This window comes from Beta vulgaris, chromosome 2 (assembly GCF_026745355.1).
Source record: "Beta vulgaris subsp. vulgaris cultivar EL10 chromosome 2, EL10.2, whole genome shotgun sequence".
Taxonomy (NCBI): domain Eukaryota; kingdom Viridiplantae; phylum Streptophyta; class Magnoliopsida; order Caryophyllales; family Amaranthaceae; genus Beta; species Beta vulgaris.
This window is the reverse complement of record NC_079203.1, coordinates 20,660,387-20,804,565: the sequence shown is the minus strand read 5'-3', so window position 1 is coordinate 20,804,565 and position 144,179 is coordinate 20,660,387. Positions and strand designations below refer to the sequence as shown.

Genomic DNA, 144,179 nt, shown 5'->3' with positions numbered 1-144,179 from the left:
GCTCCCCCACGGAATGCACCAAAACATGTCCCACCAATGCTCCTCTTTGATGACTCTTGCAAGTTTATCACATCACTCCTTCAAAGACTTGCTATCACCTTTCTTAACAACCATTCGGAGAGGCGAAACATAACACAACCTATTGATTTCTTCGCATTCAAAGAGAGTATGCACGGTAGTCTCAGGTTCTTCACCACATATGGGACATAGTAACTCCCCTTCGAAGCCCCTCCTGCCCAAATTATCTCTCACCGCCACTCCATTATGTACAGCCCTCCACCCAAAATGTTTGATTTTTGTGGGGATCTTTGCCTCCCAAATCCTCTTCCACACCAATTGACGATCTTGGGACGATGTGGAGGCTATCTCTTGCTTCTTTCTTGCTAGCTCGGTGTAATAGGCACTTCGTACCGTAAAATCACCTTTCTTAGAGTAGTGCCACGCCTATTGGTCAAGGCAAGCTGAGCGAGGAAGAACGATGCTTTTTATGGCTGCAATCTCCCATTGAGAAAAAAGTTGAGTCAACAAGTCATCTTTCCAAACCCCATCTTCAATTAATTCACACACCATCTTGGGACCCTCTTCATTTATATTACCTCTGTCCAAAACCCGAAAGCTAGGTAGTTTTGGAACCCATGGGTCAGTCCATATTGCCACGGTATTGCCCGAGCCCACCACTTTCCTCATACCCCATCGCACCAAATCACGAGCAAATAATATGGATTTCCAAGTATAACTAGCCAAAGGGCTCACCTTTACTTCCATAAAGCAAGGTAGAGTGTGGTAAATACTTATTTGCAAGGGTTTTTGCCATCAAAGAGTGTGGGTATTTGATGATTCGCCAAGCTTGTTTCGCCAAAAGAGCTTTGATAAATGCTGGAAGATTTCGCATTCCCGACCCTCCTTTTTTTGGAGCATACATCTTTTGCCAAACCACCCACGCCAGCTTCTTCTCATCCTTTTTCTTCCCCCAAAAGAAGCTCCTAAACATGCTTTCCATTTCGTTCATTTAATTTGCCGGGAGAGTGAAGCATTGCATTGCATAAGTTGTATTGCCTGAGCTATTGCCTTGATGAGGACCTCCCTCCCCGCACGAGAAAGAAAGCCTTCTTTCCACCCCTTCAACTTCTTCAAAACTTTCTCCTGAATGTGTTTGAAAACTTTTTTCTTTGATCCACTAACAAAAGTTGGCAGACCAATGTATTGTCTGTGATCCTCCACAACCTTAAAGGACAACTTCATCTGAAGTAAATTTTGCTTTTCTTGATCAATGATTCGGCTAAAGGATACCTCAGATTTCTCCATATTCAGTTTCGGCCCCGAAGCAGCTTCGTAAGTAGAAAGAATTTCCAGCACCTTGTCAATTTCATCTTCATTTGCTCTCGTGAAAAGCAAACTATCATCTGCAAAAAAATAAATGAGATATTGCATCCACCTTCTTTCCAATTTTCAGGCCATGAATTTCTCTTTTAGCTTCAGCATCTCGCAGCAGTGATGACAAACCTTCTGCACATATAATAAAGAGAAAAGGAGACAGTGGATCTCCTTGTTGGAGACCCCGTGAGGGAGAGAAACTTCTAGTTGGTTGCCCATTAAGTAAGATAGAGAAAGAAGTGGATTTCACACAATCCATTATTAATCGCACAAAATGCTCCGGGAACCGCAGTTTTATCATTAATTTTTCTAGAAAATCCTACTCTACTCTGTCATACGCCTTACTCATGTCCAGTTTAAGACCCATGTACCCCCACTTTCTCTTTCTTTTTCTTCCTCAAGTAATAGAAACGCTCATATGCTACCAGGATATTATCTGAAATCAATCTCCCCGGCACAAAACCACTTTGAGATTCATGGATGATGGTCGGGAGAACTTTTTTAAGGCCATTGGCAAGCACCTTAGACAAGATTTTGTACATGACATTGCATAGGCTAATAGGTCGAAAGTCAACAGGAGTCTCACATTCTTTTTTCTTTGGAATCAAAGCAATGTACGTTTTGTTCAGATCACCGATATTAGCACTATGATTTAGGATGTCCAAAATTTTCTCCGAAACATCGTCACCAACAGTGTCCCAAATTTCTGATAAAAAAGAGCACACATACCGTAAGGGCCAGGAGCTCTCGTGGGATGCATATGAGTTAGTGCGTCAATGATCTCTTCTCTTTTGAACGGCTCACCCAACATCTGTTTCATCGGGTGTGAGAGCTTCTCTTAGATTATGTCAAGCACCAGATTCATCTCCACGTGTTCATTAGCCTGGAAGAAGGTTTGGAAGTGACGAACGAGAATTTCAGCAATATCTTCCTCTTTGTCGTACACCTCCCCATCTGCATCTTTGAGTCGTTTGATATTGTTTCTCATCTCCTTTTGTTTTGCCTTTGCATGAAAAAATTTTGTATTATGGTCACCATGCTTTGACCAATTTTGATGACTTCTTTGTTTCCAATAGAGTTCCTCTCTCAATTCTAGTTCATCCATTCGTTGATCAATAACACGCATTTGCTCGATGTTTTCCGGGGATGGATCATCACACATAAGCTTACCCATCTGATCTTTGTACTACCGCATTTCTTTTGCAAAATCTCCGAACTTCAAATTGCTCCATACTTTTAATTCTCGAGCCATTCTTACCATATTTGCAGCTGCATCTTCTCCCTTCTTCCACGCTGACTCTATCACTTTACCACACTCCTCCTCCCTTATCCACATCTCCTCAAAGCGAAACAACCTCCTTTTCCTTTTTTCACGACTTTGCGGCAGTTTTGTGTGAATACTTAACAAGATAGGAAGGTGATCTGATCTTCTCTTCTCTAGATGTGAAACATATGAGTGTCCAAACTTCAGCTCACCACTGTGAGTTTGCGAGAAAACGATCTAAGCGCTCTTGCAAATTATTTCCCCCACCTTGATTGTTGGTCCATGTCAATGGATGACCAACATAATTCATATCTTCCAAGCCACAATAATCACAAGCTTCTCGAAATAATGCCGCTTCTTCAAATCTAAAATCACCTCCTCCTTGTTTCTCAACTGACCATAGCATTAAATTGAAATCACCCCACATAGCCATGGAGTTTCCTCCCCATTGTACAAAGATTTCAGCAGCACCCCTGCCTTCACTTTATTTTCGGTTTCCAGAAATCCATAAAGCCCTGTAAATCTCCAGTTCACACCCCCCTCAGAATGTATTATTGTGTCAATATGATTCGATGAAAAAGAAATAATAGTGACATCCCAGAAAAAGGAGGGATTTTTGACTGATTCAAAGAATCAGTTTCACAAACCAAAAAAAGAACGGAGGGAGGGAAAACAGGGGAGGTCGAATCAGGGGAGGAGAAGAAGGTTGGGTGTTGGTAGTTTTGTGGTAGTGTAGTGCACGACGCGGCTCAAGCAGGGTCGGTAAGTGGGTTTGAATGGGGCGGCTGGGCGTGGCTGCAAATGGAGACAGCTGAGGTGCAGCGAGGTTGCCCAGGAGAAGGTGATATGTTGGCGGTTGGGTGGCAACGACTCATGCCCGGTGGTTCATGTGGTTTGTCAGTGTGGTCGCGGTGTTTTCTGGTGGTTAAGAGAAACAAAGGGACCCGTCAAAAAAAAGAGAAACAAAGGGATGTGTTTATGGGTTGCAAATTTTATTTTAAATTTTTCAAAACAAAAATCAAAAATTGAGAGAGAAGAGAAGAAGATTGAAGCAAACCTTTGAAGTTCGTTTGCTTCAACAATTGAATGTGTTTGGGTTGCAATTTACAGAGCAATTTTCTGAATTTGTGGAGTTTATTCAACCTCCATTAATGGAGGAAGTATGGTGTTGAGATTTTATTTTCAGATTTTGTACAGAATAGTTGAGGTTATGGTTGAATTTGTGCTTGATTTTCAAAGTCCTCTGACATGGAGTTGGTGCTACTGATTTTTTTTTTTTACTTTTGTGGTTGAGCTTAATTCATGGGTGAGGGAATATGGTAGGAAAGAAGAAGATGGTTTTTTTGATTTCATTCACTTTATTTTTATGATTATGTGTCTACAATACTAAATTGTTGTTGTTTTCTTGTTATTTGTTTTGGTTTTCGAATTAATAGTAATTGTACTTTATTATTGGTCATAGGTTGGGTAAAAGTTGTTTTAAGTTTATGATTATGGTACTTTTGTTGATTTTGTGGTTTTGGTTTGAGAATTATTATATTCTAGTTGATAGTTCTGCCTGTTGGGCAAATAGTTATGATTTTAAGGTAAATAGTTATGATTTTTGGGTTAATAGTTTAAGTTCTCTATTAGTTATTGTTTTTGAGGTGAAAGTTAACATTTATGGTGAAAATTAGGAAAGACTGATGCACACTTGAATTTTTAGAGTTCACGTCACATTTTAGGCCTTATTACACAAGTTTAGGTGTGTCAGTTAGCTAATTGCCAAACAGTCTGACTGTCTGACCAAATACCTGCTCTTTAAAAAAAGGAAAATATTAATATAGGATGTTATCAATTTCTAATAATAATAATCACATCCTCGTACGGATCAAGACAACAAGCACAATGACAATGCGTGTTGCTGCATTTTTTGTAATTTGATTCCGTTAGCCAAACTATATATCATTGTACATGAAAATTTACCACAAAGAGAAGCATTCAAGCAACATTAACGTCACATTTTCGAGGTACAAAATATACAACTTACAAGTCAACATGAGTTACTCCGCTAATAGATTTCTACCTACTTATACAATCACCTTCAATGTCCTAGAAATACAACGACATATACTTAATATCCTCATATATCCACATCTAACACCGCAAAGAGCACTCTTAATATTTTCCAACAGCAACTCGAAAGACTTGTCTCTTCTAGCGGCCCTTCCTTGCACCTCATGCGGAAGGACCTCTGAAGGATAAACTCCCCTGCACAAAAAAGCAATAGTGATAAATGAAGAACGTTTCTAGCACAAGCCTTTAGAAGAGTGTATGCCATGTTTCTCCACACACACACACACACACACAAAAAAAAAGGAAGAGTATGCCACAACCACAAACTCAAGGATGGAGGTTGGGCCAGTAACTGCCACAAATAGTAAAACTTGCCAGCTAATTAAATTGATTGCTCCATTTACTTCTAGTTTGCCCCAAAAAAGCCACCGGAACACCAAACTTGTGGAAATGAGCTATATGATTATCGAGTAGAGCTATGAAATCAATAACGGTGGCAGCCTTTCCATGAATCTCTTGCCTCTTAGCCTTCTACCATGGTCAATCTAAGCACCATTCTACAAAGTAAAATAACTACATCGAGCCAAGACATGGTCCAGCACAGGCTGACAGTGCCACCTCAAATTTCATTTTATTCAAACTATTAAAATCCACTAGTGCAGATGAGAGTGGAGCGAACCAAAGGAGGTTATTCCCCTTCTTGCCACGGCGAACATCATCAATGACATAGCTGCTTGTGAGGCAAAATTGATGAGCCCCTCAACAAGTTTCCAGGCATGGAAGACATCAGTCAGAAGATAATTAAAGGGATACTAGTACCTAGTGATCGCCCATCAACACAGAGCAATGAAATCTTCACAGATCGCATCCAAGGCTTTTAAGCTCAGCGTAAAGCAAGATGGTTTGACTTCCACAATTTAATTACAGCTCCAACAAATGTTGTTCAAGAAGCCGAACTCTAAGCCATAGAAGCTAAAAATGGAGCAGGCTACAACAACAATATTTACAAGCTAAAGTCCAGTTAAAGGCCAAGTCCACGAAGGAGAATGTTAGAAAGGAGGTGTCAGTGTGTGGCTTACCTCGAAGTGGTGAGATAATATACTGTGGCTTGCTACGACTGGAATGTGAAATAAGCCGATTGCAATAATGACTGAGGACTTCAAGTGGAGAACACTACGAAATGGGAGGTGTTAATTGATGAATGCCACTATTTTGCATGTCATTTTTCTGTTTCTGTGAACATTGCATGCTTTTCATTTTTATTTTTATTTTTTTTTTGATTGGGAAATTAAGTCAGACCAAGGGCTAACCCCTACCAAGGCTACTAGCCTTGTAGGAACTACCAACACATTGGCTAGTAATGCATGCAAAGCATGCTAAGGAAATACCCCAACATAATGCTGGGAGTAAGGATCGAACCCCTAACCTCAGAGATCAGAGGGGAGTGCTCTACCACATGAGCTAGCTCCTCATCCTTTGCATGCTTTTCATTTGATTTATCTGATGTCTCCATACTTTCTACTAAGTGTGGCCACAAGGTTGCCATCTTCTAATGTTAGTACTTTATCTGATGTACCCAAACCAACCAACCCCCCCCCCCCCCCCCGACACCGTTGTTCATAGCCACGTGTAAAGCTGGGGTAACTTTGTCCTTCAAAAACAAAATTGGTCCTATCCAAGACTTTTACACCATCAACTTGAACATCAACATAAATACGTGTGTATAGATATATTAAGCTTGAGCTAATAAGTTCAAAAAAAAGGCCTTTGCTTGATGGTTTTGATGGATGAACATGACAGCCAGAATATTTCCATTAAGAACCTGATTTTGGCCAAATACTTAGCCATACTCATGATGCATCCACATTGGTCGTTTTCTTTAATTAACATCACATCACATATATACAAGTTTATGGCACCATCACACAACTTAGGTCGGTCCTCTTTTCTTGGTTTACTAAAGGGGTAAACTTGGCTGATACCCTCCCTGCACCCACACCCACTCAGTTGAGTGGGTGGTGGGTCGAACGATAAAATTTATATACCATGGGTGATAGAGCGAGTATTAGTGTTGAGATTGTACCGCATCCCATACCCACCCACCCTGCCACTTCCCTACTTACGCTGCTCCATACCCAATTGCCATGACCACCCATTCAATATATTGTCGTGGATCTTGACCTTATAAAATAGAGAAAAAAATAAAAAGACAATATTGTTTTACAACTTTTAACCACAAAAGGGGAAGAAACACGTGATGATAGTAGTCACAATGTCAAGTATAGCACACTTAGAATTAAGTATTGAGAGTGTAAAATGGGTATTAGGTGAGTAAATGGGTCAATAGCGTTGTAGGGTAGGAATGCGTTAAGAAATTTTACATGGGTATAGGTACAGGAAAGACCATGCAACCTCCGCACACATTGTGGCGTCCCGCCCCACTAATATCCTCAAAGTCAATGCACTTTAATTTTAATGAATTAGCTAGCCTTGCTTAGTCATGCCCAAGTGTAATCAGTTTTGCAAAATTAGTTACTGCAGACTGCAGTAGTTGTCAGTTTTTCTATTAGCTTTTAGCGGTTAGTTGTAGAAATACATACATAGTGGAGGTGTTTGGCAAAACTATCAAAATAATGAGGACAAAAGCAATAGTATCCTTAAAGTAAATTTTTGTAGCTATCCTGCAACACCCAAAGCTAGTTTTACTAGCTTTTACAAAATAACCACTCCAAGACTTAAAGGCTGGTGTCTGCGAAACTAACTTTACTTTGCCAAACACTACTTCATGGAAATATTGTTTTGGCGAAGCCAAATCCCTGAATTTCACTCCAGAAGTTGGTGTCAAAACACACAACTATTGTACTACTAGAGAAGGAGGCTGATTCTCAGGGTTAAGACAACCATATCAGCATAGCATAGAAGCACTTGCACCAAATCGAATTGGAGACTGTGTATAGTATGTGCCCCCTTCATATGACACTATGTAAACCTATGGAAAATTCCATCAAAACAAAAAAAAAAGTAAACCCAAGGGAAATACCAACCATTCTAATTTATGCTACGCATTCTGTTAGTCAAATCTCCCATCTACAAGACCTTGTAAGCAAAGATCTATGGAAGCGCAGGAAATCTAAGCGTGTTCCAAAAACCATCCTACTGGACTTGCACCTAAAAGATGGTAATTACTTTAGGGGGGTAAGTCCTTTTCCTCCAATATCCTACTAAATGGCCATGTAAATGGCCAAAACATTTCTCATAATATCAATTCAGAGTAACAATAATTTGTTCATTAATATAATAATATCACCAGAGGAACCTTATTTTCTTGCCCTTGTTATGCACTGAAAGGACATACGATGTGCTATTGTAGAACTTGTGAACCTTGGTGCTTTACAAGCCACATTATGCAACGCTTAATTTAGTTATGCGGACCTTGACTATGATCTGATGCAAGTGCCTAAAAACCTTGATGTTGTCTCGGAGGTCTTATCAACTTAATAGTGGATGTTTGAGGCCAAAGCGCTACTTGCTCCTTCAATCTGATTCCAAGAGAGGAAACACTAGAGCTTAAAGATGAGGTATAGCCATAAATGTAATCAACTCCTTGTTAAGGTACCTAATTAATGCTATGAAAACTATCCTTGGGAAGAAAATCCTCAAGGATGGCTAAAGAGTTCTTTTTTTTTTTTGGGACAAGGACTTGAGAGCATTTTAGGTTCTCGTACATATGCTATAAATTAGGCTAGGCTCATTTTGTAAGAGCGTGCGTGAAAGTTGGAATCTGATTGTTCACCTTTTAAAGTTCTCATCTAAGACCTTTCACACTTATTCTATCAAGTTGGTGGCTTGGACCTAGGCTTTCGTTTTAGACCTTGACGAATTGAGTATTCTTTATGCGTCCAAGTAGTGTTCCCTCAAAATCGAACTCGTAAGTCATACATATTCAACCAAATGCATCCTTTTTGTTCATATTTAATTATCACCTACATATAATGTCCTCCTTTAAGAGGATTCTTTCATCTAAGACCTTTTATACTTGTCTATCAAGTTTTTGGCTATGACCTAGGTTTTTATTTTCGACCTTGACAAATTGAGCTTTATGGATCTAAGTGGTGACCTACTTTATCTTGTTTCGTCAAAATTGGACTCACACATGTTCAACCTTCCAAATGCATCCTTTTCTGTTAATACTCACTCATCACCTACCTATACATATATACTGTCCTCCTTTTAGAGTTCTCTTCCATCTAAGACCGTTTATACTCGTTCTATCAAGCTTATGGATTAGATCTAAGTTTTTAGTTTAGACCTCGACGGATTCAGTATCCTTTATAGATCTAAGTGGTGACCTACTATATGTTGTTCCCTCAAAAATTAGACACACATATTCAACCATCTAGGTGGTGACCTACTTTATGTTATTCCCACAAAAATTGGACTCACATATTCAACCATATTTAACCATTTTTTCAAACAAATGCATCCTTTTCTGTTCATATTATATCACCTACCTACTCAGTCAACCTTCACCTTTGTGCTTATTAATTCTTGAATACGTTTATAGTAAATCTATGCACACATTAATCCCGTTATACAAGCCCTACGGAGTATCCATCTCATGTGGTAGCTGATTGGTCAAATTGTTAGCCCTCATGGTCAATATCATACCGAAACAAATACAGATAAGCGCCTTGTTCACACCATTAAAAGATCCTGATTTACTAGACAAATAAAACTTTTATCACTAAATATGTTATTATGCTTGTAATGCATGAGGCTAATGTGCCTTCTATTTTCACAAACTGACTCATATATAAGAATATAGATAGATCTAAGACAGTAAGACCCAAAATTGACTTTTAAGGTCATTGAAATAGATCATCTAATTACAGAATCGAGTTGTTCAGCCAGCCAAAAGGCCTTTTACCGAACAAGTTTTTTGGCTATTTGACTGCCTCCAAAAGACAAAGCAACCAAGAAGCCAGCCAAAAGCCAATTCCCAAACACCGCAATAGGTTTTGGTCTAAATTGAAAAATGTTCAAGAATTTTAGGTTCAAGCATTATGGTTGTTATAAATTTTCCAATGCTTATCGAGATAATCAAACCTCAAGAAGCACAAAGAATTTACCTCGTATCCCCTCCTCTTGCTAGTGAATACCAGAAGACACTCCAGAAAAGGAAAAAGAGAAGAGCATATGAAGTAAGTAGTCTGAGAAGTTTACCGCTTCAAACAAGTGATATCAATAGTCACGGCCACTCTCGCACCGCTGTTGAAATCAGTGAAACAGATTTGCAAATCGAGCTTTCCAGCTGAAAGTTTGACAGGGCAAATCCATCATTCAAACGAAACCAAGGACAAATAAGCAGGGACACACTACAGCAAAATTTGATGCAAACAATCCATTTGTCATAATTGCTTATCCCCAAATTTGAAAAGCATGCAGAAATTCAATTTTAAAAAGTTAATAATAAAATCATGGAATTGCATGCTCCTAGCAATTAAGAGATTTTCAGCCGCCTCCATCAGAATGATATCACAAAACTTATTTGTTCTTTGAAATTGAAACAAGAATGTCCAACTGAGTCAAAGGAGAAACCAAAGGGACTAAGAATTCAAAAGATACTGTGAGCTACCCACAACAGAAACAGTTGAAAGCCTAAGAAGCAACATGAGTAAAAGGTACCTGAAGTCTGCAAAAAACTAATGGCAGTGAGATTTCTAAGCTCAATCATCCCTAGCTCAACTTCTTCAACAACATCAAGCAGAGTATGCAATGATGAAGAGCATTTCTGCAGAGGAAAGAAAAACCAAAATCAATCAGAAAAAGTATCAGATAATGGTTACACAACTGCACATGTAAACTGACATGCAATTTTTCAGACAAGATATGAATCATCATGCTAGGCCATCATTAAGCTGCGACAAATTTCATGCCACGGACATTAAAGCACTATAAAATTCTTCCATCAGCAGCACTACGAAGTTCTTCCATCACCACCAAATATCAGCTAGTCAACTCCAAAATTGTATAATAAAACATCCTATGTAAAGCAGGGTTTTTGTACCATATAACCCTGTGTTTTTAGGTGTTCTCCTCAAAAGTGCCACGTTTACAGATATTCCTTAGGTAACCACCACCTTGTAAAATCTAATCAACCTTATTTTTCAAAGGCACGAGGTGCAGTATTTTTATTATTTTATATTTTTGTTCTTTTATTTTTACAGTACAGTCATTAGTAAATGAGTTCCTTACCCAAGTTTATAGAAACAGAGTTTCAATAATTCAATGAAAATATTAATTAAGTATGCATAGGCCCACAAGGCCATGAAAAGGGGAGAGGAATTTGTCACTGAATCTAGTCAGGGGGGAAAATAAGAAAAAAGAAATAAGATCATAGGAATGTTCATACAGAGTACACGCTGAGAAAGAAGATGAGTAGATCGAAGAGGAAAGGAAGGGATGAAAAGAATAAAAGGACAACCACCAATTTGCGTATTCATTCTCAATCCCAAGATTAGGGTTTTTTATCGGGATTTTAATTTGGTGGTTAAAATGGTTAATTCATGCAACCAATGAAGGTTTTTGGTCGATTTCGCATCATATAGATCAGGTAATTGTTAGTTTGAACAAAAATCGGTCTTCTTTTATGCTTTAAACTTAGATCTGTTCTTTCACTTGCCTCATCCCCAAAGCACGCTCCTGCAACGCCTTGTGCCTCTCCGTTGATGTAAAATAAAATCAGCATTCTGCTTTCATGGTTTTGTTGTTCTACTAAGAATAGATATTACATGTTTTAAGCAAATTACAGTCCTTTTGTAAAAATTAGTTTAAGTAGAGGTTAGATTAGAAACAAGTTTTAGAAATAGATTTTGCATGGTTTAGAAGTTGCCTACAAGGCAAGGAATTCCTTCAAATTTTGGCCTCGTACTTGCTTCACTTGGCAGCTTACTGAATGAGTTAGCTCAAACCAATAGGAGAAGCATCAAGAAAACCTAGCAAGGGAGGAAACCTCCCTATCGTTGTCCTCAGCTAATTTCCACTTCCTCTGTTTTTCAAAGTTTTAAGGTTACAAAATTTTGATTTTTGCACTATTCATGTATCAATTCTTATTGGAAATTTTGGACTAATATATACAACAAAATTAAGTATGTAAGATATCGGATATGTTTTACTGTATATTTACAAATTATCAACTTTCTATAATTTAAACTCATAGATAATTAAAGATATTGATGGTCAAGATTACGCGTTAGTGTAAGTCAAAATGTTGCATCCTTTAAACCGGGGGAAGACAGGAAGTATTAGTTAGTACTGACTAACTAATTGATAAACCTAATGGCGTGCATCCCATGGGGGTGAGAAATACCCATTCTGGTATTGATGGGAGTACCACAATTTCCATATGTAACAAAAAAATACTTGTTCCCTGAATTGTTAGCAACAGCTTGAGTTTTGAATTGTTTTGTTGAAAATCGTGCATCGCACATATATTAACCAAGTTAGAACTAGTTAAATGAGAAAGATCTCTTGCAAATGTTCATCTCACGCTAATGCATCTTAAACTCAATATTCCTTTGAACTTCCATTGCATGAAGAAAGCCCCTCTAGATTAGCTATTAGATCCAAATATCTCTAGTACGGTTTGAGTAACACTTTCAGTGACAGGAGTAAGACCAAAACTGTCAGTGTGTGAGGCAAAACAAGAAATCAAAGCAAAAAGTCATCATTTCACTGATGATAGGTAGCAGAGGCAAGTTTTGCGTCCAACGTATCGTATATTCAAAAGTTGCAGGATACATCTCACACACATGTAGATATGCCTTAGGCACAGCACGTGACAACTGAGGACACATCACAGCATACGATAAACTCGTGAGATATGTTCTTGTACTTGAGTCTGCCATTTCTTTTCTTTTAACCTGAAGATATGGTCTTCTGTAATTTCAGGAATTTGTTCTTACATTTAATTGAGTATTCCTAAGTCACAGATCTGTTAAGGTCAAAACAAGAAAAAGACTCTCGCTGTTCCATAATCTTAACTGTGTATACGACTTTACATATTTAAAGAAGAAGAGATCTCATCGTCCCAAAATCTTAAAGAAAGCTGTGTCTCATCCTACCCTCGCCTAGACGCCCCTGAGGAAATCTTTTTAGACCTAGGATCTTGAAGTAGTACACAACTCATTTCATCGAAGTGTCTATAAATGAAACTTGGAGGAATATAATGTTTGGCATTCCAGTCCATTACACAAAAGAGCAACAAACTGCAATATTCCGAGTCTCGGGGAAGCACAAACAACATTTCACTTAATTCACATTTCCGCTTGTGTCATTCTCAGGTCTCGGATCACCAAAAAAACACAGCCATCCCTAAGTGACCTCTGATCATGGGTAGGTTTCTGTTCAAGTCATTAACATCCAGGTTACTGCAATCAAACAAAATTCGTGTAGTGTGGAGACATAATGTGAAACAACAGATACACTGGCAGTAAAGAGGATATTACATTTTAACCAATTCTTCTAGCAGCTTAAGCAAATGAAGGGTTAATATCAGAGAAGTGATCAGATTGATAAATACAAGGATTCTGTATGGCAGGATGGGGACAGCACTCCATTAGAAAATAGCAGGTGAAACTTACCTGCATTTCTTCTGCAATAGTCCGAAATCCAGAATATACGCGGTTAGTTTCACCAGACAAAACAAACGAAAAAGCACTGCAGGCATCCACGCCGTGGAACATCTGATTTAGAAGGAAAAAAATAAGAACTCGTGCCATTAGGCTAAGATTACACAAAAAGTAACCACACTTCAGGAGACAATGACCTTAGAAATCTTCGCATTGTTCAATGTATTTGATATAAATAGACCATAGGTAGAGATGCTCTTCACAGTGAACCTGCAATAAGAGCAAATCAGACCTCAATTTGATTGATTGTTATCATTAAGAGAAAACTAAATCACATGACCTTCTGAGAACACTAACTCCAACATGAAACCAACCTCTGGGACATTATGCCAGCATGCTCGAAAAGAATATTTGGTTTTCCATCCACAGCCTTTATGTTCCCCACTTGACATAGCTAGTGGCATGAGATATGCGACGTTTCAGGAAAGGTTTAATGCAGATTATTGATGGTTGAAAGAGATAATATCAGTAGACCTGAAATTCTGATTGCAGTGATCGACAAGCCACCCTCTTCCTGATAAGATTCTTGACAGGCACAGTTATCTCGGTGCAGGTTAGTTCTTTCATGACCTTGCTGTAAGCATGGAAGGATTTATTTAAGTTCCCTACTTTTCTTTCAGACACCTCCAATTCCTTCCTCAGTGAAGGAATGTCAGCAGCAACCTGCAAGTGTAAAATCAAGGTACACCCATTATCATAACAGGACCAAAAATAATAGATAAGAGCTTATAGTTGTGCAACAAAGGAAGACCAGAAGGCCTACATCAGAATCTAATGGCACAAAATTTGCCAATAAACCATTCAAGGAAAACAAGGAAGGCACACAGCTCACATATAGGGAAACTAGAAAAACAACTCTACCCCACAAAAGTCGATAGGCTAAAAAGCAATTAAGAGTCAACTAAAGCCTGATAAACGAAATAAGATTGTCTCATCAATTGGTTGGAATCGTCCTCTATATCTACCTTGAACTTGCACACTACCTGTGAATCTGTCTTCTTTTGTTGCTATATATCCCTACAATGTTTTGATCGATACTTTGACCTATAATATAATCATACTCTATATTTACCTTGGGAACTTTACTACTAAATCTGTCTTCTTTTATTGCTTTATATCCCTACAAATATATAATTGATACATTATAATGTTCTACCACGGGCTATCTCGCATATCTCTAAATGCTGCTACACATACCCAGTACATAAGACATGTACATAGATGTCATGTGAGCTATTGATAGAAATATCAGGACCAAGATACTAGGAAAAAAAATAAAAGAGTTCAATGACTGTCATATTGGTCCGCGGCTACTTTTTCTATCTTTACAATTTCTGTTGGTTCTCTATCGATGCTTCTATTGAAGTATATTTCATCAAACGAAAACGGCTGATTTTTAAGTAAACTGCAGACTATGTATGATTTTAACCAGCCCATTCAAAGGATTAAGAAAAAGGCCCGTGAAATCACAGTAGACGTCACAAACCAGCTGTGTAGATAGATGCATATAAAAATTTTGTCCTTGATATACAAAAGGAGTAGAGCCTGGTTAAACAAATCACCTTAAACATCCTTTTGGCAGTATATACATTATAGTTTCAAAAATCATTACTAACAAAAAGAAAAATAATACTGCTGATTGATGAAGCATGAGAGTTGAGACTGCTGTTGCAAAAGTATGGACCTTGACCAGCACAAACACACAGTAATGCCAAAAAGATCAGGGCAGATTTCAAGTGTGCCAGCCATCTAAAGAAGTTCATACCAAAATCGTTTCGTTAAGATCAATAGGACAATATCCTGGTGGAAAGCGGTTTATTTCAACATTTTTTTGACCAGAACCTCGACAGCTTGATGTCAACATTTTTAATTCATCAACTCTGGAATCCAATTGACTAACTCGGTCCTACATACAAAGATGTAAGAAAGACAGACTGTATGTCATAAGATGAAAGAAAATGAAGCTAAAAATTTACAGGAAGAAAATATAATGCAAACTAGTACCAATAATATGTCTCGCTCTAGATGCATTAGCTGTAGTTTTGCTTTTTCATAAAGAGATCTATGAAGAAGCCACTTTGTGTCCGCCAATCTAAATTAGTAATCAGGTACAGGGATGTCAGCTTGATTACCAAATTCGAATAACTTTTACCAAGTAGGATTGACATAAAACATCACCTTTTGATTTGAGGAAAGCTTGCATTGTCAAGTACTTTCTGATAAGACAGTAGATTCTTACGAAGTCAAATGCATAAAGTGCCACTAAGCTTAGCGCATAAAATGTTTTTATATTTGAAACACAGGAGAGCTATAATGAAGTTAACTTAAACCAGACCTGAGAGCAGAAGTCACGATGAAGCAGCTCAAAAAAATTTCTCTTGTCTAGGTGGACCAAAACATCATTCAGGATCCTGATCTGGAAGGAGGAGATACAGAGCGTTATTTCAGATGGAAAAATAAAAGGATCAGGCTCCTCAAACATTAAATATAAAGGTATTCATAAAAATATAATAAAAAATGAAAAAGGTGGTGTAATGATCTTTAAATTTTCATGCAGAAAGCCAATTGATTACAAGACATGCCTGTGCCATATCCAACTTATGAATGGATGAAGGCAACAATTTGGTCATGCCATTGAAGCTGGTAAAAACCTACAAGAGAAAAAAAAAAAAAAAAAAAAAAAAAAAAACAGCGGTGAAGAATTAATATAAAAGTAGGCTATTCACCACATTGATTAACAGAAAACTCCAGATAGCTATATAAAATGAAACAGTAGGGTGCATGCTATTACATCCACCCAATCTCTTGCTGCTGCATCACTTCCAATGCGATGTGGTATCTTTGTATCTCCCTCACAGTGCTTCTGAACTTTACATAATCTTTCTTTACACTGGAATGAAGCGATTTCATCATAACCATCCTCAGCTTTATCAAATAATTTCCTTTTAAGGTTAGAAGAGATATCACTGTCATTAGATGGTTTTAGTGAGAGCTGATCGTTTTCAGCATGTTTGCTGTTGACCTGATAGGATCTAGGAGACAAAACAGTGTTTCCAACCAAAAGATGCGCATTTGCATCATCTGTCGAGCTTGATGGCTTCTTCTGCAACAGGCTACATGATAGCTCTTTAGGACTCTTGGACGCCTGTTCAACCAAATGTAAGAAGAAGGTACAGAAGACATATGAGATTCATCATCACAAACTAAAAAGATATATCGGGAAGAGAAGATGCCTTCTGAAGGCATACCGTCCTGCAAATAAAGCATATGCTGGGTAAAGCAAACATTGAACACATATCGACCTACTTTATTTGCTAATAAGCAGAAAAACTAGAGTTACGGATGTACAACCTGAATCAGCAGCGCTTTTTGATTATTATCCAAAGTTGGAGCCAATCCATTTGAAGAAGTAATGTTTTCCATTGCAAGTTCCCTTGCAGAAATGGTTCCAGCTTCCACATTGGCACTTGTGATAACTTCTTTGGATGATTCGGAGGCCTTATCTATGGAAGCAGCTTGGAAGCATGTGGGGATCACAGGGTAACCAAAAGATTTTCCAAGCATGGATTCATCATTTTGCATCTCTTGTGAAACAATTTCGGAAATTTTGACATTAGAGGAAGACCTCTTAGCCTCTTCCTTTCTTTCAATAAGTAAAGAAGTAGAATTTTCAGATCCGGAAACTAAGTCATCTGCCTTGTTATGTCTTACATCTTGGTCAAGCTTTGAAACGGACTCAGCCTGCTGCTTCTCATTCTTGGAATCGCTTCCTTGATAGAGTGGAGAGGCTGATACCTTCCTTTCCATGCTGGACTCAGGAAAAAAATCAGTCTTATCAAGAATCCCTGTTACCCTGTTATCATTGTGTGTGCTTTCCAACACAGAGCAATCAATTAATGTAGATTCTACTGTTTCTGTCTTATAGTTACTCTTTGACATGTAAGGGTCTCTTTTTTTTTCTTTTGAAAGTACCAAAGGAGAAACACTAATACCAGTAAACTTTGTAGATTTATCCTGAGAGTTCAAAGTTGCAAACTGTGCATCTCCCAAGGTCCTCAAATCATATCTACCCATCTTCTCCATATTTTGGCATCCTCCACCATCCTCAGCAACATTTGAAAAATGTTTATCCAAGCAAGCCACAGGAGCAGCCAAATTATTTATCAAAACGTTTTTGTTAACCTTATTTCTGATTGAGGAAATGATTACAGACTTTGAAGGCATTAGTCTTGAAGCATTACCCTCAACCTTTGAAGCAGAAACAAATGAAAAAGCTTCACGCCTTTTGAGTCCAGAAACACCTTTCTCAAAAGATGATGCACTCAAGACATGTTTGCTTCCTTTGTTACAGAACTCCTTTTCAGACACAATCAGATCTAATTTATTATTTGGTGAGACCCTAAATATCTCTCTACGTTTAGCAAGTAATGAGGAAATAGAGCCTGCAATAGGCTGCTCATGATTAAAATTGGACTGGGAACTTAACAGAGGGGATAGAAATTTCCCACTAGCTTCTACTTCTCTTTTCCTTGCTTCCTCATCCATGTCAACTTGCATGACCTACATATAAACATAACATCCAATGGTATATAATAAATTCAAGAGAATATGGAAAACCCCAAAGAAGAAGAATAAATTAAGAGAAAAGTAAATTGGGAACATGTAACCGACAGTAAGTACATAGACCCAGCCCAAAATACTATAGATTAAAACATCAAAGATCAGTTAACCGTTATCTTTTTTTCCGTATCAGCTAAACCAATAAACCATCTAAGGAAACTTTTTACTAACTGACCAACAGTATAGAAATTATCTTGCACAAATATCTCCATATTTCTCCAAATGAAAGACATTCTAGCAAAAATTCAGCTCAAGATATCGACTCTGCTACTCTTTCACCCAAGCCCGGTTCAAGCTGTCAGATTAAGGCCCCGCCTTGGTCAAACATCACCAAGCAAGCTCAGTCTTTTCGCTGTTAAGCGGCTCGACTTTCTTTTTTCAAGAGATTCTGTGAGCAAAGAAGTGAATCCCTAGTCAAGGAAGTAAGCTACGAAGGTCATTGCTTTGAAGTGCCTAGTTCTTAGCGCTAATCAAGAATAAGCTTGTAGCCAGGTTAGGACAGAATCCTCACGAGTATAGCTTCCTAGCAGTCAACCCAGCATTGAGTTAAGTTTCCTCCTTCCCTCGGCCCTTTCCAATGGTACAGTGCACATTAGCGATCAGAAAAGCAGAGTACATTCCGATAATGAAATGAAACCAGGTAGGTAGTGAGCTTGGAAAACCATCTAGACTTAAAAGCCAACTTTTCAATGCGACAAGAAAACAGGGGGCTCCGAAAAGCAGCATTCTGTTTGCTGTGTCTCCACTTATCAAACTGTTCCACCACCTCTTCAGTTGCTCAAATATATTGGTCTCATCAGTTCTAAATAAAATATGATTCTTTTAGTAAAAGCCACTGACAAAAACAAAAATAAAAGCAAAAATGAATACATGAGAAAATTGCCTACTTAAAGCAAGACTAAAAGGGGGGAGGAAGGGAACACAAAAACAAGGAGCGAATCATGACTTTCTTCAGACAGTGCAGAAATCACTTGTGTTTACATCAGCGTAGCTTATTTCTGCCAAGAATACTGTAAGATTTTAAAAAGACATGCTCATCTTCTCTTCAGTTTATTGTTTTCCCCCCACGTACAAACGATCATAAATTTGAATTTTAGGTGAATACCAGAGACTTTCATAGTTAAAGCAATTCAGAAATCTGAAAATTGAGGTTTCCAAACAAATTATCATGTTCGAAGTCAAAATCGAACCAAAAAAAAACACCTGCAATAGCTTTTATGTAGCACACAAGTACAATTACCTTGATGCCAAAATTTTATATTGCTTTGGCATCATAGAGACCATTTTTCCATTTACCAGGTCTTAGAAATTGATGGACCATTTTGTTAACTTGTATAGCACATTTCAGCAACCACTTCCCATGACTGCTCTGATTTACTCAAGTTCTCACCTCCGTTCTTATTTTGTTCAATTTTCTTTAAAAATAAAACTAAAGAGAGATGAGTTATGACACAGAAAAAATCATTTCCGTGTCAGACAATGGAGCAGTAAAGTTTGTTTTAAATTTCTAATAATTTATATAGAAAGGAACTTTCAACTGCAGCAAATCTTTATAATAGCCTCAGGTACATGATTGTTGAACTTGTGGATTGATATCTTTCCACATATCATAAATTGTCAACAAAGACACACATCCAGATACTCCAAATAATCTCAAAAAAAGCATGCTTACATTTGCCGGAAGGATCGGAGTTTTAGTCTGATCAACAGAGAGAATTACAGGAAACAGGTTGTCATCCATGCCGATTCGGGCATTATGAGTAGTCTCACCAAGACTAGCATGAGGAATACCATCATTTCCATTGTCCATATTCACATGAACTGCAGAAATTGCACCATTGGATATCTCTTTCATGTCAGAAACATGGTCATCATCTATATCTTTACTGTTTATATCCAAATGCTGAAACCCAATATCATGTAAACCAGATCCAGCATCCGCACTGAAGGAATTAATAGAGTTTGGACGCTCAACGTAACTAGTTAGAGAGATAGCGCCCACATCTTTGCCCTCTTCTTTCCCCTCTTCAGCCAATAATACATCTAATTCAGGAGGCAGCTCCCCATAATCATACCTATGGGGATTTTCGTCCACAACACTCATGTCATCTGAATTTCCACTGCCATTAACTGTATGAGCAAGTAAAGAAGAACCAGAATCTCGCTTTCTGGAAGCGGTCAATATCATCAAATCCTCACCACTTGTGGTGGTGGATATTTGACCAGAAGTTCTCTCAACAAATGCTAAACGAGCCCCAGTTGGAGTTTTAAACTCTCCTCCATCTGACATTGCTAGACTACGGTAGTGCATAGAAAAGGCCGTTGAATCCATAGTTACATCATGATTTTCATCAGAGGCTGCAGAGTCAGATAATCGTCCAGGTTTAATGAACTCAGCTGATACAGGGCCAAAGAAGTTATCCTCTGCAATTGAAGGAGAAAGCAAAAGGTCAGGGTTATCCAAAACTAAGTAAAACCAATATGGTAGAGGATAAGAAAAGGTATCCACATCGATGTTATCAATGCAAATACTTATTTTTGGGAACCTTACACTTCAAGTGGAATAATTATACAAAGAACTTCACTTTCCCCAATACATAGTTACATTAACTAATACATCCATAAATTAGAGGATGTTTTACATAGTGAATAACTAATTAAAAGGCTCAATTTAAGGGTAAAATATGAAAATCCCACCACCTGCATTTGCTCAAATTGCTTTCATGCTCATATTTCTTTTAGCACCATGGCATGTAGTTAGTACATTTTTGTTCTATTAAGATAGTAAGATACTAAATAAAGTGAGACTTTGATTCAAAGAGACCAGCATATGGAGGAGGCAGATTTTACTTCTCAGCATGGAGTGAGAACAATTCATTAAAAAAGAAACAAAGAAGCCAGAGCCAAGTTTTAACTTGAAAAAAGCAAACCTTCATGAGCCGCAAGACCCCGAACACACCTAACCCAAATGGCTAATTTCTCTCCATATCTTTACTCAATTTAATAATCAATATCTTGTTCAAAAGGTACAAATAAATAGAGAAAGGTGCTTTTGAATGTGGTGCTAGTAATAAGAAAGGTTGAAAGGTATATAAGAACAGGGTGCAAAAACGTATAATCTACTATAGAAGACTTCATCAAAGATGGAAAAACAAAGTTTGAGAAAGAGGCACACCCCCTATTTTTAATCTCAAATAAAAAACATGGGCTCAAGATTTATTCTCTTCGGAAGCAGTATGTAATGGATGTTTTTCTCATTATTTAAGAGCTAGATTGGCTAAGCAGACTATGAGAATCTATATTATAAGATGAAATATATTCAACTTGCAAATCAAGAGTCTAATTCTACTTAAATAGAAAGTTAGGAAAGAAGAAAGAGACGAGTTTGGTTTAACAAATTGATAATAAAGATATCCATTCATGTATATATATGAAAACCACATCCACTACAAGTTCATGACTCAATGGCCATGGAGGCCCGTAATTTGCAAAGAACTTTAGAATAAACAAATCGATAAAGAAACGGAAACATGATAATCAATCACATCTTCTAGATCATGTTTGCACGAAGTTTGTTAAGTGAAATCACAACAAGTTGCATATTCTCCTACAGAACTTATAGCAAGTCTTTAATATGTCAAAAAGACATGAGGCAAATTTTTGTCTTCATCTGTCAATGAACCCTCTCACTTCTCATTCTGATTGACACCAAATTCATATTTCTTAAGCTCAAGCACAATTACATATTCCTATCTCTTACTCATTACGGCTACTAATTACTATGCCCACAAGATGTTAGCTGCATAATGTCATGGATTCTAAAATATAAACCGTTTCTCTTGTGCATTGCTTTAAGTTGCAACTACTTCAGTCATGGATTTACTTGCAGAATATTTTTGGGTAACTTTCAGATTTCAGGATTATCAATGTAGAAGTTATACATAACTTTACAACTGTCTCTCCCGCTATTCCCTTTTCCCTCCCCCAACATATGGTTGCAAAGAGTATCAAAATCACATCTAACTTGCACTAGAGAATATTTCACACCGAAATTAAGGTATCGAGTTTTATTAACATGGTATAGCCACTCAACTAAAAAGTTTGTAAAGCTTAAGAATGGATCGCGGAACAATTTTTGTTTTATATGAATAGAAGAACCAAACCATCCACCAGTCACTTTCAATAAAGTTATCAAATTACAATCACTACATGTCACTCTTCTCCTTCCTAGTTCAACCATGTCCATTTAGCACTACATGATGCACTACTTGTACCTCCTAGGGACAAAAGTGAAAGAATAAGTACTTTGCTCATTCCACTCCTCTAATCTATAGCATAACATAACAATCCATTAACCCAAACCCTTGAACAAGGCTCCCACTAAAGGTGCATTAATATTAAAGATGTACCTTTGCCTGTTCAAGCCCAAACAGGATAGTTCTTTAGCCTAACAAGCATACGGCAACCGATTAGTCTTGGGGTGTGTCCTCTTCATCTTAAAAAATAAGTTTCTCCAATCAGGATTGATGAGGTACAACCAGGTAAAAACATACGGGATAAATAGGGTTGATTGAGTCTAGATAAGTTCAGGGGAAGAGAACGCACCCAAACACTTCTTAGAGACAATCCAAAGTAAAAGGATAGGCAATTAGACAATATGACAGCCCATTGTAATAAAAATGACATTGACCATTGAGTTTAAAACGGAGCAAACCAGATGAAGCATACCGTCGTTGGAGGTAGCCGAGCCAAAGTAGCTGCCAGGAGACGGTGATTCCAAAGGCCGTAAGAAAGAGGTATCGACAACAGTTCCGTGATCAAGGTGACCAGCATCAGAATCATCATCACCACAAGCAAGCAACTCTCTTATCTCGTCACTCTCACTCCTATGCAACCGGACATTCTCCGAAGGCGTCTCGCACTCTTCGTCCCTGATGAACATGTGAATTGCCGTGGTTTCGGCGAAGCTCACCCTCCTCGATTTTGAACGTTTCTTCTCTAAAGCAATTGTTTCTTCTCCTGTTTTGGTGTTACTGCACTTCTCCTCCGGCTCTTTTGACGCCATTGTTGGGAATCCTTGCGTTATCCAACTGCTTCAGAGCATCCAAAAAGTAGGAAATGTTAGGGTTTGAGAAGAATGAGAGTGGTGAATTTCTGGGTTTAGGGTTCGTCAAGTTTCCAGTTCTTTCCAGTTCAAAAAGAACAAGTCACCTAATAAGAATTTGTGCGGGAAGTCGGATGGCTTGTTTTAATTTGAACTTCCTTTGATCCTTTTCCTAACAATAATAAAAGAGACAGTTTTCCTAACCAAACAAAACTCTCTGCTTCCTGAGAGAGTTTGTTTGGTTAGGTCCAAATACTGGGTTCTTTTGCTCGCTTTGCTCCCAAACCCTTAATTTTGTGCCACCTCAAAAAATTGGCCCACTTTATTTTGTGTCACCTCAAAAAATTGGCCCACTGATTTTGCACTCAGACTTATCTCTTCTTGTTTACATTTGTGTTTGTCATTATCCCATAAATCAACATCCTCTATATCGTAGATTTTAGGAATTACAGGTACAAAGTTCACGTGCAAACACGAAGGTGAATTCTTCTTCCTCTGATCTAATTTGCTTCACTGCTGTCATTTTGGTGAATTCCTCTTCCTCTGTTTTGATGTTCCTTTCCCAAAATATTGTCATACGTTGGATAACTTAAATTTATTTAGCTGTTTATTTACCTGTAGCTATTGAACTTGTTGTACGTTGGTAACTGTTACTGTTAGTTGAAGTTTAGAATTTGTTTATATTTTGGAACATTGGATGCAAGTTACAAATTACAATAACTGTCGTAATCTGTTGTTTTCGAAAAATTTGAAACCACAGCCAAGCGCTAATCACATATTCACAACTACAAACACTTAATCAAAATTGAAGAACAAAAAACTCCATTAAAATACATAACTCACCTTTATGCGAAATCAACAGACAAATTGAAGAATGAATCTAAAATAGGATGTATGATAGCAAAAATTACGTCAGCAAGCTTGTCACCAAATTCATAATAAACACCACAGAAAAAATGATTACCTCTGAACTCCGTTATTATATATTTTCATATAATATAACATATTATCATGCTAGATCAATAAATCCTGACTGAATTTGATTTGCACTTCCGTATAAATTTCGCACATATATTCATTATGATGTGCGTTAACGATCACACAAAAAACAGAGTGCAATTGCAGCACAATTAATAAAAGTGATCTATTAATTCAACAGACGACATAAATTATTTCACTGACACAATCGTCCACCATATTCTTAGCAAAATTCTACATAACAATCACTCACCATAATCAACAAGCATAAATTTCAACAATGGTTATTCGATAGACTCTTTTTTTTTTTAATTATTGTTAGGAAACCTTGTAGTTTTTATATACAATCCAAGAATAGTACAGAAACGAAAATTTCTTTGTTACTCAAAAGATATTTGCTTTTTCAAGGGGAAATAAATTTCATCTTACCAAAATGTTTTCTAATCTCAGGTGGTGGCCGCCTTTTGACTCTTCTCTGTTGTTGGTAGCTTATTTTCTTTCTTCACCAATCCTTATACAGGTATGAAGATTTATCGTTGCTTTTATCTTGAAAATTTTTAGGTATCTTTTTTACGCTTCACTATGTGTCAAGTTGTTACATGTGTGGGTTTTTTTTAATCTTTTGTTTCCTATTTTTAATTAACACCTGTATAAGGAAGGGTGAAGAATTATTATATCCTTGAAAAGAAGAATACTTAATAATCTGCAGTTAAACTTATCTGCATGCCTTTAACTTTGATCTATGTCTATCATTTTCAGACTCATAATTAACCATTGTGAAAAGGAAAAAGAAAATTTAATAGGAGAGAAAGAGAATGAAATAAAAGTACTCATATTTGATGATATATAGACAATCAATTGATATGGCTAAGTTGTATTCACACAAACTCTCTACATATTATTTAAAATAAAATAATTTCCTTGTGAATTAGATTATTTGTGATCAATAAAAATTTATGACTTGTTTTGAATTGAGTTTCGAATAGTGTAAAATTGATGAATTATTTTCAAGAATTTTTAAGTTGAGTTGTTTATATTCTTTCACTTTTTCAATTCTTTCACATCATCACTCTTCAAAACACATGAGACATGACAAACCAAATTGTCTAATGTTAGTAGTTCAAATTACTAATTTTCAATTACATTCATATTTACGTCATCTTTTGTTGTATGTATTTTTTAAACAGGAAAGTATTACAAAGACTTACACTTACAAGTCATATTTGGCCCTGCTATCAAAAAAGGTGTGTCCTCACAAATCACAATACAATCTATTTAAGAACATGTTCACATAATGTCATCATTTCATCGTAATTGGTTAGGGAACACATGATTTTCTTTTATCCCTTGTATGAATTAAGATTAGAGAAAACAATCCCATATCTTTGCCTTCTGTGAATCTCATATCACATCGATTTCTATCTTTACTTCTTTAATTTGGACCTAATATTTATTTTGGAAAAATCAGACATTAATTTGGACCTAATATTTTGATTTTTCAAAAACAAAAATATAATCATGTGTAGTATATATTGGTAAATTCATCCCAATACATAAATTTATAGTTACAAATTTTTTAAAAATTTTACTTAAAAGGGATGAAAAATATTAAAGATTAAAAACTATCTTAAAAACTGTGCAAAAACTATATACCAACTAAAAGACAACGGGAGTACTATCTCTATTACATAAGGGAAGGGGGGAGCAACGGTGTCCTCTTTTGAACTGACTATTTTACCCCCCTTCTCTTCCTAAATTACAAAAGGAATCTCAATCCAACATGGGGGTCAAACAAAGCCATCGAAATTAATTTTCAACAATCACTCAGAAATCACTTATATGAGGAAACTTTACAAATCACTCATAGAATTGAGAAAATCACGTTGTAAAAATCACGCAAATCACTCAAATGATCAGGAAACTTTACAAAAACTAAAAATTAACTTACAAGCAAAACTAATATACTAGGACGTCAATACATACAAAAACATTCACAAAATTCACTTACAAATCATTGTTCTCAATAACCATTCACAATTACATACTCACAAAAATTATCTATAAACACAAATCTGAGAAAAACATAATGACAGTGATATCACACATTCGTCCATCGATGATTTGCGAACTTTCAAACAGGTACATAATTCTTTTAATCTTCAAAGTTATTTCACATTAGTCGACTGTTATGTAGTTGAAAAAATGGAGATAATAGCAATTAGTTGAAGAGGGCTTTTATATAATTAAACTTAAATTTGATTCATTTTCATATAAAATCAGAAAACAAGATGTGTATGAAATTTGATTCATTTATGACACATTTAGTTCTTTTTTTAAAAACTTCCAATATAAAATTTTTGCCCAAAATTTTTGCAAAATATCCATGTTCAGAAATAAATTTTGAAAAACAAAACAACATCAAACCTTTTTGCGAACAACTTTTGCAAAAACCATTTTCAGAAAAAAAAATTACATTAATTTGCGAAAATTTAAGATTGTGTATGAAAATTTTAAAATTTCATTTCAATATATAATTGAACTCAAAGTGTTAAAATTTAGAAAAGGAGAAAAATTAAAAATGCCCATTTCATGCGAAATCAGATTGTTATGAAAAATTAAAATTTCATTTCAATTATAATTGAAACTCAAAGTGTTACATTTAGAAAAGGAGAAAAATTAAACTGACCATTTCATGCAAAATCAGATTGTGTATGAAAATTTTAAATTTCATTTCAAATATAATTGAAACTCAAAGTGTGAACATTTAGAAAAGGAGAAAAATTACTCTACACCGATTTAAGTGGCAAATAAGTATATGGACCAACTGTTCCTGGTTAACAAGCAAGATTTTTTTTAAAAAAAATCCTCCTAAATTAAATCAGACAGGCAGTGCACAAGTTTTATTGCTCAAAATAAAAATAACCCAAACCAACCCATTATGATTCATTTGGATGTAATATCCTCTCACGCATCGCGTGCACAAAAGGCTAGTTTAATAAAAGCTAAGGTCTTACTATTCAGTGCAATACTTGAATATGCATGTTTTATCTAACACAATTTTTTCTTTCATTTTGAAGGGTACAAAAGTTCAAGCTGTGATTTTTGGTGCTGATGTCGTGTTGTTTACGAACACTCTTAAACTTCTACACAATTTACGGAAAATATGCTAAAAAAGTTTTCACGCTTAACCCAATCTCCTTGATGAAAAAACAAGATGAGGTATGAGCTCTTTAACTATTTCTCATGTCAAAACACAGTTCCTGTTTGTTTCCATGATAAATTACTTCCACCTTTCAGCTTTGTTATTCCCTAACATAATTCTACTATTGAACCAACTTACCATATTCTTCCACTTACATGACGCAGATTTTGATATCTCCTCTTATGACATACCAATGGACAAAAAGCAATACATATTTCTCGTAAAATGCAACAAACGTGCACCCTCAGAACTGAAGTTCAATGTTGTATCTGTCGCTGACATCAACGAAGTAACTTGTTGAAGCTTCAAAGACATAGCAATGTAGATAACCAGTACATCTCTAAATACTTGAAACTTTTAGAGTTTTTGTAGTATCTTGACACTTGGCCTCATAGTTTTATGCGCATATATAGTATGGACAAATAAACGCAGGTGAAGCCAACTTTGAAGATGCAAGTTCCAGCAAGAAGACTTGAAAGAGATAGCAAAGTATATAACCAGTACAACTCTGAGTACTTGAAACTTTCAGAGTTTTTGTAACATCGTAGCACTTAGATGACTTCATAGTTTTGAAGATGCAAACATTAGCAAGATAATGTTATCTTGCTAAAATATTTTTGGCATGTATATAACATGTATATATTAAAATTTCTGTATGTTCCTCTACACATAACTCTACTTCCCAACATTTTCTATTTTCAGATACTTACAATATTATATTCACAAATAACACCACCCATAACGACCCCGTGCAGGATGCACGGGCATAATGACAAGAAATCAAGCTCCATCACTTCCTTTGCATAAAGGAAAAGCTACAACAACCCATTATACATCTTTTGAAAAAGGTACTACAATATATGGTGAAGTATTAAGTTGTTATATTAATGTACATGAATTATTTGATAGGTATATAGTAACCGTGATAATTTTTATAACAATAGGTTCTTGCTCTAAAGATGGAGGTCCTTGCATATATACGATTCCTTATTTTGATTCTCAACACTTGATAGGTATCATTCGTAACATAATTTCATTTACAAACCAAAAAAAAAGTATCTAAAACGGACATATATATGTAGGTGTACCCGTTAACAACCAAAATTCATCAACTCCTACTCTGCAAATCGCCGAAATACTACCTCAAGTAGAGCCATGCATTTACTGTGGAGCCAAGAGATTTTATCATGAGCCTAAACACTTTTGTTGTGACGATGGTAACATATCACTAGCTTCGAACAATGTTCCTGAAAAACTTTACACCTTATATACATCTAATTCAGAAGAAAGCAAATCATTTCACAAATATTCACGTACTTATAACAATTCATTTGCGTTCACCTCCTTTGGTGTTATATATGATAAAGAATTGTGTAAAAGAAACAAAGGAATATACACTTTCAGAGTTCAAGGACAAGTCTATCACTTTATCAATAAACTACTTCCAACTGATAATGAACCAAATTATTTACAGCTGTATTTTTATGATACAGATAATGAGATCGACAATAAACTAAAAGTGTTGGAAAAAAATGAATGCTAAAATCGTGAACGAACTTATGCAGTGCTTAGATGTCAATCCTTACTCCAACTTCTTCAGAAGTCTAAAAGATATTCCAAATTTAGAAGACCAAAAAGTTATCATAAGATCTGATCCAACTTTATACCAACGAACATTTAACGCTCCAACAACATCACAAGTAGCTGCAATATGGATTGAAAATGATGAATCAACTGAACTTAAAGAACGAGACATTGTTGTATATAGTCATAGTGGTGAAAGTCACAGAGTGAAATATTATTATGGTTGTTATGACCCACTACAATACCCATTATTATTTCCTTTTGGAGATATTGGATGGCACAAAGGCATAGAAAAGATAAATAAAAAAAAGAGGAGATTCACATTGTCACGATAATTTACGAAATGATTACAATGAGATTATCTCTTCTGAAATACTTTTTCAAAGGGAAGAAAGAGGTACGTCTAATCAACATCATTGTAATAAACTTATTTCCGCTTCTCCTAGGTATTTTTAATTATACCATATATGGTTTCTTTTTCTGCAGTGCTTAATAAAGGAAAGAAAACAAGGAACACCGTATCATGTAGGGAATACTACTGTTATAAATTCCAAATTCGGCCTTTTAAAAAGGAAATTATCCTACACTCTCGACGTCTATTACAACAACTAGCTGTTGACATGTACATAAAACTAGAAACATCTCGACTAGATTATTTTAGAAACCGTCAAGAAGAAATTCGAGCAGAATTATACCAAGGCATTATTGATAGTGTTTCTATAGGTGAGAATCGTGGTTCAAAAGTCGGAAAAAGAATAATTCTACCTGCTTCATTTACTGGTGGCCCCAGAGATACGCGTCGCCGATATATTGATGCTATGACCTTAGTTCAAAGATTTGGTAAACCTGACATATTTCTCACTATGACTTGTAATCCTAATTGGTTTGAAATACAACAAGAATTGCGTTTTGGAGAACAAGCACAAGATAGGCCTGATCTTGTAGCAAGAATTTTTAAAGCAAAACTTGAGAAGTTAAAATTCTATTTATTCAAAAAACATATTCTCGGAAAAGTAAGTGCTCATGTGTATGTAGTTGAATTCCAAAAAAGAGGATTACCACATGCTCATTTTCTCATAATTTTACAACCTACATATAAATTAACTTCCCTTGAATCATACGACAAAATTGTATGTGTTGAACTCCCAAACAAGGAACAAAACCCTCACTTACATTCACGTGTTGCTAAACATATGATACATGGCCCATGTGGCTTATTAAACAAAGCAAATGTTTGTATGACGAAAGAAGGTCACTGCAAAAACAAATATCCCAAAGATTTTTTTGCTATAACAACTCATGGAGAAAATTCATACCCTAGGTATAGAAGACGAAATGATGGTCAACTTGTGAAAGTTCGAGGTGCTAAATTAGATAATAGATGGGTCATTCCTTATAACCCTTTTTTATTGGCAACATTTGATTGTCATGTTAATGTTGAAATATGCTCAACAATTAGTGCTGTGAAATACATGTATAAATATGTATACAAAGGATATGATTGAGTACCGTTTAATTTACTATCCCAACAAGATAAAACTGAGATAAATGAGATTGACGCATTTCAATCAGCAAGGTGGATTTCTGCTCCAGAGGCTATGTGGAGGATCTATGAATTCGTTTTATATGAAATTCATCCCCCATCATTAATTTACAACTACATCTTGAAGATAGATAATTTATCACATTCACTAAATACACTAATCTAAATAGCATTATAAATACCGATTGTTCCTCAAAAACAATGCTAACAGAATATTTCGCTATGAACAAAATTGATTTAAATGCAAGTAAATTGCTATACGAAGACTTCCCTGAGTTTTATGTATGGGATAAAAAAAACAAAACATGGAATCTTAGAAAAGAACGAAATGTTGTAGGCCGAGTTGTAACTGCTAATCCAATAGAATGTGAAAGATACTATTTGCGCTTATTATTAAACCACATTAAGGGTGCCACTTCTTTTAAGGCTTTAAAACCATTAACAGAAAAGAAACATCCTCATTTCAAGAAGCTGCCTTACTAGATGGATTGTTAGAGACAGACACTTATATTGAGCAATGTCTTGAAGAAGCTTCTCTATTTCAGATGCCATACTCATTAAGAATGCTTTTTGCTACATTACTAGCATATTGTAATCCAAGTAATCCAAAAGCCTTATGGAACAAGTTCGAACATAAATTTAGTGAAGATTTTAAATACGCCAATTTACCAAAAGAAACTATAAGAATAAAGGTTCTCCAAAGTATTAATTCCATATTAGAATCAATGGGAAAAGACATAAACAATTACCCTTTAATAGATGGAACTATCAATTTACAAGAAAATCTGAAAACCATTAAAGAATTAGAAGATGAAACGAATATCAAAATGTCTGAAGAAGATCTGCTTTCGGTGTCCAAACTAAATAAGAACAAAAATATACATGACACCATAATGGCAAAAGTACTATACAACCAACCTGGAGCCTTCTTTATCGATGGCCCAGGAGGAACAGGAAAAACTTCTCTATATACTGCCCTATTAGCTACTTTGCGATCACAACATTTTATAGCTTTAGCATCAGCAACATCTGGAATTGCTGCATCAAATATGCTTGTGGCAAGAACTTGTCATTCACGATTTAAATTGCCACTTGACATCGATAACACAACAACTTGTGACATAAGCAAACAAAGCAATACCGCAAAGCTTCTCAAAGCTGCGAAATTAATTATATGGGATGAGGCTTCTATGGCCAAACGACAAGCTATTGAAGCAGTTGATAAAATGCTAAAAGATATCGTGGAAACTGATCTACCTTTTGGTGGTAAAGTTATTGTATTTGGTGGTGATTTCCGGCAAGTTCTACTCGTCGTTCCAAAAAAAAGAAGAGAAGAACAAATCGATGCAAGTTTAGTAAGATGTAAAATTTGGCCCACATTACAAAAGATCAAATTATGTGAAAATATGCGTGCTAAATCTGATCCACAATTTTGTGAATTCCTTTTAAGAATAGGAAACGGAACCGAACCACAAACAATAAATGACATAGTTAAACTCCCACCTTCAATGATTGTTCTGTATATTGACGAGACAACTTCTCTAAACACGCTAATAAAGAGTGTTTTCGTAGATCTAAACATGGCTGCAATAAATCCAAATGCTATTACAAAACTTGCCATTTTAACTCCAAAAAAACAATCCGTAGATGATATTAATAAGATTCTCATAGACAAATTTCCAGGTAATGCTATAATATATCATAGCTTCGATAAAACTATTGATCTAATAGCACAAGAACATCATGAAGACTTTTTAAATAGTTTGACATTAAATGGTCTGCCTCCTCAGACCCTTGTATTAAAACCTAATTGTCCTGTAATCTTGCTAAGAAACATAGACCCCTCAAAAGGTCTTTGCAACGGCACGCGTTTAATATGTCGTCGCTTAGATAAAATTGTAATTGACGCTGAAATTGTTGTTGGATATCACCGTGGTAAAAGAGTTTTCATACCAAAGGATTCCTTTACAACCTTCCAAAAGTGATAAGTTTCCCATACCCTTTAGAAGAACACGATTCCCAATACACTTGTGTTTTGCTATGTCTATTAATAAAGCTCAAGGTCAAACTCTTGAAAAAGTCGGGATATATTTACCCCAACCAGTTTTCTCACATGGACAACTATATGTAGCATTATCAAGAGCTAAGACTACAAAAGCCGTTAAAATTCTAATTAAACCCCATTCAGCTGAAACAACTAACTACTACACAAAAAATGTTGTTTACAAGGAGATACTAAATGAAAGTGCAAAAAATTAACAAGTGTTCTATGTATGTGTTACAACCAACAATATTTGAACAACAATATTTCTTAATAAACTAGAATCTCTTCTTACAACTGAAATAATTGACTACTACACAAAAAATTATTGTGTACAAGGAAATACTAAATGAAAGTGCAAAAAACTAACAAGTGTTCTATGTATATGTTACAACCAATAATATTTGAACAACAATATTTCTTAGTAAACTAGAATCTCTTCTTATGCACCTATACAAAATATTAAACATCAATTTTGTGTCCAATCTCCCTTTTTGTTTGATTTCCTACATAGGTTTATGCACTTAATGATTTCAAAAAGTTAGTTCCCTTCTCTAATTCATACATAAATAGTTGCAATACCTATTACACTCCTAATATTTTCTATTTCCATGCAGACTATTAAGATGCCGACGCAATATCTACCTATAAAAGAGGTAACTCCTCGACTCCTCGTACAAAGAAGCATTGGGCAACAAAGGTGCAAGTGATAGAAAAGTCTTACCCACGTTACTCAACGAACACATCAAAACATTTCCAAAGACTTGTTTTTGCAGATAAAGAGGTAATAAAACAAAAATCGTCTTTTTTACCAACATGGTTTTTTTTTTGGTTTGTGAAAGAAAAAAGGATGATTATATATAGGATCTTTTGGTGAGTGTTTCCTTTAATGGAGTTTGTATTTGGTGAAACTCTAGATATAAGTTTATAAGATACACTTTCTGAGTGTTGATCTAAATTTTTCTATCTTCTGATTGGTGGAATGATTCTTTCCAACTTTCTTATGATGCTCTTTCTTCCTATATTTTTTAAACTGTAAATTTTGTGTAAATCTAAGATAGTGACAGTAGTAGCTTGGAAACTCATCTCAATTCCCACGTAATGGGCTGGGAATGGCATGTATAATTATGGAAAACTAGAAATAAGGAAAAGTAATGTAATTTAAGAACATGTTCACATAATGTCATCATTTCATAGTAATTGGTAAGGGAACACATGATTTTTTTTATCCCTTTTATGAATTAATATTAGAGAAAACAATCCCATATCATTGCCTTTTGTGAATCTGATATCACATCGATTTCTATCTTTAATTCTTTAATTTGGACCTAATATTTATTTGGAAAAATTAGACATTAATTTGGACCTAATATTTTTATTTTTTTAAAACAAAAATATAATCATGTGTAGTATATATTGGTAAATTCATCCCAATACGTAAATTCATAGGTACAAATTTTTAAAAAATTTTACTAAAAGGGATGAAATATATTAAAGATTAAAAACTATCTTAAAAACTGTGCAAAAACTTATACCAACTAAAAGACAAAGGGAGTATCATTTAACAAAAGCTACGGTCTTATTATTCAGTGCAATACTTGAATATGCATGTTTTATCTAATACAATTTTTTCTTTCATTTTGAAGGGTACAAAATTTAATTTCAAGCTGTGATTTTTGGTGCTGATGTCGAGTTGTTTACGAACACTCTTAAAATTCTACATAGGTATCAAAACTCAAATGCAATTGTGAAACCCATTGAACATAAACATTGTATTGTGCCTCATGTTTACCAATGGATAATAAATGCAAAACCCCTATTATTGAGCTTACCGACGACGAGGAATCCTCAAAAATAACACCTTCTTTCAATCTGGTTCCCTTTGGCGATCTTTCGAAATATGTTGATTCCCTTTCTCAAGTTGGTAAGTTATACTTTTACTTTTCTCCTCCTCAATTTCAAACATATTATCCTTGTCTTAAACAATTGGTAAAATTTCAGATATTTTGGGCGTGGTGTTGGACATACTTAAAACAAAAACCATCAACAGTATAAGAGTTTGTCCTCATAAACCAGGAGTAAGCTCCTTTCTTTACATTTTCAAATATCCTTAAAACACATGCATATTTTCCCACTTAATGCATACACTACAATACGTGACACTATTATGACAGGAAAAAACCAACGGTTTTTTCACCAGGTACCCCTGTGGTTTTAAAAAATTCATGGGGTACCCCTAGTTTTAAAAAAATGCACCAGGTACCCCTAAGGTTTTAATAAAATTCACGAAATGCCCTTAATGACTAACGGTGTTAAGTTTCCGTTAGTCATTAACCCTAATTAACCCTTTAATCCTAATTAATCATCTAAACCTAACTCTTGAACCCTAATCCTAACCTCCTAATACCTCACCCTTACCTTAACCATCCAACCACCCCTCCCCCACCCAAGCAGCCCCCACCCTTCCCCCACCACCCCTGTCGAGTTCCCTCTCCCCACCCCCACCACCCCCGTCGAGTTCCCTCTCCCCACCCCCACCACCCCCACCACTTGACACCGTTAGTAATTAAGGGCATTTCGTGCATTTTACTTAAATAATAAGGGTACCTGGTGCATTTTCTTAAAACTAGGGGTACCCCATGAATTTTGAAGAACCATAGGGGTACCTGGTGAAAAAACCCAAAAACCAATCATGTTGACCATGTGGGAGCCCTTTAAAGATAATGAAGGTGCAGCTATCGCAAATGAAATGCACAAACGGACAATTATCCTTGCCATGCAATTGAAAGTAGTATCATACAATGGTATGACTAACATATTATCATCTTAACTCAATTAAGTACATATATTATATTAATTAACTAATATTTCTTCCTCCTTTTGTACTCAATGAAAGATCTGTCTCTTTCAACAAAGTCGTCATCATCATTTCTTATAAACTCAGCGGTTACTGAAGCAGCTGCTCTCCATACATGGTAAAATACAACTCCCTATTTTTCTAGCAGATACAAACTCACCAATCTTATGACAACATCAACGCAATTATCTATTACTTATCCTTCTTAGGGTCTTGCAAAATGAAGAAATGCTGAAGGAAATAAAATCAGACAAAAAATTTCAGGGCAAAACAATGGAGATTTCACAGATTAGCAGCATCCCCAAGTCTCCAGATATTGTACACTCTATATACACCCAACTCCCTACAAAAATAATAATTGTGCTCCCTAGAAAAATAATAATAACTAAAGAACTATATTTTTGTGTTTTCAGGGTGCAACTTTCAAAATCTCAGCATTCCCCTCCATTAAAAGTGCAAATCAAAAACTCTGGTACATGAGCTGCAACAATTGTCGCAAAGGCATAGATGCTGAATATTTGACAACCTATCGATGTGTTTACTGTGGAAAAACCAGTATTGCAGAACCCAGGTATTCTTAATTTACAAGAAAAAAAACCACATAATACCCTTACAAAAAAAATAATTCTGTACATATTTTACATAAACATAATAGGTGTTGCTTTCAAATTGAACTCGAGGATACTTTTGGAACATTGACGGCCATAATTTACGAAAAATATGCTGAAAAAGTTTTCACGCTTAACCCAATCTCCTTGATGAAAAAACAAGATGAGGTATGAGCTCTTTAATTATTTCTCATGTCAAAACACAGTTCCTCAACACCGTTGAACTAACCCTTAGGGTACGTTTTCTTCAACTTATTGACCTTGAACTTATCTGAACTTAACTTATTGAACCTAAACTGAACATATTGGAACTTATTAAATCTGATTGGACCTGATTCAACTTATTGGACCTGATTGGAACTTATTGGACCTGATTGGAACTTATTGACCTGATTGAAACTTATTAGACCTTATTGGCCTGATTGAAACTTATTAGACCTTATTGGACCTGATTGAAACATATTAGACCTTATTGGACCTGATTGAAACTTATTTGACCTTATTAGACAAACAAATTGACCATTAATAACATAAATATTACCTCTAACGTAAATACTACCCCTCAAAATTGACCATTAATAACATAAATATTACCTCTAACGTAAATACTACCCCTCAAAATTTATTATGAAGTAATAATTATTAAAATTCATCCTTTAAAATATAATAATTATTAATTATCTCTTACGATAATTAATTTAACAAAAAAATTTACTATTTATATATTTACCTATACATAACTTTCACCACTAATATATCTAATAGTCTTGTTTTGATCTTATAAAGCACTGGTAGAAAATCAAAAGTTGATTAACATTTATTGCTAACAAGTTAAAATTGACACATATGAAAAATTCTCACTCCACTTTCATTTACTTTACTTGAAGGTAGTAGAATGCATTAACTTCTCATTTAAAGATGAATTGCAAAATATTGTAATTATAATGATTATTATTGTTCACCTTAATTATATGGCCATGATTATAATATTATTTAATAATAATATAATTAGCTAATAGTAATATGAATAATCAAATAATACACAATAATACAAGTATAATGCTATACATTGTGGTACTTTAATAAAAATTCTAATAATAACATAATCAACTAATAGTAATATGAATAATAAAATAATAGACAATAATATAAATATTTAATAAAATAATAGACACTAATACAATTATTATACTATATAATCATTGTGGTACTTTAATTAAAATTGTAATAATAACATAATCAGCTAATAGTGATATGAAATTATGAATAATAAAATAATGGAGAATAATACAAATGTTTATTGAAATGACTATTTGGACCTTATTGGACCTGATTAGACCTGATTGGAACTTATTAGACTTTATTATACCTTATTGCACCTGATTAGAACTTATTGCACCTGATTGGAACTTATTGGACCTTATTAGACCTGATTGGAATTTATTGCCCTAATTGAACCTTATTGCAACTTATCTGCACTTATTGGACCTGAAACTTAATTTTTTAAGTTGAGGAGAACGCACCCTTAGGGTACGTTCTCTTCAACTTATTGGCCCTAAACTTATCTGAACTAAACTTATTGAACCTAAACTGAACTGATTGGAACTTATTAAACTTGATTGGACCTGATTCAACTTATTAGACCTGATTGAAACTTATTGACCTGATTGAAACTTATTGACCTGATTGAAACTTATTAGACCTTATTGGCCCTGATTGAAACTTATTAGACCTTATTGGACCTGATTGAAACTTATTTGACCTTATTAGACCAAAAAATTTACGAGTAATAACATAAATATTATCTCTAACGTAAATACTACTCCTCAAAATTTATTATAAAGTAATAATTACTAAAATTCATCCTTTAAAATATAATTATTATTAATTATCTCTTATGATAAATAATTTTAACAAAAAAATTTTCTATTTATATATTTGCCTATACATAACTTTCACCACTAATATATCTAATAGTCTTATTTTGATTTCATAAAGCACTAGTAGAAAATCAAAAGTTGATTAACATTTATTGCTAACAAGTGAGAAATTGACACATATGAAAAATTTATGACTAAAGTAGTATGAATGATAAAATAATAGACAATAATACAAATATTTAATGAAATAATAGACAATAATACAAGTATAATACTATATAATCATTGTGGTACTTTAATTAATATTCTAATAATAACATAATCAGTTAATAGTGATATGAATAATAAAATAATGGATAATGATACAAATAATGTTTATTGAACATTGACTATTTGGACCTTAGCTTATTGGACCTGATTAGACCTAATTGAAACTTATTGCACCTGATTAAAACTTATTGGACCTTATTAGACCTGATTGGAACTTATCGGACCTTATTAGACCTGATTGGAACTTATTACCCAAAGGGTGCGTTCTCTTCAACTTAAAAAATTAAGTTTCAGGTCCAATAAGTTCAGACAAGTTGCAATAAGGTCCAATCAGGGCAATAAATTCCAATCAGGTCTAATAAGGTCCAATAAGTTCTAATCAAGTGCAATAAGTTCCAATCAGGTCTAATAAGGTCCAATAAATTATAATTAGGTGCAATAAGTTTCAATCAGGTCTAATCAAGTCCAATGAGGTTCACATAGTCAATGTTCAATAAACATTTGTATTCTGTCAAAAAAAATAAAAATAAACAAACATTTGTATTATTGTCCCTTATTTTATTATTCATATCACTATTAGCTGATTATGTTATTATTAAAATTTTAATTAAAGTACCACAATGATTATATAATACTCCCTCTGTTTTTTTATCAGTCTCACTTTTCTGTGCGCGCTTCCAATGTGCTTCTTTGAACTTAAATATCTTTCATTATATATTAGTAAAAATTATAACGATTGAAAATTAATAATGCACTAATTGAGACGAATCAAACAAGGCCCTACATGACTATATTTTTTCTCATAAATTGAAAACAATTGAGAAGATTCTCTCTAATTAAGTATGAATAGTGCCAAGATTCTAAGTGCTAAAGATAAAAAAAAAACAGAGGGAGTATTATACTTGTATTATTGTCTATTATTTTATTAAATATTTGTATTATTGTCTATCATTTATTATTCATATTACTATTAGTTGATTATTTTATTATTAGAATTTTTTATTAAAGTACCACAATGTATAGTATTATACTTGCATTATTGTCTATTATTTGATTATTCATATTACTATTAGCTGATTATATTATTATTAAAAAATATTATAATCATGGTCAAATACGGTTAACAATAATAATAATTATAATTAAATAATCTTTTTTTTTCTCCCTCATTTATAATAATACATAATGTGTAATTGGGTAGTCAATATAAGTAACAAGTGAGAGATGAAAGTAGAGTGAGAGATAAGGGGTTAATGCATTCTACTACCTTCAAGTAAATCAAAGTGGAGTGAGAATTAATGAATTCTACTACTTTAGTCATAAATTTTTCATATGTCCCAATTTCTCACTTGTTAGCAATAAATGTAAATCAACTTTTGATTTTCTACTAGTGCTTTATGAAATCAAAACGAGACTATTAGATATATAAGTGGTGAAAGTTATGTATAGGCAAATATATAAATAGTAAATTTTTTTTGTTAAATTTTTTATCATAAGAGATAATTAAAATAATTATTTTTTTAAAGGACTAATTTTAATAATTATTACTTCATAATAAATTTTGAGGGGTAGTATTTGCATTAGGGGTAATATTTATGTTATTACTCGTCAATTTTTTTGTCTAATAAGGTCAAATAAGTTTCAATCAAGTCCAATAAGGTCTAATAAGTTTCAATCAGGGCCAATAAGGTCTAATAAGTTTCAATCAGGGCAAATAAGGTCTAATAAGTTTCAATCATGTCAATAAGTTTCAATCAGGTCCAATAAGTTCCAATCAAGTTGAATCAGGTTCAATCATGTTTAATAAGTTCCAATCAGTTCAGTTCAGGTTCAATAAGTTAAGTTCAGATAAGTTTAGGGCCAATAAGTTGAAGAGAACGCACCCTTAGGGCCTGTTTGGTTTATTGAACTGAAATGGAATGGTATGGATCCAGAACCCCATACCAATTTCAAACTGTTTGGTTCAATTATGTAATGGATTCAATGATCAATTCTGCTGTTTGGTTCACTTTTGGAATGGATTCTGCATCCAAGTAGCCATATCCATATAGTGTCCAAAATCCCTAAATCATGCTCAAATTCAATACACCAAAGCTCTACAAGACATAAATTGATAAAAAAAAGACATAAATTTATATATATAAAAAAGACAGAAATTGAGAACAAGAAGACAGAAATTGAAAAATAAAATAAATGATTCACATTGCCGGCAGCGGCGGCAACAATGGGAAGACGGAGTGTAGCGGCGTCGCAACGTACAACAGTGGCGACGAGTGAGAGAAAAAAGAGTGTGCGAGAATGTGAGAGAGAGAGTAAGAGAGAAAGAGGAGTACACCGTAGCGCAGCGGCGGTGAGACGACCGCAAGGATTCGCTGCCGGAGTGGGCAGCTGCCGGAGTGGGCTTCTCTTGTCTAGGATTTAACCTCTCTCTCTTCCACACAAATTAGGGTTTGAAACTTGAGGGGAATGGTGTTAGAAACTTAGGGGTGGAGAGGAGATTAGGATTCTAGGGGGGATGGGGTGGAGATAGATGCCCTTGGATATGAGACTCTACCCTAAATATGCCCAACCAAACAATGGAATGGATGTCATTCCATTCTATTCTATTAAAAATACCTCAACCAAACACCCCCTTAGTATTTGGTAACGAAAAATTGGATAGATTATAAAGGACAAAGGGAATAATTGGATAGAAAAGAAATAAAATGGAAAGAAAAAAAGAGTGTTCTATGTTTGGTAAAATAAATTCTAAGGGATTTGATGGAAAGTAAAGAAAGTGAGAGGAAAGAAAACATAATCAATCCGCAATTTTGTAGATGCATTCAGGGCATGGAGATACATGTGCATCTAGGTAACCACGACACCATTTTAATGATTTCCAACAAGAAATTTGTCTTCCCTTAAAAAAAACCTTGAAGTTTGTCCTACATAAATTGCGACAGTAAGTTTGAACTACAAATTGTTTTAGTATGGAATAATCCAATATCCCCTCAATATATGGGGTGTTTGGCAAATGGTTTTTTGCTTGGCTTTTGGCTTTTAGCTTTCTAGTTTGGTCAAACAGCCAAAAATCATGTTTGGTTTGTGGCTTTTTTGTTGGCTTTTCAACCAAAAGCTACTTGGAGTAGCTTTTCCTCCTTGGCTGTTGACTTTTTAATAATAAAATTACAAATATACCCTTATGATATAAGTTGGATGAAAAAAATAATGCCCACAATGGTCATTTTATAGTATAACAGCCAAAGACAATTTTACCAAACATGTTTACAAAATAAAAATAGTCAAATAGCCAACACAAACAGCCAATACAACCAGCCACATAAAACAGCCAACAACCAACCGCTAATTACCAAAAAAGGCCTATACCTTGCGTGGATTTCATTCAACTTAAAGAAAAAACTACTAACTTTCATAATATTATTAACACCGATATTATTGGACTGTGTGGATTATCTTCACTTTGCAAAAAAGTAACACAATAATGGTTGATTGTGAATTTCGAGATGATTCGGATTGTCGCTTATATCTTTGAATGATGTTAACAATGATGAAGATATATCATGTGTAACACCCCGATAATTCTTTTTTTTTTTTTTCAAAATACTTTTTAACATAAAAATTTAGAGAGTCATTAAAGCATTATCGTCCGTGTGATAACGTATCGGCTTATTCAAAATTTTGCAGCGGAAAACATATAATTAACTTCAGAATAGAAATTTATTAAATAATAAAGTCAACTTTAAAACCAACCAACAACGTTAGCGTTAGCTTCATACCAACTCAAATATAAATGTATCAAGTATATTACAATAAATTAATCAACATGCTACACAAGCTTTTCCTTCCCGAACCCCATAATGCATCATCTTCACACCTGTAGATGACAATGCACTTAAGAATCTGCTCACCAGGAATGGATCATCACAAGATCAATAAGACAAAGCCATGATCAACACATACAATCAAAGCACGTAATCAACAAAGTTGAGTACTACATAATAAAAAAATAAATAAACATTTCTAACATGATACTAAAAAAATTGTAAGTAGGGATAAATAACAACATAATAATCTGCATATAATTTTTACTGAACTAAACTTTAACAATATTTTTATTACTTTAATGAAATAGTCACTGGACCGAGTTGTCTAACTAAAACCAGCCTTCCCTTTGGAAGACGAAATACGGGGCGACTCCGTATTCCCATGACCTACGATATCGAGGAACCTTTTAAATAAAAATAGGGACGGTGAACAATCCGAACCCAGAAAAAACCATGGCCCGCCACCATGTACCTGAACTCCTAATTGTCTAACTTCAGACGTGAACCAGTCTAAAGTTTATTACTATCCAAGTTTCACTTTACATGATTTATCATTTTATTACTTATTATGACACACAAGAAACACAAATAATATATAATCAAACATTCACAACTTTACTTTTATCTTAATATTAAATAAGTGATCATACAACTTACTGCCCAAGACTAATTCTTCTTTAATCCAATCTTTCTTATTTGTTGAACCTAACCAACAACCAACTTAGCTTTCAAAGGTATAAAATATCAACTTACTCCCTCTGTTTTTTTTTTCATCATTCTCACTTTCATGTACGCGTCTCCCAATGCACCTCTTTGAACTTAAATATGTTTCATTATATATTAGTAAAAATTATAACGATTAAAAATTCATAATCTACTAACTGAGATGAATCAAACAATACCCCACATGATTATATTTTCTTATAAATTGAAAATAATTGAGAAGATTCTTTCTAAGTATGAATAGTACTAAGATTTCAAGTGAGAAAGAAAAAAGAAACAGAGGGAGTACCAAATAAGGGCATCGGTCCTCATAGAGTAGTGACATAATAATAAAAAGGAACAACATGATGCAATCATGATCCATACCAATAAATATATTAATTCCTCCATGTGAATTGATAACATAAAGTTTGCAACCAACATGCTTGCATCAATCTTCCACATAAACATGATATAAATCTCATAATTAAATCTCATACTTAACTTGTTCACAAACATGCATAAAACTTGCGAAAACCAACATAATAACAATCATATATGAACTCACAAAGGTCCTATACATGATACTACATATCTTTCCTTCCTAATGATTTTACATCAATCAACACATAGGTATGTACGTACCTTGTGTAGACAAATTGATAGGGCACTTTAAAAACTTTAAAAGTCTCCTAGAGAGAATTCTCCGCCTAAAATAACCAATAAAATTTAATCAATACCCCAAATAAATTTCAGCAACTAACTTTAAAATAGTTTGAAGTTTGAACCTCCTTTAAAAATATTTAAAGGTTGTGTAACACCCCCAAAATCCATACACGTCTATGACTACGTCGCATCGACTTTGGCAGTGTTACCGCCGCAGTGAAACGCAAGGCTTATTGAAATAAAACATTTCACTTAAATCATTATTATGAAAACTAAACCCCTTTTATTTAAACCACAATTAAATATATAAATCATAATAGTTCTAAAATGTTTACTCAAAATACTTTAAATACTAGCAAATATCACCTGTATGCTCAATCTCATGCAGCAACACTAGCACACCTAGTCTCCTCCTCATTGTAGCATCAATGGTTCATCACAGGTTAACAAACAACACAATAACACACAATCAGCTATGCTGAGTATATAGTCTAACATGGAGATGACATACTAAGCATATACAAAAAATTAAGATCTAGAATCGTTCCTAGACATGATACTACTACAATATTATTACATTCATTACTATTCTTTTGTTGGCAGCGAACGAGCACCGTCATCTTACAAGAATCATACGGGCTACTTAATCCTTAATAAACAACTTGGTCTATTAGATGAAATGCAAATACGATTTCGTTCCGTCCCACATCCATCACCTTAGTATGCATACCCCCAAGATCGTATGGAACCTTCTGCCTACTTGATGTTGGAGTATGTCTTATGATCAAGTGCATAACTCAAAAGTTATAAATTATTAATTATACCCCATATAGTTTGGGTAGTCATGATGCTTTGCTAGGAGCAAATCTTGACTTGTAATATTAATAAACGATTAATATTTACTACTAAACTATATTGGACCTACAGGGTCACACATAAACTACATTGTTGATTAGTTAGTATTTTTAAGATTAATATTATACAATAATGCCAATATGTTCTTTTGTCCATAATAAGTTATGAGTAATATCTTGTTATATTTTGGATCAAAATCAATTATAATATGATTGATTGATATCAATATTAATTGATTGAAAAAGTCAATCAATTAATGGATTGATATCCTCTTAATTGAATGGAAAGCAAGTCCTTCCTTTTATATGCATACAAAGCAAAATAAATATGGAGGTAGATTACTTTGACCAACCTACTCATATTACTAAACTTTTGGCCGTGAGGTTGCATGTGAGGGAAAAGGTTTCTCACAAAATATTACAAAAGTTCATACAAAATAAAAAGAGTTTGTTTTGGGTTCTAGTAAACCTAGGTACAATCAACTTGTGGTGGTGGACCTTTGTAGAGGAACTTCAATTGACGTTCTTAAACATCAACGAGGCACGCTTCAAAGGTATAATTACTTACCCCTTTTGTAGATTCATTATAGTATTTTAGGGTGTTCTTGGGAATAGGTTTTGTATGAATTGTTTATATTTCCGCATCTTAAATCCTATCAGTGGTATCAGTCGCCTCCCTACTTATGCTATTTTAATCTTCAAAAAGGCATATTATTTAATCTTGTTAGTATTAAACTTGGACTTATGAAATTGCAACATAATAATTTGTTTTTATTGGATTTCGAATAATATTGATATAATGATATTTGATTTTCGTTTTTCAATCTATTTTATGAATAGTTCATATAATAATTTTTTTTTTTCTTATATTCGAAATATTGTTTTTGATGAGAACAATACAAATTTTTTTTTTCTCTGATTATTAAAGTTTTTTATAAAAGTTGAAATCCCTTACTCAATTTTTATTAGGTGTGTATATTTTATTTTTAAATTACGCAAATTTGTAGACAAGGGTGTCTAATTTATTAATTTTTCAAATTAAAATTACACATTTTTAATTGTTGACAATGGGTTTTTAAGTATTAAATAAAAAAATAAAAATAAAAAAATAAAAAAAAAGGAAAAAGAATATGTGAAGAAGACAAGGTGAACGAAGACTTGTAATGTTGCAGGCAGCATGTTTTTTTTTGGTTCTTTTTGTTTTGTTTGGTTTCCAGTTGTGGGCCTACTGTTGGGCCTGGATTACAACTGTTTATTAAATAAATAAAAAATATTTTGGGCTTGTTTTGCTTGTTTGGACAACATTACTTACATTTACTTTTTGAGCTTAAAATGTGTTTAACCTAAGTTTCTTCAATCCAAATTTTGAACCCAATAGTTAGGTGATCCATTTCTTAGTGGGAGTTTATTAGTTTAATATTCAACTCTTAAATTTTTGGATAAAGTTGCAATTTTATTATCATGATAATATAAAGTCCAAGTATAATTTCTAACACTATTAAATATTTAGTTTGTTTTTGAACTAATTAAAATTATTGATTAGTTTAACAATTTTTTTTTTGTATTAGAATTGTCTAATATAAACTGGGTCACTTACTCTAAGTAAGTGAATGAATAATTTTATGCTTGAATGTTGGATGACTAGTATGGCCCAAATTAGGATAGAAAATACGGTCTGCGTACCGTTTATGTATTTTTGTATCTTAAATACGGACTGCGAGCCGTTATGTATTTTTGTAATTTTATTTAAATTTCAAATAACTTGTATGATGATTCGAGAATCAAGCTTTGATGGAAATCAAAAGGCGGATACAAGGAAGCATCTTCAAGTTTAGATTAAGATGTAGGGGCCATACTAGGATCATTTTAAATTATGCATTTAATTATTGCTTTTATTTTGTTATTATGCTCTTGTTCTAATTACTACTAGTCTTACATGCACGCAATGCGTGCGATAGCGTGTGATAGCATATGAAGTAGAAAATGAAATTAATTGGGTAGAAAAACTGTCTTTACATTTTGTTTTCTCAAGAAACTAATGTTTAATTAGTTTAAATGTCCTACTTTCCCCCCCTTTTTCCATTCAAAATAAAATAGTTAGTTATCTCCTTATTTTTTTTCTTTTATTCCTTTTCTAATTTTTGGTGTCCCCCATGTGTTGCCTTATATAATAGATATTAGTTCACTAAATTTAGAACCGACATAGTAACTTAAGTCCTCATTTTTTTTAAATTTTTGAATAAATTAGATACCCACCCTTACACACCTCTATTCATGTCTTTGATCTATGGTAATGGGCTTGCCAAAGCAAGGTATTATTTTTTATCTTAGAATATTTAGAATATATTTAAGAAATTTACAAGTATATAAGGTTTTATTCAACAAGGTATCCAATTAGGACTTGGGCTTTGGGGTATAGGAATGGGCTTTTTCATGCGATGTTTCCCATTAACCAAGAGTTATAGGAGTATAACTAATAACGTTTTATTTACCTAAATCATTTATCTCTTATGTGACCGGCCAAAGCCGGCTTAGGATTAAATGAGTTGGGGTCTTGGAATCTTTTAGCCTAAATGAGGACGTTTTTAGACTAAAAGCCTTTAACTTGGTTAAAATTTGAAGTTATTGTTTATAATCATAAACCCAAGACATTACTTTTTCATTTGTAGATGGTTACTCCTAATTCAAACTCCGCTATGTCATCTAATGGTATTCGCTCTATTCTCGAAAAGGAAAAACTTAATGAAAACAATTTTCTGGATTGTTATCGCAACTTTAAGTCTGAAATGAAACTGGATGTTCTTGAAAACCCTCTCCCTGCTGAACCTACCCTTCGAGCATCTACTGAGACTCGACAAGCATATGATATGGCAGTAGCTATATCTCTTGATGTCACATGTTTGATGTTAGCATCCATGAATTCTGAATTGAAAAAACAATTTGGAGATATGGAGGCTTTTGACATCATTCATCAGCTTAGAGCTATGTTCCAGAAACAAGCAAGAATTGAGCGCTATGAAACGGTTAAAGCTATCCTTGAGAGCAGTCTCAAAGAAAGTGAACCTGTTGGTCCACACGTTCTCAAATGATGGGCTATTTTGAAAATCTGGAATGGTTAGGTGTCACTTTAGGTGATGAGCTACCAATTGACATCACTATCCACTCCCTTCATAAGGGGTATAACCAATTCGTGTTAAACTTTAACATGAATGAGTTGGAGAAGACTATGAAAAAGCTTCTAGGAATGCTCAAGACTGCTGAACAAAGTATCAAGGTTGCACCTAAGAATCATGTTCTTATGATTCAGAAAAAGAAAGGGGTTTTCAAGAAGAAAGGCAATAAAAAGCAATACCCTCAGAGTAAGGGTAAGGGCAAACAGGTTGTCAAAACTAAGGCTGGAGCTACTCCTAACCAAGAATCCTTTCATTGCCATAAACCAAGTCATTGGAAGAGGAATTGTCCTAAGTATCTAGAGGACAAGAAGAATGGCAATATTGCTTCTACCTCAGGTATACATGTTATTGAGTAAATCTCACTATTTCTAATTCTTGGGTATTTGATACCGGATGTGGATCTCACATTTGTACAAATGTGCAGGGACTAAAGAAAAGTAGGAGCTTGGCTCGAGGGGAAGTGGACCTATGTGTTGGCAACGGAGCCAAGATTGCAGCTTTAGCCGTAGGCACTTTTAGTTTAATAATGCCCTCTGGGATTATTTTGGATTTGAGTAATTGTTATCTTGTTCCAGCCATTTCTAAAAACATTATTTCTGTTTCCTGTTTGGATACAGAAGGGTTTATTTTTGAGATTAAGAATAAATGTCTTTCTTTCCAAAAGGATGGAATGTTTTATGGTAGTGCTCACTTATTTAATGGGATCTATTTGCTAGATTTAGAAAGACAAGTTTATAACATTGATACTAAAAAGGCCAAATCAAATGATTCAAATAAAACTTACCTTTAGCATTGTCGTCTTGGCCACATAAATGAGAGACGTATCCAAAAACTTCAAAAGGAAGGACTTTTGGAATCATTTGATTTCGAATCATATGATACATGCGAATCTTGCTTACTTGGAAAAATGACAAAAGCTCCATTCACTGGTGTAAGTGAAAGAGCAAATGACTTATTAGGTCTCATACATTCCGATGTTTGTGGACCAATGAGTACAAATGCTAGAGGCAATTATCAGTACTTCATAACATTCACAGATGACTTCAGTAGATATGGGTATATCTACCTTATGAGGCATAAATCTGAAGCTTTTGAAAGGTTTAAAGAATTTCAAATGGCAGTACAAAATCAGCTTGGCAAGATAATAAAAGCCCTTAGATCTGATCGAGGTGGTGAGTATTTAAGCCAAGAGTTTGATGACCATCTCAAAAGTTGTGGAATTTTTTCCCAACTAACTCCTCCAGGAACACCACAATGGAATGGTGTGTCCGAAAGGAGAAATCGAACTCTATTAGATATGGTTCGATCAATGATGTGTCAGGCCGATCTTCCGATATTATTCTGGGGTCATGCCTTGGAAACTGTCGCACTAATCTTAAACAGAACTCCAACCAAAGCTGTTGAAAAGACTCCATATGAGTTATGAGCTGGAAAAACTCCAACTATGTCCTTTCTTAAGATTTGGGGATCCGAAGTTTATGTAAAACGTTTACAATCTGACAAACTTGCACCTAAATCTGACAAATGTTACTTTGTGGGGTATCCAAAAGAAACAAAGGGGTATTACTTCTACAATAAAACTGAGAACAAAGTGTTTGTGGCTCGAACTGGTGTCTTTCTCGAAAGAGAACATCTTTCTAGAAATTCAAGTGGGAGAAATATTCACCTCGAGGAAATTGGAGCTGAAAATGAGCCACAATATCAGGAGACTCCACAAGTTGTTGTGGAAACTGTTAAGACTCCATAACCTGTTGTGGAATCTACCTGCGTGGCACTCGCCCCTCGTAGGTCTACTAGGAAAATTTCAGCACCTGAGAGATATGGATTTCTCATGTCTGATAATAAAGAAATATTGCTTTTAGAAAACAATGAGCCTATTACCTACAAAGCATCTATGGCTAGTTCAGATTTTGACTTATGGTCAAAAGCCATGAAATCCGAAATGGATTCCATGTATGAAAATCAAGTTTGGAACTTGGTTGATTTGCCCGATGGTGTTAAACCTATTGGATGCAAATGGGTTTTCAAGTTGCAAACTAACATGGATGCTGGAAATGTATATTTCCATAAAGCTAGGCTAGTGGCACAAGGTTTCAAACAAATCTATGGTATAGACTATGATGAAACCTTTTCACCAGTAGCTATGCTGAAATCTATTCGGATACTTCTAGCAATTGCTTCATATTATGACTCTGGAATATGGCAAATGGATGTTAAAACCGCTTTCCTAAATGGTTTTTTTGGAAGAAGAAGTGTACATGACACAACCTGAGGGTTTTATTGATCCTAATGCACCTAGACTGGTATGCAAGCTTCAAAAGTCCATTTATGGATTAAAGCAAGCATCAAGGAGTTGGAACTTCCGATTTGACGAGTCAATCAAAGGTTTTGGTTTTCTCAGAAATGAAGAGGAATCTTGTGTTTATAAGAAAGTTAGTGAGAGTAAGATTGTTTTCTTGGTCTTGTATGTAGATGACATACTTCTCATTGGAAATGACATTCCCATGCTAGAGTCTGTAAAGATATGGCTTGGAAAGTGTTTCTCAATGAAAGGTCTTGGTGAGGCTCAATACATACTAGGCATTAAGATCTATAGAGATAGATCTAAAAGAATGATTGGACTAAGTCAAGAAACTTATATTGATAAGGTTCTGACTAGGTTCAATATGAAAGGTTGTATAAGAGGTTTTCTACCCATGTCTCATGGCATAAGTCTGAGCAAGACTCAGTGTCCTTCGACAACTGATGAGAAAGACCATATGAGCAAGATCCCATATGCATCAGCTATTGCATCCATCATGTACGCCATGATATGTACTACATCAGATGTTTCCTATGCTTTGAGCATGACCAGTAGATACCAAGCAAATCCAGGTGATGACGATTGGACTGCTGTGAAGAATTTTCTAAAGTACCTTAACAGGACTAAAGAAAAATTCTTAGTTTATGGAGGAGAGAATGAGCTAAGTATAAAAAGGTTATACTGATGCTAGTATCCAAACAGATAAGGATGATTTTAGATCGCTGTCGGGATTCATATTTTATTTAAATGGAGGAGAGGTGAGTTGGAAAAGTTCCAAACAGAGCATCATAGCAGATTCTACAACTGAAGCTGAGTATATTATTGCATCAGAAGCAGCAAAAGAAGCCGTCCAGATAAAGAAGTTCATTTTTGAACTAGGAGTGGTTCCTAGTATTGCTAGTGCTTTTGATGTTTATTGTGATAACACTAGAGCTATATCACAAGCAAAAGAACCAAGATCACATCAAAAATCCAAACATGTACTCAGGGGATTTCATCTGATTCGAGAAATAGTTGATCGAGGAGATGTTAGGATATGTAAAGTTCATACGGATAGCAATGTTGCAGATCCACTTACTAAGCCACTTTCTCAGCAGAAACATGAGACTCATATTTCAGCTATGGGAATTAGGAACATTGGAGAATGACCTATTTGTATTAATATTGAACGTATTTCATTATTGAAATAAAAGGTTTATGTTTATTATTTTATAAATATATGTTTGTTTAAATTCGGTTTAGTATTAAAACAAATGTCCAAAGTAATCTGTTGTTTTAAATAGGATGTTGAGTACGAGGACTCAACTATGGAACCCTATTAAGTGAACTAAAATAAATGATTACCTGGTCCCTAATCAGGTCATTAAGTAGGTACATTAATGACCTATAATGATTAGTTTATAGATTGATTGATGATCATGTTTCATGGATCATAGGGGCATTGGATGTCTAATCAATTGTATTAATGTGAATTGGTGAATACACATTGGATTCGACCCACATAGAAAAATCTTTAAGAGCTGAATGTCATAAGTTTCTCTAAAATATATAAACAAGTTGATTCCTCAGACTATTGAGTTTACCACTGATTCCTTACATTGATGACTAGTCCACTTTGGCATTGTGAAACGTTGTGCCGTAAAAGGAGACTATAAAGGCGATGTACATGTTGCTATGAGTTGTGTGAAGGATAAAGGGTAAATAAGATGGAATTGTCCTCCTATTACATAGGAATTGTTTTGGGCCTCTCGGAGAGTTTAGACTGTAAAATGCATGGCCGTGCTCGAATGGAATGTGATTCAATCATTCGTTTGACAGTTGAACTTGGAGACTGAGAAATATTCTGGACTTCATAAGGATGACAAGTTTTCTTACCTTATGTTCAGATCTAACAATAAGAGACAAAGGGATTATAAATCACCACTTGCTCTAGGACAAGTGGGAGATTGTTGGAGTATGTCCTATGATCCAGTGCATAACTCGAAAGTTATAAATTATTAATTATATCCCATATAGTTTGGGTAGTCATGATGCTTTGCTAGGAGCCAATCTTGACTTGTAATATTAATAAACGATTAATATTTACTACAAAACTATATTGGACCTACAGGGTCACACATAAACTACATTGTTGATTAGTTAGTCTTTTTAAGATTAATATTATACAATAATGCCAATATGTTCTTTTGCCCATAATAAGTTATGGGTAATATCTTGCTATATTTTGGATCAAAATCAATTATAGGATAATTGATTGATATCAATATTAATTGATTGATATCAATATTAATTGATTGAAAATGTCAATCAATTAATGGATTGATATCCTTTTAATTGAAAGGAAATCAAGTCCTTCCTTTTATATGCATACAAAGCAAAATAAATATGGAGGTAGATTAGTTTGACCAACCTACTCATATTACTAAACTTTTGGCCGTGAGGTTGCATGTGAGGGAAAAAGGTTTCTCACAAAATATTACAAAAGTTCATACAAAATAAAAAGAGTTTGTTTTGGGTTTTAGTAAACCTAGGTATAATCAACTTGTGGTGTTGGACCTTTGTAGAGGAACTTCAATTGACGTTCTTAAACATCAACGAGGCACGCTTCAAAGGTATAATTACTTTACCCCTTTTGTAGATTCATTATAGTATTTTAAGGTGTTCTTGGGAATAGGTTTTGTATAAATTGTTTATATTTCCGCATCTTAAGTCCTATCACTTGAGTTATTGATATGTCACATTTATATATAGTTTTTAGATGCATTTTGATTGCAGTTAGAACTCCTTTTAGAGCACTTAGGTGCATAATGGAATGAATTACGTAAGTTGTGCTCTACTAACCGTTTGCGTGTTTTGATCTTTTTCAAGTTACTTTGATGCAAATTGATTATGATTACCTAAGATCAAGCCTATTAATCATTGAAGATGAAGATATCTTGCACAAGGATCACAATGCATCCGTTCGGGGCAATTTCGAGTTAGAACGAAGCAAAGAGTTAGTGAACGAAGTGTCAAAACTGACACCTGCTCACTATTTTGGCCATAACATTTTATAGACAATTGATAATCAAGAAATTATGGTTGGGTTGGAAACTAGACTTCAAGGGATTTCCAATGATAGGTCACACGCCCCAATACGACTTCTGGTTTGAGAGATACAACCTTTGCAAGTTGACGCAAAATCGCAGTTTTGTTGCCCGGTCGACTGGGCGAAATTAAATTTCACCAAGATGCAAGGCATGTTAGCCCGGTCAACCAGGCGAGAAAGGAGCCAAAATCGTTTACTCACCTGAGTGGGCGAGCTCGCCCGGTTGACCGGGCGGATTTAGCTTTTCTGTCGCAACTCTTAATCACCGTCGCCGACCGGGCAGTTTCTCGAGACGGGTTTTTCGCCTTTTTTATCCAATTTTGTAAAAAGTATAAAGAGGTTTTTAGTATTTTCGATTAAACTATTTTATTTTCTACGTTTTTAGGCAAACACTTAGTTTTTCTCTCTCTACTTTTGTTGAACTTTTACTTTGAAGATTATAGAGATCGTGATTTCCTTTTCGTTGATCTTCAATCATTCGGTATTCTTCTCTACTTAGTTTAATTTAATGAATTCTTTTACTTTGATTATGTTTATTGAGTTTATTATTATGATGAGTGAGTAGTCTATTTATAGGGTTAGAGAGGGAAGCCATGTTTATACCTTTTTATTGTGGTTTGATGTTCTTCATATTGGATTGAATTAGAATAATTCCTATTGATTTGTTATCTTGTTTAATTCATGTAATTGCGCAATATCATGAGTTATGTTTAGCTAATAAGAATTAGAATCGAAAGATCATAATTAGAGGCTTTACAATAGGTAGATTTGATTATGTTGAGCGACCGTACTGGCATATGTTAATCTAAGAGTTGTTAATGCCTGACCAAGGATTAACGAAATACCTATTTATTCGAACCTCAATCCAAGTTTGTTGAACTATATTTATGATTAAATGGTATAAGCATGGTGGACCGATCGATTGCCCTAGGCTTTTAATTATTTGATAAATTCCATTTTTCTGTGTTCTAGTTTATTCTAGTTTAGTTATTAATTCTCAATCATTTTCTCTTGAAGTAGTTAGATAATTAGCACAAATCTGTAGAACTCCTCTCCCTGTGGATCGACCCTATTTGCCAGTTTCTGCTAAACAACACCGTGCACTTGCGGTATATTTTAAAACCATCAAGTTTTTGGCGCCATTGCCGGGGAGACGGCTAGTTTCTATAGCTTTTTGATTAATTATTTGACTATTATTGCTGTCTCATTGGAACTTCAAGTTCCAATTGAGGCCATCTCACTGCACATTTTTCTTTGTTTCTTTTATGCCCAGGTCTAAAAGAACAGGTACTCCAGTTCCAACTGATCCTGATCTTGAGAAAACCTCCGGCACTCAAGAAGACACAAAAGAAGAAAAAGCAGTCTGCTAATCAGGGAAAAACCACGAAGAACCAACAGAACAATCATGCCTCCTAAGTCATTGAAGTCTTATGGGGTACCTTCTCCTGGCAATGTTCCCACAGGCCCTACTATGCCTTATAAAGCAGTCAACTTCGAAATCAAGCCTGCTCATAATATGATCCAACAGAATCAGTTTGGGGGCATCCATCTGAAGACCCTGCAAATCATTTACAACGGTTTCAACAACTGTCGTACCGTTAAGCATCAAGGGGTCACTCTTGATCAGTTGAAGGTCATGGTCTTCAATTTTCATTAAAGGACAAGGCACGAAATGGCTGAACGATGTTAATGAAACTGAGTGGAGTGCTATATCTGAAGCATTCCTGAAAGAGTACTACCCTCCCACCAAGACTGCAGAAATAAGACATAAGCTTGCTACCTTCCAACAAGAACCCGATGAAACACTGAAGGAAGCATGGAATAGGTTCAAGGATCTGCAGAGAGAATGCCCACACCACAATCTGGATAAGTGGTTCATCACCCAAGCATTCTACAATGGTCTACAACCCATATCAAGAGTACATATTGATTCATCTGCAGGGGGTTTCTTCTAGATAAAGGTGGATGAAGGGTATAATTTTCTGGCCAACTTAGCAGACGAATGATCATAGTTCTCCAGGACTATTACAAAGAAAAAGTTGGATGTTGATGCATATGCCTTGTTGTCTTCACAAGTAGCCCAGTTGAGCATGAAGATGGACTCACTGAAATCTTCGCAGTCTAGTATCCTCCTATGAGTATTAATGCGATGTCTTCCATGGCTCCTATTACTTCTTCCTTTTGTGAAGTGTGTGGTGTTCAAGGCCACTTTGGTCATGATTGTTGCTACAATCAACCTGATCCGAATCAAATGGCGCATGCAAATGTTTTTCAGCAGACCTCCACACAACCCATACTCTAACACATACAACCCAGGTTGGAGAGATCATCCTAATTTTTCCTACAAGAACAACAATGTTCAGAACCTCAACCTCCACCACAATCTTCCTACAAACCACACATGCTGCTAGACAACAATTTATCAAGGGGCTCCTCAAGAACCCCCTCCTGTTCAAGGCCTTCACATCAAGGCTATCAGCAGCAAGTTCTCAGAAGTCAACTCTCAAGAACCTACTATGTCTGATCTAATGAAAATGATGGTTTCTATGCAGAAAAATCATGAGGAGAGCATCAAGGAGTTAAGAACACTACCAAACACTTGGAGACTCAACTTGCTCAGTGGCGAAAATAATGCACAGAGGCAACCAGGTCATCTGCCGGGAAACCCATCCCCAAGGAAACTGTCAATGCCGTTACACTACGTAGCGGCACTGTTTATGATGCTCCTCCCATGCCCATTGATGATGCTGCTTCTAGCAAGGAGAAAGAGGTGGTAGAGGAAGAAGCGGAGAAGAGTTCGATGTCTGAGGTCGAACTAGCTAAGGAAGATCAGACAGGAAAGCGAAGGAAAAGGTTTCTGAAACGCCTATTTCCAAGGCTACCTTTTCCCATAGGATGCAGAAGTCGAAGGTCGATCAACAACTTGGTAAGTTCTTGACTATGGTCAAGAACCTTGAGGTAACAATTCCTTTTACTGAACTTATTTCTCAAGTGCCTGTTTATGCTAAGTTTTTGAAAGACATGATTACTAAAAAGAAAGACTTTGGGTGGGGTAGATCGAGTCGCTCTAACTGAAGAGTGTAGTGTGTTTTACAAAATAGAACCCACCTAAGTTGAAGGATCCTGGTAGTTTTTCCATCCCTTGCCATGTAGGTGCATTATTTATAGATAAGGCATTGTGGGATTTAGGTGCATCTGTGTCTGTCATGCCTTTGTCTGTTTGTAAGAAAATGAATATGGGAGCACTTAAGTGAACTCAAATTACATTGCAAATGGCCGATCGTTCTATAAATTACCCTCTAGGTGTTTTAGAAGACTTCCCTATTAGGTTGGGAAAGTTTTATATTCCTGTTGATTTTGTTGTTCTTGATACAGAGGAGGATACCCAAATTCCTATTATTCTTGGTAGGCCGTTTTTGTGTACTACTGGTGCTGTTATAGATATCAAGTCTGGGTCTTTAACATTGAGTGTTGGTGATGATAATGTCACTTTTAAACTAACCAATGCTGTTAAGTCTCCTATGCTTGAGTAAACTTGCTGCAGGATGGATATTCTTGAGGAGACTGTTCTATCTGCACTCCCGCAGATGCTTTCTGCTGACCCTCTAGAGTTTGCACTTACTATGGATGTTTCCCCAGGCATCAATGCTGAAGTTGATGCATGCATTATCGATTTGGAGGGACCTCAGGTTGAAAAGGGAAAAGGATCGGTGGTTTTGGAAAATGTGCATTCTACCTATGCACCTGAGCTAACATGCTTGACTGCAAGCCAGAGTGGCAGTCTTACAAGGAGGAAAATGTTTGTTGAGGGGGAAACTCATTGCCAAGCCCCTCCGATTTGAGATTGAGGAGGTAATATGGTCGTGCGGGACCTTTATAAACCAGCGCTGTGCGGGAGGCAACCCGTAGTTTTTTCTTCTTATCTCTTTTCTTTTTTTTTTCTTTTTTTTTCCATTTTAGAGAGTGAGAGAACGAGAGAGTACTAACATTAATTTATCCTTTGAGCATCGTCGTATAGTTCATCTTGCGGCACTGAGGACATTGCCACATTCAGCCTGGGGGAGGATTTTTGTATGTATTTTCTCTCTCTTTTACTACCTTTTAGTGTCGATTTTTTGCTTTCTTAGGCCAGATTTATTTGCTTTCAGACAAAAAATAAATATTGCCGAAAAAATACCAAAAATACGATTTGACTGGATTGGTGTGATTGCTTCCCTGTGCCCCATGACGTTCTTTGAAAGTATATTTGGGCTCTTTATCTGAATAACTGGGTACTTGAGATTGTGATACTGGAATGTGAACTCTAAATGCCTTGACCTTAAGTGAGTTTTGATGATAACGCGCTTATCTTGACTGCATACTTGAATTAGTTAGACTGTGAGGATTCTTTCTTGCCAATGGGTTTATTTCTATGTCCATTCTGTTTCTTGTGTGTTAGTTCCTCATTAGCTGATTGATCTCGACTTTGACAACGTACTTATTGATATCTGATGACTTGTAGCAATTGCTGTGATAGAGGCGTTCTTTTGTCTGATTCTCGAGCCTCAGAGTGATTATTTTCGATATACTATTATCCTCCTTAGCCCCGCTTAGCCTAATGACTATTTCATGTTACTAAACTTTATTACATGGCTCTGGTCCTTATTTTGATATTAATCCTAAGCCTAGCTTGGGGGAGCATCTGTCTAAGTTAGTATCTAAGATGATCTTTATGAGTTACTTTGGATGGAGATGATTGTATTAAGTTTCAAAATTCGAGAAAAAAAAAGAACAAGCAAAGTGAAATACATGTGATTGTTGGATCCAAAAGATGCAAAGAAAAAGGAAAAGAAAGATTAAAAAAATGAATAAAAAGTTAAAAATTTCTTTCGTTCACAATTGCTTGCAAAGAAAAAAATTCATCACACTGCTTCAAGGATGGGTTTATTGAAAATTTTGTTGATTCATAGAATTGGGACATTGTTATTGGCTATGTTTTGGTTGATACTTCTAGTGACTTTATCTCCCCCATTCTTGGTTTTTCCACCACATTTCCTATACATATTCCCTACCCTTAACTAAGCCCCATTACAACCCTGAAAAAGTCCTCTTGAGCTTGTGCTTACATTGTTTATTGGATTGATGTGGAGTCAGTTTGTCAAGGTTAAAGAGTACGTTCGCTACTTGAGTCGACATGGTTAGGATGAGTGGCATTATTACCTTTCTAAACACATGAGAGTGTGAGTGGGAAGGGTTATTATGGTTGGGATGGTGAGTGGTCGGGCGCATCTTTTGCCTGCCAAAAAAATGTTGAGAGGAGTGACACCGTAGTGAGTGCCTTTTCGAGATTTGCATGTCATATAAGACAGCCGCATTTGATTGCTTATTTTGGCAATTGGTGAATAAAGTAATCTAAACAGTTGAACTTGAATTGTGCCTGCTTGAATGATTTATGAGCTTTATAAAAGATTTTGATCTCTGTTTTCATATATAAAAGGGTGAAGCAATCATATTCATGTTCATGTCTTGTTTGCTTGAGGACAAGCAAAGGTTTAACTTGGGGGAGTTTGATATGTCACATTTATATATAGTTTTTAGATGCATTTTGATTGCATTTAGAACTCCTTTTAGAGCACTTAGGTGCATAATGAAATGAATTACGTAAGTTGTGCTCTACTACTCCCCGTTTGCGTGTTTTGATCTTTTTCAGGTTACTTTGATGCAAATTGATTATGATTACCTAAGATCAAACCTATTAATCATTGAAGATGAAGATATCTTGCACAAGGATCACAATGCATCCGTTCGGGGCAATTTCGAGTTAGAATGAAGCAAAGAGTTAGTGAACGAAGTGTCAAAACTGACACCTGCTCACTATTTTGGCCATAACGTTTTATAGACAATTGATAATCAAAATATTCCGGTTGGGTTGGAAACTAGACTTCAAGGGATTTCCAATGATAGGTCACACGCCCCAATCCGACTTCTGGTTTGAGAGATACATCCTTTGCAAGTTGACGCAAAATCGCAATTTTGTCGCCTGGTTGACCGGGCGGTTTCACGCGACCGGGCGAAATTAAAATTTCACCAAGATGCAAGGCATGTGAGCCCGGTCAACCGGGCGAGAAAGGAGCCAAAATCGCTTACGCGCCCGACCGGGCGGATTTAGCTTTTCTGTCGTAACTCTTAATCAACGTAGGCCGACCGGGCGGTTTCTCAAGACGTGTTTTTTCGCTTTTTTTAGTCGGTTTTGTAAAAAGTATAAATAGGTTTTTACTATTTTCGATTAGACTATCTTATTTTCTACGTTTTTAGGGCCAAACACTTAGTTTTTCTCTCTCTACCTTTGTGTTAACTATTGATTTTGAAGATTATAGAGATCGTTGATTTCCTTTTCATTGTTCTTCAATCATTCGGTATTCTTCTCTACTTAGTTTAATTTAATGAATTCTTTTACTTTGATTATGTTTATTGAGTTTATTATTATCATGAGTGAGTACTCTATTTCTAGGGCTTAGAGAGGGAAGCCATGTTTATACCTTTTTGATTGTGGTTTGATATTCTTTGATATTTGGATTGAATTAGAATAATTCCTGTTGATTTGTTATGCTTGTTTAATTCATGTAATTGCGCAATATCATGTGTTATGTTTAGCTAATAAGAATTAGAATCGAAAGATCGTAAAATTAGAGGCTAGTTACAATAGGTAGATTTGATTATGTTGAGCGACCGTACTGGCATATGTTAAATCTAAGAGTTGTTAATGCCTGTCCAAGGATTAACGAAATACCCTATTTATTCGAACATCAATCCAAGTATTGTTAAACTATATTGTAGTGATTAAATTGGTATAAGCATGGTGGACCGATCGATTGCCATAGGCTTTTAATTATTTGATAAATTCCCATCTTTCTGTGTTCTAGTTAATTCTAGTTTAGTCATTAATTCTTCAATCATTTCCTCTCTTAAAGTAGTTAGATGATTGAGCACAAATCTGTAGCACTCCTCTCCCTGTGGATCGACCCGTATTTGCCAGTTTCCGCTAAACAGACACCGTGCACTTGCGGTATATTTATAACAATGTGCAAAGCTGTTTTTTGTTAGCTTAATAACATATTACCTTCACCAACTCCACTTAAATCCTTATATCCAAGTACTACCAAAAAACAGATCTGAATAACAAGGTTATTATAACGTTACAACTATAACTACTAATCTGATTTCTTTTACTAACTTTATACCTTACTTATACTTACAGAACTTAATCAGATTTACAACTTAAATCAATTTTACAAACTTAGTTAATTAATAATATACTCTAATTACAGCTTAATTAAACTATAACTTAATATTATACAATTCATATTATACAATATTAAGTACTTAAAAGGAAAATCATATTATATACATATTTTTTTTATACCACTCCGTCTCGCCAGCGTCAAACACCGGCAACCGACTCCGACAACCACGTAACCAGCCTCGAGCCTTGAAACAAACTTCGCGCGCCAAGCACGACAACAGCACTCGCGCACCTTGCTTCGCACCCCCAGCCAGCCTCAAGTCTCAAACACCTTGCTTCGCACAACCAGAGCACTCGTGCACGCCAAGGACGACAGCAGCAACGACAATTTGTCGCTCGTTGCACTAACCTCGCACAATTCGTTGCACAACGCGCGACTTCGCACCGCCCAACCAACCTCGACACCCTCACTCGCATGTCTTGCACAACCTCTCGCACAAGATCCTCGAATGCACCAACGCACGTTCGCACAAGACGATGCACACTATGACAGCATGAATTCTCCCGACCAGCTTACAGAGGATTAAGCACAGTGAAAGAGACTTTGGTCGAGATAACCTGAACTATTACCGTCACACTCACCGAACTGCATCGAAGAGTGTGGAACTCATTTTCCCAAATTCTATTCAAATTGATTAACTATTACGACAATGCTCTGATTCTCAAACTCTATTCTCATAAATTTCTACAGAAAATCCGGTAGAGTTTCCTTTGAAAATAGGATAACGCTAAAGCGAGAATTAATTTAAACCTGTTTGCAATATCAATAAATAAAATACTCCAAACTCAACAACCTCAACGCTTTTGCGGAGCATAATCAAGAGTATTAGCTAGCAATTCTTAAATACAGAATTATGTTATAACTAATTTAATTACTAACTATTACAATGTCGAACGTCCTCACTTCGATAACTATAACACTACTCCAGCTCGTAGCTTCAACTTGCAAAAGGTTAACTTATGGCTTCAACCTGAAACATTTATGAAAACTGCCACCCACCAAGTGGTGGGCCACAGAAATGACAAAACAACATATGCGCATTGGTAAGTGCGTTTCTAACGCACTTTATGACCCCCTTTTGGTTTGTTTTGGTCCCCATTATATCCCTTTGTTCCCTCTTTTTCCTCATTTTTCCCTTCTATTTCATTCACTTGATCATACTTCATCATAGTGACATTTTGCTAGATTATCGATCTATTTTGATCGAAATTCTAGCACATATGCTTTCACCTTATTTTCTTGTGTTTTTATTGCAGGTATGACCCTTTTCGGGGCCGAGTAATGCGAGACATGGCTTAAGGGGACGAGCTAGAGAATGCGAGGGAGCTTGAGGTGCTTTTGGAGTTGCCCGCACACCATGATGCGCCCGCATAGATAAGTGGTGCGCCCGCACCTCAGCAGATTCAGAGATAAAAAAAAAGCAGACGACATTGGTGCTCCCGCACCAAGCACAAGGTGTGCCCGCACCTGTGTCTGGTTCGCCTGCACCATATGACGGATGATTTCACCTTGAGGCAGAAGAGTCAGGTGCGCCCGCACCTGACATATGGTGTGCCCGCACCTGTGCATGGTGCGCCCGCACCATGCGTTTCCGGAAAGAAATCGTGGCATCATTAAACTTTTTTGTTTTTGTTTGGAACTTACGTTTTATTCTAGTTTTTAGAGAATATTTTAGGGTTTTATACTAGAGAGAAAACATTTGAGTTTTTGATTGAGAATTGAGATTAGAAATCGTAATTTGTGATTCCATTAACATCAAAGGTACTTTTCATTGAATTTTAATTCGAAGTTTCAGATTTTTTTCATTCTCTTAGTGTTTGTTCTTGTTTTTAGTTTATTTTAGATCTTCATTCTCATATTCTTATAATTGCGATTTCTATTAGTTTAATCATTTCTTAATCATGTTTAGCCTTACATTTGTCATAGTTTTCATGTTTAATTGCTTAGAATCCATGATTAGTGAGTAGTTTCATATCTAGGGTTAGGGTGAAAGTATGAATTAGGGTTTTAAATGTGTTGTTAATGTGATTGTGATGTTTTAACGAAGTTTATGCATTGATCTTGGTGTTTTGAGACCTTAGGATAGATATTGATCACATTTATACTTTGGTACTTTGATTTCAAATGTTCTTAAATCGAATTTTGAACTCTTTTATCATCCCCAAGAATCAACTTAATTTCTAGGCCAAGATATTGGGTAGAAATTAAGGGGATCCTTCATTAGGGGTTTTTCGAACTTATTGAATCACTTAATCAATTAACTAAAGACCATTCGAGAGAGGATTTAGTTGATTGATTAAGAGATTACTCTTGAGGATCATTCGAGAGAGAACTCGAGTACTTTAGAGGAAAACTAAACCTTGCTAATCGTCTTCATGACTTCACAATCGCATTAACAATCATTATCCGATCTTATTCATACTAGTAACCTTAACTCTAGTGTCTTCTTATTTGATATTTAACCCCTTGTTATTTGCTAGTTCTAGTCTTTAGCTAGTTATAATTGTTACTAAAACTTTTTGAACCCCCAAATACCATTCATTTAGGTAGTCAGGACTTGATAAACTTTAATTGATCACAATTTTCCTGTGGATCGACCCTCGACTTGCCCTTACTATTTTCTTAGTAATTGCTCGTTAGGTTTCATAAATATTGTTTGAGAAGCGATTTTTGGTGCCTTAACGACACACTAAAAACCTCTTATCAAAATGGCGCCGTTGCCAGGGAATTTGTGCTATTATTTAAAGTTTATTTTAATTTAGTTTGCTTAGTTGATTTTCCTTTTATTTTCTTTTTGACTGTGGTTGTTATTTGCTAATCTTCTACTTAGCTTTGTTGTGTTACATGAGAAGAAGAGATCATAGTTCACCCACTTTGCCTTTATATCCTGAAATCGATCATATATACATTGCGAAAGCTTCGGAAGAATTTGGAAAGTTTGTCTTTGGGTTCCGAGCCATCTTCGCCAGTCTCAAGTATAAGTGAAGTTGAATTAGATATGGGTGAAGCAAATCCGCAACTCTTTAGGGATTTCGGAAATCCGGGGTCCTATGTTCTTCAAGGTGGTATTCGACTTCCCACCACTACTACAAATTTCAGTATTCACCCTTAGTATACTCGGATGGTGAAATCAGAACAATTTTGTGGGGGGTCGGATGAAGATCCTCTTGACCATGTCGACAGGTTTCTTGAGATCTATGCTACGATAACAACAATTGACGTCTCCCCTGATTATATCAAGATGCATTTGTTCCGATCCTCTCTTACCGGAAAGGCAAAGTCATGGCAAGAGCTTGCCTGCTATTTTCCTCACTACATGGAAGAAGTCACAATGGCCTTCTTGAAGAAATACTTCCCAGAGTGGAGGACTGCAGACATAAGGAGGAGATCTCCTCTTTGAGAAGAGAACGATGAGACACTTGCCGAAGCTTGGGAGCGGTTCAAGGAGATGATCCGTTCATGCCCACCATGAGTTCAACAAAAACCTCCTCATACGTTTTTCTATGATGGTCTTGATCCTATATCATGGGCCAACCTTGATGCTGGAGCGGGAGGTCAACTTTCTAAGATCCCGCAAGAACAACTTGAGTCCACAATTGAGGAAGTGATCAAGAACTACTCATGGGGTGGAAGACGAAGAGGTGCTCAACCCAGAAGAGCGGAAATTTGAATTAGACCCATGGATCAAATTCAAGCCAAGATGGACCAACTGACAAGAAGCTCTCAAGATCAATCTTGCTCATCTATCCTTACAGGTAAATCTTTTTCTTGTGATATTTGTGGTGGTACTAACCATGATACTTCTTATTGTGGGTACCCATTCGGAGCATGTGGCGCAATAAATTCAAGAGGAGATGGGTATCAAGGAAACCAAGGGTATAGAACAATCAACAAGGAGGTTGGAGACAACCTCAACAAAACTACACCCAAGGATTCAACCAACCTCAACAAGGATGGAATCAACCTCAACAAGGGTACAACCAAGCTCAAAACCAAGGGTTGCGCAAGGGTATAACCAAAACTATAACCAAGGTGGTTCATCCTCACAAGGGTCCAACACTTACCAAGCTCCACATCAAAGGCCAACAACCCAAAAACCTCCCTCCAACTCCATTCCCCAAACAAAATCCCGAAGCCATTCCATCTCCCGATCCAACCTCTCTCCAAATTCTCCAACAACTCCAATCCATGAACCAAATTCTCCAAAACCATGAGCAAAGGTTTCAAGAGCTACAAGCCACAACAAAATGCTTGAAACCCAAATCACCCAAGTAGCCGAGAAGAATCCCTCAACCGCCACAAATTAACTTCCGGGCCAACCCATTCCTAACCCCAACCTCCATCAAGCCAAAGCCATTCATTTGAGGTCGAACAAGCTATGAGGGTCCTAAGATGCCTAATGGGGGGTTAGATAAGGATGAAGAAGTTGAGGTTGTTGAGAAGGAGGACGAAGTTGAGGAAACTGAGAAAGAAGAAGTTGTGGAAAAAGATGAGCCACATGTCCAAGTTGGTGACAAAACTCCATTGCCATCACCTCCACCAACCAAGACCTATGTGCCTCCGGTTTCCTATCCTCAAAGGTTGGTTGAGAGAAAGCTGAGTGACAAGTTCACTAAATTTCTCAACATGATGAAGAGCCTGCAAATTAACATCCCGTTTCTTGAGGCTATGTCTCAAATGCCGGCTTATGCTAAGTTCTTGAAGGAGATTCTCTCCAACAAATGAAAACTTGAAGATGAGATTATCTCCCTACCCTACCAAGTGAGCGCTCTTGTGCAACGAACCATGCCCAAGAAGCAAAGAGATCCCAGGAGTTTCACCTTGCCGGTGAAGATAGGTGATCTAGAGCCTAAGGGTGCACTGGACGATCTAAGAGCGAGTGTCAATTTGATGCCTCTTTCTATTGCTAAGCACCTAAAATTTCCTCTTCATCCTACGCACAAAATGATTCAATTGGTGGACCACAATGTGAGAGTCCCTTGTGATGAGTTGGAGGATATACCGATTCAAGTTGGGCATGTGTTTGTACCATGCGATTTTGTGGTAATGGATATGGAGGAAGATCCTAAAACTCCTCTTATTCTTGGAAGATAAGCTCTAAAGACATTGGGTGCCGTGATAAACTACAAAAACGAAACAATCACGGTTGAGGTAGCTAATGAGCGGGTTGTGTTTGAGTTCTCTAAGACGTTGAAGAGACCTATGATGGAGAGAATTTGTCGGGTAAGCCTAGTGGAAGATGAGATAGAGGACGCTATGAGTGTCGTTCATACTGGGGATGAGTTGCATGCTACTCGTACCGAAACCCTTAGCTTGGACTAGAGGTGATCATTTTGGCCCGGCTCGTTTTTGGGCCAGGTTTTAGGCAGAATTTTTAGGCATGCGGGCCAGGCCGGGCCCAGCCCGACCCGCCCGTATTTTTTTGGCTTTGGGCGGGCTTTGGGCAAGCCATAAATGACTTTTTAGTTTATTTTTTGGCCCGACCCGTTTTGCCCCACAAAGCCCGCTAATTTAGGCCCGAAATAGCGGGCTTTGAACACAAAAATTCGGCCCGCCCCGGCCCAACCAATGGGCAAATTTTTTTGGCCGCGGCCCGGCCCGAACCCATGATCACCTCTAGCTTGGACATGGAAGAGGAGACACAAAATGAAGCGCTTGAGGTTCTAGCTACATCATCCAATGACAAAGAGGAGTGTTCTAAGCCTCCTCCAAAGGTAGAGTTCAAGCCCCTTCCCTCCTCACTCAAATATGTTTTTCTTGATGATGCATGCACTTATCCTGTTATTGTCAATTCGATTCTTGATGACATCTCTATATCCAAACTGATTGAAATATTACAAAAATATAAAGATGTCATTGGATATTCGATTGATGACCTTAAGGGGATAAGCCCTTCTCTTGCTATGCATCGTATCCATCTCATCGATAGTAATGCCTCCTCCATCGAGCAGCAGAGAAGGCTCAATCCCAACCTCAAAGAGGTTGTGAAAAAGGAGATTATGAAACTACGTGACGCGGGAATCATCTACGCTATCTCAGATAGCAAGTGGGTGAGCCCGATTCACGTAGTTCCAAAAAAAGGAGGCATGACTATAGTTGAGAATGAGAAAGGTGAAACAATCTCGACTAGGACTGTCACTGGGTGGAGAGTCTGTATTGATTACAGGAAACTGAACAAATCCACCCACAAAGATCATTTCTCCCTTCCTATCATTGACCAAATGTTGGAGAGGCTTGCTCGTCATTCACACTTTTTCTCGATGGTTATTGGATTCTTTCAAATCCCCATTCATCCGGATGACCAAGAGAAAACCACTTTACTTGTCCGTATGGGCATTCGCATATCGAAGGATGCCTTTTGGTTTGTGTAATACCCCATCCACTTTTCAAAGGTGTATGACAGCAATCTTCTCTGACATGTTAGAAGATTCCATTGAGGTGCTCATGGATGACTTTAGCGTGTGTGGTTCATCTTTTGACACATGTCTGGTTAATCTTGAATGTGTGTTGAAAAGGTGTCAAGAGACGAACCTCATCCTGAATTGGGAGAAGTGTCACTTTATGGTCGAGGAAGGCATTGTCCTTGGGCATAAAATATCGAAAAAGGGCATTGAAGTAGATCCGGTAAAGGTTTTGATTATTGAGAAGCTTCCGCCACCGAACTCGGTGACGGGAGTTCATGCTTTCCTTGGACATGCGGGTTTTACCGGCGTTTCATCAAGGATTTTTCTCAAATAGCAAACCATTGACGAATCTACTCCAAAAAGATGAGATTTCGAGTTTGATGAGTCTTGTACTAAGGCTTTTGAAACTCTTAAAAAAGCCCTTATTTCTGCCCCCATTATGCAAGCTCCGGATTGGAGCTTGTCTTTTGAACTAATGTGCGATGCTAGTGACTTTGCAGTGGGCGTTGTTCTTGGACAACGAAAGGAAGGAAGGCTTCATGTGATAGCCTATGCAAGTAGGACTCTGGATGATGCTCAACGGAATTATGCAACTACGGAGAAGGAAATGTTGGCCGTAGTCTTTGCATTTGACAAGTTCCGTTCTTACTTGACCTGTAATAAGGTTGTGGTGTATGAGGATCATTCTGCGGTCCGTTATTTGATGAGTAAGAAGGATGCCAAGCCTCGGCTCATTAGGTGGGTGTTGCTTCTTCAAGAGTTCTATTTTGAGATGAAAGAGAAGAAGGGACGGAGAATGTGGTAGCTGACCATCTTTCTCGCCTCCCTCTTGATGAGAAGCTCTTGAATTTGGATGAGATCCCTATTGAGGAAGATTTGAGAGAAGAAGCGTTATTCGCCATTCTAAAGAATGAGATTCCATGGTTCGCTGACTATGCAAATTATTTGGCTTGTGGGATTGAGCCTCATGGTTTTAATTCCCAACAAAGGAAGCGGTTTTTTAGAGAAGTTTCGAGGTTCTACTGGGATGACCCGCTCCTTTTTAAGAAGTGTGCTGATGGAGTATTTAGGAGGTGTATGCCGAATCATGAGATGACCTCGGTTTTGAATCATTGCCATACTTTGGCATGTGGAGGGCACGATGGAGCAAGCAAAACTGTTGCTAAGGTGCTCCAGTGTGGTATGTTTTGGCCGTCATTGTAAAAAGGATGCTCAGGAATTTGTGTTGGATTGTGATAGATGTCAAAGGAGTGGTGGCATCACAAAGAGACATGAGATGCCTCAACAGAACATTTGCAAGGTTAAGCCGTTTGATGTCTGGGGAGTCGACTTCATGGGTCCCTTCGTTCCTTCATGTGGCAATGTGTACATTCTTGTTGCAGTCGACTACGTGACAAAATGGGTTGAAGCCATTGCCTCCCCCACCAATGACCACAAAGTTGTGACCAAACTCCTGAAAAAGATCATATTCCCTTGATTTGGAGTTCCCCGTGTGTTGATAAGTGATGGCGGTTCACACTTTGCCAAGAAGCAACTAGAAGCAATTTTGAAGAAATATGGGGTAAATCACAAAGTCGGTCTTCCTTATCACCAAACCCAAGGCCAAGTTGAAGTCTCAAATCGAGAAGTTAAGAATATCCTTGAGAGAGTGGTCAATAAGACACAAAAGGATTGGTCTTTGAAGCTTGATGATGCTCTTTGGGCTCTTCGCACGGCTTTCAAGACACCTATAGGCACCACTCCCTAGCGCCTTGTGTATGGCAAAGCTTGTCATTTGCCGGTTGAACTAGAGCACAAAGCTTGGTGGGCAGTAAAAGAGTTCAACATGGATCTTCATTTGGCGGGTGACGCTCGCAAGGAAAGGTTAGTAGAGCTTGAAGAACTTCGTTTTGACGCTTATGAGAGTTTGAGACTATACAAGAGCAAACGAAGAAATGGCATGATCACCGGATTCCACAACGAAAATTTCTGGTTAGGGACAAAATCTTATTGTTCAACTCAAGACTAAAACTCTTCTCTGAAAAGTTAAGTCCAAGTGATCAGGTCCCTTCTTAGTTTTGAAGACTACTCCCTATGGGGCTTATCAGGTTTTGGGTGAGAACGGTTCATTTTGAATGAACGGTCAAAGATTGAAGCTCTATCATGATTCTCATGCCATTGGTTCCATTGGTTGTTTGATTCTTCGCTCACTTGAGCGACTGTCATGAAGGACGTATCCTTTTTAGTCCAGCTAATGACTTAAAACAAGCGCTACATGGGAGGCAACCCGTTTCTTTTCTTCCCTTTCCTTTATTTCATTTCATTTTTCTTTTGATTGTTAATTAGACGTTTGATTTATCAGCTAGCCATGAGAGCTACATTGGGACATCTGATTTTTATGAAAACTTGAGTGATTTAGAAAAGAAAGATTGAGAAAATGGATGTTTATAGTGCGTCTGCACCCCATTGAGGTGCCCCGCACCGTTCTAAAATTTTTCGAAAATTTAGAACAGTGCACCCACACCACATAAAGGTGCATCCGCACCAGATTGTAAAACAATACGAAGGAAAAAAAAAAAGGTTAGGTGCTCCCGCACCAATCTAAATTTTTTCAAAAATTCAGACTGGTGCACCCGCACCTCCTCTAGGTGCGCCCGCACCAGGTTTTTTTAAAAAAAAAATCGAGAAAAAATAGAAGAGGTAGGTGCTCCCACACCTCCTCAAGGTGCGTCTGCACCTTTGAAAACAAATTTTTGGAGAAAAAACTGGTGCGCCTGCACAAAATTTTTAACACTGATAGAAAAAACAGACGAGGATGGTGCGCCCGCACCACCGCAAGGTGCGCTCGCACCAACCCTTAAATTTTTTTTTCAACAAAAAACAGAAGGGTCTGGTGCGCCCGCACCAAACTTCTTCAGCTTTCTTTCATGCGTTTGGTGCGCCCGCACCTGGTAGAGGTGCGCCCGCACCAAACCCGGCTGGGTAACTACACGAGTTTTCCTCTAATTTTTTTCGGCCCTCAATCCTCTTTCTCCTCCTATATTTTCGCACTCCAATTACACTCACTCACTTTCTCTATCTTCATCCATTCTCGATCCGGCCACCACACTCATTTTCCGACGACTTTCGACGACTTTTCTCACCGGAATCTTCATCACCTTCATCTCTACAACACTCAAGAGCACAAAATTTGGGATTTTGCATGGTTTTGATTTCTTGGGTTTCAAATTTGGGGATTTTCATCTCCAAGTTGGTAACTCTCTTCTAACCCTTGGTTTTCATCTATAATCTTGTTATTTGGAATTCTAGTGTGTTTTATTTTAGATTGCATGCTTGTTTTTCATTCAATTCTTGGTTATTCATGAAGTTTGTCAATTTTTGTGCTTGATGTTGTAGTGAACAAGTGCGATTTCATGTTCTTTGTGATAATTTCATGATATTCTGAAGTTTTGTGAAATACACTGCATGAATTGATGAGTGTTGTTGATTATTTTGCACTACTTGTGGTTGGTTTGGTGAATTTGTGTTGAAAAGCACTTTGTGAGTGGTGAAATTCTAGAAGTAACTATACTTCTTGCTTGTTAGAAACTTGGTTGCCATTGATTGTGGATTGGTTAGCTGGTAGATTTTAGGATTAGTTTTTCTTTCCTTTTGATTTTCTTTTTTGTGTGTTTCTTTGTATGGAGAGTCAGTTTTGTGGTGTGTCATTGAAACAGATCGTCACTTATCATTCCCCTTTTGAAAAACAAATTTTTTTACCACCATGGGAAGAAGCAGTGGCGAGGGTTCATCCTCTCGGTCTAAGAGAGCTAAGACAGGATCCTCCTCACAAGTACCCTCTTCCAGCTCTAATACCCCACCCCTTTATGCTCTAAAATTTCCCAATGTGGCTCAAAAATAAATTTTTACACGACTTTCTGAGCGCACACTTCGTCCTACGAAGTTCTATGACTATGTTACCTGCGTCAACCTTACATCGAATCGTTGATAAGAGAGATGGTAGATAATATAGGGCTATCGGACTTCCTCGCCATCCGTGAACCTACTTATGATCAACTTACTCTCGAATTCTTGACTACGTTGAACATAAGCAGGGAGGCGGACACGAGTGTTCTAACTATTCAGTGTCGTCTGTTTAATCAAGTTAGAACACTCTCTTTCGATGAATTTTGTGAAGCATTTGGGATGGATTCTAGTGCCCCTTGTGATGCCCCTTTGGGCACCATTTGGCAGGGGTACAACGAGCAGGAATGGTGGGCTAAGATCACCAATGGCGCGACTCCGTTTCGGACGAACTCGTCCAAAGCATCGGAGATCATCCACATTGCTCTCCGTTACTTCCATAGGATGTTGGTTTATACCATCTTTCCTAAGCAGGAAGTCGGGCAGTTGAGGAAGGAAGAGCTGCTGGTTCTTTGGTTTGCCACTAACGGGGACCATCGTAGAGCCCGAATCAACTTTGCTCCTCTCTTCCTTAACCGACTACAGGAGATTCGGGGTGGGGGGGGGGGGGTACTACGGTATCTGGGGAGATCGTTTGTGGTGGAATGATCACCCAGATAGCGTCCTACCTCGAGTTGGACGATGACCTGGCTCGCTTGGAAGCTAGCGTGCCTACTGTTGGTCAGTCCAACCTTGGATGTGCGAGTCTACAGCTGATGAAATTCCTGCGCCATTACATGAAGCCAAACTGCATTTGTCTTGTAGGGGGGCGACCTTATTGTTATATGAAAACATAGTCCATCTGAAACCCTCCCGCTAACTGGGAAAACTTGGCGGGTTCCCCCTTCCCATATCGCCCCTCAGGATGTCCCTGATAGGATTTTCACTCAATCCATCCCTGCGGACGGCATTCCACGCGCTCCAGAGGTCCGAGGCCCGACCACCGCATTCCTGAGAATGAGGTGGCCGAAGCTTCCTCCTCTTAGTCTTTCGATATGGGCTCCATCATGGCGGTTATAGCCCAAATGCAGGCCTCTCAGGAGGCCAATCACTACGCGGTTACTACTACTCTTGCCGGTATCCGCACCGACCTTGACCATGTGTCTAGGGTGGCTTGGCGCACTCACCTCGCCAATGTCCACTCCGGACATGAGGCTCCCTTCCCTAACCATCCCCACTATCCTCCTTCTTTCGACCCTCGCGAAGGGCCATTTGAGGAGCCTTCTTTCCGTCCCTATCCCCACTACTTGTCTTAATATCCTGATGGGTCATCCGGTGGGTATTTCTCCCGATGGGGGCGATGGTGGGAATTATTAGGCGCTTTTCATGACCCCCCCTCCCTCTCCCTCCTTTTGCAACTCCGAGCGCGGAGTTTCGCTTAAACTTGGGGGACTTGCATGTATGTCTATATCTTTGGGAGTTTTGGGGTCATCGATGGTTAGCAATTTAGGGGTTTCATTGGTTTTCGGTGTCATTCGGTGATTGATCCTGTCTGTTGGTTTTGACTTCCCCCACCCATATTGACTTCTCTTTCACCTGTACAGCTTTGTTTTGGTAGATTTGTTTTGCTTTGCATATATAAAAAAACATTTTCCTCTTTTATTCTTTTTCTTTTTATTTTTCTGCATTTAGGATAGCTTGGTTGCATGCATGATTTGTGGTTAGAAGTGTTCATGACTTGATTGGAAGACCTTCCCTACATTATACTTGATGATTTTGGAAGCCCTGTTGTGATTTTAAGCGTCTCTTGAGAACGATAACTTTTGGTAGAGTCTCTTTGAAATTAGGCGAGTTGGATGAATGGATTGTCTTGCCCCTTATGCGACAAATCCCTAAGGAGGGCCAAGAACCTCGTAAGACTCACTCACAACCCTCACCATTGATCGCCTAACTTGTGACTTGCATTTTAGCTCCCCAAAATTGCATAAGACCGAGCCTCTAGAAGAATGATTTAGGGCGTTTCTTTTGCTAGTAATAGGAGCTACAAAACCAAAAGCTTTAATACCGGCATAATATCCGCTTCTCAACCCATCTGAGCCTTTCTATCCTATTGTTTTGACGCTTATGAGAGTTTGAAACTTTACAAGAGCAAACGAAGAAATGGCATGATCACCGGATTCAACAACGAAAATTTCTGGTTAGGGACAAAATCTTATTGTTCAACTCAAGACTAAAACTCTTCTCTGAAAAGTTAAGTCCAAGTGATCAGGTCCCTTCTTAGTTTTGAAGACTACTCCCTATGGGGCTTATGAGGTTTTGGGTGAGAACGGTTCATTTTGAATGAACGGCCAAAGATTGAAGCTCTATCATGATTCTCATGCCGTTGGTTCCATTGGTTGTTTGATTCTTCGCTCACTTGAGCGACTGTCATGAAGGACGTATCCTTTTTAATCCAGCTAATGACTTAAAACAAGCGCTACATGGGAGGCAACCCGTTTCTTTTCTTCCATTTCCTTTATTTCATTTTATTCTTCTTTTGATTGTTAATTAGACGTTTGATTTATCAGCTAGCCATGAGAGCTACATTGGGACATCTGATTTTTATGAAAACTTGAGTGATTTAGAAAAGAAAGATTGAGAAAACGGATGTTTATAGTGCGTCTGCACCCCATTGAGGTGCGCCCGCACCGTTCTAAAATTTTTCGAAAATTTAGAACAGTGCACCCACACCACGTAGAGGTGCACCCGCTCCAGATTGTAAAACAATACGAAGGAAAAAAAAAAGGTTAGGTGCTCCCGCACCAATCTAAATTTTTTCAAAAATTCAGACAGGTGCGCCTGCACCTCCTCTAGGTGCGCCCGCACCAGGTTTTTTAAAAAAAAATCGAGAAAAAATAGAAGAGGTAGGTGCTCCCACACCTCCTCAAGGTGCGTCTGTACCTTTGAAAACAAATTTTTGGAGAAAAAACTGGTGCGCCTGCACAAAATTTTTAACACTGATAGAAAAAACAGACGAGGATGGTGCGCCCGCACCACCGCAAGGTGCGCTCGCACCAACCCTTAAATTTTTTTTCAACAAAAAACAGAAGGGTCTGGTGCGCCCGCACTAAACTTCTTCAGCTTTCTTTCATGCATTTGGTGCGCCCGCACCAAACCCGGCTGGGTAACTACACGAGTTTTCCTCTAATTTTTTTCGGCCCTCAATCCTCTTTCTCCTCCTATATTTTCGCACTCCCATTACACTCACTCACTTTCTCTCTCTTCATCCATTCTCGATTCGGCCATCACACTCATTTTCCGACGACTTTCGACGACTTTTCTCACCGGAATCTTCATCACCTTCATCTCTACAACACTCAAGAGCAAAAAATTTGGGATTTTGCAAGGTTTTGATTTCTTGGGTTTCAAATTTGGGGATTTTCATCTCCAAGTTGGTAACTCTCTTCTAACCCTTGGTTTTCATCTATAATCTTGTTATTTGGAATTCTAGTGTGTTTTATTTTAGATTGCATGCTTGTTTTTCATTCAATTCATGGTTATTCATGAAGTTTGTCAATTTTTGTGCTTGATGTTGTGGTGAACAAGTGCGATTTCATGTTCTTTGTGATAATTTCATGATATTCTGAAGTTTTGTGAAATACACTGCATGAATTGATAAGTGTTGTTGATTATTTTGCACTACTTGTGGTTGGTTTGGTGAATTTGTGTTGAAAAGCACTTTGTGAGTGGTGAAATTCTAGAAGTAACTATACTTCTTGCTTGTTAGAAACTTGGTTGCTATTGATTGTGGATTGGTTAACTGGTAGATTTTAGGATTAGTTTTTCTTTCCTTTTGATTTTCTTTTTGGTGTGTTTCTTTGTATGGAGAGTCAGTTTTGTGGTGTGTCGTTGAAACAGATCGTCACTTATCATTCCCCTTTTGAAAAACAAATTTTTTTACCACCATGGGAAGAAGCAGTGGCGAGGGTTCATCCTCTCGGTCTAAGAGAGCTAAGACAGGATCCTCCTCACAAGTACCCTCTTCCAGCTCTAATCCCCCACCCCTTTATGCTCTAAAATTTCCCAATGTGGCTCAAAAATAAATTTTTACACGACTTTCTGAGCGCACACTTCGTCCTACGAAGTTCTATGACTATGTTACCTGCGTCAACCTTAACATCGAATCGTTGATAAGAGAGATGGTAGATAATGTAGGGTTATCGGACTTCCTCGCCATCCGTGAACCTACTTATGATCAACTTACTCTCGAATTCTTGACTACGTTGAACATAAGCAGGGAGGCGGACACGAGTGTTCTAACTATTCAGTGTCGTCTGTTTAATCAAGTTAGAACACTCTCTTTCGATGAATTTTGTGAAGCATTTGGGATGGATTCTAGTGCCCCTTGTGATGCCCCTTTGGGCACCATTTGGCAAGGGTACAACGAGCAGGAATGGTGGGCTAAGATCACCAATGGCGCGACTCCGTTTCGGACGAACTCGTCCAAAGCATCGGAGATCATCCACATTGCTCTCCGTTACTTCCATAGGATGTTGGTTTATACCATCTTTCCTAAGCAGGAAGTCGGGCAGTTGAGGAAGGAAGAGCTCCTGGTTCTTTGGTTTGCCACTAACGGGGACCATCATAGAGCCCGAATCAACTTTGCTCCTCTCTTCCTTAACCGACTACAGGAGATTCGGGGTGGGGGGGGGGGGGTACTACGGTATCTGGGGAGATCGTTTGTGGTGGAATGATCACCCAGATAGCGTCCTACCTCGAGTTGGACGATGACCTGGCTCGCTTGGAAGCTAGCGTGCCTACTGTTGGTCAGTCCAACCAATTGGATAGTGCGAGTCTACAGCTGATGAAATTCCTGCGCCATTACATGAAGCCAAACTGCATTTGTCTTGTAGGGGGGCGACCTTATTGTTATATGAACACATAGTCCATCTGAAACCCTCCCGCTAACTGGGAAAACCGTTGGTGGGTTCCCCCTTCCCATATCGCCCCTCAGGATGTCCCTGATAGGATTTTCACTCAGTCCATCCCTGCGGAGGGCATTCCACGCGCTCCAGAGGTCCGAGGCCCGACCACCGCATTCCTGAGAATGAGGTGGCCGAAGCTTCCTCCTCTTAATCTTTCGATATGGGCTCCATCATGGCGGTTATAGCCCAAATGCAGGCCTCTCAGGAGGCCAATCACTGCGCGGTTACTACTACTCTTGCCGGTATCCGCACCGACCTTGACCATGTGTTTAGGGTGGCTTGGCGCACTCACCTCGCTAATGTCCACTCCGGACATGAGGCTTTCTTCCCTAACCATCCCCACTATCCTCCTTCTTTCGACCCTCGCGAAGGGCCATTTGAGGAGCCTTCTTTCCGTCCCTATCCCCACTACTTGTCTTACTATCCTGATGGGTCCTCCGGTGGGTATTTCTCCCGATGGGGGCGATGGTGGGAATTATTAGGCGCTTTTCATGACCCCCCCCTCCCTCTCCCTCCTTTTGCAACTCCAAGCGCGGAGTTTCGCTTAAACTTGGGGGACTTGCATGTACGTCTATATCTTTGGGAGTTTTGGGGTCATCGATGGTTAGCAATTTAGGGGTTTCATTGGTTTTCGGTGTCATTCGGTGATTGATCCTGTCTGTTGGTTTTGACTTCCCCCACCCATATTGACTTCTCTTTCACCTGTACAGCTTTGTTTTGGTAGATTTGTTTTGCTTTGCATAGATAAAAAAACATTTTCCTCTTTTATTCTTTTTCTTTTGATTTTCCTGCATTTAGGATAGCTTGGTTGCATGCATGATTTGTGGCTAGAAGTGTTCATGACTTGATTGGAAGACCTTCCCTACATTATACTTGATGATTTTGGACGCCCTGTTGTGATTTTAAGCGTCTCTTGAGAACGATAACTTTTGGTAGAGTCTCTTTGAAATTAGGCGAGTTGGATGAATGGATTGTCTTGCCCCTTATGCGACAAATCCCTAAGGAGGGCCAAGAACCTCGTAAGACTCACTCACAACCCTCACCATTGATCGCCTAACTTGTGACTTGCATTTTAGCTCCCCAAGATTGCATATGACCGACTCTAGAAGAATGATTTAGGGCGTTTCTTTTGCTAGTAATAGGAGCTACAAAACCAAAAGCTTGAATACCGGCATAATATCCGCTTCTCAACCCATCTGAGCCTTTCTATCCTATTTTTGCTTAACCCTCATAATGAGTCATGGCCAAACTTTCCCCAAAGTGGAGTGCATGTCTAGTTTGTGTTGAGTTGAGTTGTTTCGTTACTAAGTCTTGGTTGAAAGTGAGTTAATGTGCATGCATGATCGCAAAAGTTGAAGACATTTGTGAAAAAGAAAGACAAAAGAAATAAAAGAAAGAAAGATCTTATTGTTTGATTTGGATTTTTATTGAAAAAGATCAAATTGATGAGAAAATGAAGAAGTTCAAAAAGTGAAAAAGACAAAGTGAAAATCAAGGTTATGTGTTAGATTTTGGTTTGAGATTGGTGTTAGGACTAGCTTGGGGGAGTATTTACCCCTAGTTTGTACTCCACTTACCCTTTTTGCACCACATTCCTAAATTATAATCACACCCTTAACCTAGCCCCGTTACAACCTTAACAAAGTCCCTTTTGACTTATAGATTGGACTTGGTCGATTTAGTAGTGGCGGGCGAGATTTTGTGCAAGTCATGATGAGGGTCATCAAAATGTGATAGAGGCGAGCAATTATGGTTGAGCATCCCTAGGGAGAGTCAAACTTGGGACTTGGAAGTGGAGAAGAGTGAGAAATCACTCTTGGAAAGCCTTCTTTCAAAAACTCGGTTGATCGGTGGATTGAGCCCTTAGAGTCACTCTTGTGCTTCCTAATCATCTCCCCTCTTCTGTTTGGTTGGTCTCCTAAATCTTGTTATGAAATCATTTAGCTTGCATGTCATGTTCGTAACCTTGCATTTAGAGCATATAGGTTTGTTTCTTGCATGTTTTCCTTTTCTTTTTATTCTCTTTTTCCTCTTCTTTCCTTCCTTCTCACTCTTGATTTACTTGAGGACAAGCAAAACGCTAAGCTTGGGGGAGTTTGATAAGTGCATTTCTAACGCACTTTATGTCCTCCTTTTGGCTTGTTTTGGTCCCCCTTATTCCCCTTTCTTCCCTCTTTTTCCTCACTTTTCCATTCTATTTCATTCACTTGATCATACTTCATCATAGTGACATTTTGCTAGATTTTCGATCTATTTTGATCGAATTTCTAGCACATATGCTTTCACCATGTTTTCTCGTGTTTTTATTGCAGGTATGACCCTTTTCGGGGCCGAGTAATGCGAGACATGGCTTAAGGGGACGAGCTAGAGTATGCGAGGGAGCTTGAGGTGCGTTTGGTGTTGCCCACACACAATGGTGCGCCCGCACAGATAAGTGGTGCGCCCGCACCTCAGTAGATTCAGAGATAAAAATAAAAGCAGACGACCTTGGTGCGCCCGCACTAAGCACAAGGTGTGCCCGCACCTGTGTCTGGTGCGCTTGCACCTATGTTTGGTGCGCCTGCACCTATGTCTGGTGCGCCTGCACCTGTGTCTGGTGCGCCCGCACCATATGACGGATGATTTCACCTTGAGGCAGAAGAGTATGGTGCGCCCACACCTGGCATATGGTGCGCCCGCACCTGTGCATGGTGCGCCCGCACCTGTGCATGGTGCGCCCGCACCATGCGTTTCCGGAAAGAAATCGTGGCTTCATTAAACGTTTTTTGTTTTTGTTTGGAACTTACGTTTTATTCTAGTTTTTAGAGAATATTTTTGGGTTTTATACTAGAGACAAAACATTTGAGTTTTTGATTGAGAATTGAGACTAGAAATCGTAGTTTGTGATTCCATTAACATCAAAGGTACTTTTCATTGAATTTTAATTCGAAGTTTCAGATTTTATTTCATTCTCTTAGTGTTTGTTCTTGTTTTTAGTTTATTTTAGATCTTCATTCTCATATTCTTATAATTGCGATTTCTATTAGTTTAATCATTTCTTAATCATATTTAGCCTTAGATTAGTCATAGTTTTCATGTTTAATTGCTTAGAATCCATGATTAGTGAGTAGTTTCATATCTAGGGTTAGGGTGAAAGTATGAATTAGGGTTTTAAATGTGTTGTTGATGTGATTGTGATGTTTTAACGAAGTTTATGCATTGATTTTGGTGTTTTGAGACCTTAGGATAGATATTGATCACATTTATACTTTGGTACTTTGATTTCAAATGTTCTTAAATCGAATTTTGAACTCTTTTATCATCCCCAAGAATCAACTTAATTTCTAGGCCAAGATATTGGGTAGAAATTAAGGGGATCCTTCATTAGGGGTTTTTCGAACTTATTGAATCACTTAATGAATTAACTAAAGACCATTCGAGAGAGGATTTAGTTGATTGATTAAGAGATTACTCTTGAGGACCATTCGAGAGAGGACTCGAGTACTTTAGAGGAAAACTAAACCTTGCTTAATCGTCTTCGTTACTTCACAATCGCATTAACAATCATTATCCGATCTTATTCATACTAGTAACCTTAACTCTAGTGTCTTCTTATTTGATACTTAACCCCTTGTTATTGGCTAGTTCTAGTCTTTAGCTAGTTATAATTGTTACCAAAACTTTTCTAACCCCCAAATACCGTTCAATTAGGTAGTCTGGACTTGATAAACTTTAATTGATCCCAATTTTCCTGTGGATCGACCCTCGACTTGCCCTTAGTATTTTCTTAGTAATTGCTCGTTAGGTTTTATAAATATTGTTTTAGAAGCGATTTTTGGTGCCTTAATGACACACTAAAAACCTCTTATCAAACATCAGCAAAGCTGAGTACTAACCCGTAAACAAGAGTAACACATATTTTGGTGGTTTTTACTTGAAAATGACTCTCACACAATCAACATAAGTTCAACAATGACACCGATCATAGCATGCTTAGCAGTAAGATTCTTGTTGAACATACATGTTACATTTCCAAATTCTACGTTTCATAAGACATCATCAATCACATAGTAACAAACACCATGAGGGAATTTTCAACAATGACATGTTTCTATATTCTCATTTAATCAACCTTTCAACTTACCACGATTCCATAGTAGGAATTTGAGGTCACCAACTTTGATATAAACAATATTCTTCATTTCCTTTAGTCGACTTCTTAATGGAAATTCACACTTATGCTTTCATATTCTATCAATCACTTTCTTATATTATATAAACAACCTCTTATCAGGCAATAAATATCATAACAACTTTTACTATAGTGATTCCTTATCGGGAATCCAACATTAGTATCGCTTACCATGATATGCCTCTTCATATTCATAAACTGAATAAACATTCATTACTTACCTGATATGATTCCTTATCGGGAATCTAATGTCGAAACAACTTACCACGATACGATTCCTTACCGGAAATTCAATATCAATATAACTTTCACAACTTGAGATAACTTTCTTTCAACCAAGGGGAAAGAGAACGTGGCGGAGGAGACAAAGCTTACACTCCGATAGTGGGGGGTCGTGACCCAACCATCAACTTTACTTTTGGCCAATAACCGCGACTAGTCTGGAGTACATTTTTCCGCTAATTTCATCAGCCATCCACAGGTTTCACATAACCTGATATAACGCCCGATTATCGCCCCATAGAGCAATGGACAGGTTTTCTTGTGGGGCCCCCAAGGTTCACAGTCCATGGGGCACTGTTCGTGTCACCTCATCCGTCGACTCAGACGAGGCTACTTTCCCCTTTTATATTCCTTTCGATTATCGTTCATAACACAATCAATCATTCTTGGAACTCATCCAATAATACTCGTGATTCTTAACATCTTTTAAACAACCAACCTTACTAGGAGACTTGCCTTAGAAAACTATAAATCACATGTCCTAGTTCTTCCATATGTAATTAAGGTTCAATATATATATCTGTGTTCAAACTCAATTCCAATTATAGAACTTATAACCACAATATAGTATATTCATCACAATGACAAAAGTCTCTCAGTTAGGATTATCTAACAAGAGTTATTAAGCCAACTCCACACATTACATGCTTTTGCATATAGATAGTTCATACTAATTCTCCTTTCCATACTCATCAATCTATATTCATCTCGTCAATAATATTAATTATCAAGTCCCAACAACACTCACAATATACACATCTCTCTCTTAGAATCAACTAAGGCGAGTTAATGAACCACTTACACCGAACTCATACTCTTGCATACATATAAATAACTTATGCTCTCTTACACTTCATGATTATCAATCCACATTTAGCCTAGCAACAATACTAATAGTGGTTATGAAATAACCACAAAACTCCCAATAGGTTTCTTAACCAGAATAAACTAACAAGCGAGAGTAAACCGAACTCTATAACTTAAGACTCATCATCCGAAGATTACTCCAAGGTAACTATATATAGTCCATATTATATCATTGGTTGAAATCTAATTCATAGCAGGTAAACTAACTCCGATACTCTTCACATTATTAACCATGATAAGTTAATCATTTTAGAACTATTTCCATCTCCAACCAACTTATATTCTTTATTTAAAAGTCAATCAAACTGGATCTACAGGTTGACCTTAATAACTTTACTTTTAGTCATTTGACAAAGAAGTAGCTAATATTATACTTTAAAACATTTCACTAAAATCAAAGTTGTTTACTAGAGTACTAGATTTACTTGGTAAGTATTATGAAGGAAAATGAACATGTTAATTCCCTTTTAGTAACTCCAAATAGGTGTTCTAACTTTACTATATTGATCCGTTTATAGGATATTTCCTTATCACATCAACTCAGGTATATTAACAAATGGACCTCGCGATAGAGTTTACTTCTAACAATCTTGGTATTATCAACACTTAATTAATCCTTTTCCTTTCTTTAGTTAACTGAAGTAACATAATCAATTCATTCTTAAAGTTTAGGTAAACAATTCTTAACTATTTAACATATACCTATATAACTTCTTGACTGCAATACTCTTCGCTTATAAGTAACAATGAACTCAAACTACTACTCTAGTTGATAACATGAATACGATTTAAGGTTTAACAACTTCCTATGAACATTAGAATCAAGAAAGACAAATCGCCTCTGACTAACTCATCCCCTTTTAATTATGTAATTGTTAACTAATAACAAGTATTTTTCATCTAGCTTACTTATATGAAACCAACTCAAATCACTTTTCTTAACTAAAGAAATCATCTCTCATGAATCTAATTACAACTCATTGATTAGGAGATAACTAAACTAACATGTTCATCCTTATGCTAATAACCTTCTAAGAATAATCATGGCTCCTCAAATAACTCTTCGCTCCATAACTCAATTCATAATTCTACTCCAATAATATTAGTAATATCAATTATCTTTTCTTAATAATTAACTTATCAAATAAACCAGTCCAAGTAATATCATTAATCATTTCTTATTACTCTTAATATAAACGATTCTATGAATTTAAATTACAATCTCTAGTAAAACAGACAATTCAATAGATTACTTACTATCCCACATAACAAGAGTAAAGCTTCAGTCAATCAAACTAAATTAACCTTTCTTAGTGAACTAATTTAGGAGCTTATAATCACAAATCCTATCAGAAATTAACATTACACCAACTTATTTATTACTAAAGCAAAAGAGTTTCCCCAATCTCAATTTACCACCAACATTCTACAGTAAGGCACTAAAACCCCATTTATGAAATCAACTAACACAAACACAACTCAATTTTGATATATTGATTTATAACCAACAATAATTCATCATCATATCAACAATAATTCAACATCATCAACTACATCAAACATCAATAATTCATAATCAATTCACTAATCTTCAATTAGAATAATAAAAAAACAGAATTAGTATCAAAAGGAAGGAGGATAGGGTGTAGTACCTTTACAAGAGGTAACACACCACTGCAGCAACACTAAGAAGCGGCAGATACCACCACTAACGACATCACGTCGCAAACAAGTAGCAACAGCACCACCGACCACGAAGATTGAAGAAAGGAAAGCGGTAGTGAGCGGCACCCACGCACAAACACTGGTGAAGAACAACAGCGACACCGATAAGAGAGGAGTGAGGAGTAGCGTCGGCCAGTAGCATCAAACCCACAACATACGAGAGAGAAAGAGTGTTTCGAGGAAGGAGAGAACGGCACGAAATCTCCGAGAACCTCGAAAAACGTCGGCGGTAGCGCTGATGGTCTAGCAGACCGCAACGAAGCAGCGAAGGGATAGAGATACCACCGGTTAAAACAAGGGTGATTGATTTGGGGTTTTGGGTTTTTCACGGGTTGGGGTTTTGGTTTTAGAAGATAAGTGAGGGTTTGGTATCTAAACAACCGAGAAGGGAAGATGGGGTTTAGGGGTTTACATTCCACATAAGGTATACAAATAAGAATTAGGAAAACAACTTGATTTCCTATTTTGAAACAAATACCACTCAACTAAAATTCAAAATGTATAATAATATTAATAATAACTTCATAAAATTAAGTAAATAAATATTTTGCAACACGACAAATAAAATTTATATTTCACAATTTCAATAAAATTGAAAAATCCGAAACATAATTAACTCAATAAGTATAATTAGCATTTAATAATCGCTTTTAAAAATAAGCCTGTTACACACACCCTCGCAATTCGTCGCACACACTCGCATAATTCGACCCGTCGCACACACACCCGCACCCGTCGACAGCTCGCACAAGTCCTTCGAACGCCTCCCGCACGCCTCGCACGACCCGACCTTGTCGAAGGCGACAAGTTTCAGAGGAAAACGACGAGGGGGATTGAGAGAGAAAAGAAGTGGCTAAGAAAGAGGAGAGAGAATTTGAGAGAAAAGAAAGAAGCAGCTGAGAGAGAGAGATTAGGGTTTTTGATTATTTTTTTTCCTGTTTATAGAGTGGCATTCTTAATTCTAATAGGATTTGTTTTATTTTATTTATTTCGAAATCAAAATAAATCAAACCATGATATAATTAGGTATACTAAATAGGTTGCTTATTTCAGTTATAATTGTAAGCTTACCCAAACTGTATGATTTTTTTGTAAATAATACTAAATACTTTTCGATTATATTCTTTATATTTTCATATTTATAATGAATAACTCCAAAAATACGGAGTATTACAGACTTCCCCCCTTAAAGGAAGTTTCGTCCCGAAACTTTGAGTTAACCAGTCTTAACGACAATCTTTTTGCACTTCTAAGTCCCAATATTTCACAAGCGTTTTCTAGCTTTCGCACGACACATAAGTAATAAATACACATAATTAACATGGTTAACAGACTTTAGAGTGGAAGCGCAAAATTCTATCGCATTCTTCCCCCCTTAAAAGAAAAGTTACGTCCCTGTAACTTACCTACCTTATGAAAAAGCTCCGGGTACTTCAGACGCATCACATCTTCGGCTTCCCATGTGGCCTCCTCAGTATTTTGATTTCTCCACAACACACCTTGAATTTTGGCGTCCTTATTTCTCGTACTACGCACCTTGTGGTCAAGGATCTTGATAAGTTTCTCCTCATAGGACAAGGTTTCATCTAACTCGACGTTTTCAGGTTCTAGGACATGTGACTCATCAGGTACGTATTTTCGGAGTTGGGATACATGAAACACGTTATGGACCCTTTCTTACTCGTTGGGCAATTCCAGGCGATAAGCGACTTTGCCTACTCTTGCTAAAATCTCATATGGTCCTATGAACTTAGGGCTTAGCTTCCCCTTTTTCCTAAATCGCATCACTCCTATCATTGGGAACACCTTAAGTAATACCTTTTCCCCAACTTCATAATTCTCTTCCCGTCGCTTCTAATCCACATAGGATTTTTACCTGTCCTGTGCAGCCTTAATCTTTTCCTGAATAACTCGCACCTGATCCACTATCTCCTGAATCATCTCAGGACCTAACACCACAGTCTCACTAATGTCGTTCCAACACAAGGGACTACGACACTTTCTCCCATACACTGCTTCGAATGGGGCCATTTTAATACTAGCATGATGGATGTTGTTGTATGAGAACTCTATGAGGTCCAAATGGTTTTCCCATGATCCATGGTATTCTAAGACACGAGCTCTTAACATGTATTCCAAGGTCTGAATAATTCTTTCTGTTTGATCATTTGTAGTTGGGTGAAAGGATGTACTCATCGATAGCTCACTACCAAATGCTTCCTGGGTTTTTTTTTTTTCCAGAAATTCGAAAGGAATTGTGAATCTCTATCTAACACTATACTCGTGGGTACTCCATGCAATCGAATGACATTTTCAACATATGCTTTGGCTAAGGCTTCCATACTCCACATGTCTTTCATAGATATGAACCTCGTGGTCTTGGTTAGTCTGTCCACTATTACCCATATGGTGTTATTGCCTCCCCGACTCCTAGGTAAGGCTATAACGAAGTCCATGGGTATCAAATCCCACTTCCATGTTGGAATATCTAGAGGTTGAATTTTTCCTTGAGGTCTCTTGTGTTCACTTTTAACTTTCTAACACGTTAGACATTTGGAAACAAACTCAGCTACTGCCCTCTTCATCCCAGGCCACCAAAACATCTTCTTGAGGTCTTTATATAACTTATCCCTCCTTGGGTGGACAGGATAATTCGTGTTATGGCTCTCACTCATTATCTTCTGTTTCAACCCCTCACACTTTTGTGGTACACACCACCTACCCTTATAGCGTATACTCCCATCTTCGTGGATTTCAAACCCTTCTTATTTGCCCTATTTAAGCTTTCCTTTGACTCGCTCAAGTTCCACATCCCTAAGCTGACTCTCTCTTATTTCATCTAGGAATTGGGTTGGATGGTTAGGGCACTCAACAACTTTTCTACTTCCCCTTCATGAACCACCTCTATTTGGAGTTTAGAAAATTCCTCGCAAAGTTTATCGGTAACCACCAAGGTCTTCAGGCTATATGGCTAGATTTGCGACTTAAACGCATCAGCAACAACGTTTGCTCTACCCTCATGGTACTGTATATCTAAGTCATAGTCCTTAATGAGCTCTAACCACCTGCGCTACCGCATATTAAGGTCTTTTTGGGTGAAGATGTATTTGAGGCTTTGTGATCGGTGGAGATTCGACAGGTCACCCCGTAAAGGTAATGTCTCCGGATTTTCAAGGGAAATATAATTGCGGCCAATTCTAGGTTGTGCGTCGGGTAGTTAACTTCATATGGTTTCAATTGATGGGAGACATAAGTTATGACCTGCCCATTTTGCATAACAACACAACGCAACCCATTCTTTGACGCATCAATATACACATAATATCCGTCATTCCCGTTAGGTAGGGTTAGGACAGGCGCTAAAGTTGATCTTTATTTGGGAGTTTGAAAGGCTCTCTCACTGTCCTCATTCCAGTTAAACCTACAATCCTTCTTCACTAAGTTGGTCATGGGCTTTGCTATTTTGGAAAAGTCTTTCACAAATCTCCTATAATAACCGTCTAAACGCAAGAAACTTCTTATATCTGTGACATTGTTTGGTGTGGGCCATTCACTCACAACTTTTATCTTTGCAGGATCTACTGACACATCCTCCTTGGAGACGAAATGACCCAAAAATGACACTCTTAGCTTTCCAACCAAAATTCACACTTCGAAAACTTTGCACACAGTTGATTGTCCCTAAGTGCCTGTAAAATAAGCCTCAGATGACCCTCATGTTCCTCCTTGCTCCTAGAATAGATCAGTATATCGTCTATGACCACAACGATAAATTTATCGAGGTAGGGTCGATAAATCCTATTCATGAGGTCCATGAAAACAGCAGGTGCATTAATTAACCTAAAAGGCATGACGATAAACTCATAGTGTCCATATCTAGTCCTGAAGGCAATCTTACATAAATCTTGATCAGTAATCCTTAATTGATGGTAACCTGACCTTAACTCTATTTTGGAGAACATCCCTGCACCCTGGAGTTGGTCAAACAAGTCATCTATCCTAAATAATAGATATTTGTTTTTCATAGTGACATTGTTCAACTCACGGTAGTCTATACACAACCTCAAACTACCATCCTTCTTCTTACAAATAAGACGGGAGCTCCCCATGGTGACATACTAGGTCTAATATACCCATTCTCGAGTAGTTCTTCCAACTGGTTTTTCAACTAGTTCATTTCTACTGGAGCCGGTATGGGGCTTTCGAGATAGGTCCAGTCCCAGGTACTAGGTCGGCAGTGAACTCTACATCTCTTCTTGGAGGCATATATACCAAGTATTTCTTCAGGAAAAACATCCTGGAACTCTCTGACTATAGGCACATCCTCAGGTTTCACTAGATTATCCTCAATCCTTCTCACAGAACACATAAATAAAGGTCATCCTCTGTCTATATAGCTCTTATGTTGCAAGACATTAATCACTTTAATCTCAGGTTCCCGAGGCATTCTCCTATATGACACCCTTTTCCCGAAGGATCTTTTATTTCTACCTTCTGTGCATCACAATCTATCTTAACCATGTATTTCCCAAGCCAATCCATTCCCAAAATGACGTCTAGGTTTGATAAATTAAACTCTATTAGATCGGAAGGAAAGAAGCCCTCCCTTATTTTCAGCGACACTTGTAGGAATCTCTTAGAGCAATTAACAGTCTTCCTAGACGAAATAACTATATGCATAGAAATTAACTCAGAGTTAACTAATACTAGAGTTCTAACAGTTGTATGGGCAATAAAAGAAAATGATGCTCCAGAATCGAACAATACTTTAATAGGAGTAGAGTTGATAGAAAAAGTACATGTGACAACATCCCTACGAGCCTCCTCTTCGCTAGCCGTTATCATATACAACTTCCCCTTGGCCTTATTATCATGGTTATTGGTCACATGGTTCCCATTGGGTGCCTGATTGTTGGTGTTGGTTGGTGGCTTGGAGTAATTGGAGTTCCCATTGTATGTATTTCTACCATTTCCATTCCCATTTTCATTCCCATTTTGAGCTTGTCTCCATAGTTCCCTTTCTTTTGACCACTAGGGTTAGCTTTATTCTTCGAGTAACACTCATATGCTATATGCCCCAATTTTCCACATTCACGACACTCTACCTTATTACCCTCACAATCTCTCCCGGGATGGTCTTTTGGGCACTTCCTACACCTGTACACACGCTCAGGTCTGCGGTTGCTGGTGTTATTGGTGCGGTTATTATTATTGTGGTGAGTGTTGTTGTTATTGGGTCCCTTACCGAAGTTTCTCTGGGAGTTTTGGTGGTTTTGGTTTCCATGATGTTTTGTTTTCAAACCTCGAAACCTCGGGGTTTGGATTCTCCTTCCGTTTCTCACCCTACTTAACCCCTTCCTCTCGTTTTCTTATGGCATATAGATGAGCAGCTTCGCCAAACACAAGGTCTAAAGAGGTGAATGTATCTCCCCTCAGTATTCCTTGCAGGTCAAGGGTAAGTCCTAGTTCGAAACGTGAGGCCTTAGCTTCCTTAGTAGGGACATTTTCCAAGGCAAATCTCATCAGTTCAATAAACTTGCGGTAGTACTCCTCAACAAACATGCTCCGTTGCTCTAACATCATAAACTCTTGGGCTTTCTGATTTTTGAGGTATGGAGGGTAATACTTGTCCCTTAAGGCCTTCTTGAAAGTTTCCCACCTAAAACCAGGTTGTTTTAGGAGGTTGTCCTTAACTTGGGTCCACCAAAAATTAGGGGTGGCAAACAGATCAGGTCATGTCAAAAGTAGGTTCGGGTCATTTCGGGTTCGGGTCAGGAGCCCCCAACCTGAACCTGATCTGTTTAGGTTTTCAGGTCAATTTTTACGACCTAACCTAATCTGTTTCAGGTTCGGGTCAACCTAAAACGGACCTGCTTTGACCTGTTTTCATATTTATTATTTAAAAAACTAAATTTGGCTAATATCAACCCATTTTAGATCTGAAAAAGTAAGCAAAAAGGCCTAAGAATAGCTTAACAACTGCTGAATATGAATTTAGAGTTTAGAACATGTTTTAAAAGTTTAAACAAGTCTTAAATTTATAATTAGTTCATTAATTACATAATCTTCACTTGAAGAACTGAATTTAAAATATTACACACCATTGAAGTATTGAAAACATCATAGACTCATAGTTCAAAGCTAAAACACAAGTTACAACCGAGATTACAAAGAACTTCAAATATAAATCGAATAATTAAACAATTACATAACTTCAAATACAAATCGAATAATTACAAATTAAAGCAAATCGAATAATTAGTAGCTATAGCACAAATCGAATAATTACTAAACAAATCGAGAGAAAAAAACAAATACTAATCCAAAATCAAAAACGAGGAAAAATTAAGCAAATTTTTAAAAAATACCGGAGTAAATAATCTGCAAAATAAAAACCAAAAAGTAATAAAAATTATTAGAGCAAAAACAATGTTAAAAAGAGTAAAAGAACAACTACAAATAATGAATAAATTAGACAAGAATAATTACCTTAGGCTTAGTACACGTTTAAATGAAAGATGAGAAATTAGGAATAAAAAGTAAAAAGATAAATTGAGGTGAGAAGAAAATGAAGAAGATGGAAGAGAATTAGAGAGAGTGGGACTGTGAGAGGCGCTGATGGAGTGAGGAGGAATAGGGTGGGCGGACAAAACACAAAAGGAAGGAAAGGGAAGTAGGGTTTTGTTATTTATATGCTCATTTTTTCACTTTTTTGGGGTGGATAATTGGACATATAATTCATTACCCCAAGTTACAAATTAAATGTAAAATCTTTGGGCTGGATAAATTTATTTTTAGTTCAATTATTCGGGTTAGGTTATACGGGTTGACCCGACCTGATTTTGACCCATTTATAAATCAGGTCAAGTGGGTCATTTAAAATTCGACCTGAACCTGACCCATTTAACTTTCAGGTCGGGTTCAGGTCGACCCATTTAACTAATCGGGTTGAAAATCTCAACCCAAACCCACTAATTTCGTGTCGGGTTCGGATCGGGTTGTCAGGTTGGGTCGACTTTTGCCAGGCCTACCAAAATGGGCATCTCCCTGTATGTAATAGCTAGCTAAGGGTACAGTCTTGTCATCGGGGCAGGATAGGGTGAAGAAAATCTTATCGAACTCCCCAACCTAATTCTCCAATTCCTCGGGTCCCCCTTTCCCATTCAGTATTGATGGGTTCCTACGGGCAACCTTTTAAGACAAGTCCCCATCACGGTTATGACCTTGGGCTAGGCTAGCTGTAATTTGCACTAGGTCCATCGATTGGTCGATATTCAGAGGGGTCTCAGATGTGCCTCGCGACCAAACCATTTTGCGCTGAAAATAACATAATAGCTATCTCAGTGACACACACATAATCTTTTACTCACTTAACCATTACACATTGCACATAATAAGTTTTTGTTGCGAACAAATATTAAGTCTCTATTGACTTGTAATACAAATATCTCAAATAAGACGTCACAACCAATAATAAAGAATAAAATAAATGTATTATTATTGAAAATGGAAATTTATTGTTCCAAAGAAACACTATATATGTATAGATGGATAAACAATGCTACTTACTATTTGGCATGCAAGCCTTATTAAAACTGAAATAAATAAATACGAGAAAAATGAAATGATATTCTAATCCTAAATATATGCTCAGAGGGAACTAGGGACTATAACGGTGAGCTTCACCATCTGACTGAGGATTCTCGATTCCTTCCTCCATGTCAGTTTCATCCTCAATAAGCTCATCGTCCTCTATAGGTTCCTCTTCCTCCAAGGGTTCTTCCTCTTCTTCCATAGGCTCCTCTTCTTCTTCCATGGGCACTTCCTCCTCTTCAGGCTCTTCCTTAATCAGATCCCCTTCAGCTGGCTCATTTCCATTAGGGTCCCCATCTTCCTCATTTCCCACATCTATATTGGTGCAGCCTGATTTTCCTCAATTACTGCAATAAAGATCCTAGTATTCCCTTCATCATCGGAAATGTAGGTGACAGTTCTATGGTTTAATGCTACGTGGTAGTCCTCGGGTATAAACTCGTCCTCAAACGCTTGATATCTTCCCCTTTTCACAGCTCTAGGTGGCGTTTGTGGCTCAGGTTTAACTCTTGGGTTTTCAGAATTGTAATACTCCGTATTTTTAGTAAGTTATTAGTTATAATTTTTTAAAAGGTTTTATATACTAAAAAGGCTTTTTATTGTTTATAAAGGTTTTAAATAGGCCTTTATATTAAATTATGAGTTTTTCAAATAAATTCTAGCCCAAATTATATATTGGGCCTAAGTTCACAAATCTAATCCAAGTAATTGGTTAATAAAAGAAAAATTCAAAAAGGATTTACAAAAGATTTAAAAAAAAGAAAAAATAAATTCTGTAAAACTAATTTCGGTTTGTAACACCCCCAAATTTCTCTCTTTTTGAAGAATATATTTTAATATAAAACACTTGAGAATTTGAGAGTATTACCGCCACGTGATAACGTTAAAGGCTAAACTACTAACTACGAATTTAACAATGCAGCGGAATTAATAATAATAACTTCTCTTTATTGAATAAATAAAAATTATTGTTTCTACCATAACAAAGGGAAATATAAAAATAATAACTACTAAACTAAGCTATGTAAAGTGGTATCAAGAGCCTTTAGGTTTATTAATGAGAATTTGGGTAGATTTAGGAAGGGCATATAAGTTAGAGTTTCGCATTTTAGTGCATAAATTTTTTGCATTTGTATCCTGATTAAAAAGTTATATTTCCAAGTAGAAATATTTTCCAATTTATATATTTTGAAGAAAGGAATAAGTGTGTGGCTTTATTTTTCTGAGGAAAGTTCTGGCTAAGGAAAGACTTGGTACTTAAGTTGGCCATGTGTGCCGCACCTCTCTTTCCTGGGAACTCCATCGATTAATTTTTCCATACACGAAAAACCTAGTAATCGAAATTAAAAAAAATTATTATATACATATATATATATACTTAAATTTTTGAAAACACAAATGGTTTGATTTTTTTTTTGTTTCCTTAATTACAATTAGATTATTGTTCTTATGAATAATTGTATGACATTTTGTCTAGCAAAGATATGAAAATATTATTAATTTTCATAAGGAGGAGATTTAGTTGTCTTTATGACAATATACGTATAGTACTTACTATTTGTATTTTTTTTTTTACCACAGATTTATTATGGCAAGTCATAGTCCATTTTTCGTACGTATTCTAGTAAAAAGAGATGCACAAACTGTGACTGATTATGTGCGTGCTATTCTGAAGTATGCAAACTTTTTAATAGAGCAAGGATACCAACAGTGTCGATATCATGGACCAACAATTGCTCTGCTTCTAGAACACTTACCCTACATTGAACCCTACCATTGGCTATACAATAAGTATTACAATGTGATGAATTTATTAGATGGGATGCCCAACATGAGGGATCATTACCAAGAAGGAATTGGCTAGCTACCGTACCTTATTTCATTTGACCTCCGATATGCGAATTATGGAAAGAGCAACAAGAAGCACAAGTTATGATGAATGCATATCAAACTCCGAGCCAACCTTACCATGAACCTACTACTAGTCCTGAACCCTCAATATTCAAAGCAACCTGCCAAGCACAGAGGGTAGCGTTCATCACTCCGGAATATCACCCTATGTCTGATGATGAATGGTTTAGACACCAAGCCAATGATGAAGCAAGAGATCAAGATCCATCTGATTTTATTTATAAAATTTTTTTAGGAAAATGTTAGATTAGCATTTTAGTAGCTTCAATAATTAGTAGTTCTGTAATTAGACTACTACTCCTTATAAATGTTAGTATTCCTTTTCAAGGATTAATAAATAAAATTCTGTTTGTTCTTTTTATTTATGTGCAATTTGTCAATCATATTATGAATCATGATTGTTGTATGAATTACAAATTTAGTAGGATAACTTAATAAGTAGTTTGTTTCTTACCAGGAAGAAATGGCCAGTAGACCTGGAAGTAGATCCAAAACTCGAGCAACTCTTAAGGAGTTGACCTCTCTGACCAAGAATTTGGCTAAGGCTATGACTTCTCAACTGAACCGTCAACAAGAGCCTGACCTAGCTGGCGAGGTGTTTAAGAAAGTAGCCTCTAGGAATCCACCTGTCTATGATGGAAAAGAGGACCCAGCCAGTCTTGAGAACTGGATTAGAGAGTTTGATAAACTGTTTACTGCTTAGGTGTGATGATGAGTTAAAGATCAACAATGCTACATACTACCTAAGAGAGGAAGCTGATTTATGGTGGTCCCAAAGGAAGGAGTCTTTAGCGACTCAAGAGGATTTTGGGTGGGAGCAATTTAAGGAAGCCTTGAGAACCAAGTTTTACCCACCTCACTTAAGGAAAAAGAAGTGCCTAGAGTTTACCAACCTAGGATGGGGACCATGACTGTCAATGATACTACTCTAAGTTATAGAGTTAATGAGGTTTGCACCTGAAATGGTTCCAACTGAAGTTTTGAAGGCTCAACGATTTGAGCAAGGGTTGACCTTGTCCATTCAAGGGAAATTGGAGGGGCTAACTTTAATAGCCTTGAGAAGTGTATGGGAGAGCTGCCCATCTATTCGGGATCAAGGAAGAGAGCTAGAAGTGAATCCTGGAGATAAAAGGAAGGGTCTAGTAATGGGTTTCAAGGTGGAGATAAGCGTCAAAAGTTAAGGGGGATTCAAGCAAGGAAAGGATGATAAAAGTAATGGGAATAACAACAATCGTAGTCAATCTGAAAATGGAAAGTCCAAGAGAGTCTACTACTGCAAAAGATGTCCAAGAAACCACCCAGGAAGGGACTGTGAAGGAAATCTGGTAACTTGTAGGATCTGTAGCAAGTTAGGCCATAGAGAATATGAGTGCTTCCAGAAAGACTCAACATCAGCAAATCCTAAGCCGACCCAGAATCAGGGAGGTAATGGGAACAAAGGACTCCAACAGCAATCAGTGACCCATAATCGTGTTCCTCCTAAGAATGGGAACGGAGGAGACAATCAGGCTAAGACAAATAATCAAGGTCGAGTGTTTGTCATGAGCAATCGTGAGGCTGAAACGACTGCGGCGTAGTGACTGGTACTTTCTTCATCTCTTCTATTCCAGTTAAGATTTTATTTGATTCAGGAGCTTCTCACTCTTTTATTTCCAAAACCTTAGTGGAGAAACTTAAGTTGGGAAAACCCGAACTTATAAGCATGGATATAGTCATACCTTCTGGAGATGTCATTAGTGTTTCTAAATTATATGAGATGTTTTAGTGACTATAGCAGGGGTAGAATTTCCTTCAGACTTAATTGAATTCGAATTAGATGACCTAGATGTTGTTATGGGAATGGATTGGTTGGGAAAATTCAAAGCCCAAATAGACTGCAGAGCCCAAAAAGTGACCTTGAAAGGCCCAAAAGGAGTCAAAGTAACCTATAAAAATCAGTCAGAAGCCCAGTCCAAGAATGATTTCTGCTATGCAACTAAGAACTGTATAAGAAAGGGGTATCCATTGTACTTGTGTAGTATACAAAAGTTGGAGTAGAAGAAGAGAGATGGAGAATATTCCTGTAGTTAATGAATTTCGGATGTCTTTCCTGAAGAAATCCCTGGAATGCCTCCAATAAGGGAGTGGAGTTCACCATAGACTAATGCCTGGAACTGGCCCAATATCTAAAGCACCATATCGTATGGCTCCAGCTGAAATGAATGAGCTATAAACCCAATTAGAAGAGTTATTAGAAAAGGGCTACGTAAGGCCTAGTGTCCCCATGGGGTGCGCCTGTCTTGTTTGTAAAGAAGAAGGATGGTAGTCTAAGGTTGTGCATCGACTACCGTGAGTTAACCAAGTGACCATCAAGAATAAGTATCCTCTCCCAAGGATCGATGATTTGTTTGACCAACTGAAAGGAGCTGGAATTTTCTCTAAGATTGACTTAAGGTCAGGGTATCATCAGTTAAGAATTGCTGATAAGGACATTGCTAAGACCGCTTTTAGGACACGTTATGGCCATTATGAGTTTACAGTAATGCCTTTTGGATTGACTAATGCGCCAGCAGTATTTATGGATCTCATGCACTGAATTTTTAAGCCATACTTAGACCAATTTGTGGTAGTATTTATAGATGATATATTGGTTTACTCTAAGAATAAAGAAGAGCATGAGAAACACCTCCGAATAATTTTGTCAACCCTCCAACAGAAGCAATTGTATGCAAAGTTTTCGAAGTGTGAGTTTTGGTTGGAAAAAGTGGCATTTCTGGGCCACGTCATTTCTAAGGAGGGTGTTGCCGTTGATCCAGCAAAGATTGAAGCCGTTAGTGAATGGCCTACTCCAAAGAATGTGACTGATATAAGAAGTTTTCTAGGTCTGGCAGGTTATTACAGACGTTTTGTTAAGGATTTCTGAAAATAGCCCGACCAATGACCAACCTTATGAAGAAGGAGTCCAAGTTTATTTGGAGCCCAGAATGTGAGAAAGCCTTCACCATCCTAAAGGAAAGACTAACCACAGCCCCTGTGTTATCCTTGCCTGATGGGAGATACTTATGAAGTATATAGTGATGCATCTAAACATGGTCTAGGGTGTGTTTTAATGCAAAATAGAAGAGTCATTGCTTATGCATCAAGGCAACTGAAGCCATATGAAGTCAACTACCCTACTCATGACTTAGAGTTGCCGCAATAGTCTTTGCTTTAAAGATTTGGCGTCATTATTTGTATGGGGTGACATGTAAGATATATACAGATCACAAAGTTTGAAATACATTTTCACCCAAAAGGATTTGAATATGAGGCAAAGGAGATGGTTAGAATTCATAAAAGACTACGATTTGGATATCCAATACCATGAAGGGAAAGCTAATGTAGTGGCAGATGCCTTGAGTAGGAAGACAAGTCATACCTTAAGTACTATGGTGGTGGCAGATCAACAGTGTTTAGACTTTCAAAAGCTGAATCTTGAAGTTATGCAATATGGAGAAGTAGAGAAAATGTTTAGTGCATAGACCATTCAACCCTCTATGTTTGATCAAATTACGGAAGCTCAATTAAAGGATGAAAAGATGGAAAAGATAAAAGAAAAGGTGAGGGAGGGTCATGCTGGAGACTTCGAAATTCATGAAGATGAAAGTTTAAGAATGGAAAGAAGGTGATGTATACCCGAAGCTTGCAAAGATTTAAAGTCGAAAATCATGGAAGAAGGCCATAATTCTCCATATTCTATGCACCCAGGGGGTGATAAGCTGTATAAGGATTTGAAGAAGAATTTCTGGTGGGCTCGTATGAAGTTGGACATAGCTGAATTTGTTTCCAAATGCTTAACATGTCAAAAGGTAAAGAGTGAACATAAAAGACCCCAAGGAAAATTCCAACCTTTAGATGTGCCAGGATGGAAGTGGGATTCTATTTCGATGGATTTCTTTGTTGCGTTACCTAAGGGTAAATCTTGGAATGATGCGATATGGGTAATTGTTGATAGGTTGACCAAGTGTGCAGTGTTCATACCTATGAAGGCAACATGGTCGATGGATCAACTAGCTAAGGCATACATCAAGCATGTATTGAGACTACATGGAGTACCGAAAGATATTGTGTCTGATCGAGATTCTAGATTTTTGTCTAACTTCTGGTAGAAGCTACAGCAAGCCTTTGGTTCGAAGCTATTGATGAGTACTGCTTTTCACCCAGCCACTGATGGTTAGACTGAAAGGACCATACAAACCTTAGAAGATATGTTAAGATCTTGTGTCATGGAATATCAGGGTTCATGGGAAGATCATCTCGATTTGATAGAGTTCTCCTACAACAACAGTTATCATTCAAGTATAATTGTAACACCCCGATTTTTGAAATAGTTTATTATTTATTTTATTAACTATATTATATATTTTAGTTTATAAAATAATTAAATTCATTTATCTTTAGGAATTATTTTGTAAATAATTTATATGCTTATAGTGGGACAAGTTTAGTAAGTAATTTAACTAGTAATAGTAATAAGAGGAAATTTATTCACATATATGTAAGAAGGGGGAAAAGGGAAAAATAAAACAAGAAAATAAAAAGGAAAGAAAAAAAAATAACAAAACTTACAAAAGAACGACATTCAAACGGTGCTTCACCATCGTTCACCATCTTCACCATCTTCTTCTCTCAAAATCTTTAACATTCTTCCTTCATCACACAACCACCACCGTTGCCGACAACACAACCACAACCGCCACTAGAGGTGACACCATAGAAGTAGGCAGCGCAAGGAAGAGCAAAGGGGGTCATCGTTGCTGTAATTTGGAGCATTTAGTGCTCGAATTAGGGGTGTTTGCAAGTTATTTTTCATCCCCAATCTTCTATAATTAGTGGGTAAGATTAATTCCTCAACTAATTTAAGTTTTCTTTTAAAATTATGAAATTAGGGTTTTTAGATTAAAATTGAATTAGGGTTTTTGATTTTTAGAGTTTGGGTGTGGAATTTATTGAATGAATGTTCATTCATGAGTTTAATAGTTAGTTTAGTATAGTAGGAATGTTCAAGTGAATATAGTGTGCTGTAATTCATAGAATTACCAGTTCAGGTTCGTATTTTGCATTTTTTGGCAATTTACGGGCATTTTTAGCAAAAATACTATTTCACAAAAAAGTTGTTCGTATTGAAATTTTACTCAAGATAGGCTCAAGAAACGCTTGATTTGGACTTCGTAGGAGAAAGTTATACTCATATTAAGTTTCGTTCAAATTTCAATTTTATATAGTTGATTTTAAAACTCTACTTTCATATAATTGTTTCATAATGAACTTTTGAGTTACCTATGAACATATGATTTTTAATGTTGATTTTATATAAAGTAAGATGATTTTGATTAATTTGGTAAGGGTTTTAGTTAGAGGTTAGTTAGCGGTTTGACTTAGACGGTTTGAGTTAGACGTTAGAACATGAAAGTCATTTATATTTAAAGAACATGATATGTTTGTTTGATATTTTATGTGAAATTAGAAAAGGTTGATGGCTTTGTGAACTAGAGTTAGTTGTATCCAAGTCTTTTACTTACGAAGTACACAATTTATATTGTAGATTCCGGTTTCATTGAGGAGCCGTATTTACCGAGCTAGTTGGTTTGATATAGTTTAAAAGGTAAGATTCCTTACTCAAATCTTTAATAGTTACGAGAAAGGTCTACAAAAGATAAGATTTAAACTAAAACTTTCATATATACGAGAAAAGATTATAAAGGTATGTTTCTCTCTTGAGTTGAGATTGGTTTGAATAGGAGGATGTTCCTCCTAATACGGATAGTTTGTTTTCAAACCTTGAATTATAGAATAGTTACAGAAAAGATTTATGGATAGTTTTATGTTTTTAAACTGGTTGGGATTGCCTTTATGGTGTCTCAAGGAATTGGAACTTTGTCGGGATCGTCTCAACATTACAGAATAGTTGGGGGGTACGTTGATCAGTACCTCAGGCTTAGATCTTCTGCTATGGTTTGATCGTTTGTGGGGTGTGCACGCTAGGGATCTTTGTCTAATAGTTACCCGGAGGGCCTAGCTAGCCCAATGGGAAATAAAGTTCGTTCCATTCCATAGATTTATGATTCTAAGATTCTGAAAGAAATTGTTTTAGCAGAGAATAGAAAAGTATATGGTTTGGAAAAGAAATGAAGAAAAATGTTTTACAATTTTTTATTTAGTATTTGGGTTGCAAAAGTGAATGATTTGTAGGATATAATTAATGCATCCTACCTGCACATATATTTGGCTTTACAGTATTGAATCTTGCTCAGCCTGTTTGGCTGATACTACATGCTTGATATACGCAGATACATGAAGGCTTAGAGTCGGGGTATGGGCGGAAAGCAACGTCCACTAGTTTTGCGTAAATATAGTTATAATAGTTCTGTTCTGGTGCATTTCTTATATATAATCAATATTTTGAAACTTAGGGTTGTAAATATTAATCCATCTAAATCTTTATTCGGTTGGGTTGTAATAGTTTAAAATAAGCTTTAATTTAGTTTTGTGCAGGTAGTTCTTCCTTAGCGATTATTCTCGTAATAATCGTGGAATAACACGTTTGGATTTCGAGTAGTTATACCGGAATTTTGTTGGTATTTGAATGGGTGGAGTTGTTGGGAATTTGGAATTTTGATTGCTGATTTGTTGAAACAGGTTTAAAATTCGGACGCGAGTCCTAAATTAAATTTTAGGCAGTCCATTTTTCAAACGGAACTCTGCCGAATTTTCTATAGAATTTTAATATTATTTAATTGAATTAATCACTCGAAATTCAAGGGTGTTATAGTTGGTATCAGAGCCTAGGTTAATAAAGGACTGGGTTAAGTTAAAGATGATAGGAAACTAAAATTTTGACAAGCCGAGGTGAGAAAGTGAGATGGGTTATACACGGGAAGTGTATATTCTGTGTTGTTTATATGCTTATAATTAATTATGTGATTGTTTTGTTATATCGTGATTTGAGAGTTAATATTTTTTATGACAATCAATGTGTTATACTCGTGTTTTATCGAGATTCAAGTTCTTTTACCTTATGTAGTGCTTACAAGATGCACAAGCGCGAAAGAAGTAAATCATCAGAGATGCGCGCTTTGATGCGTCAGATGGCCGAGTCTAATAAGGCCATGACTGAGGCGGTGCAATTGCTAGCGGAAGCACGAGCTGCTACTACTAGCACTAGCAAAGTAGCTATCACTGAAGTTGCTGCTGTGCATAAAGCAATTGACGGGAAGAAGCCGCCTAAGTATGATGGAAAAGGCGACCCCGTGAAGATGGAGAATTGGATTAGAGAGTTTGACAAGATCTTCGTCACTCTCCAGGTCCCTGAAGAGATGAGAGTAGACTCCGCAGCCTACCATCTCACTGAAGATGATGATATCTGGTGGACCAACATCAAAGATAATTTTACCACCAAAGTCACATACGATGAGGATGGTTTTGAGGAGGTGGAGACAAAGGAATTTGGTTGGAAAGAGTTCAAGAAGGCGCTACGCGCTGAGTTCTTCCCACCTCATATGAGGAAAAAGAAGAGATCTGAGTTTGAACAACTGGAGCAAGGAGATATGTCTGTCCAAGATTTTTATACTAAATACCTTGAGTTGTCTCGTTTTGTGCCTGAATTGGTCCCAAATGAACAAGAAAGAGCTCAGGGGTTCGAGGAAAAACTTGATCTTGAACTTCTTAGCAATATGGGAGCGGCCGACTTCACGACCTTGAACGAAGTTTATACTTGTGCTAGCAATGTCGAGAGAATCAAGGAGAGAAGGAAAGCCGCAGAAAAGATGAAAGCTCCTACAAAAGAAAGTACCCAACAATGGAATAAGGGTAATAACTTTAGTCAAAACAAGAGCAGAAACTTTGATAATCGGGGTCCTAGGGGTAACTTCAATAGAGGAGGTCAAAGTCAACAAGCCTCAAGGAGTGCTCAGAGTTCGTTTCAACCCCGTAGCCAAGTGTAACAACCCGAACCTATAACCAACCTAATTAGGAACTAAACACAACGGAAATCCTAATCCGGGTTATTACCATCACACTCACCACGAGTATGGACCTCAAAAACCTTGACTTACTAAAACTTTTAGAATCCAATGAATATATTAGAACCTCTAACTCTAATAACTATATTAATTGATCCTCAAATATTTTAAACAACTAGATATGTTACTAAGATTCTACAGAAAATTCGGCAGAGTTCCATTTGTAATACGGACCGCCTAAAACTTAATTTAGGACTCGCGTCCGATTCGTAATCCTGTATCCTCAAAATCCAGCAACCCAAACAAGTCTAGACTTTACAAACTCAAACCTTTTTAATTTAATTACAAATTAACTATTAACTACTATAATATTACAAAGTTGATCGTCCTCGCCGAGATACAACTAGTATAAAGGATACAACAAACATCCAACATCGAACGTTCTTCATTATACATTACCTTCATGTACCTGCATAATCAGGCATGTAGTATCAGCCAAACTGGCTGAGCAAGATTTCATACTAAGAAGCCAAACATATATGCAGGTAGGATAACATTAATCATATCCTACAAATTATTTTTCTTTCAAAACATATAAATAAAATAACAAACTTTATAAAATCATTTCTTTCTTTCTTTTCCAAAACAAATCCTTTCTTTTCTATTTCTAAATCAAATCCTTTCTATTTCCTTCTTTAAATCAAATCCTTCTTTTTCTTTTTCTTTTTCTTTCACGAAGAAAGAATCATAAACCTAGGGAATGGAACGAACTTTCCTTTCCTTTGGGCTAGCTAGGCCCTCCGGATAACTATAGACAAAGACCCCTAGTGTGCACACCCTACATACGGCCAAACCGCAGCAGAAGATCTAAGTCTGAGGTACTGATCAACGTACCCCCCAACTATTCTGTATCTGTAAAGTCGAGACAAACCCGACGAAGTTCCAATTCCTTGAGATACCACTTAAGGTAATCCCCACAACTTTGAAAACACAAAACTATTCTTAGAGATACCACATAAGCAATCCAATAACTTTGCAAACATAAAAACTATTCGAAATATCTTTCTATAATCTTTCCTTCATTTACGGTTCGGAAACCGAACTTTCTATCTTTGGAGGAGCATCCTCCCATTCAAAACAATCTCAACAAATATTAGATAAAAGCCCTTTTAAAACTCTTTTTGTAAACTATAAAAGATACCTTTAAAACTAAACTCCCATCTTTTAAAAGAAACTCAACCAAAATGAGTTTAAAACTTTTATAATACTCTTCTTGTAACTATAAACGTCTTAATAAGAAATCTTACCTTTTAACCTTACAAAACATTTAAGTAAGAAATCGTACCTCTTTGGGCTTACAATGTAAACTATAAAAGTTCTGAATATGAAACCTTACCTTTTCGAATCACAGTTAAACAAATATCTCGGTCTAAACGACTCTTCAGTGAAACCGAAAGCTACAATATAAATATGTGTACTTCGTAAGTAATAAAAGACTTGGATACAACTAACTTTAGTTCACAAAGCAATCAACCTTTCCTAAATTCACCTAAAACATCAAACAAACATATCATGTTCTTTTATCATATAAATAACTTTCATGTTCTAACGTCTAACTAAAACCGTCTAACTAAAACCCTTACCAAGTTAATTAAAATCATCTTACTTTATATAAAAACAACATTAAAGAATCATATGTTCATACGGTAACTCAAAAGTTCATTATGAAGCAATTATATGAAAAGTAGAGTTTTTTTTAACTCAACTATATAAAATATGAAATTTGAGCAGAAACTTAATATGAGCATAACTTCCTCCTTGAAACTCCGAATCAAGCGTTTCTTGAGCCTAACTTGAGTAGAATTTCGATATGAACAACTTTTGTGAAATAGTATTTTTGCGAAAAACGCCCGAAAACTGTTGAAAAACATGAATTACGAAACTGACCTGTGATTTCTACGAATTACAGCACACTATATTCACTTAGCACACTATATTCACTTCACTTGAACATTAACAAGCTTCCTACTATTCTAAACTAACTATTAAACTCATGAATGAACATTCAACTCAATAAATTCCACACCCAAACTCTGAAAATCAGAAACCCCAATTCAATTTCAATCTAAAAACCCTAACTTTATAAACTTGAGAAAAAACTGAAATTAACCATGAATTCAACTTACCCACAAACAAGGAAGAGGGAGCAAAGCTCCGGCGGTTCCCCCGCGCCGTGGTGCGACGCAAAACAGCAACAACAACAACAAAACAAAGGGAAGAGAGACGGTGCACGAGCACCACACTTGCGAACAGCAACTACTCGCACAAGGGCAAAGGAAAAGGACGGCAGATGCCGCCAGCTTGCGGTGGAAGGACGTGCGAAACTCACTCGCCTGAGAGGAGATAGAACGCAAGCAGAGAGAGAGAGATGCAAGAGAGAAGAGGTTTCACGGGTTTTCAGCTTTGAGGGTTGGGGTTCTCTTTTGGGTTTTGAGATTTTAGAACCCACGAGAGAGACAAAGAAAGGAAAGGGAAGGGGTTTTGTTTCTTGAACCGACAAAAACAACAAAGGCAACCCTCTTTCAACCGACTAAAAAAAAACCAAGTTAAGGGAATAACCGACTTTTGCTTCCTAATTGGGCCAAATTATCTTAAACTTCTCTCCTTATACATATATATATATCTAAAAGAAAACATCTACTTTCCTTTTCAAAACATAAGTTGTATACTACTATTAAGAGTTTACATTAAAAGTAATTCCACTAAAATATTACCATACGATTAACTAAATAAAGAATATTAGCTATTCACTAATTGCATAATCAAACTCAATTTCTTTTAAATAAACTCGAGAAATATTATTATATAATAAGGCTAGTAATCATACTTAGCACTTAATAAAATACACTTTAAAATAGGGGTATTACAATATACCACCCTCGCAAAAAGTTTCGCCCTCGAAACTTAAAAATAAACAAAGATAAAAATCCAAACATTTAGAACCAAGAGCTCTAAACTTCGGAATTAAGAGTCAAACCTACGTTCTGCCATCATTTTTGTGTCTCGCTTCAACTCAATGCCTAGGTTCATCGAGGAGCAAAAACTACAAAGGGGCAAACTAGTTGGCATTGAACTCTAATCATTCCATTTCGAGAGATCTCGTTTCAAAACACATCAATTCATTTCTAAACCAAATCAAACTCTTTACTACACAACTTCGAAACAAATAACTCCACTTTCTCATCATTTAAAACTACTATTTAATCATTTCAAAGATATAACAAACTTTCAAACTTTAATCGGATGAATTCTCCTTCTTTAAACCCAAACAATTAATAATAATATAATGAGCTTTAATCTAAATAAGAGCTATTAAACTATCCCTCCTCGAAATGATTTTGTCCCCAAAACTCTTACCATGCTTACACCGCACACTCTAACTAATCCTTAAAGAAACAGTCATATATTTTCACATAAACACATTATTACATGGATGAATAAAAGCCATGTAATCACACAAAGCTCAAAGCATAACTAATCTCGAGACGTTTCACGCTTTACTCTCAAGGTAGATCATTTTTATTTCAAATCATCTCAAAAACCATTTCAAATTCCTACGATGATAAGCGAAACTTTCAGTAACTTCACTAAAAGAAATTCTTTTTACATGAAATCCAAGGAGCGATAATGTAATATTATTATAATAACTATAATATATAAAACAGTCACAACTCCATTACAACCAAAACTATTAAACTCTTCACCCCTTAAGTAAGTCTTGTTCTCAAATCTTTATCTTACTTCCTTTACATAAGGAACCAATAATTTACTAATTTTCCCATAAAGTAGTTTCCACGTTGGCAAAACAATTCACCTAATCAATACAATAACAGGGGTTATAGACCCACAAACACGCTTCTTATGCACACTCTTTCATATAATACCTAAGCATATGGTTTAGCATGTATATATATAATTACATATATGCACATATTTGAATACACGTCATTCACATTAAACAACAACTTCAAATGATTCACATATCATTCATACACAACGTAAAGGCAAGCGCGAACTCTCGACGGCTTGATTTATTTTACTCCTAACTTTTATCCAACTCATTTCTCAACTTATTTAACTCCTACACATGGATATGAAGTCCGTGTGTACCTAAAAACAAACCCTGCTCTGATACCATTTGTAACAACCCGAACCTATAACCAACCTAATTAGGAACTAAACACAACGGAAATCCTAATCCGGGTTATTACCATCACACTCACCACGAGTATGGACCTCAAAAACCTTGACTTACTAAAACTTTTAGAATCCAATGAATATATTAGAACCTCTAACTCTAATAACTATATTAATTGATCCTCAAATATTTTAAACAACTAGATATGTTACTAAGATTCTACAGAAAATTCGGCAGAGTTCCATTTGTAATACGGACCGCCTAAAACTTAATTTAGGACTCGCGTCCGATTCGTAATCCTGTATCCTCAAAATCCAGCAACCCAAACAAGTCTAGACTTTACAAACTCAAACCTTTTTAATTTAATTACAAATTAACTATTAACTACTATAATATTACAAAGTTGATCGTCCTCGCCGAGTACAACTAGTATAAAGGATACAACAAACATCCAACATCGAACGTTCTTCATTATACATTACCTTCATGTACCTGCATATATCAGGCATGTAGTATCGCCAAACTGGCTGAGCAAGATTTCATACTAAGAAGCCAAACATATATGCAGGTAGGATAACATTAATCATATCCTACAAATTATTTTTCTTTCAAAACATATAAATAAAATAACAAACTTTATAAAATCATTTCTTTCTTTCTTTTCCAAAACAAATCCTTTCTTTTCTATTTCTAAATCAAATCCTTTCTATTTCCTTCTTTAAATCAAATCCTTTCTTTTTCTTTTTCTTTTTCTTTCACGAAGAAAGAATCATAAACCTAGGGAATGGAACGAACTTTTCCTTTCCTTTGGGCTAGCTAGGCCCTCCGGATAACTATAGACAAAGACCCCTAGTGTGCACACCCTACATACGGCCAAACGCAGCAGAAGATCTAAGTCTGAGGTACTGATCAACGTACCCCCCAACTATTCTGTATCTGTAAAGTCGAGACAAACCCGACGAAGTTCCAATTCCTTGAGATACCACTTAAGGTAATCCCCACAACTTTGAAAACACAAAACTATTCTTAGAGATACCACATAAGCAATCCAATAACTTTGCAAACATAAAAACTATTCGAAATATCTTTCTATAATCTTTCCTTCATTTACGGTTCGGAAACCGAACTTTCTATCTTTGGAGGAGCATCCTCCCATTCAAAACAATCTCAACAAATATTAGATAAAAGCCCTTTTAAAACTCTTTTTGTAAACTATAAAAAGATACCTTTAAAACTAAACTCCCATCTTTTAAAAGAAACTCAACCAAAATGAGTTTAAAACTTTTATAATACTCTTCTTGTAACTATAAACGTCTTAATAAGAAATCTTACCTTTTAACCTTACAAAACATTTAAGTAAGAAATCGTACCTCTTTGGGCTTACAATGTAAACTATAAAAGTTCTGAATATGAAACCTTACCTTTTCGAATCACAGTTAAACAAATATCTCGGTCTAAACGACACTCTTCAGTGAAACCGAAAGCTACAATATAAATATGTGTACTTCGTAAGTAATAAAAGACTTGGATACAACTAACTTTAGTTCACAAAGCAATCAACCTTTCCTAAATTCACCTAAAACATCAAACAAACATATCATGTTCTTTTATCATATAAATAACTTTCATGTTCTAACGTCTAACAAAACCGTCTAACTAAAACCCTTACCAAGTTAATTAAAATCATCTTACTTTATATAAAAACAACATTAAAGAATCATATGTTCATACGGTAACTCAAAAGTTCATTATGAAGCAATTATATGAAAAGTAGAGTTTTTTTTAACTCAACTATATAAAATATGAAATTTGAGCAGAAACTTAATATGAGCATAACTTCCTCCTTGAAACTCCGAATCAAGCGTTTCTTGAGCCTAACTTGAGTAGAATTTCGATATGAACAACTTTTGTGAAATAGTATTTTTGCGAAAAACGCCCGAAAACTGTTGAAAAACATGAATTACGAAACTGACCTGTGATTTCTACGAATTACAGCACACTATATTCACTTAGCACACTATATTCACTTCACTTGAACATTAACAAGCTTCCTACTATTCTAAACTAACTATTAAACTCATGAATGAACATTCAACTCAATAAATTCCACACCCAAACTCTGAAAATAAAACCCCAATTCAATTTCAATCTAAAAACCCTAACTTTATAAACTTGAGAAAAAACTGAAATTAACCATGAATTCAACTTACCCACAAACAAGGAAGAGGGAGCAAAGCTCCGGCGGTTCCCCCGCGCCGTGGTGCGACGCAAACACAACAACAACAACAAAACAAAGGGAAGAGAGACGGTGCACGAGCACCACACTTGCGAACAGCAACTACTCGCGACAAGGGCAAAGGAAAAGGACGGCAGATGCCGCCAGCTTGCGGTGGAAGGACGTGCGAAACTCACTCGCCTGAGAGGATAGAACGCAAGCAGAGAGAGAGAGATGCAAGAGAGAAGAGGTTTCACGGGTTTTCAGCTTTGAGGGTTGGGGTTCTCTTTTGGGTTTTGAGATTTTAGAACCCACGAGAGAGACAAAGAAAGGAAAGGGAAGGGGTTTTGTTTCTTGAACCGACAAAAACAACAAAGGCAACCCTCTTTCAACCGACTAAAAAAAAACCAAGTTAAGGGAATAACCGACTTTTGCTTCCTAATTGGGCCAAATTATCTTAAACTTCTCTCCTTATACATATATATATATCTAAAAGAAAACATCTACTTTCCTTTTCAAAACATAAGTTGTATACTACTATTAAGAGTTTACATTAAAAGTAATTCCACTAAAATATTACCATACGATTAACTAAATAAAGAATATTAGCTATTCACTAATTGCATAATCAAACTCAATTTCTTTTAAATAAACTCGAGAAATATTATTATATAATAAGGCTAGTAATCATACTTAGCACTTAATAAAATACACTTTAAAATAGGGGTATTACAATATACCACCCTCGCAAAAAGTTTCGCCCTCGAAACTTAAAAATAAACAAAGATAAAAATCCAAACATTTAGAACCAAGAGCTCTAAACTTCGGAATTAAGAGTCAAACCTACGTTCTGCCATCATTTTTGTGTCTCGCTTCAACTCAATGCCTAGGTTCATCGAGGAGCAAAAACTACAAAGGGGCAAACTAGTTGGCATTGAACTCTAATCATTCCATTTCGAGAGATCTCGTTTCAAAACACATCAATTCATTTCTAAACCAAATCAAACTCTTTACTACACAACTTCGAAACAAATAACTCCACTTTCTCATCATTTAAAACTACTATTTAATCATTTCAAAGATATAACAAACTTTCAAACTTTAATCGGATGAATTCTCCTTCTTTAAACCCAAACAATTAATAATAATATAATAGAGCTTTAATCTAAATAAGAGCTATTAAACTATCCCCTCCTCGAAATGAGTTTTGTCCCCAAAACTCTTACCATGCTTACACCGCACACTCTAACTAATCCTTAAAGAAACAGTCATATATTTTCACATAAACACATTATTACATGGATGAATAAAAGCCATGTAATCACACAAAGCTCAAAGCATAACTAATCTCGAGACGTTTCACGCTTTACTCTCAAGGTAGATCATTTTTATTTCAAATCATCTCAAAAACCATTTCAAATTCCTACGATGATAAGCGAAACTTTCAGTAACTTCACTAAAAGAAATTCTTTTTACATGAAATCCAAGGAGCGATAATGTAATATTATTATAATAACTATAATATAATAACAGTCACAACTCCATTACAACCAAAACTATTAAACTCTTCACCCCTTAAGTAAGTCTTGTTCTCAAATCTTTATCTTACTTCCTTTACATAAGGAACCAATAATTTACTAATTTTCCCATAAAGTAGTTTCCACGTTGGCAAAACAATTCACCTAATCAATACAATAACAGGGGTTATAGACCCACAAACACGCTTCTTATGCACACTCTTTCATATAATACCTAAGCATATGGTTTAGCATGTATATATATAATTACATATATGCACATATTTGAATACACGTCATTCACATTAAACAACAACTTCAAATGATTCACATATCATTCATACACAACGTAAAGGCAAGCGCGAACTCTCGACGGCTTGATTTATTTTACTCCTAACTTTTATCCAACTCATTTCTCAACTTATTTAACTCCTACACATGGATATGAAGATCCGTGTGTACCTAAAAACAAACCCTGCTCTGATACCATTTGTAACAACCCGAACCTATAACCAACCTAATTAGGAACTAAACACAACGGAAATCCTAATCCGGGTTATTACCATCACACTCACCACGAGTATGGACCTCAAAAACCTTGACTTACTAAAACTTTTAGAATCCAATGAATATATTAGAACCTCTAACTCTAATAACTATATTAATTGATCCTCAAATATTTTAAACAACTAGATATGTTACTAAGATTCTACAGAAAATTCGGCAGAGTTCCATTTGTAATACGGACCGCCTAAAACTTAATTTAGGACTCGCGTCCGATTCGTAATCCTGTATCCTCAAAATCCAGCAACCCAAACAAGTCTAGACTTTACAAACTCAAACCTTTTTAATTTAATTACAAATTAACTATTAACTACTATAATATTACAAAGTTGATCGTCCTCGCCGAGATACAACTAGTATAAAGGATACAACAAACATCCAACATCGAACGTTCTTCATTATACATTACCTTCATGTACCTGCATATATCAGGCATGTAGTATCAGCCAAACTGGCTGAGCAAGATTTCATACTAAGAAGCCAAACATATATGCAGGTAGGATAACATTAATCATATCCTACAAATTATTTTTCTTTCAAAACATATAAATAAAATAACAAACTTTATAAAATCATTTCTTTCTTTCTTTTCCAAAACAAATCCTTTCTTTTCTATTTCTAAATCAAATCCTTTCTATTTCCTTCTTTAAATCAAATCCTTTCTTTTTCTTTTTCTTTTTCTTTCACGAAGAAAGAATCATAAACCTAGGGAATGGAACGAACTTTCCTTTCCTTTGGGCTAGCTAGGCCCTCCGGATAACTATAGACAAAGACCCCTAGTGTGCACACCCTACATACGGCCAAACCGCAGCAGAAGATCTAAGTCTGAGGTACTGATCAACGTACCCCCCAACTATTCTGTATCTGTAAAGTCGAGACAAACCCGACGAAGTTCCAATTCCTTGAGATACCACTTAAGGTAATCCCCACAACTTTGAAAACACAAAACTATTCTTAGAGATACCACATAAGCAATCCAATAACTTTGCAAACATAAAAACTATTCGAAATATCTTTCTATAATCTTTCCTTCATTTACGGTTCGGAAACCGAACTTTCTATCTTTGGAGGAGCATCCTCCCATTCAAAACAATCTCAACAAATATTAGATAAAAGCCCTTTTAAAACTCTTTTTGTAAACTATAAAAGATACCTTTAAAACTAAACTCCCATCTTTTAAAAGAAACTCAACCAAAATGAGTTTAAAACTTTTATAATACTCTTCTTGTAACTATAAACGTCTTAATAAGAAATCTTACCTTTTAACCTTACAAAACATTTAAGTAAGAAATCGTACCTCTTTGGCTTACAATGTAAACTATAAAAGTTCTGAATATGAAACCTTACCTTTTCGAATCACAGTTAAACAAATATCTCGGTCTAAACGACTCTTCAGTGAAACCGAAAGCTACAATATAAATATGTGTACTTCGTAAGTAATAAAAGACTTGGATACAACTAACTTTAGTTCACAAAGCAATCAACCTTTCCTAAATTCACCTAAAACATCAAACAAACATATCATGTTCTTTTATCATATAAATAACTTTCATGTTCTAACGTCTAACTAAAACCGTCTAACTAAAACCCTTACCAAGTTAATTAAAATCATCTTACTTTATATAAAACAACATTAAAGAATCATATGTTCATACGGTAACTCAAAAGTTCATTATGAAGCAATTATATGAAAAGTAGAGTTTTTTTTAACTCAACTATATAAAATATGAAATTTGAGCAGAAACTTAATATGAGCATAACTTCCTCCTTGAAACTCCGAATCAAGCGTTTCTTGAGCCTAACTTGAGTAGAATTTCGATATGAACAACTTTTGTGAAATAGTATTTTTGCGAAAAACGCCCGAAAACTGTTGAAAAACATGAATTACGAAACTGACCTGTGATTTCTACGAATTACAGCACACTATATTCACTTAGCACACTATATTCACTTCACTTGAACATTAACAAGCTTCCTACTATTCTAAACTAACTATTAAACTCATGAATGAACATTCAACTCAATAAATTCCACACCCAAACTCTGAAAATCAGAAACCCCAATTCAATTTCAATCTAAAAACCCTAACTTTATAAACTTGAGAAAAAACTGAAATTAACCATGAATTCAACTTACCCACAAACAAGGAAGAGGGAGCAAAGCTCCGGCGGTTCCCCCGCGCCGTGGTGCGACGCAAAACAGCAACAACAACAACAAAACAAAGGGAAGAGAGACGGTGCACGAGCACCACACTTGCGAACAGCAACTACTCGCGACAAGGGCAAAGGAAAAGGACGGCAGATGCCGCCAGCTTGCGGTGGAAGGACGTGCGAAACTCACTCGCCTGAGAGGATAGAACGCAAGCAGAGAGAGAGAGATGCAAGAGAGAAGAGGTTTCACGGGTTTTCAGCTTTGAGGGTTGGGGTTCTCTTTTGGGTTTTGAGTTTTAGAACCCACGAGAGAGACAAAGAAAGGAAAGGGAAGGGGTTTTGTTTCTTGAACCGACAAAAACAACAAAGGCAACCCTCTTTCAACCGACTAAAAAAAAACCAAGTTAAGGGAATAACCGACTTTTGCTTCCTAATTGGGCCAAATTATCTTAAACTTCTCTCCTTATACATATATATATATCTAAAAGAAAACATCTACTTTCCTTTTCAAAACATAAGTTGTATACTACTATTAAGAGTTTACATTAAAAGTAATTCCACTAAAATATTACCATACGATTAACTAAATAAAGAATATTAGCTATTCACTAATTGCATAATCAAACTCAATTTCTTTTAAATAAACTCGAGAAATATTATTATATAATAAGGCTAGTAATCATACTTAGCACTTAATAAAATACACTTTAAAATAGGGGTATTACACCAAGCCTAGAGCCAATCTCAATCCCAAAACAATCCAGGACCTGTTCGTCGTTATTTCTGCAAAAGATATGAAAACAATCATCCAGGGAGGGATTGTGAAGGCAATAAGGTGACGTGTAATTATTGCAAGAAGGAGGGGCATAGAGCTTATGAGTGTTTCACTAACCCTGATGCTAAGATTGGCCGCAATTATGAGGTGTTGAGGACACCCACTGCTAGTATAGCTAGTAATCGCCCAACTACTTCTGCAGCTACAAATCGTAGCGCAGGAACGGCTAATGCTGCTCAGGCTAAGAGAGGTCTTGAGAAAAAGAACACGGGCAACCTTAATCATCTTAAGCAAGCAGATGTAGATAACCAGGGGAATGCAGTGACCGGTACTTTCTCTATCTATTTTACACCTGCCTACATTCTATTTGATTCAGGTGCATCACATTCATTTATATCTGAAACTTTTGCAAAAAGCTGAAACTTAGAAAGTGTCACACCTTGTGAGGCCGATATTTCCATTCCTTCTGGTCTAAGTGTCACGTGTAATAGGATGTATTTAGATGTCCCTATAGCTTATGGTGAAACTACCTTATTCGCTGACATAATAGTTTTTCCTTTGAAAGATTTTGATATAATACTAGGGATGGACTGGTTAGAAAAGTATAAAGCCAAGATAGACTGTCTGAAACAAAAGGTAACAATAGAGAGCCATAAGGGTGTTCATGTGCTTTATAGTCGGCGTCCAGTAAAGATTATTTATGCTCTTACATTGAAGTCTTATTTAAGGAAGAGATGCCCTATGTACCTTTGCCATATTCGCCGAGTATGTTTCCAAGTGCTTGACTTGCCAAAAAGTCAAGTTTGAGCACAAGAGACCTCAAGGCGAGATTCAACCTTTGGAGATTCCAGTGTGGAAGTGGGACTCAATTTCTATGGATTTTATATCTGGACTTCCAAGAACACCTAATGGTAATAACATGATTTGGGTCATTGTGGACCGACTCACCAAGTCTGCCCATTTCGTACCAATGAAAGATACATGGAAACATCAAAAGCTAGCCGATGCATATAGGAAGAATGTTTTGCGCTTACATGGTGTGCCAAAGGACATTGTGTCCGATAGAGATAGTAGATTCTTATCTAATTTTTGGCAGAAGCTTCAAGAAGCCTTAGGGACACAGTTGAAAATGAGTACATCATTTCATCCTGCTACTGATGGTCAGACAGAGCGCACAATCCAAACACTCGAGGACATGTTAGGGCATGTGCCTTAGAATTTCAAGGCTCGTGGGAAGATAGACTGGACTTGATAGAATTCTCGTATAATAATAGCTATCATTCTTCAATAGGAATGGCCCCATATGAAGCCTTGTATGGCCGCAAGTGTCGTAGTCCTCTTTGTTGGAGTGATATTGGTGAATCTTGTGTTCTTGGCCCTGAAATGATCCAAGAAACTGTAGAACAAGTAAAACTGATACAACAGAAAATGAAAGCGGCACAAGATAGACAGAAAAGTTATGCTGATAAATACGGACGACATGCAGAGTTTGAAGTCGGTGAGAAAGTACTTTGAAAGTTTCTCCTATAAAGGGAGTAATGCGATTCGGGATGAAGGGAAAGTTAAGCCCTAAATTCATCGGACCGTATGAGATCCTAGAAAGGATAGGTGAAGTTGCCTATAGATTGGCATTACCTCCAGAGATAGCTCGAGTTCACAACGTTTTCCATATTTCTCAACTTCGTCGTTCATTAGTGACCCCTCACATGTACTCAACCTGATGAATTGCAACTAAAAGATAACCTTTCATATGTTGAGGTCCCTATGAAAATTCTTGATAGTAAAGTTCGAGCAACTCGGAATGGAGAAGTTAAACTGGTGAAAGTATTGTGGTCGAACCACAAGGACGATGAACTTAGTTGGGAATCCGAGGATGCGATGCGAGCTCAATATCCCCACCTATTTCAATAGGTACGCTTATAGTTACGAGGACGTAACTAATTTTTTTAGGGAGGGTGGAATTAGTATGATTTCATTTCAATTCTTAGTATTTAAAGATAATTTTGACTTGTATTAAGTGTTTGATCTACTGAAAGTTAATGGCATGTTGAGAGTATGCTAGTGAGATAGTTTATGTGCAAGTTTGATACTATATAGTTATTATCTTTCGTACTTTAATAATAGATAGTTGGCTAAACATGTAAAGTTAATGAGCTAAAGTAAGTGGTAGGATTTTCGCTACGAGTTTAAGAATTGTTTCAAGTTTCGAGGACGAAACTTATTTTTAAGGGGGTAGATTGTAACACCCCGATTTTTGAAATAGTTTATTATTTATTTTATTAACTATATTATATATTTTAGTTTATTTAATAATTAAATTCATTTATCTTTAGAAAAAATTTTGTAAATAATTTATATGCTTATAGTGGGACAAGTTTAGTAAGTAATTTAACTAGTAATAGTAATAAGAGGAAATTTATTCACATATATGTAAGACGGGGGGGAAAGGGAAAAATAAAACAAGAAAAGAAAAAGGAAAGAAAAAAAAAATAACAAAACTTACAAAAGAACGACATTCAAACGGTGCTTCACCACCGTTCACCATCTTCACCATCTTCTTCTCTCAAAATCTTTAACATTCTTCCTTCATCACACAACCACCACCGCTGCCGACAATACAACCACAACCGCCACTAGAGGTGACACTATAGAAGTAGGCGGTGCAAGGAAGAGCAAAGGGGGTCATCGTTGTTGTAATTTGGAGCATTTAGTGCCCGAATTAGGGGCGTTTGCAAGTTATTTTTCATCCCCAATCTTCTATAATTAGTGGGTAAGATTAATTCCTCAACTAATTTAAGTTTTCTTTTAAAATTATGAAATTAGGGTTTTTAGATTGAAATTGAATTAGGATTTTTGATTTTTAGAGTTTGGGTGTGGAATTTATTGAGTTGAATGTTCATTCATGAGTTTAATAGTTAATTTAGAATAGTAGGAATGTTCAAGTGAATATAGTGTGCTGTAATTCGTAGAATTACCAGTTCAGGTTTGTATAAGTTGTTTGTATTGAAATTTTACTCAATATAGGCTCAAGAAACGCTTGATTTGGACTTCGTAGGAGAAAGTTATGCGCATATTAAGTTTTGTTCAAATTTCATAGTTTATATAGTTGATTTTAAAACTCTACCTATTCATATAATTGTTTCATAATGAACTTTTGAGTTACCATATGAACATATGATTCTTTAATGTTGATTTTATATAAAGTAAGATGATTTTCATTAATTTGGTAAGGGTTTTAGTTAGACGGTTTAGTTAGACGGTTTGACTTAGACGGTTTGAGTTAGACGTTAGAACATGAAAGTCATTTATATGGTTAAAGAACATGATATGTTTGTTTGATATTTTATGTGAAATTAGAAAAGGTTGATGGCTTTGTGAACTAGAGTTAGTTGTATCCAAGTCTTTTACTTACGAAGTACACACATTTATATTGTAGATTCCGGTTTCATTGAGGAGCCGTATTGACTGAGCTAGTTGGTTTGATATAGTTTAAAAGGTAAGATTCCTTACTCAAATATTTAATAGTTACGAGAAAGGTCTACAAAAGATAAGATTTAAACTAAAACTTTCATATATAGGAGAAAAGATTATAAAGGTATGTTTCTCTCTTGAGTTGAGATTGGTTTGAATAGGAGGATGTTCCTCCTAATACGGATAGTTTGTTTTCAAACCTTGAATTATAGAATAGTTACAGAAAAGATTTATGGATAGTTTTATGTTTTTAAACTGGTTGGGATTGCCTTTATGGTGTCTCAAGGAATTGGAACTTTGTCGGGATCGTCTCGACATTACAGAATAGTTGGGGGGTACATTGATCAGTACCTCAGACTTAGATCTTCTGCTACGGTTTGACCGTTTGTGGGGTGTGCACACTAGGGGTCTTTGTCTAATAGTTACCCGGAGGGCCTAACTAGCCCAATGGAAAATAAAGTTCGTTCCATTCCATAGATTTATGATTCTAAGATTCTGAAAGAAATTGTTTTAGCAGAGAAAATAGAAAAGTATATGGTTTGGAAAAGAAATGAAGAAAAATGTTTTACAATGTTTTTATTTAGTATTTGGGTTGCAAAAGTGAATGATTTGTAGGATATAATTAATGCATCCTACCTGCACATATATTTGGCTTTGCAGTATAGAATCTTGCTCAGCCTGTTTGGCTGATACTACATGCTTGATATATGCAGGTACATGAAGGCTTAGAGTCGGGGTATGGGCGGAGAGCAACGTCCACTAGTTTTGCGTAAATATAGTTATAATAGTTCTGTTCTGGTGCATTTCTTATATATAATCAATATTTTGAAACTTAGGGTTGTAAATATTAATCCACCTAAATCTTTATTCGGTTGGGTTGTAATAGTTTAAAATAAGCTTTAATTTAGTTTTGGTGCAGGTAGTTCTTCCTTAGCGATTATTCTCGTAATGATCGTGGAATAACACGTTTGGATTTCGAGTAGTTATACCGGAATTTTGTTGGTATTTGAATGGGTGGAGTTGTTGGGAATTTGGAATTTGGATTGCTAATTTGTTGAAACAGGTTTAAAATTCGGACGCGAGTCCTAAATTAAATTTTAGGCAGTCCATTTTTCAAACGGAACTCTACCGAATTTTCTATAGAATTTTAATATTATTTAATTGAATTAATCACTCGAAATTCAGGGGTGTTATAATAGGCATGCCACCATTCGAGGCTTTGTATGGTAGGAAATGTAGAAGCCCATTATGTTAGAACGATATAAGTGAAACAGTTATACTTGGGCCTCAATTGATTGAAGAGACCGTGCAACAGGTTAAGATGATCCAAGGAAAGATTAAGGCAGCCCAAAATCGTCAGATTAGTTCCGCTGATCTGAAGCATAGGGAAGAAGAATATGAAGTGGGGGAAAAAGTGCTTTTGAAAGTATCACCAATGAAGGGTGTGATGAGGTTTGGAAAGAAAGGGAAGCTCAGCCCTAAGTTTATAGGCCCATATGAAATATTGGATAGAGTTGGAAACGTGGCCTATAGACTAGCCCTACTCACTGAATTAAGTCATGTTCATAATAATGTGTTCCATATATCTCAGTTGAGACGGTATATCCCAGATAAATCGCATGTGTTGCAACCTGAAATAGTTCAAATTGTTGAGAACTTGTCTTATGAAGAAAGGCCTATTAAGATTTTAGACAGTAAGGTTAGAAGTACCTGGAAAAAGGATGTTAAAATCGTTAAGGTGCTCTGGTCTAATCAGAAGTCTGAAGAAGCAACATGGGAACCAGAGGCTGAGATGCGAAAGAAATATCCAGAGTTGTTTGCAGAAGGTTAGTAGTAGAGTTACGGGGGCGTAACTCCTTTTTATGGGGGGTAGAATGCGTTAGAGTTTCGCGCATTGACTTAGAACCTACTTGTTTGACCTATTTTTGACATATTTTATGAGTTATTATGTGAGCTAACTTATTTTTATAGGAAGTTGGTGGTATATATGTCTTACTTGTTTTGTCTCTTGCATTGCTTGCTTTAAGGTTCGAGGACGAAACTTCTTTTAAGGGGGGTAGTCTGTAATACTCCGTGTTTTTAGTAAGTTATTAGTTATAATTTTATAAAAGGTTTTATATACTATAAAGGCTTTTTATTAATTATAAAGGTTTGAAATAGGTCTTTATATTAAATTATGAGTTTTTCAAATAAATTCTAGGCAAATTATATATTGGGCCTAAGTTCACAAATCTAATCCAAGTAATTGGTTAATAAAATTAAAAATATTTTAAAAGAAAAATTCAAAAAGGATTTACAAAAGATTTTAAAAAAAAAGAAAAAAAAAATCTTTAAAACCAATTTCGGTGCAACTCACGCCAGTGAGTTGTATCCAAGTTGGTTACTTAATTTGTTTCTTTTATCTTTTGGGTTAATTAGCATCTAGACTATTTATCTTATGGAATATCCCTCTATTCTAGCTATATGATCATAAAAAGATAGTGTATCCTAGCTAAAATTAATTATCTTTTCTCAAAAATTATCTTTTAGTTTCCTAATCCTATTCTGATTCTACGTGCCAACTAGTATAAATAGGGGTCTCTACCCATCATATTCTTCACACCAAATTTGAGAAATAAATCTCTTTTCTCAAGTTTAAACTCTCTCTCCCTCTTAGCCTACCTTTCTCTTCCTCCCTAGTAATTATTATTATTCAAGGTGCGTGTATATGTAGATCTTAAATAAATGTTTGGCATGCGTAGTATCATGTTTCTAGATTTATTATTTTTGATTGGCAGAGGGGTAGATGAGGGTGTGCAAGGAGCCCAACAGCACAGGGCCCCCAAAATTATAAAGCCCCCAAAATATATTATTTTGAAAATTTTACTTTATATTTGAAGAAATCACCCTTGTTTTCGAGCCTTAATAAATTTGTCAATGATTTATCTTTAGATTTTCAACTTTCCATCTTTAGAACTCTAACCTTTCATATTTATTTTCTATAGATTTAGGGGCCCAAGTTTCATGTTAGAATCGGGGTCCCAAAATCTTCAAGACGACCCTGTTGATTGGAATACATGTTTTTATGAATTTTATTATGAACTTTATGAGTTTTATTATGCAATATTATGAGTTACATGAGTAAGTTAAATTAATGACTTATTATGAGCATGCTAGTAGTTTAGTTAAATTTATTTTCGATAGGTAGAATATAATGAACTATATACGATCAACCATGTTCCGTTAGCAATTGTATAACACTTCTGTCATAACTTTTAATACTTTTGTCCTTATCGCTTTATTGCTAAGCCATTGTATGTTAACCTCCAAACTCAAAATCTATGTGTCTAAATTGTATGAAAGTTGGAACCTTGCTGCTATAGTTTAAGAATCGTTAGATGTCTTCTTTGTTTTTTTTGCGTAATGAAACTTCCATATTCCTTCTTCCACTAACCACAGTAGTAACATGTTAGTCTTCACGTATAGTCTTGTTTTTATCTTTCTTCAAATTTCATAATTCCATTAAACAAATCATATGCCTACCTAATTATATTAGCATAATTATTATTACTATTCATATTAGTATTATCATGAAAATTATTATTTCATGTATGATCAATAAGATCTTTCAAGATTATTTCATGAACAAGTTATATATTTTATATGCCTTTATATGGCTAAAGTTTTATAAAATAATTACTATTCTTATAAAGGAGGATTATTTCCGAAAGATTTTTCTTAGTTATATGATCTTTTATGATCACAGTTATAAAGAGGCCACGGCTTGTTATTTATTAGCAAGAACGTTAGCTATTATATTTCACCCATGTACTTTTTGCATAAGTGATGTGGACAAGGTAGTTCCCCTCGTAATAGACTCATTAAGGAATACTAAACTTGTGGGGTGTGCACACTTTAGGAAAGGTACATAGGCAAGGAAAAGGAGTTTTATTAAAGTTATATACTTTATATTATACAAGTTATTTCAAGTATCCAAGGAAGGTTTATATGAGTATTTTGAATGTTTAGTAAAGTATTTAAATTTCCGCATATACATATGGACTCAGTATTTTTACTGACACGCATTTTGTTTGTTTGTTTTATGGCTTTGTCCCATGACCCTTTTGGTGAGCAGATTTTACAGTTGATTGATGCATACTTCGTATGGGGGAGCTAGTGAGGAGTAATATATAGCTTAGTTTAGTAATTATTATTTTTATATTTCCCTTTGTCATAGTAGAAACAATAATTTTTATTTATTCAATAAAGAGAAGTTATTATTATTAATTCTGCTGCATTGTTAAATTAGTAGTTAGTAGTTTTAGCCTTTAACGTTATCACGTGGCGGTAATACTCTCCAATTTCTCAAGTGTTTTATATTAAAATATATTCTTCAAAAAGAGAAAAATTTGGGAAAGAATTCCCATCTATATTCGAACTGAAGGTGATGAGGTAGAAGGGTCTAAACATCTTTTCTCACGGATTCTCCACTCATTTTCGCAGTACTTGAGGTCAGTAATGAAGTGCGTGCTCTACGGTAGGAAGGTACTGGTTCCAATACTCTGTTAAAACTCCCCTCTTCGGACCACAAATCTCCATACCTAAGATGTACGAAACGATAAAAACCTATGTTAGGGACAAAGCGAAGCATAAAATGTATCATCTCCGGCTCAGACTTGAACCTCGGTTCCCCCTACATGATCCTATAGTCCATAGCAGCTTTCATCTTATAGACCCAGACGTCCCAATCCTCCGCTATTCGATATTTCATCAGATATTCGTTAGGACCTATGTCGTAAACCATCTGTGAAATTAAAGAAATAAAATAGTCTAAGTTTTTTTGTGTATCAAAAGTTCTAAAAACGTATATTATATATATCTATTTATTTATATACATATTGAAGAGGAAAAACTATCATTTTAAACTTTGGAACTCCTTATGCACGTTAAAAATCATAATCAATTAAATAATTTTGTCCTAAAATAAGCTAAAGTTCAACACCATTTTTGAAACATCTTTTATACCAACTCAAAGTTGACCTAGTCCTCCTAAACCACTATACATATCCTTGTACATCCTCCTAATCTATTCATATTTGAAGATTTCAAGAATCTTTCACAAATTCAATCGATCAATCAAACAACGCATAGGAATACAAGGCACGAAAAGATATCACAAATGAATCATTCATATGATTTAATGCACGTACAAGTAATCTACATGCTCCTATCCCATACTACCCATTTTAAAATCCTTTTAAAATATCTTTCAAAATAGGAACTTCTGACTCTGACAACTAGTTTTGTAACTCCCCAAAATCCATACACATCTATGACTACGTCGCATCGACTTTGGGAGTGTTATCGCCGCAGTGAATCGCAAGGCTTATTGAAATAAAACATTTAACTTAAAACATTATTATGAAAACTAAACTGCAGCGGAAATAAAGATGTAAACTACAACTCGGGAATCATCAGCGACCCCTTTTATTTAAACCACAATTAAATAAATCATAATAGTTCTAAAATGTTTACTCAAAATGCTTTAATGTTTAAAGACTAGCAAATATCCCCCTTATGCTCAGTCTCATGCAGCAACACCAGCACACATAATCTGCTCCTCATTGTAGCATTAATGATTTATCACAAGTCAACAAACTACACAATAACACACAATCAGCTATGCTGAGTACATAGTAAAACATGGAGATGACATACTAAGCATAAACAAAACATTAAGAATCGTTCCTAGACATGATACTACAGTAGTATTACATTCATTACTTTTTATTTAGTTGGCAGCGAACGGGCACCGTCATCTTACTAGAATCATACGGGCTCCTTAATCCTTAATAGACAACTTGGTTTAATATATGAAATGCAAATACGGTTTCATTTCGTCCCACATCCATCACCTTAGTATGCATACCCCCAAGATCATACGGAACCTTCTGCCTACTTGAGTTATCAAAATTTATAAGGACACTATTATCGTCACAATAGGCATGCGCATGAGTGCAGAACAAGTCTCACACTCCCCCCATTGTTCATCACTTGTAGGGAATCCAACTACAAGCTTATTGCCAAAATCCTTTCTTAGTATTGTTCATTCATACCACATTAAACATACAATCATTTAATGTTCTTTCTTAAATACAATACTCAATTCTTTACTTCTTGTAACATCCTTGTTACACCATAGATCAAAGGATACAAATCCAATACTTTCATGCTTATGATACGATAGAATCACGCATTTAAATAACAATGCTACATATCGATTTCCAATCACAATAATGCTACCAAAAAATCTCAGCAATCACAATCATACAATTGTTCCCTATGATGATTCTAGGTTCCAATGGAAGAATTCATAACCTAACATGATACTAGTATTTGCAACTGAACTGGTACGCGTACGTACCTTGTGACGAAGAATCTTCGCTGACTAATTAAACGCTCCGCTTATGAAATTGGGACCTAAACGAATAAGGAAACGCTTCAGTACTACGTCCTTGATATTATTAACATAGAACATATGACTAACTATATAAAACATAGTATTTCGGGGTATAAAAATAACTAATCTTGTTGTTCATTATTCTTCTTTTCTTTCATAGCTCTATTGAACTTAACATCTTTTAAGAACCAATAACAATGTGCAAAGCAGATTTTTATTAGCTTAATAACATATTACCTTCACCAACTCCACTTAAATCCTTATATCCATGTACTACCAAAAATCAGATTTGAATAACAAGGTTATTATAACGTTACAACTATAACTACTAATCTGATTTCTTTAACTAACTTTATACCTTACTTATACTTACGGAACTTAATCAGATTTACAACTTAAATCAATTTTACAAACTTAATTAATTAATAATATACTCTAATTACAGCTTAATTAAATTACAACTTAATATTATAGAAATCAGATTATACAATATTAAGTTGTAACACCCCAAAACTTTGGTTTCAAAACTTTATAAAACATTCACTTTTCAAAAATATCTGACCAAATCTTTAGGGTGTTTGCCGCATCTATTGTTAAAAATAAATGCAAGGCTAATTATTACAAATAAAAATTTAACTTACAAAGCAATGTATCAAATAAACCAAACTAAGTTGTCTAATTTAAACCAAACCAAAACGAAACAATCCCAAATAACAGTACTATAATATTATTAAACTAGGTGAACTTAAAAACTATAGATTCACTCATTCCTGCAACGTAGTCCCTTTCACCACCCTGCATAATATAAATAGGGAAAAGAACATAGAAAAACAAAAACACAAAAATTAGTGAAAGCTAAGTAATTACAACTCCATCCCGTAAAATAATAATAGTTATATTTTGAAAATAATTTTTATAGCATAATACAGACAAGTATAACTAATACAGACAAGTATAACACAATACAGACAAGTATATAATATACTTAACCATTTCAATTATTTCAAATTTATATGAGTCATACAACAACAAATTTAATTATTAGAGGGGAATTGAACGTCAATAGGCCGGAACTAATATCAGTAACCACCTACTTCAACATGGATCGTCACCCAAATAAATTAAGAGTAATGGCCAATATCGTTTTGCAGAACATCCCTAGTGTGCATACCCCTCACTAATCTAATGGGTATCCGTAATGCACACCAATAGTATTAGAAGGATGACAATAAAGAGTTGTAACAAAATAAAAATCAAGTACTATTCATCACCCTTGGAGGATCCAAGTCCACAGGATAATTCCCTCAATAATATTTCCAATTTACGTGATTAATAGATTTTAAAAGTTATGACACATCAAACATCACGTTAAGATTAACACGAACATTTTTAGTTCGATTAATATTTTCCACAACTTAATCACTTTATAGAATTATAGTAATCATATAATTTATAGTAACCAATACGCCCATCATTAGAACCTCATAGAGTCACAATACAACTTATAATACCGTTCGTAATATCATTAACACACTAGGTGTACCCATTAAGTTACATCATCAACATTAGTATAATTTTTAGCATGATGGTATAAAAAGATACATTATATAATAACAAAATACTAGTAGATACATATGTATTATACGTAGGAATAGTATGTATTATAAATATAATATTAATTTTAGTCATAACAAGTACTAATATTATTCATGTCACATAATATACATCTAACATAAACATAGAATCACATAACCACATGTATTACACATAGCACATACAATTTCTAACGGAATTCTAGTTGTTGATGAACATTGTGAATTACCTCGAACGCGTCCCAAGAATAGCAATATCAACCTAAAATTTGCCTCCTACGAAGTTTCCGTCTACAACAAATAATATTACCTAAAGTTAGTCACTTAATATAATATCCCAAAAGAATAATTAACCAAAGTTAAAAATTAATAATAAGAAAGTTGAACAACCAAAGTAGGAAAAGAAAAAAATTCAAAACTTTTCACTTGGAAAGAAAACGTGACAGTAAGTCACAAAATTTGGAAGACATGTCACAAACGTGACAGCGAGAATTGAAAATTTTTACAATTTTCATGTGAGAAAGTTCACACCCCTAGGTTATTTTTGCTACACATTGTCGCTTTTCCCTTTTCCTTTTTTTTTTGTTTTAAAAAAATCAAAAACTTGTACCATTTACTTCATATTGTAGCAGCAGCACGCAAAGATCAGAGAAAGAAGAAAGAGGAAAGAAAAAAGAGAAAGAAGAAGCAGACTGGCGCCATACTCCGGCCAAGTCGCCAGGGTCGTGGTGTCGCGTTTTAATTATTTATTATTTTATATTATTTTTTTGTTTGAAACCTTCGAAAAGTAATATTGTTGGGTGTAGATCTGAACTTTAGAACTTACCAAACAGATGAAGAAAGTGAATTACGTGAGAATTTTTGGGTGTTTGGGGTATATATATGTATGTAAATTTAGGGTTTTCACTAAAAGATAAGTATTTTAAGAAAATGTAATCCTTTCCGCAAACCAACTCAAGTTATATTTTCATAATTTTCTTCTCTCTATAATTTTCTTTTTGGACGAAAAAAATCTGATTTACTTAAAAATCTGATTTTGAAAATTTTATTTTTAAAGGATAAAATTTTGATTTAATAAAAACGAGTTTCATAAAGAAAATCTTATCTATTGTAATTTTAATTTATTTTTCAAAATTTCATAATTATAAAATCTTACTATAACAAAATAAGTTTCATAAAATAGTTAAAAAAATTTGGGATATTACATAAGTACTTAAAAGGAAAATCATATTATATACATATTATTTTTTTATACCACTCCGTCTCGCCGGCGCCAAACACCGGCAACCGACTCCGCCAACGACGCAACTAGCCTCGAACCTCGAACCACAAACTTCGCGCGCCACACACACGATCGCAAACACCTTGAGTCTTACACACCTTGCTTCGCACAACCAGAGCACTCGCGCACGCCAAGCACGATAGCAGCAGCGACGATTTGTCGCTCGTCGCACCAACCTCGCATAGTTTGGCGCACAGTGTGCAACTTCGCACCGCCCAGCCAACATCGACACCCTCGCTCGCACGTCTTGCACAACCTCTCGTACAAGACCCTCGAACGCACCCACACACGTTCACACAAGACGACGCACACCCTCGCAATTCATCGCACACACTCGCAGAATTCAACCCGTCGCACACACACTCGCACTCGTCGACGGCTCGCACAAGTCCTTCGAATGCCTCTCGCACGCCTTGCACAACCCGACTTCGTCGAAGGCGACGAGATTCAGAGGAAAACGACGAGGGAGAAGGAGAGAGAATTTGAGAGAAAAGAAAGAAGCGACTGATAGAGAGATTAGAGTTTCTGATTTTTTGTTTTTTTTTCCTTTCCTATTTATAGGGTGGCCTTCCTAAGTCTAATAGGATTTGTTTTATTTTATTTGTTTCGAAATTAAAATAAACCAAACCATGATATAATTATGTATACTAAATAGGTTGCTTAATTCGGTTATAATTGTAAGCTTACCCAAACTGTATTATTTAATTGTAAATAATACTAAAATACTTTTCGATTATATTCTTTATATTTTTTCATACTTATAACGAATAAATCCAAAATACGAAGTATTACAGGTTGTTTCCATCTTTAAAACTTCAATTATTAATACTTCAATTATTAATACTTCCTAGCATAGTACTACTATACTAGTCATTAAAATCCATAAAACTCCATTACTAACATCCTTTTTAAAATTCCAGCAACATATAATTTATTAAAACTTCCTTTAGACATACTTAAACTCGTAAGTATAATTAATTTCGTTATTTCTAACATACTACTATGATTTTTCAATCTTTAACACCCTAGAAATCTATGCTTTGATAATTAAAAACCCAATTTAAACATAATAATTAAATCTAAATTTTTTATTTCTTTAATACATTAATTATATAATCATAAATTCATCATTAAATCATTAAATTAAAGCTTCTAAACATAATTTACAGTTAAACATATCATAAAAACATAATATTTAAATAAAACTTGAGGAGGAAGAAAGCTAATCAAACCAACACAAAGAAGGAAGAGGACAAAAATACCGGCTGGAATGACGTGGCAGCAGCAGCGAAATTCACGGTGGTCGACGGTGGTGTAAAGTGAAGGAGAAAGATTTCTTCTTGAGGAAGAAATTGTTTCTTGGAATAGAAGAAAGGAAGAGAGAGAGAGAAAAAACTTGAAAAAGAGAGAAAGGATGTGCGCCAGTTTTGTGAGAGGGGAGAGAGAGAAAGTTTGTGTGTGGTAAAATTTGGATCTAATTTATTTATAGGTGTGTTTTCCTTTTGGGTTCAGGAAAAGACAATTGAGCTTTAATTAGAGTTTAATGATAAATAGGATTGATAATTGAACTCCTATCATCACTAGAATTCCTTTTCCTAATCTAATTATATAACAACCGTGAATTTCCAATACTTCTAAAAAGAACTTAATATAAATAAACTCGGAAATCCAAAGGTGTTACGCCGCGATAATTAGTAATAATAACCGCAAGGCTAATGGTTCTAATGTAAACAATAAACAATAAGTTTTAAATAATTATTACAGACCAACTAAATAGAATGTAAACTAATTATTACAAACCAAGATATAAATCTTATAATCAAATAAATAACAGCGGGAGTCTTACTAAAGTCTTATTAAATCAAAAGAGATCCAACGCACTCTTTAACCCAACCGGAGCTAACTATCTTCAAGTCCCTACACATTAAACACTGTAATATCAACCAAAGGCTGAGCAAGATTTAATATTGTACTAAAACAAAACTATTCAATGTGCAGGTAAGATATCTATGAATATCTTACAAATTCATTTAAAAGTTGTGCAGATTATATATATAATACATTAACTTTCTAACAACCTCAAATCCAATCTTTCTTTCTTTCTGAACTATTCTGTAAAACTTTCAAATATAACCTTTCATAATATGTGAGTAGGAAGTAATAAAATTCCAATGACCTAGCTAGGCTCACTAGATAAGGTAAACACCAAAGTCCCTAGTATGCATACCCCTAACTTGATAACGTACCAAGAAGGAAGACTAATGGCATGAGTATTGATCAATATACTCCCAATTGCTAAAATAAATTGTTGAGACATTGTTAACTCAACATACTTCCATACTCGAGGAATACCGCTTACCGGCAACCCCATAGTTTAATTAAAACTTGGTAACGATGACAAACTTCCTCTTTTCCAATATCTCTATTATATAAGCCAAGAGGGGAGCAACGGTGTCCCCTTAGTAATTCACTTAATTGCCCCTCCACAACATAAATATTACATTCCAAATTTCCAAATACAACCTATAACAGTTAATCAAAACCTATTCTAAGCATAAACTTGCCAAAAAAAAAATCAATCAAATCTCTATTAAATTCAATCAACTCATATAATACTCAATCACATAAACTTACCGATAAAAAAGATTCAATCAAAATAAAAGATTCATAATCAAGAATTTGCCACACATTAATACCACATATAATAAAAAAAATACACGACATTCTCATTATAGAGACAACTTAAATTTAAACTCAAATAAATTTCTCCATAACACAAACTCAATTACAAAAACTAACTTCAAACCAAAAAAAAAAAAAACAGTTCTCTCCATAGATTGGAGTTTCACTACATTTTCGAATACGACATTCTTAAATTTGCGAATGCCTTACTGTTAATCTGGTACACAATTTGTTATTAAAAATAAAAGTATGTGTAGTGTTTATGTTCAGTAATCTTAAGAAATGTAATATGTTCTAATTTAAACTCAAATTACAGTAAATCTTACGAATATGTGTTGTGTTAGAATTTTTTTCTAAAAAAAATAAACTCAAATTATAGTTTATTTAAAATTTCATTCAAATATAGTTGAAATTCAAATTAAAATTACATCAAAAATGGTCGGGAAAAAAATCGTCAAAAAAATATCTTCAAATTTGTTCCTAAATGAAAAAAATAAGATAAAATACTTCAACACGAATTATTTTGTGCCTAGATATTAAAAATAATTTGAGGAAAAGATATTTCAACCCATATATTAAAAAATAAAATTTGTGCCCGTAATCGAATTTCATCCCATCAACTATATATTCATTCAAAATACCTTATCGAAAATATGAAGAGCATCACCATGGCTGCCAAAGCTAGCTCAAATGATGACGAAATCATAATCAAAGATTTCAGGAGAGTGAACTCGGTGACTCGGGAGCTGAACTCGGCTAGAACTCTATGAGAAACTCAATGCTTCTCTTCGAAGTCCACAAAACCGGAGATTGAGATCGAGTGTTAATTTGATTTGGGGAAATTGAGGAAAATGATATAAAGGAGAGAAAAAGTGACGACTCTATTGTTTCAATTAAAATAGAAAGGTAAAAGAATTGCATGAAATTGAGAGATGGGTTTGGGAATAGGGAGAGTAGCTAAGAATTGAAGAGAGAGAAAAAGGACTGCATTATTTATGTGTCTTTTTATCATGGTTATGGGGTTATTTAGAGCTATGACAAAAAATATTAGTTAGAGATGTAATTTCATTACTTATACTTATTTATTAATGTGTTTTTAAATACTATTTGTAAGTATTTCAATCTTTCTTACTCACAAAATGAATGTGAAATTAGATACGAACTTTTATTTTTTGGTTCGTTTTACTACTGAGTAATAGTTATTCCCAAAATGTCATCGCACGCATAGCATGCATAGCTAGTAAATCTCACAAACAATCTCAACTCTTTCATTTTAAATATCGAGAAATGACAAAATCTGAGTTTCAATATATAACATTATAAAAACAATCTCCAATCTCAAAAGGAATTTTCAAAATAGTGTAAATAATTTATGAACTCATCTGTACAATCATAGCAAGAAATCTTACCTTATAAGGTTAAAATTCTAAAATTGAAGACAATAATTAGCAAAAGTTGAAATGAAACATGTTACAATTAAATAAAAATAATTCAAACAGAGTACATTATTATGAAATTAGCAAAAAATGTATAATAAAGAAAAAAATTAGGGTTTACCTTCTTTCTTGACCTTCTCATTGAGGTTTTTAATATAGATAGATTGATTAGGAGGTATATCACCAGATAACATCATTCTCGTCGATTGTGTTCTTAATTCTCAGAGAAGAAGATTGTAGCAGATGAAGAGGAGAGAGAAAGTGCAAAATTGCGAAGCACTAAACAGTTGAGAGCAAAGAGAGATTGAGAGAGACGAAGGCGGTAAAACCCCTTGTTTTCGACTATGGGGTTTTGGTTTCAACTTTTACGAAGTCCGAAGTCCTAAACAGTTGAGAACATAATTTAAGGCCCAATAGGGCTGCGCTTTTTGGAAAAGCGCAGCCCTTCTGTAAAAGTAGGGTTGCGCTTTCTAGACAAGCGCTGCCCTTCACAAAACAGGGTTGCGCTTGTCTAAAAAGCGCAGCCCTACTCTTTACAGTAGGGCTGCGTGTTTTTGACAAGCGCAACCCTTCTATGCTTTTTGAAAAAGCGCAGCCCTTCTGTAAAAGTAGGGATGCGCTTTCTAGACAAGCGCAGCCCTTCACAAAACAGGGTTGCGCTTGTCTAAAAAGCGCAGCCCTACTCTTTACAGTAGGGCTGCGTGTTTTTGACAAGCGCAACCCTTCTATGTGAAGGGCTGCGCTTTTCTATTAAAACGCAACCCTACTTTAACGAAGGGTTGCGTTTATTTAAAAGCGCAGCCCTACACTGTATAGAAGGGCTGCATAATGAAGAAAGCGCAGCCCTTCCAGCGCAGCCCTTCCTTTTTTTTTCCCCTAGTGTTATTAGCAACCACATTTAACAATTCTCAATCTCAAGTCAAAAAGGTTCCTCTACGAACCCGCAATCTACAATATAATAATATAATATAAGTCACTTGACTATACTTCACACAATTCCCCTAAATGACACAACCTAGTTAATGGAATTTAATTGATTTTTCTTAAACGACTCAACCGAGTCGAAAGAACACAACCACATATAACAATACAACACTACCTCACTAATATTTTAACACGACAATGCACTAGTAGAATAATTGCTTATTGCTGCGGTGGTATTGCTGCGGTTTTACCCATACGCAGCAATATATTGCGTAAAAAGAAAAAGTGAAATATAAAATAAAGATATTGTTGCGGTTTCGGCCTAAAACCGTAGCAATACGGTGTGAATAGGAAAACTTTTGAAAAAAAGTTGACTATTTGACCAGACATATTGATGCGTTTCTTGACAAAAACCGCAGCAATATATTAAAATAATATTAAAGAATAATATCTTAATCTATTGCTGCGGTTCCTACAAAAAACCGCACCAATGGACTTTAGAATTTAGTAAAACGCGTCCGCCAAAGTGGCATTTAGGGTTCCTTCTACCCATTTCACTCCTCGATAGTTTTTGCAAACCCTTCTCTCTCCTCCTCTCATCCTCTAACTCTCACCTCTCACCTCTCACCTCTCACCTCTCATCTATCTCTCATCTCCAACGTCGTTCTACCATTCGTTGTTCACACCTTCACCTCTCATCAACATCGTCGTTCGCTGCCTTCAGCTCTCACCGACGTCGTCTTCTTCACCTCCCACCAACGTTGTCTTCTTTGCAACAACAAATCCTGATCGTCGGTCGTCGTTCACCAAGTCGTTCGACTCGAACCCTCATCAGTTTTTTGTTTCCTTTTTTTCTTTTTTTCGTTTTTTAGATCTGAATTCTCTTTCGTTTTTCTCGTTGTTCCTCGTACTGGCACGTCGTTTTTTAGACTCCTCTTCGTCGACCGTCGTTTGTTATAGTTCGTTGACAGTTTGGTGATTTTTTTTTATTTTTTTTTTTCGATTTTCAGATTTTTATTTGTTATATATTTTTCTGCTTTTTTGTAGTTTTTTAATTACAGTTTCTTAATTTTGTAGTTACTGTAATGTCAGTGTGGTGATGTAGTTTTTTCAGTTTTTTTTTATTTTCAGATTTGTAGGTTTCTTAGTTTTTTCATTACAGTTTCTTAATTTTGTAGTTTCTTACCTTTTTTGTTTTAATTTGTTTCTTAGTCTTTTCATTTTAGTTTTTAAATTTGTTAGTTTCTCTTTTGTATTGGTATTGGTAACAGTAAATTGTTATAGGTATGTAACATATTATAATAATTGTACTATAATCACAAAAAATTTATGCCTCGCGAAATTAAAAATTTTTTTTTACCTCCCCAGCGTCTATTGCTGCAGTTTTAGGAAGAAACCGCAGCAATATGCGTATTTTTTATTATTAAATACAACATATTGCTGCGGTTTTCCCTAGAAACCACAGCAATATACTGTATTATTCTGATATAAAATACTAATATTGCTGCGGTTTAGCCTAGAAACCGCAGCACTATGTTCAAATATTGCTGCGGTTTAAATCTGCAACAATATATTAATTACCTATTGTTGCCCCCTTAATTGCTGCGCGGCCAAAACCGCCGCAATAAGCCACTTAATGACCGCACCAATAAGCATTTATTCTACTAGTGATGTCACACAACAATAAAGTAACTTAAACAAACTAGTTAAATTAAATGACAAAATAATCAACCCCAATATAACTCAACTATACACAATACATATATAAGCATAATTATTAGTAGAATTTAAAACAATAGCTAAGCTTTATATATATGAACAGTGAGTCAGATTATTTGAAAAGAAGACCACTAAGCAATATGCAGAGTTTTAGGCTGCAATACAAGGACTTGCTACATTAGATTGTTTGCATCCTCTCGCAATTCTCTCGAGAACTAAGGTATGATGTAGGAATATTGATAAATTTTGCTTCATATAACTACAACCTGCAACCTAATAATAGTCAACCCCTACCCATTAGAGAAAGCATACTCCAACTCAAAAATATGACATCTAAATAAATTCAAACATTAAACATGAACAGAATACTCAAATTTCATATAACAAATTTTTTTCCCAATTTAATTTTATTGAAGAACCCTAACTTGACAAAATTCCAAATTCAGAAAATAATTAACCAAATACAAAATTAAACTTATGATTATAACTTACTTGCTTAGGGTGAAATACTAGAGTAATATTATTCAATAGAGGACCCCAAAAACCACTCCTTGATTCGATTCTCGACCCGAAACCGCAACTCCCAAAACACTATTTTCCTCTTCGAAAAAAATCCACAAAAATGAGAGGTTTTGAAGGTGGATGAGTGAAAATTGATGGGTGATTATGATTGCTGACTTCCTATTTGTGGCTCTAATGGAGTGTTGGAGAAAAGCAAACAAAGCAACAGAAGAAAGAAAGGAAAAGAAAGGAGAAAGAATGAAGGAAGGAAAGGCTTTCTTTTGGCTACGGGGAACTTTGAGATTTTTTTTTCTCCCTCCTTTATAATAATACATAATGTGTAATTGGGTAGTTAACCTAGGAAATTTAGGGATCGATTTTCTTGGCCGCTTCTAAGGTAAAGTCAAAGCTAGTAAAAATATTTTTAATAAAAGAAATCTGAAATTATTTTCCTAGAATAAATTAATGTAACTAATTACTAAACGAGTATAAATATACGGGGTGTTACTAATTAGTATTTGGATTCCTCAAGCCCATTTAAACTCCTTTTTCAAATCCAAAAAGTATTTAAAATGTTTTTCAAAGCATGCCTTAACAAAATATTTTAACTTCCTTAAATCCTTAAAATATTTCCTTTGACTTTCAAATAGTCAATCTTTAAAGAAAGAACTTATTCTTAAACTAAATTATATTTAAATATAAATTTATATATATTAAAATATATTTATAAAATCTATAAATTTACGGATGATTACATATTAGATGGAATCGACATAGAAGGAGAAAATGTCATCTATATATATATCTAAAGTAAAATCCTTGAGGCCACGTGTCGTTCAGTTAGCGATTTCAATCCCACGTGGCATGACGTGGCATGCTCCTTTGATCAGTATTCCTCGAAGCTCAATGAGGGTGTCCACGTGTCACTCGAATCAAATCATATGTAATTGACGTCAATTAAGGATTTTAATTGATATGTGATCTACATAATTAAGGAAACGTTTATTGGAATAACGTAGTCTTTGTAATCTATGTGAACCAAATTGCACGTGAAAATTAAAAAAAATAACTGAATATCAATCACGATATTAATTGATACATTTTCGAATCAATTAAGGAATCAATTAAGGAAATCTCAATATCAATCACGGTTGTAATTGATACTAAACCAACCAACCATGCTAATAATAAGGAAACAATTTTACATTACTATAATTACAAATAAATAAATTAAAAAACAATTAGGGAGGATATTAGAAGATATATTTCAGAATTAAATTTTCGAATCAATTAGGAATCAAATACGGAAATTTGAATATCAATCACGATTGTAATTGATACTTACCCAACCACCATGCTAATATTAAGGAAACAATTTTACATGGTGGTAATTATACTCGGCCATATGTAGTATAAATATAAGTGTTTCATTGGCCTTTGTCTCACCACACCAAACCATAACCCAAGCTTTCGTAATTTTAACAATTAAAAGAGAGTCCAAATGACGTTTTTTGGATGGTCATGGCACACCACAAAACAGTTTGTTCGTTTCTTATTCACGCGCTTTTATGAGATCAGTTTCAAAAAAATACTAAATCAAAACCAATTTAATAACCATAAACGTGATATGCCTGTAATTGAAGATGTAATTCATGAAGTCCCATGTGAAGCACAATGCGCCTCAATTGAAGATTCTGCGTGTAAACCAAAAACGTGTGAAGATACATGGCATCCAAAATTGGCACATTCTAATTTCTTTGATGTTGATGCGATGGTGTTAACACTATTTCGTTCGGGTCGTCTTTTGAGTCATAAAGTATCAACTGAATTCACGCATGATATATGTTATGATTCGCCTATATGGGATACTATTGAAGACGTGTGTTCATCAAAAACTAGGTTTAGGGTCTACTTGGATTGTGATAACATGATGTTGTACTACCTACACACTTTACCTCCAAGGATTCATAAAGTGCGCCATGAGTGTTTCGAAGAATTGAATTTGGTCGACGGAAATCTTCTTCAAGAAGTTTTTCCTCGTAAAAATCCCTTGTGTTCCTCTAGCTTGTTTATTCGTTTAAGTTTTAATTTCCGCAAAAAGTTACGTTTATTTCTACACCTACAATTCACCCCCCCCCCCCTCTTGTAGTGTTCCTAGGGAAATAACAAAGGGCACCTTCATGCATATGACAACATTGTGGACAAATGGGATTACTTCGCATGGGGTCCTGATGATCTCAATAATTTATGTGATGCATACTTATGTAATCGCGAAGCAGCTTTTTTCTACGCTTGCTCCACTAGATTTTCTTTGATATGATATAGTTGTTTTAAGTTTTTGCTTTATATACATTTGGAGTTTAATTTTCAATTGTATTAAGGTTCTTTTCATAATAAGAGTTTTAATTTCAATAAGATAAGTTTTTATTAATCTTATATATTTTTCATAGTAAATGATAATCATTTTTGTTAAGTTATGATAAACTTATATTCAGTTTGACCACATATCAAAGCAATCTATACCAATATTTAGATTAAACACTAATAATCAAAACTTATAAATGGTTGATTTAAATTTCAGATATTGTTGTTTATTAAGGCACACTTATAACTGTTTAAGTCTAAATAACGTTAATTTAAGTAGTTGGCTTATTTAAGATTCAAATATATACTTACCTATATATGGAGTGAATAATTAATTTGTAAGTAATGTAATCAAATATTATTGTTACACCAATTTAGGTAAAGGTTGTGCATTATATGTCTTATATTTTTTTTTATCTATACAAAAAAAAAATTACGATTTGTGGGCAATGATTTTACAAGAGCTATACTTATGTAACCAATGATACCATTTTTCGTAATAATTGTATTTTAGGAATATATGGTTTATTCAAAGTATAAATATGCTAAATATATTAGTAATTGATTAGTTGATTATCTGATTTTAGGAATATATGCATAGATTTGCGAATATATGTCCTATATTTTTTGAATCTCAACATTAATTCAAAAGGAATCATGCTACTATTATTTTTTATTAATATTTGTATTTCAGGAAGATATGTGTTACTCGAAGTTAAATTAGGCTAGATATGTTATTAATTAGGGCAGTTTATGATATGATTTTTAGTGATTTAATGACTTAAATGAATGTAACAACTTATTATAAGCAATTAAGAAATCGGTGATTAAGATTATCATATTTTTACAAGGAAAAAAATTGATTAGGAAATCGGTTATTAAGATTGTCAATGATTATGAGATATTCATATTTCAGGTAAGTAATTCCTAAAATCACTGTACGAATATATTCAAATCTTCTTTAGTTTATTTGTAGTTAATTCAGAAGGAATCATCATACTACTATCTTTTTAAAAATAAAGTAATAATGATACAATTATTCGTAATAGTTGTATTTCAGGAATATATGGGTTACTCGAAGTTAAAATAGGCTAGAAATATTATTAATCGATGTAGTTTATGATATGATTTTGAGTGATTTAATGATTTAAATGAAGGTAATAACTTATTGTAAGCAGTCTTATAATTGGTGATTAAGATTGTCATTGATTATGATATATTCAAATTTTAGGTAAGTAATTCCTACAATCACTATACGATTATATATAGATAATTTTTAGATCTCAACGTTAATTCAGAAGGAATCATGATACTATTCTTTTTTTTTAAAAATGTTTATAATAATACAAATTTTCCTAATAATTGTATTTCATGAATATATAGGTTACTCGATGTTAAAATAGGATAGATATCTTATTACTTGATGTAGTTTATGATATGATTTTGAGTGATTTAAAGCCTTAAATTAAGGTAACAATATACTGTAATCAATTTTATAATCGATGATTAAAATTGTCATTGATTATTAGATATTCATATTTTTCAATTTTCTAATCGAATTGGGTCTTAGATTTTTGACCAAATCATTTCCTTAAACAGCTTCATATTAACGTGAATACTAATTCGTAAATATCGTTTACTTCACTTTATATAAATACACACTGAGCTCTTACTCCTAATCTTAATTCATATTTGTTTGAAAACCCGTTTATTCCATCTTTCATTCATTCGAATATTTTCCTACACAAATGGCATCCCGAAATGATGCACCTGTTAAAAAAATAATTAATGTTTCTATTTGGTTAAGGGAACAAAATATATCACTATTGAAGTCCGGATAATACGGGTTTATAAGAAGCCAAACTTTATGAACAATCTGGAAGCTGGTAGCATTGAAATGATTTTGATGGATGTACATGTAAGTGATTTGTAATCATATTATATATATAGATATTTGTATTCGTTTCTTTTACTAATAGTCAATTATATCATATATGTGTTTATAGGGTACAAAAATACATGCCAGTATTCGAAGGAACCTAATTGTTGTTTTTTGGCCTAAGATTGAGGAAGGTGGATTTAGACATATTTCAAAATTTTTTGCTACGTGATAATGCTGGATACGAGCTAACTACTGATACATATATGATATGATCATTTTCTATAAGTAATATGAAATGGAATAATAATTATGTAGAGTTCTAGTTCTGTTAGAATTCTATGTAATTTAGGGTTTTATTTAAGTAAGTGTGTAAATGATAAAGGAATCCTATTATGAGTAGGAGTCTAATTCCTTATCATTGAGTCTTATCATTAAGTCTTAATAATTATTAGGTTTAGGCGTGTGATTAGGCTAATTATCTTTTATCTTTAAGCTTTACTAGTTCTAGTAGGTTTAGGAAAGTATTGTAGTATATAAAGGCTATTCGGCCATCTTAAATAAAGTAGAGAAGTTTTAGATTAAAGTGTTAAGCTTGTGCTTGCATAGAACTGAGTGTTCAAATACACAAACCGCGACTTTGTGTGATCTTGGAGCCGAGACTCACAAGAGAACCCCTTAAACTGCGATTTAAGAGCCTATCCATTTTATTATTATTGTTGTTCGTCTATAAATCCATAAAAACATAAAAAGAGTTCGAAAGAACCAACAAAAATCACATCAACTACGCAACATAAATTCACCATATCAATGAATTATGGATCGTCTATAGTAGACTGCAATCCTTTGGATATCCCACTATATGGTTTTGAATTTGTTCCATTTGGTGATATTTTGGCCAAAAAAGGTTCTGATGTTTATCTCATTGGTATGTTTATTTTGTTCTATAATCATTTCCTTTATTTATATGATTTTTAGTTTATTTTGAAACGTACACCTTAAGTTATAATTTTTTTTAAAAACAACATATAGATATAATTGGGCAAGTGACTGCGTATGGTGAACTAACCAAGACCGCTAAATCGAGGTGCATGACTATTGAGCTGATGGACACAAAGTATGTGTATATACATTATTATTTATTGACTATCTTTTTTGGGACAATTTTTTGAATTTTATTCAAACTTTAATATAACAACTTATGAAATTTTTCATTCGTATTTCTAATTAGGAATGACAACCTAACATGTGTTCTATGGGGCACATATGCTGATGAGATGATAAATTACATAAATGCTGAGGGAGCTAATGGTGCAATTATAGTCATCTTACACTTTGCAAAACGAATCATGTATAAAGGTAATTCGTACTTTTATTTAATCCATGCTTAGAGTTGAATTTTTGTATTAAATATGTATTAGCTTTTTAATTTTCGTATTAGATTTGTAATAGATTTTATCTTCGTACTAAATATGTATTAAATATGTATTGAAGAATCAAGAAAAAGTAAAATATAATGCACCACTTAATTTTTTTTTTCCGGATATTTTTAAAAAAGTGACTAAATTGTATATTTAACATAACTACTTCGTATGTTTTATACGTAAATTAGATTCGATTTTAGTTATTTAAATTTTTATTGTGTTATAGATATTAATTTGTCTATCTGTTTTTTTATAATAGGTGGTGTTCGTGTTCAAAATTCTCGATATGCTTCAAGATTGTTCATTAACACACAATTATCTGAAATTATTGCTTTTAAAGATAGGTAAGTTATATTAATTTTCAATTTAATAGATGACATATCAGCCACATTTATATAATTAAACATTTATATAATTAAAGTTTTAATGATGATCAATGTTATATATCAATTACCCTACTTAACACTCATAAATACAACAAAATAAATTTCATACAAGAATAATCCTTTTTTTATCATGCAACTATGTATTAGAATATCATGTAATTGTATGTTATCTACCACAATAATATAATTTGAAATTCTGTAACTACATCTAATTATTTGTATAGAACAACACATTCATTAGCAGGTCAATATAATTGTACTTAACCATGTAGGTGAACTATGAATATGAGTTTATTTTGTTCCACCTAATAATATCAAATACAAATAAATAATTATTACATTTATTATTAACAACAAATTACATCGCTTTAAAATATTATTTACATATAGCAATAAACTAATATTAGGTGGAATAAAATAGTTACCCATTAATAGTAACCAACATGGTTAAGTATTATTATTTAATTTATTATACCAATTAAATATATGTTATGGATCACATAGTAAGCATGTATTGATAGTATTAATATAAATGTAATTTATGTTGTGTCATATAAAGTTAAAGAAATTATACCTGCGTTTCATCACATATCACCAAATATGTAAGTTTCGGACTCTATGTTGTTGCATGATATCCTACAAATATATCTACATTATATATTAGCTATTAACTTTGTTTATAAAATAAGAACATATGAAAGATTGAGTACATTATTAGATAAATAGGAAAATGATCTCTTGGAAAATGCATTATTAATACAAAAACTCATACAAATAGTAGGAACATACAAAATGCATACACATTTAGCACGACTTGTCTAAGATTGTGCTACATGATTGTTTTGCAGCATGTGTTGCAAAACTCAACAAATATCTGGCCAACTAACTCAACTGACGAATGAGAGTGATGACTTTTTGAAGCAAGAATATGTAAAAGATATTTTCGACATTATGAACATGAAAAAGGTGAGAACTTTGTAATTTCATGCAACAATATATATTACCATCACAAGAAAAATGACTAATTATCCTTAGTACACTTTTTCATTTCTCAGTCTTGTGTATGCGTATGCCTAGCCACAATAGAGGACATAGATGTTGGGTATAGTTGGTATTACGATGGATGCAACAGATGTATGAGTGGAGTGATTAGGGAAGATGATGTCATCCGGTGTAGAAAGGAGAAAGTAGTGTTACGTAGTACAACACCAAGGTACTTATATTTTCTAATTTACCATTACAAAAAGGAAAATATACACTAATATTTAATGTTAAGTTTCAATAAATTACACATTTTTATAGTTTAATAGCTAATTTTCGAAAATTCTTATAGATTCAAGATAAAATTGATTGTTGCTGATAAATCTGGAGATGCTTCTTTTATGATGTTTGATAAAGAGGTGTCTAAATTGGTTGGTAGAACAGCAAAAGAAATGGTTGCCTCTCAAAATCAGGTTTGTTATCATACAATATCTAATTACCAATTGTAATACATGGTTTCTTATGTACATTTATAAATACTAACATCGAAGTACATGTAGATAGAAAACAATGAGTTTCCTGAAGAATTCAAAAGTCTATTGGGGAAAAGATTTTTGTTTAAGGTCACTATGCCATATAATAATGGCGTTGATCAAAATTATTCCTACACTGTGAATTCTACGTCCGATGAACCTGAATTAATTAACAAGTGGATTGAACTTTATGTGAAGTTGGAGGTATTTGAATTGATACATACGATTTTACAATTTGTTTCATTATCTATCATTATATAAACAATTAATTGGTAATTACTTATGTACACTTATTTTAAACAGAACTCTATTGTTGTGAAAAAAGAGAGTGAGGCAGAAAGTGTGCAAGAATGTGAAAAGAACAGGGTAATAATTAGCTATTTCGACTAATTTCTTCTACCCACATTTATGTAAATATATATATATATATATATATAATATATATATATTATAATTATATATATATATATAATATATATATATATATATATATAATATAATATTAATATATATATATATATTATATATATTATATATATATAATATATTATATTTAGCATTTCTAACAACCATTATTTTTTCACCATATTCAATAGGATCTCTCTCATTCGGAGGCAGACTCTTCTCTCTCCCACATCACACCGCAAAAGAGGGCAACATTACTTGATGAACATTCACCCTTAGGGATGCAGCTTTCAACTAACAAGAAACTCAAGTCTGTTGTGCCTCAAGAAGAAGAATGACAAAGATGGAGTCTTGACAGTTCACCTACATTTAGGAACTACAAATAATTTGCGTTCTATATTTCTAAACAATTTGCATTAGTTTATTGAGGATTTGGTCATTGTCCTTTACAATCATTTCGAAACTTTTGCGGTTGACACATGATTGTTTACACATTATTTAATGATATATTTGATTACCATATATGTTTTCCTCACTATATAATGTTTAACTAAATATTTAACTAATTTGTAAACCTAACTGTTATAAATTATACATAATCAATAATATATATATATATATATATATTACTTATGATTGACAGCATTTAGTATTACATGTTATGTATATTATTATAAGGAATCCGAATATAAATAGATAAATGTAGGCTTAGATAAATAGTTCATTTTTATAATTATTTGGTATACGTTGTTAAAAAAAAATCATTTTCCAGTGATATAAACTATATGTATGTATTTTGATACTAATGTTTTATATTTTAAACATCATCTTACACATTTTTAACAATTAATATTTAAGTAAGTTAATCGTAGACAACATATTTTATTAAAAGAAAACAATATCAATTATTATAAAATAATTTCTATAAAACACGTTATTATTCCTAAATAAATAACTATAGAAATTTAGGAAAGTTTTCCAAATGCACATCAAATCAACTTAATTAAAAGGCCGTAATTACGGTTATTTAACCTATATGATCATGAACATTTTGTTTCCAAATGTGAGATATATTGACAAGCTTCATACTAGAAATTGAGTCTTTGATTTATTCGGAAATCAGTTGAAACATTCCTATTATATGATATTCGTAATAACCGTTGCTCACATAATATTTTAAGATACTTTAGATCACTCCACCATATTCTAAGGAAACTTTAGCATATTAGACTCTATATATATGATAAGATATATAACTACTAAGGAAACTTTAGCATATTAGACTCTATATAATACCTCCACTCCACTAAAAACGCACATATATTCTTCATGGTCATTTAGACAAATTAATCATATAGTGTTCTTATCTTTCAGATTACACCATATTTTTATGCGTTAATAAAAAATAATTAGAGAAATGAGTTCCTCTAATAGTAAACGTGTAAAGAAACTTTCAGATTACGGAAAAGAAAACGATTTTGGTGGCAATACTCCAATTGTTTGTAACAATTCAAATCAACTTCATGATGCAAAGGTTGCTATGCAAAGGATCGAGGAAATCAATTTTGAACGATAAGCGAAGTAGAAGCCAACGGTCAAATCTTTCGACTGAAAGAACTCCTTTAATTGACATTTCTAATGGTAAGTTGATTTGCAATTCTTTTTTTCAATATATAGTTACTTACTTTGAACATAGTTGCGAATTGACATTAACTAAGCCATATTATATTAAACATATTAATTCCAGGTAACAATAGAGATAATGATCTACATACAAAGACAACGTCTAATACAAATGATGATGACAAGGTCAGTAGGGGAAGGAGGAAGGGAAGCTTGATTGAAAATAAAAGGAAAACACAGGAATTGAGTGTACCCATTCTTTTATCTCCGGAAATTGATATTCCTAATGGTATGTATTATTGGTTAGTATAACTGTATAGTATAATTTTAGGATTACTATGTTGGCTATATTTTGGATACATTTGTATTAAAACTACTTAATCTTATTATTATGTACAAACAGATTCATCAGGACCCCATGTTTCATATGTTATAATAGACTAATGGTTTTTGCCAAGTTTTTATATTTGTAGTGTATATATTTTCTAATTATATCTTGCTTAGTCATGATGGCAAAATATTGCATCGCGTATTTAAAATAATGCAAATATAAATGGTTGAATTCTATTACTATTTCCCATATATATTAACATTTTCTACTCCATCTAAAATTAAATCAAAACAATTTTTCAAGAAGATATGAAACAATATAAACTACTTTCTTACATTTTTTTATTCATATTTGTGGAGAATTTATAGAATATAAAAAACATGACTAAACAAATAAAGTTATTCATCATGAAATGTGCTTACTATAAATACATAAGTCAAGCTAATTGAGTATATCTTATATTATCATGTATATAAAGTATATAATTATTAATAATTATAAATAGGAAAAGAGAAGACTACCTTTTTCATCTCACATTATTTCTTCAATGGCCACCATCCTTTGCATCCAAAGCAAACCCTCGAAAAAAACAAACATAGCTTATGTATTTAACGATATTTTTTTAAAAAGGATTTATGATTTTTAATTAATCTATTAAATCATAAATATTATCAACTACATTTATAAAATCAGAACATAATATACAATTGAAAAAAAATTACTTTTAAGAACATACGATTAAGGATATGAACTACTTTTTATAGAATCAACTACATATTATCAACTACTTCGTCAATGATATTTATTTAAAAAGGATTTATGATTATTTAGTAATCTATTAAATCATAAATATTATCAACTACATTTATAAAATCAGACATAATATAAAATTGAAAAAAATTACTTTTAAGGATATACGATTAAGGATATCAACTACTTTTTTTAAAGGATCAACTACATATTATCAACTACTTTTTTAATTAATATTCGATTCTATATCTATATCTATAGATAGATATTTCATACATTTATAAATTATTTTCAAAATGATATTATTTTTACGATATGATTTTTTAAATGATATATGATTATTTACTACGATTTTATTTTTAAAATTATATATTATTATTTATTAATCTAAAGCTAATTTTGGTGACATGCATGCGAGAAATTAATTTTTCTTTAAGCTTATATTTAACAATAAAGCACTTTAGGATATACTTGAGTTTTTTATTCTACGGTTTTTTAAAAGGTATAATTTTAGATTGATTAAGTAATGATATATTCATGAAATAATATAGGAAATAATTAGCAAAAATTCAAAATTTAAATGGTATTATGATATTTCTACTTAATTTATATTTCATATTTTTGTGACATGCATGCGAGAAAATTTACAGATTCATACATATTAAATACGAAAAAAAATTAAATTGATGATATGCATGCAAATTTAATCGTAATTTAAGATTGATGCATTAATCGTATATTCATGAAATAATATAGGTAGTAAATAGTAAAAAAATTAAAATTTTAACAATATTACACAATTTACAGTTATACTTTATATTTCATAATTTTCTGTGCAATTTGGTTGCGAGAAATGTAGAGTCAAAACCATTTAATATGTTCATTATTTTAATGCATAACTGATTTTTTTTAATGTATTTAACCATAAAGATTATCAACAAAATATATAGATCAACATGTAAAGTACAAGGAAAACACAAATTAGATATTCAGATATTGTAATATTTTCAGCTAATTCTTTTTTTGGTCACATGCATGCGAAAAAAATATCTAGATTCATACAAACTAAAAACGAAAGGAAAACAAATAGAGGATATACTCCCTCCGTTTCCTAAAGATCTTCCCACTTACTGTTCCTATAGATACCAAGGAAAATCAAGTTGTGTGGGGCATGGTGTGAGTAAAGTAGGAGAAAGAAAGGGGTTAAGATAAATAAACAAATAAAAAAGGGTTAAAGTAGGAGAGAGAAAGGGAGTAAAATTGAATTAATAATGTAATGGTGGACAATATGATAGTGACATGAGAGGGTAAATAGGGAAATTTGTTTTGCCAAATAAGGAATAAAGCAAAAGAGGGAAGATCTTTTGGAAACACCCTTAAACGGAAAGAGGGAAGATCTTTAGGAAACGGAGGGAGTAGATGCATGTTTTTAATTTACTGTTTTTTAAGAAGATGAAATGTTAGATCTACAAAATTATCATATATTCATGAACTAATATAATTAATAATTACAAAAAAAACAAACATAAATCTATAAAAGCACTACACCTGTAATTCGTTTCTTCAGTTCTTCATCAATGGCAATGAACATACAATCCGGTTTGCATGCAAATAAAACTTCCGAAATTTAACTCCCCAATTTCTAAATCCCCTTTTCTGATAATCAGAAAACTTTCTGCTGTCTTCTTTGTTAATCGAATTTGTTTTTGTTGTGTAAATAGCTTTCAAATAAATCTGGAAAATATAGAAGCAAAGGAAAGTTGCCATTTTTGATGAGAAGATGTTCTTCATGCATGTTCGAGAGATTGGAAATGAATGTTCGAGAGAATTTTGAGAGAGAGAGAAAGAGAGAGATAGAGAGAGAGAGAGAGAGAGAATATGAATGGACAAAAGAATGAGAAAATGAATTATTTTGGTGCATTTGGTTTTGATGGATTTATATATATACTTAGGTTTTTAAGGTTTATGTTAGGTAGTATTGGGTAGTATAAATAGAGTATTATAGTAAATAATTGTGTATAATGGAAATGGAAATGTATAATGGGCTTTAAAACAAGTTATATATTATAATTGTGTATTTATATTGGGCTTCGAAATCTTATTATAGTAAAGATTATGTTTAGGTGGAAATGTATAATGCGCTTTAAAACAAGTTATATTATTATAAGGCCAAATTAAATAAATCACTTTATGCCTAAATAAATAATTGTCGTCACAACTATTTATAAATCATTGTTATACATCATAAAAAAAATTTAAATAGTTACGGTGATATAAGTTATATGTAGGTTAACATATGTTTAGGTATTTAAGGTTTAG

At 35.2% G+C, this 144,179-nt stretch overlaps 4 protein-coding genes, 4 long non-coding RNA genes and 1 other non-coding gene across 10 annotated transcripts; 4 read left to right on the top strand and 5 right to left on the bottom strand.

The window, feature by feature from the left end:
• Nucleotides 1–4,566: 4,566 nt before the first annotated feature.
• On the bottom strand, nt 4,567–23,346 carry LOC104887059 (uncharacterized). Of its 2 annotated transcripts, XM_010671639.4 has the most exons (16): nt 22,732–23,346; nt 19,676–20,427; nt 16,735–17,943; nt 16,175–16,528; nt 15,966–16,034; nt 15,719–15,799; nt 15,562–15,599; nt 15,388–15,475; nt 15,149–15,289; nt 13,858–14,046; nt 13,698–13,777; nt 13,521–13,593; nt 13,336–13,437; nt 10,379–10,484; nt 9,917–10,004; nt 4,567–4,888 (listed from the first exon to the last, which is right to left on the bottom strand). In XM_010671639.4, the coding sequence occupies exons 1-16, from the start codon at nt 23,066–23,068 to the stop codon at nt 4,708–4,710; spliced, it is 3,888 nt and encodes a 1,295-aa protein (XP_010669941.2). In that variant the 5' UTR covers nt 23,069–23,346; the 3' UTR covers nt 4,567–4,707. The 2 variants fall into 2 exon arrangements, with proteins under 2 accessions (XP_010669941.2, XP_048494697.1); XM_048638740.2 differs by lacking the exon at nt 15,966–16,034.
• A 7,793-nt stretch (nt 23,347–31,139) lies between these two features.
• Nucleotides 31,140–32,399, top strand: LOC104887074 (uncharacterized). Its single transcript, XM_010671661.1, has one exon. It carries the CDS (start codon nt 31,140–31,142, stop codon nt 32,397–32,399), a length of 1,260 nt encoding a protein of 419 aa, XP_010669963.1.
• Nucleotides 32,400–54,436: 22,037 nt separating this feature from the next.
• LOC125495316 (small nucleolar RNA R71) lies at nt 54,437–54,543 on the bottom strand. The gene has a single exon (XR_007271957.2). It is a non-coding gene; the product is annotated as a small nucleolar RNA R71 (small nucleolar RNA).
• Nucleotides 54,544–56,583: 2,040 nt separating this feature from the next.
• On the bottom strand, nt 56,584–82,760 carry LOC125494876 (uncharacterized). Its single transcript, XR_007271070.2, has 2 exons — nt 82,164–82,760; nt 56,584–60,547 (listed from the first exon to the last, which is right to left on the bottom strand). It is a non-coding gene; the product is annotated as an uncharacterized LOC125494876 (long non-coding RNA).
• A 16,032-nt stretch (nt 82,761–98,792) lies between these two features.
• On the top strand, nt 98,793–99,701 carry LOC125494744 (uncharacterized). Its single transcript, XM_048638510.1, has one exon. The coding sequence runs from the start codon at nt 98,793–98,795 to the stop codon at nt 99,699–99,701; it is 909 nt and encodes a 302-aa protein (XP_048494467.1).
• Nucleotides 99,702–99,839: 138 nt separating this feature from the next.
• Nucleotides 99,840–103,051, bottom strand: LOC130590351 (uncharacterized). The gene is made up of 2 exons (XR_008967983.1): nt 101,906–103,051; nt 99,840–100,188 (listed from the first exon to the last, which is right to left on the bottom strand). It is a non-coding gene; the product is annotated as an uncharacterized LOC130590351 (long non-coding RNA).
• A 1,010-nt stretch (nt 103,052–104,061) lies between these two features.
• Nucleotides 104,062–111,031, bottom strand: LOC104887060 (uncharacterized). The gene is made up of 3 exons (XR_007271065.2): nt 110,350–111,031; nt 106,128–108,632; nt 104,062–104,409 (listed from the first exon to the last, which is right to left on the bottom strand). It is a non-coding gene; the product is annotated as an uncharacterized LOC104887060 (long non-coding RNA).
• Nucleotides 111,032–113,173: 2,142 nt separating this feature from the next.
• LOC130590583 (uncharacterized) lies at nt 113,174–115,527 on the top strand. The gene is made up of 2 exons (XR_008968432.1): nt 113,174–114,634; nt 115,323–115,527. It is a non-coding gene; the product is annotated as an uncharacterized LOC130590583 (long non-coding RNA).
• A 529-nt stretch (nt 115,528–116,056) lies between these two features.
• LOC109134418 (uncharacterized) lies at nt 116,057–116,440 on the top strand. The gene has a single exon (XM_019248160.1). It carries the CDS (start codon nt 116,057–116,059, stop codon nt 116,438–116,440), a length of 384 nt encoding a protein of 127 aa, XP_019103705.1.
• The last annotated feature ends 27,739 nt before the right edge of the window (nt 116,441–144,179 follow it).

Coding starts and splice junctions, on each gene's coding strand:
- LOC109134418 (XM_019248160.1), top strand. CDS start 116,057: ATGAGGTTTGGAAAGAAAGGGAAGCTCAGCCCTAAGTTTATAGGCCCA.
- LOC125494744 (XM_048638510.1), top strand. CDS start 98,793: ATGCACAAGCGCGAAAGAAGTAAATCATCAGAGATGCGCGCTTTGATG.
- LOC104887059 (XM_010671639.4), bottom strand. CDS start 23,068: ATGGCGTCAAAAGAGCCGGAGGAGAAGTGCAGTAACACCAAAACAGGA. Junction 15,600..15,718: donor ATCGTGACTTCTGCTCTCAG/GTCTGGTTTAAG, acceptor CTGTCTTATCAG/AAAGTACTTGACAATGCAAG. Junction 10,485..13,335: donor CTATTGCAGAAGAAATGCAG/GTAAGTTTCACC, acceptor TTTCCTCTGCAG/AAATGCTCTTCATCATTGCA.
- LOC104887074 (XM_010671661.1), top strand. CDS start 31,140: ATGGGAAAAGACATAAACAATTACCCTTTAATAGATGGAACTATCAAT.